The 144179-nt window shown below is 39.9% G+C and overlaps 1 long non-coding RNA gene across 1 annotated transcript; it reads left to right on the plus strand.

Annotated features, from left to right (window-relative positions):
* The first annotated feature begins 11543 nt into the window (after positions 1-11543).
* LOC128110690 (uncharacterized) lies at positions 11544-63762 on the plus strand. The gene is made up of 4 exons (XR_008218280.1): positions 11544-11729; positions 11814-12352; positions 25728-25877; positions 60372-63762. It is a non-coding gene; the product is annotated as an uncharacterized LOC128110690 (long non-coding RNA).
* Positions 63763-144179: the final 80417 nt, after the last annotated feature.

The following is a 144179-nucleotide window of genomic DNA, read 5'->3' on the forward strand; positions in this document are numbered from 1 at the left end:
AAAGGTAGAAATATAATTTTGGAGGTTAAAACCCTAAGATTAAGGTGTCAGGAGGACTATGTTCTTTGTAAATATATAAATGGCAATCTGACTTTGCTTCTTCCCAGTTTCTGGTGGCACGTGGGTAATCACAAATGCATTAGTCTACTTTTTACTTGGCAGTGATGGACTCTCTTTGTGTATCTCTGTGTATTCTAAAGATAACCTCTCAAAGTGATTGACATTCCAGCATGATCTCATCTTGACTGGTAGCATAGTCTATGGTCCACTTACAAATAAATTCATATTCTGAAATAGTAAGGATTATCTTGTTGGGGAACAAAATTCAATTTCTAATATAAGCACTTTCCTAAGGAAAACAAAAACTGTAATACTCCATATTGGACATAGATGAAGTATATGCTGGGAATATTGTGGTGTACTGATCAAAAGTACAGACTTTTAGCAGGAACGTTTCACTGACTCTTTAGGGGGAAAGTTGCCTAACAAAGTAGAAATGATGCTGTGAAATTAATGATACAAGAAAAGAAATGATTTCCCTTTGGCAGAATTCCAAACAATAAGTATTGAAAGAATTTGTAATTATTTTTAAATCACCACTGAGACACCACAATAACACTTTCTGTAGCCATAACCCAAAGACAAATGCTAATACTAGTGAACAAAACTTTAAGGAGAAACTTCAAGTGCAGAAAACTGATTTATCTCTCATAAAAATTTTTTGTTAACTGCTATCAGTTTTAATGTAACTCCTCCTTCCAGGAAAGGTGCAGCATAATTGAAGTGATTCATTCTTAACAAATCAAGCCTGGAAAGAGAAAAGATGGAAAACCTGTATCAGTGAAATCTGGCAGACACTGGCTACATCAAAACTGTCACGGTAAGCATCAGCTTTGAGAAGCCCAGTTGACATCATCCCCTCCACAATGAGGGCCTAAGAAAGGCCCTCTGCCTCTCTGAACCCTCTCAAGATTCCACAGCATCACCAAGTCATAAGTGCTGTGGGATGGTCTGTATGTCAAATGTGTTGCTGATTGGTCAATGAATAAATCACTGATTGGCAGTGGCTAGGCAGGAAGTATAGGCGGGACTAACAGAGAGGAGAATTGAGAGAACAGGAAGCTGGGTGGGGGAGACACTGCCAGCCACCATCAGGATAAGGAAGATGTAAAGTACCGGTAAGCCACAAGCCACGTGGCAAGGAATAGATTAATAAAAATGGATTAATTTAAGCTGTAAGAACAGTTAGCAAGAAGCCTGCCACGGCCATACAGTTTGTAACCAATATAAGTCTCTGTGTTTATTTGATCAGGTTTAAGCGGCTTGGGACTGGCGGTTGAGAGAGATTTGTCCTGACTGTGGGCCAGGCAGGAAAACTCTAGCAACACATAAGAAAACCCAAAATAAGGAATAGTCCATAAAACTGACCTGTACTTTACAAAAGCACTAAGATCTCTTATAACTGAAGTACTATTACATATTGGAAACTAAGGAGACAAGAAAAGAAATTACAACATTTAAGACCCTGGATTCAGTCCTGGAAAAAGAATTCAGATAAAGCCCAAAGATTGTGCAAAGGCTAATTTCTTAATTCTGTTGGTACATAAAGCACTGGCTTCAGAGAGAGAAGAATAAGAAAGACGCAGCAACTCTGCATTAGCTTTGCAACACTTCCATAAACTTAAAATTGTTTCAGTAGTAAATGTTTCCCAAAGTAAAAGAACAAGCCATTCCTGTCCAGAAACCCCCTCCCCAAAATAACTAGTGGAAAATAGAAAAAAAAGAAAGTAGAAATGTCCATTATATTGCTTTCAAGTTTCTACAGTTTGCCCGAAGCAAAGTATGTCATCATGCGTTTAGGACATGGAAGCTGCTAGATGTTGTAGTAACAACGGGAGTCTGTGGTCGGGCTTCGCCTCCCTGACTCCCTGTTCCCAACTTTGTTGTCTCTCTGATTTTGCTAAGCTGGACTGGCTGAGAAGCAAACAGTGTCTACCCCTGGCAGAAGGCAGGGTCTGATTAGACAGAAAGTAAAATCAAATGTTTATTAATCACCTAATTAATAATAACGACTAACAACTTCACTAGGGAAACTGCTGATCTGTTGCCCGTGAGGTGGTAGTCACATCTTGGATAAGCAGTAAGTGATCCAGAATTTATCAAGCCCTGTGAGTAAGAAGGCCATAGAAAGAATAAGTAGTTACTTAATCCAGAGCCACTGGAAAACTGCAAGTACTTTCAGAAACAATCCAAAGCATGGCAAAAAGTAATAGGTGAGAAGGACTTTAATAAAAGTACTTAAAGTTTGAATGTGTGCTTCTTTGTGTATACTTATATTAGTAGTCAGTTACTAAGCTGTGTGGACAATAGGGTGACTCCTAACAAGTTACACATAGTTTAGTAAAATGGCATTGGTATCTGAAAATCAAGACAAAGCTATTTTTGTTGTTCAAATAAAAGCAGGTTACAAACTATAAAACAAAAAATACAATAAATCAAAATGCAAAGTCTTTACAATATCACATACAAGCGTCCAGCTTTCAGCAAAACATGAGTGTTGAGAAAACACTTGTTTGGGAAGTAAATGGAATAAAACCAGACACTAGATACTGATTTTGAAGTTAGCGTATGTCCTAGTCTGCTTTCTAATTCTGTGAAAAAGCACCATGACCAAAACCAACTTGGGGAGGGAAGGGCTTATTTAGCTTACATGCCAAATCACAGTACATCATGAAGGGACTTCAAGGCAGGAATTCAAGACAGGAACCTGGAGGCAGGAAGTGAGGCAGAGGCCATGGAGGAGTGCTGCATTCTTGCTTGCTTTTGTGGTTCCTTCAACTTTCTTTTTCATACAACCTGGGACCACCTGATCACCTGCAATGGGTCAGGCCCACCCACATCAATGACTACTAAGAAAATGACCCACAGATTTGTCTATAGACCAATCTGCTGGAGGCATTTTTTTTCCAGTTGAATTTCCTCTTCCCAGATGACTCTAGTTTGTGTCAAGTTGATAAAAAACAGATCATCACAGGTCACAAACATGTTAAAATAATTAAGGAGTAATTATTCAATAGATATGAAGATGATTCAGGAAATAGAGAAATCCAATGGATAAATAGCACCTATAGATAGTAATCAGATGGAAAACTTAGAATATGAAGTCTGACACACCAATGATTCACAGGCTGCTCACAGGTAGAGCCATTATGAGATGGCGGGATGAATCCCTCCTTTCTATGACTCAGTTCTTGGAGAGCAAGTGTTATGATTGTGGGTCATATTGAGCCTAATTTAATTCTCTCTCTATCCCAAGTGAAAGTTCCAGGGAATATAACATCAGAATGAGAATGGTGACACACACAAAGGGTGACAACACCCATGACAACCCCAGCTGACAAAGAAAATCCCGTAACACAATATCCAGATCAGTTAGAAGAGTTAACAATGACAAAATGGAGGAGTTACAGATGTGCTCAGTGGCAGAGCCCTCGCTGGCATGTGCAAGGCCCTGAGCATACAGTCTTTTATAACTACTTTTACAAGGAAAGTTGTATTGAAATTGGTGCCGAGGATCAAAGTGAAGATTCATGGCCAAGCAGGATAGAAAGTGGTGGAATAAGAGGTGTGAGGAGCAGTCCTCCACCCTTCTTGTCACTGTGTGGTGTGTAGACAAACCTCATGGTGATTTGATCGCTATGAAGCAGGTTAAATAAGCTAGATTTCTTTTTATCATTTAACAGATATGAAACTTCCGTCATGGTATGATGATACCTGAAGGATAAATTGAAATGTTTTGTATCATTTTTTACATTTGTTTTGGTTTGTTTCTTAGCTTGCTGTCTTGACGTCTAAATTTTAAAATAAATTTTTCATGATTCAATTGATTTTCTCTCTACTTTGTCTTAAGTCATTAAGCAATGTAATGACACCCTTTGCTATAAAGTCAACGTAAATTAATGGCAAATCATGTTATTAAGATGGAAATGTAATGTACCTTAACTGTGTCTATGTTAATAATTTCCATTTCATACTTGGTTTCCTCCCTGAAAGGATTTCCTCTGCTGCAGTTTTCTGTTTGACTAGATGCCTTCATAGCTGCTTGATGTTTCATGGTCAGTACATTTCAACCAATTATAGCAGGGAAAAATCCTTTTTCATCTCTTAGCTCGAAAGTTTGCATGACTGAAAGGAATATTGACACAAATTTAGTTTTAACTTAACAACAATAACGACTTAGCATAATAACTTAACAACTTAACAATAATAACAACAATTCTTGAGATTGCATTTGCCATGGAAAAGTTGATTTTACCTTAATTTCCTCCAAATGTGAATTTCTTTCCACTTGGACAAAAATGTTGGTCAAAAAAAGGTGGATGGCAAAGGTAGTATTGTTCCATTAATATTTCGTTTACAACACTTCAGATGTGAAGTACCTGTGAGACAATTTTCATAAGTGAATGAGTATCAGCAAAAGCAGATGAAAACACTTTGTTTATTAATATGATCATTTGAAAGAAGGGTAGAGTGTGGCAGGTGTCTCTTCTTTATTAATCATTGTGAAATCACTCTTGAAAGAAGTACCAGTCAAGTGATAAAATGAAGAGATGAAATATAGCAATAACTTCACATTACAACTAGTATTAAATAGATGTGTTTCTCAACTCACTTATCAGATGTGTAAGAAATAAAATCCAATTTTGTTGAATTGTTTTAGTGCCAATTTAAAGTCCAAATGTACTGAAGAGTAAAGATCTAGTCACTGTCCCTCTTTCCCAGGTTCTTCCTTTGCCTTATGGGATGGAGGTGAAGGGACAACTTGATTCTCAGTTGTCCTTGATTTTTCTTCCTCCTTTTTTTCCTTTCATTTTGAGACAGTCTCACTCTGCAACCTCATGATCATGGCAATCCTCCTGCCTCTTTTCTCAGTGGTATCTGCTGAGACACTTGTTCATGTGCATCCTCTTCAAACATCTGTCTTCAGAGAGAATTAGGGATACTCCCTTGTTGTTAGCAAAGACATCTTCAAATGCAAACAATTTTATCCTAAATTTTCAGCCCTGGATAATAGAAACCATGCTAACTCTCCCATGACCCTGGGCCTGCACTACTCTGTGACTGTGCCTGTAGCCCTGTCCACCAAATCCATTGTGAAACAGTGGACCAAGAGTCTCCTTTTCCTAAGATCCTACAAACCAATATCCAAGTTTGTCCTCTCTTGGTCCCTCTTCCTCCCATTTCACTTTCTTCACTAAGACTACCTTTTCTAGCTTATCAGGTGCTAGGAAGTTTGGAGGTGCATTTGAGAAGAAACCTGACTCCCTCCCCTGAAACTCAGCATATATAAGTGTCCATTCATGGTTAGTTGTTTTTGTCTGGTTTTTAACGTCTGTGATGCTGATGACTGAAGCTAGGACCTTGCACATTCTCGACACTCACTTCATCCCTTTTTCCTTTTAATGTAGGGACAGTGTCTCAGGAAGTTTTCCAGGCCATTCCCTCTGCCACGCCTTCCCCACAATGATGAACTAGGCAGCAGGACAAACCTTTCCTCCCTTAGTTGTTTTGTGAGAAACGTAACTCCCAACACTACTCCTAATTCACTACTAAAACCCTTTGCCTCCTCAGAAAAAGACAGTTGGCTCAAGAGTCTTCTGTTTAAATCCTTAGACAGCCAAAACGGTGTTGTTCCATCAGGATAGTTCACTTCTCCTCTAGACTCAGCAATTACTCTTCATTAGCCAAATTTTTGAAAGAGACATTTTTTCTTAATGTCTTTGCTTTTTCTTCTGAATGGATGGATATTAGTAAACCACCAGTTTTATGATTTAATGATATCTTTGCCCTATACACAAAAATCATTGATCTATGCTTTGTATATAGTAGATATTCAATAAGTGCTTAATGCCTGGATATAGGGACTTTGGGGTGAGGTGGTTAGGCTTTTCTAGAATTTGGTGTACTTTGCCTCAGCTAGGCTTTGGCACTCTTTAAAATATAACACAAGGGCTGGGGATTAGGGCAGTGGCAGAGTGCTAGCCTATTATGTACAGTTCCATGGATTAGATCCTTGCCACTACCAACCAACCACACACACACACACACACACACACACACACACACACACACACACCTTCCTTCAGTAAGCAATAGCAATAGCGTATAGTAGAATTAGTCCACGACTAAGTCATATGTTCTGAGAAAGAGCAATGTGTGTCTGTAGATGTATCCAACCTTCTTATTAAATAATAAACACAGAACCAATGCAAAGAAGAAAGCCAAGAGGTCAGAGCTAAGAGCTAAAACCTTACCCTTCCTCCTGCGGTGGTCCTACCTCTCCGAACCAGAGCTACCCCTGTGTTAAAGTCTTTTTATATAGAGTTCCTGTCCTGCCTTCTCATTGGTTGTAAACCCAACCACATGACCGCCTCCTCACAGCCTGTCTGTATAGGCCTCCAGGTTTTCCATGATTGGTATTAAGATTAAAGGCATGTGTATCCAATAATGGCTGTATCCCTGAACACACAGAGACTTACCCAGCTCTGCCTACCAAGTGCTGGAATTACAAGCGTGCGCTACCACTGCCCTGCTTTCCTATGGCTTGCTAATAGCTCTGACCCCCGGGCAACTTTATTTATTAACATACAAATAATATTTTAATACAAATAAAATATCACCATATTTCCCCTTTTCTATTTTAATAAAAAGGAAAAAAAAGAAAAAGCTTATAACTAATATAAGAAAAACTATATACAAAAGTACAATAACTATATACAATATATACAAGTAATAAATACCTAAACAATGTCTAGTCCATTTGTATTTGACAAATTCAGAGAAAATAATTTCATTATCTATCCTATTTTGGTAAGTCCAAAATGTATCCTAATTAATCTTCAACTATAACTAACTAAACTTCAACTATAACTAACTAATCTTCAACTCCCTCAGAGACCCAAGAAGGAAATAATATTAGCTAACAAAAATAAAAACAGGAAGTGCACATAAGCAACTTCCAAAAAATTTGTGAGTTGACAGAAACAGACAGCTGTCTGGACAGTCACTTGAGGTTTCTCCGAAGTGCTGGGGCATCATCTTCAGCCTATAGGCTTAGCATATCTGACAGACTCATTTGTGAAGTAGGATGTACACAAGGTCAACAGTTCAACCTCACATTGAGTGAGAGTAGTCCATGTACCAGAAACACCTGAATTCCACTAGTGTCATGTCATGATTCAGGATTTTAAATTCTGGAAATTGTTGATGGTTTTTTAATTCAGCTGTCCATTCTTCTTGGCTGTGTATATATGGCTTCATCTCAGCATCCCATTCTTCTCCATATCCCTCCATCAAATGCCAGTCTACTATTGAGAGGCGTGAGCTTAGTTACTCTTCAAGAATAACTGTTTCAGCTGCTGTTCCATTGCACATCAGAGGCCATCGGCCCACTGCCTGTTCAGCTGCCTTCGAAGAAAAGGGCACTGTACCTTTTTCGAATTGCGAAGGCCACTTCAGGGATGGTGCCATATTGTCCTGGCCTCTGAAGATGCCTTTTGATAAAGCCATAACCACACTTGTTTTGGCAAGAATCAGTAATCCTTTGTTTTATGTCCTGTCTGTCCATTTTGTCCTGTTGATTCGAGGATACTTTGTTGTCCAGTGGCTAACTTTTGCCACAATGAAAGTTAACTCCATATGCAGTTTCTTCAATGCCCATATTTTCTCTGAAGTAGATTGGTACTGCCAGGAGCCGACATGTCTCATAGTCATAACAAAAAAGAAAAATTTTCTAAGTTATTAAAACATTTTAAATGCCATATTCTGTAGATCTCTGAAGGGTTTGAAGATAACCTGTCTATCTAAAATATATCTACTCAATCTTGAAAACATACCTAATATAACTACAAATTCTATTATAATATCTAACTACTAACTTTCATTTCTTTATATCCTAATAGTTGGTAATAACATTCAAGGATCAGAAAATTGCATTACATTGTTAGATGAACGGTACAATTAGAAAAATATATATAACATTTTCTAACAATATCAATTTCAATATATATAATTTGTATACAATATAAAACAATCCAATCCAATGTAAAGTATTTACATTTTTCTTTTCTTTCTTTTTTTTTTTTAATAAGAACCTTAAATCTAATCTCCTTTGCTTAGCCTTTTTCCTAACCCTTGACAACAACTTGTAACCAACCCCCCTAATCAATGAAAATTATCCCAGACCCAAAACCCATTAAAAGACCAAAAAAACCAACCGCCCCACATGTGTCAGGTGTTAATATGAAAGAAAATTAAATTAATGTTTACTAAGTGCTGACTCTATCAACAACCATTGTAATAAATAAACACTGAAATTACCTAAGCCCGTAAAAAGAAAAGGGAAAAGGTGTAAGAATTCAACTGAAAAGAAAATAGGCAAAACTGATTTTAAGTAAGGCCTGCCTGGTCTGGAGACTCAATCCTAAGACTGGGGACATAGTTCTCTCATTTTCCCTTTCCTTTTATTTGGGATGTTGCCAAGTTCTCAATAACTTTTTACTCTAGTCCAACATGACCTCTGCTTGCTCTTGCAACTTCCTCTCTCTCTAAAGGAAGAAGACAGTGTTGGCCAGCATTCTCCATAGCTCAGGTCCATCCTTAAACTCTGGACCTATGGATGAGTACCTACAGCTGTAAATGTGACAGGTTGCACACCAATATAAGTCAGATTAGAGCAAGAATTTGCCAAAGAAGTAACAGACCACTGACCCCCAATGTATGGACAGCCTATGTCAGTCAGTGAGATAAGAGGTAGAAGATTTTTGCTCCTTATAACTATCAAACATGTGATGGAAGATTCTAATTTTATTTATTATTTATACACAAACTGATTTATATTTTGCTTTAAAACAAGGTCTCTCCATGTAGCCCAGCTGCCTTGTAATTCACTCTGTAGTCTAGGCCAGGCTCATGCTCTACAATCTTTCCAACACTTGTTTTATATTTTTTTCATGATACCTATCTAAATTGATGCAAAACAGTTTCTCACTTTGAATTTTAATTGTATTCACTGAAAGTAAGTGACATTGAACATCTCTCCATGTGCTTGCTTGTTGGCATTTGTATCTCATCTTTGAAATATTCATTAAAATAGTTTTCACTTAAGAAATTTCACTCAAAATTGTCCAAACTGTAAGTGGCAGAAATTGCATACAAAATCCATGAGCTCAAAGCCTTGCTCTCTCTGCGGTTTCCACACATCCTCTCTAACAGCCAATGCCTGCATAGCTAAAGTTCATTCTCTTGGAGTCTGTGGTCTCAGTCCAAGAAGGGAAATAAGCATTTTATAAATCACAACAGCTGCTGCTCCCTCTATGAACAGCTCCCAAACAGCAAACTCTAGCATAGCTGCTCTAAAAATGATGAGCACTCTTCCAGGTACTGCCCCAATTTTGTACCTTTTGTCACAAAATAAAAGCTCTTCCAAGGTTGCTATTTATTTAGGTGACTTTTATTCCACATGAAATTTGTTTCCACAAATATGCTTTAATGTGATTTCCCTAAACACAGAAGAACATGTGGCAGGGAATGTTCTCTGTGCAATGAATCATTTGAATTCGGGCTTTCCATGGCTTCAGGTGGGCTTTCCACACAGAGAAAGAAATATAGGTGTGATCATTTTATACCTAAGAAAGCTGTTTGAAATCCTTAGTCATCAGGAAAATGCAAACCAAAATAACTCTGAGATACCATCTTACACCTGTCAGAATGGCTAAGATCAAAAACACTGAAGACAGCTTATACTAGAGAGGATGTGGAGCAAGGGGAACACTCCTCCACTGTTGGTGGGAGTGCAAACTTGTACAGCCACATTGGAAATCAGTATGGCAGTTTCTCACAAAATTGGGAATCAATCTACCTCAAGACCCAGCTATACCACTCTTTGGCATATACCTAAGGAATGCTCAATCATACCACAAGGATACATGCTCAGCTATGTTCATAGCAGCATTATTCATAATATCCAGAACCTGGAAACAACCTAAATGCCCCTCAACTGAAGAATGGATTAAGAAAATGTGGTACATATACACAATGGAGTACTACTCAGCAGAGAAAAACAATGACATCATGAGGTTCTCAGGCAAATGGAGGGAACTAGAAAATATCATCATGAGTGAGGTAATCCAGACTCAGAAGGACAAACATGGTATGTATTCACTCATAAGTGGATACTAGATGTAAAGCAAATGATAATCAGACAACAACCCACACCTTCAGAGACCCTAGCTAACAAGGAGGACCCTAAGAGGGATGCATGGATCACCCCAGGAAGGGGAAATAGATGAGATCCCAATGAATAAACTGGGGATGGGGGTGGGTCAATGGAGGGTAGGGGATGGGGGATGAGAACATAAGGAATGGAATGGTTGAGCTGGAACAAGACAGAGTGGGAGAGCAATGAATGAAATACTATGATAAAAGGAGACATCATGGGGATAGGGAGAACCCAGGTGCTAAGGAAGTTCCCAGGAATCCATAAGGATAACACCAGTTTAGACTACCAGCCATAGTGGAGAGGATGCCTAAACTGGCTTACTCCATTAATCAGATGGGTGAATACCCTAACTGTCATCATAGAGCCTTTCTCCAGTGACTGGTGGAAGCAGATGCAAAGATCCACAGCCAAGCACCAGGCCAAGCTCCAGGAGTCCAGTAGAAGAGAGAGAAGAGGGATTCTATGAGCAAGGGCATCAAGACCACGATGGGGAAACCTACAGGGACAACCAAACCAAACTAATGGGAACCCATGAACTTTAGACTAACACCTATGGAGCCTCCATAGGACTGGACTAGGCCCTCTACATAAGCAAGACAGTTGTGTAGCTTGATCTGCTTAAGGGCCCCCCTAGCGGTAGGATCAGGATCTATCCCTGGTGCATAAGCTGGCTTTTTGGAGCCCACTACCTATGGAGGGACAACTTGCACAGTCTTGATGCAGGGAGGGGGGCTTGGTCCTGCCTCAACTGAATATACCAGGCTCTGCTGACTCCACATGGGAGGCCTTACCTTGTAGGAGGAGGGAATAGGGGAGGGGTTGGGGGGAAGGGTGGAGGGCAGAAGGAGGGAAGAGAGGGGAATCTGTGGTTGGTAGGTAAAATGAATAAAAAATTTCTTAATAATTAAAAGAAAAACAAAAAAAGCAAAAAAGAAAGCTATTTGAAGCCAAGTTCTTTGTATCTTGTCAAGACAAATACCAGCTGATGCAATATATGTAAATAATGGACAGATTAGTTCTAAATCGTCTGTTGGGCACTGAGATCATCTTTTTATGTGGAAATAAACATATTTTTAAGTAAAGAGAGTGGGCTTCAGTCTGGCTGTGGAGATGTCACTTTAGAAGGAGATTTTGATCCTACTGGAGAAGAAAACCCTACTATGGTGCATCCCAGAAAGGCTTGCTCTGGCTTTAAGGGCCACAGAGAAGGCTCATTTCCAATCACCTAAGAGTCTGCAGACAACAGAGGCAGTCCCAACCGCTCCTCAGCAAGTGGCAAAAGGACTTCGCTTCAGCCATCTGGAAATGAACAGCTTTGGAGCATGATCTGATGTCTTCTACCCAATTCCCATGAGAAAAGTCACTGTTATTGGAGCCACAATGAAGAAGGTCACTGGAAGGGTAATTACAAATCTAGTCACAGAAGACAGAGTGGTGCAATGGAAATAAGGTAATAAAATAAGACAGCGTTTGATATGTTCATGACTACGTCTTAATGGTTGGAGCTATTTTTAAACCACGTTTCATTTTTCAGCTTACTGCTTAGCTGAAGTTACAGCTTTAAGAATTAAAGATGAACCCACTTTCCACGGGATCCTGCATGAAGAAGGATGTCTGCCGCCATTGTCTGGAGGATGAAAGCGTTCGAGTGAAGCATGAAGGAGGCAGGTGACAGCCCGCACAGCTAAGAGGAGACCAATCCAAAGAGACCTGCAGCAGCTGTGAATCCTCCGGAACCTCCCAGTCTCGGGACCACAGTTCTCACCTCTCAAGGCGGCTCAGCTCAGAACCTCCCAGTCTCGGGACCACAGTTCTCACCTCTCAAGGCGGCTCAGCTCAGAACCTCCCAGTCTCGGGACCACAGTTCTCACCTCTCAAGGCGGCTCAGCTCAGAACCTCCCAGTCCTGGGACCACAGTTCTCACCTCTCAAGGCGGCTCAGCAACATTGGAGTCGCCATTCCCTATCAGCGTGGTGCCTGTGGAGAGGCAGCTTCAACCGTGTGGCTAAAAGGCTGTCCTAACCAGGAGGCATCCATGTAGATACAGGATTATGCAGCTATCGCCCCTTTCCGGTATGTCTAAATATCTGTGATCGAAGATTATAAACGTAGCAAGCATAAATAAATAAAATGTTTAAATTGGTGGACACTGCTTTTTTTCCATTAATAATTCAAAAGTCCTCAATGCAAAAAATGTTAAAATAAAAGTGTACCTAGACCATGAAATCACCACAGGAATCTGTGAGAGTCAATATTAAAAGTCCCTGGCGAAAGCACTTGGCATACATGAATTGCTGCCATTACCCAAAACGCTAGAATTGTTCTCAGAACTATTAATGAGTCACTCACAAAGTCAGACTCAGAACCTCAATTAACCCAGTCTTAATCAATCACGTTATTCATCAAGCTTGGCTCCAAATGCCTGTTTTCCTAAATTGAGTACTTGCTTGATGTATGAAGATTTTTTTTTTATTACTGACTCATTGTGGATATATTTGTGAATGCTTCTGGCAAATTCCAGAAGAATAGCTCAGAAATAATAGCCATTAAAGGGAGCACCTTTGGGAGAATAAACATTTATTTCCTTCAGTGGGATTACTTTGAAAGTTACCTCATCTTTGGGATTTACATTTTCCAAAGAATATAAATAGTACCAAGGACTTCCTTCGTGGTATCAGAGATTTGCTAGGAATACGTTGGCTTTAGCACTGAGTAAGCCCACTCCATCTTAAACACACGAATAATAAAAAAACAGCAAGAATCCTATCAAGGAAAACATATTTGCCATTTCTCAAATATAATTTGGATACCACAATATCATTAATTTCAGAATACACATATACTAACAACAATACTAATGAGCATTTTTTCATGGTAGTCAACTGATTTAGCTGGATACCAGTTCAAAGCAATGTATGTGTATTAACTTCTATCATTCAAACAGCAATGCATTGTTTTTCTATAATTAGTATCCCTGAGTTGCACGTGGGGAAGGAATAATGTCTTATAATTTAACAGAGAAAAATCACTTTTCAGTGGTGGTCAGCTATTCAAATGTGAATAGAAAGTCTCCAGAACCTTTTAAATATTTTAAATAATTTACAATGCATCATTCATGTGGTCAGAAATAGAGATAGGTAGATTTATTTCTGTATTTGTGTGTGTGTGTTGCATGTTTTTGTGTTTGTGCGCATGTGTGTGCACATGATTGTGGAAGACAGAGGTGGACACTGGCTGTATTCCTCAGTTGCTGGCAACCTTATTTCTTGAGACAGCATCTCTCACTGAACCTGGAACTCATCCAGCCCAGGGCTCCCCCTGTCTCTGTCTCCCCAGCACTGGAACTGCAAGCGCATACCACTACCCTGGTCCACACCATGGGTGGGTGCTGAGGCTCTTAACTCAGGTTCTCCTGCTCACATGGTGAGCACTTTACAAACTGAGCAGTAGATCCTGCCCCTTGATCTTAAGTCTTTGTCATTGCTCTAGTCTTCTTGATGACTTTGACCTTCATAAATAGGTACTTTTGGACTTCATTTTTTGGGATATAAGTCAATGATTATATGAGTTATTAATTTAAAAGAAAAGCCCACTATGTTAAAATTTCTTTACGTTTTATGTTATACATCTCATTTGCCTGACTTTTTCTAATTGTAGTTTATTTGATGAAACCTCTGAGCACGGCAACTTTTTCTGGCTTTTGCAAGTGTTGGTAGTCTAGAGGAGTGCTATTTAGGATTATAAAGCAAAGTAGGTCACAGTTCTAAAATATTTTTTTGTGTCTTCTGCCAGAAAACCTAACTAGATTTCCTTGCTCTGAATTCTACATCTCTGGAAGCAAAGCAGTCCAGAAAGTGTGGCCGACACATGAGTCTGATGTCTCAAACCCTCTAGTTCCAGTTTAGAGTCTGACGCTATCTACTGTACCTGAATAAATCACTTGCTTCAACTTTCTCTCTTAATATGAGCCCAATGTGACCTCCTCCAAGTGTTACTGTGAGAAGAAAATTAGATCTGTGCTTATTGACAGCATCATGTTCCTTTATTGAAATTAATAGTTTTCTATGTTCCGTGGTCAGGGGTAAGGTAGGAGGGGAGTGTTTTTGCTTCATGTTCCTGTAAGAAACTAGACTGAGGATGATTGACCAAGGAAAATAGAATTTTCTTCTTGTTATTCTGCTTGTGCTGTTTTTCCAGATGCCTTTGTAGTCTAGAGTCTCTCCCCTGACATGAATTTAATGCACATGTAAGTGCTTCTCCCATATCAATAACAGAAACATTAAACACAACCAGATGTAATGTTCCTCGAATGTCCTGGCAGCCACAGTACATAGCTCCCTTGCTCCCTCTCCTGGCCCCTAACCCAGGATAATTCCTGACAAAATTGTACTTGTGAGGATCAAAAATTAAAGGTTGTTCTGTGGTTCTAGATTGGAAAGACTGAGGAAAGAATTATTCAAAGAAATGCTGAAATCGGCCTCAGGAGATTAGGGTTTGGAAGCGTTGCAATTCACTGCTGTTTCACGGAGCCGTGGGACATCGTGTTTAACATGAAGTGTTTTAGAACCACTGCCATCATAGCAAAGTGAACAGAAAATTCTGACTGCAACTAAGGCCTTAAAACCACAATGATTAGCAGCATGCTGTATTTCAGATTCACGGTGGAGCTATATATTATTCCCAATCAATAAATAAAGCCATTTGTCTGTATATAATTAAGTTCATATTAGCTGAAAGATGTTTTGGGTTCAGGACATAAGGAAGAAAAAGAGATTGAGAGAATTTTTTCTCATTTTCAAAAGAAAAAAAGCCCATCAAGTACGAGCAACATTTCAAACCATTTCAACAATTTCTAACAGAGACAAGGGACAAACAGAAAATGTCCATTGTAACTGAAGTTGGCTTGGCTTCAAGGAGATAGACTATGTAGTACAGGTCTATCCTCCTGGGAGAACTGTCATATCCTTAGTTCTGCTGGGCATGCTTGCAAAATCATCACAGATGGGACTCTTGGTGCTTCCCTCAGGGTAACGAGGGGAGAGAACAGTCATGGGACCCTCACCTGAGTACCCAACGCCTCTGCCAACCAGTTGTGTGCAATTAATTCTACCTTTTGGGAAGGGGTCAGAGGATATAAATGGGGAAGAACATGGGAAGAGGGCTTCATCTACACAACCATGGTGATTCCTCACCCCTGCTGGGGGCAAACCTCCCCATGTGGCTGCTGTGAGACCATGTATAGTCCTGTCCCGAGCATCTTATCCATCCCTCTCTGAGTCAGTCTGGTAAACTCACTGGTTCTCCTTGGTGAACTTTGGTGAAATTCCACAGGTTTCAGTTTAGGAGTGGGGGTAGAAGTACTTTACTTTCCTATGGAAGGAACTTTAGCAACAGTGGATGATCTTCATTTACATATTTATATCACAGCATTACTGAGTTTAAATTCAGAACAGTGGTCAACATAAAAAGTAAGCTACGCCGGGCGGTGGTGGCGCACGCCTTTAATCCCAGCACTCGGGAGGCAGAGCCAGGCGGATCTCTGTGAGTTCAAGGCCAGCCTGGGCTACCAAGTGAGTTCCAGGAAAGGCACAAAGCTACACAGAGAAACCCTGTCTCAAAAAACAAAAAAAAAAGTAAGCTACAAGATTGTTAGCATTGTTATGACAGAGGTGGACTTTCATCCCAAATCCATAATTAATAACATATTAGATAAATTTAAAGGATCTATTTAACTTTTATCATAAGGAGTGATGCCTTTCATACAAATTATACTCAAAATGTTTTTGGAAAATCTGGTTCTTGCACATTTCCAATTATGAGATTCAAATATGAGTATTCACCAAGGCTCAGATTAATTCATCAATAGAGAATGCATGTAGGTCCCAGGGATCAAGTTCTGGTCTTTAGGCTTGGCAGCAAGCACCTTTATTCACTGAGCCATCTTTCTAGCCCTTGAAATATTTTGAAAGATAGCTTTTATTGAATTTATAGTGTTGGACAAATGGCTCCATGTGTTGAATGGAGAAACTTTTGAGAGTGGGTGACTGGGTATAGGCAAACAATGACTCATCTATTAGTACATTTCATAGCTTTTTGATGTATACTTTCTTGATAAATAGGAAATCTAAGATAATTTGCATGTATATTGATATCTGTATATGTGACAATAAATAATATATAAATACACATATTTAACCATGCATATATATTATACAAATTAATAAATATACACACATGTGAATGTAGGAATATGCTATGTAAAGTTATGGACATCACTTTATTTATTAATTGTATATGTATGAGTGTTTTTCCTGAATTATATATGTACAGCACATGTATGCCTGGTGACTTTGGATGTCAGAAGAGGGTATTAGATCCTCTGCAACTGGAGTTATAGATGGTTGTGAGCTGTCGCATGGGTGTGGGAACCAAACCCAGGTCCTCCAGAAGAGCAGCTAGTACTCTTAACCACTGAGCCATCTTTCCAGCCCCTGAAGGTAGCATTTGTAAAAATGTTTATTTTGGTTTTTAACAACAGGGAATCCATGAAAACCTGCCCTGAAGAGATCAGATCACATAGATCTATTAACCCCTCCCCATCCTCAAGCCCCCAAAAAGTTCATTTTGTTTTGGAAATACATACAATGCTTTAATTATATTACTTCATTTATTCTATTTATTAGAGTATCATTCTACTATTAAATATTCCATTATCCTAGAGTAACACATAATTTGATTCCACCCATATTATGTATTGCATTTTGTTCTAGCTACCAATATATACAGATACTTGTATTGCTTTAGGAAATTTAACTTCAGGGGTTATTTTATTTGCTGGGCAGACTAGTGTAATCTGCCAAGCCAGTTTTAGAATTAATAACACCTGGAATCTTCTGCCAACCACTTGAATAGCTAATGGCAATAGTATATAAGATAATTTCACTCACATTAAACTCACACAAAAATAACTGTACAATTCTTGGCAATAATTGATGCGTTCAAGGTATATACTTTTTAAAAAGGAAATTACTCCATGCATGGCCGCTTGCATAGTTACCCAAATAGAGCCATATCTTTGTCTTTGTGATCCTTATTATGGTGAAAATGGCCTACACCTGCAATTATTATTTGACACCATAAAAATTTCAGTTTTAGTGAAACTTAATAGCTTCAGTAAATATAATCACTCAAATGTAATCACTAAATAGTAATTATTAAGAATTGTTTAAGGGGCTGGAGAGATGGCTCAGAGGTTAAGAGCACTGCTTGCTCTTCCAGAGGTCCTGAGTTCAATTCCCAGCAACCACATGGTGGCTCACAACCATCTGTAATAAGATCTGGTGCCCTCTTCTGGTCTACAGGCGTACATGCAGACAGAACACTGTATCCATAATAAATAAATAAATCCTTTAAAAAAAAAAAAAAGAATTGTTTAAAATAAGCTTCATGGAGCTATAAACAATTTGAAGGAATTTTGTACATATTTCGAAATATTTTTTGTGGGCTATTATGGAGACTGGTTGATTTTTTTTTCTTTTGTATCTTTCATGTTAAAGAAGTCATTTGGGAATTTAATTGAATACTGTTTGTGACCATTTGTTGGGGAGGATCTCAACCATATTCATGAACAAGGATATGCACACAATGAAGAAATAAAATGATTGCTTTGGTTCTTTTCCCAAAATCATCTTGGCAAGAGATTTTTCACACCCCAAAGCTCCACATCTGCAATTGCAAAACAACTAATTTGTTGCCAAGCCATTGTGCAAATTCCAGGACCCCAGCCAAGATTTAGTATTGAGATCATTAAGTGAAAAATATCATAATGGTAAATACTGTATTTCCTGGTCTCACTTTGCCAGTCACTGATGTCACTAGTACCCAGTTCTTTAGGAAACTTAATTAAATTCTTTCATTCAGATAATCAACGTTTGTGCTTCCAAGCACTCTTTAAATAGAGTCCTTCTTTGTCTGGCAGCTGTGAGAACTTTTTACCCCATCCTCTCACAGAAACAAATAGAGAAAAATAACAAAGTTCATTTAACACTCGGATAATGAAATCTTGTTTGAGATACCACCCATTGGCAGGGTGCAATGTTAGTCGTAAAGCTTAATCCCCACATTTATTCAAGGCAAGTGGGTGTCTCTGTCAATGGAGCCGGTGAAGATGAATTAACTGCTTCAACACCCACATCAAAAACCCCATTCTCATCCAGAGAGGGAATAGAGAGATATTACTAAAGATATAGCTCTAAAATATCACCAAACCATGCATTTTTAGATTATGGCTAATATATTATTTACAAATATACCTTTGCATACAATCAGAATTTTAAGTATTTGTTAATTTTAGAGATTTTAGCAAAAAGATGCTAAACACGGGTGTGTGTATAGCATGCCATCATAGTAGAGGATGCTTTTTAATTTTTTTGTTCAGCCTATCCCTAGTATTCAATATAATAGTTGCATAAGTTTAGCAATGAATAGCTATTCCCTTGCTCTCTTACTTTCTTGTCTTCTTCTTTACCTGTATTTATATATAATTACAGTTATACATATACACATGTATATATATATATATATATATATATATATATATATATTCTTTTCAAGCCACTATGTTTATAACTGGTCTTAGGTTGTTACCAATATAATCTTTTTCTCCTCATCCTGAATAATCCTGATATAAAGTAGCACTTAGAGACTTTTCATGTCACCTTGAATTTTCAAAAAAATTGTAAATATTTACAATGTTTATGTGGATATTGACCTTTGACCATAGGGTACCTTGGCTATTAAAATATACTTTAACCCACACGGTCATTTTGCCACCTTATATACCAGCCCCAAAACCCAAGAGCAGCTAGTCACTAGAAAGTATGCACTTAGAAAATGTATTCTCATAATATACTGAATGGACCACCATAATACATGCAGCAAAATAAAGCGGCAAAGTCAGACTGACTGCTTAATATGTCTCATGTTTTAGACAGCATAGCTCTTTCACATGGGCTACCCTATTAAAAAAGCTGGATAGCAGACACGTGGTTCCCTGGACAAGATCCTAGCACAATGATGCTGGAAATCTATGCCCTTCAAATACTTTTTATCCAGACAGAAATATTTTATTAGCATATTCTAAATTACCCCCATCACTCATCTTTTTGTTTTATTCTTTCCAGTTCTCACTTTGTGCCAGGCGGTGGTGGCTCACGCCTTTAATCCCAGCACTCAGGAGGCAGAGGCAGGTGGATCTCTGTAAGTTCAAGGCCAGCGTGGTCTACGTGGCAAGTTCCAGGACAGCCAGGGCTACACAGAGAAACCCTGTGTCAAAACACCAAACAAACAAACAAACAAAAAATCTAAGTTTGTTGTCAGAAATTCCTTCTAACATAGGTCCAGATCTCTTCTCTTTTCTGCCTAACCATGTTGGACTTCCGCTTCTGACCTCCCTCCCCAAGACAAATGAAGGGTCACTGTCTATTTAACTATTCTACAAACACACTTTCAGCACCAAACATATTAGCCATTCATTAAAAGAAGGAAAACCTATGCTTCTAAATATAAAAAGATAACAAAATAATCATTTGCAGCAAGTGTGTGTTGATTAAATCTGTTTGACAGTCTAGTCAGGCACATGAAGCGGTGACATCATAAATCTCCAACATCCTGGATGCAGAACTCCACATGATGCTTTCATTAATTAGAGTTCAGTATACATATTTCTCTGGATCAAATCTGAAGTCATGCAAAGTGTCTTGTTTGGAGAGAACAAACCTACTGTGAATGAACAGAGAAATATTTTTCTCAAGCAACAGAACTCACAGTGCTTTTATTTCTTAGTGGAGCTCTATTTCTACACTGGAAGCCTACAGTACTGTGCTCCTCCTCGTCATGTGTGCGATTACTGAAAATGAAATCTTTCTTTCCTATGTGAAGCTTTACCATAGTGCCTCCCTACCCCCACAGAACATGCTTGTTTCTAAGATGATAACTGAAGCCACGTGCAATGGGCCTAGAGACAGTGTGTGATCCTCGTATTTGCATCCCTTTCCTAAGATAAGTACCTCAACCACTCAGCATATGTATTTTTATCGTACCTCAGAAATCTCAGGGAGGCTTTCAACTCACTGAGGATTTATACAGCCCACACGCAATGAATCTCTACAGACTTGAACAGATTGTGCATTGTAAGCAGGGCATAATGCCATTTGTTATGAAGGGACCGGGCATATGTGATACTTCAGTCACAGAGAGCAGACAGGTCACTTTCTCACCATAAAGACTGGAAAATGAAAGGGTTTCCCATCTGGAGAGAGGCATGATAAGTTTTCTGCATCGACATTAGAGTTTATCATATTGTCAACATCATATGTGCAAGTGAAAGTCCCAATGCAATTCCTTCAAGTCATAATCAGCACCATTGTTGCCTTTGGTGTACCTCTTCAGATAAATTAAAAGGAGGGAAGGACAGCAAACTCTAAGTGTGGGATTAGAGTTACAAACTACAAGTATTTGAAACCTTTTCTCACCTATATTTAACTACTAAGTAGGGAAAAGATGGTCAAAGGCACAAAAGAGAACAAAATCTCTACAGAGAAACTTTGATTTCTGACCACTGGAAGCAAAGCAAAGCTGCACAGTAACTCTAAGTGTTTCTATCGTCATCTGAGTTAGACAGGGTTAGTATAAGTCAAGGGAAAGTTATTTCCATTCCTCATGTTGGCAAGTCCATTTAGAACAGTAGCAAAAGCTGGAGGAAGCAGAGGAGGCAGAAACTCTCACTCCCTGCTGGTGAGAAAGTTACTTGGTGCAGTCAAGTGGAATCCCCTCCAGGTTTATGGCACATACATCCGTGTGCGTGGTCCATACATCAATGGCAGACTACAGGCTCTTCCTTATTTTCTCGCTTCCATCTGTAGTCATAGGCTCCTCTGGGTCCAATTGTGTTTTCTGCAACAATTAGAAGGAAGTCCCTGCTTCCTCACTTAGTTCATAAGATAGTATTAGGCATGAAATGTGTTTGGGCAGCCAAACTCACCCTCTCATGCTTCTGCCAACACTGGAAGAAGATATCTGAGTCCCAGGAGTGATACATGTAGAGAAGGTCATAGCCTAGAGGAACGAGGCCCAGTGTGAATGTTCATGTAAGCAGAACCACCTGGCTAAGGGCAGCCTGCCCAAGCCAACAAAGTCAGTTGGCAGACATGAGAAAGAAGATGTTGCTGTCATACACACCAGGATCCTATGGTTATTTCTTATACAATAATAACCAATGTGATTCTGATGGCTCCTTAAATATATCTCTGTGCCTGATTTTTTTCCAAACTCCAACAACCCACTCAGTATTTCTAAGACTTCAAATTTGTCATGTGTGACACTGAGTTCCATTATTACTCCTCATTGTCTTTCTGGCTCATAGTAACTGAATTCCTCCCAGCTACTTGACACAGAAGAAAGCTGGAGTTCACTTTATTTTTTCTTTTACTTCCCACTCTTATCTTTCAGTAAGTCCTTTTTTCAAGATTTGAGTAATTTTTATCCTTTCGGATGCAGTATCTGTACCTAACTGGTATTATTTCTTCCCACGGCACTGTACAACTTCTCTACTGGAGCCGCTACCTACGTTCTTAGGCCGATGACTTAGTCATTACGAAGCACATGGAGCGGTAAATGCAAACATGCCGTGTCTCTCCCTCCCACTCAGTGCCATTCCACCTGACTAGAGTGAGGCCACATGCTCATGGGGACCCAGAGGCCCGGTCTCTCAACTTATCCATCACTTATTTCTCTCCCCTGAGCTGCCCATCCCCAGTCTGTTCCAGGGACAATGGACATTCATTCTGTGTTGAGCCACCTTAAATGTGTAAGTCACTATGGCTTTCAGACTTTTCACCACAGGGGGTTAATTTCCTTAGGTTTTACCCAAATATCCTCATCTTAAAATGGAAAGCACAGATCTCTCTAGCTGCAACAGCCAGAACTGCAACCCATGTCTCTGCCCTTCCTCCTACCACTTTCCACTCGTGTCTTTTGCTTGGATTTCCTTGGTCCCTGGGTACTTTACCTCTCTCCTTTTCTGTTCCTTCACATGAAAGAACTTTCCCTGAAACAAATGCTTGGGGTTTTTTCACAGATGTATCACGAGGACCCCAGAGTGGTGGCTAGCATCTTACAAGCCCTCAAAACAAGCAGAGAGAATGAATGGCAACACCTATGGGAAAATATTTAAAATGTGAATTTCTTTTGATAAAAGAATTCCCTTTTCAAAAATCTACTGAAAAAATTGTGAAATGATATACACACATCTGTCTATACACAGATTTATCCTAGGTGTGTTTATGAAAAGCAAATGAAGTAAAAAATGACATAAGTAAGTATCATGTAGACTAGTACTTAATCTGGTAGTATAGAAAAGTTCACAGAGATATAAATCATATTGCAAAGCAATAATAATAAGATCCTAATTTTTGTCAAACCACTAGGTAATTCCTGAAAAATTGATAATATGCAGATGAACAGCAAAGTTCAAACAATAATTATATCTTGGAACATATGAGAATAAAACAATATAGTAAGTGCTTTTGGTTTTGTTTCTTCTTGGGTTTAAGGGACGTTTCAAATTTTTTCTTAGTAAAAAACAATTGCCTAAGTCAGTAAAAAGTTGCAATGTCTGTATTATGCACCCATTTCAAGGAAGCGAGAAAAGTCTGTGGTCGTAAACCACAGCTTTTAAAAAGCAAGGTGAAAGCTTGGGCCACAGGCCAGTCATCCACAACATTGTCCCTGTCAGCGAGTCCTAAGTGGGACTTCATAAACGTGACAAACATGATGTAGACGCTTCAGGCTAAGGTGGCACAGGGACACCTCACATCTGTGGTGACTTCAATCTGCTTCTTTTGTTTCTGCTTTCAAGACAAGAAAGATCCTGCGGTGTAGTGGAGGCTGGCCTCAACTCACAGCAGTCCCCCTAAGACTCCCGAGTGAGGGATTTTAGGCATTAACACTGCTCCTTGTTTTTGATCTGCAGTAAGGAAAAAAAATCAACAAAACCCCTTTATGTCCTCTCCCACCTGTGCACACTGCTGAAAACAGCTCTCCGTGGCTACAGGACAGGAGTACAGAAAGCCTAAACGAGGTCCCGCGTGTTCTCTCCTGACTCACACCCGTGGGAGTTAAGCTAAAAGACGCTGGCCACCACTGTGGTAGTAGAAAGCACAATTTTGAATTGTTTGCATTCTGAGGCAGACATGGTCAGATGTTTTTCCTTGCAAACATAAAAAAAAATGTTGACACTAAAATGTAAATGAATGAGGAACATCAAAATGATAACAATTTTTCATATTTGTCTTCTGGTTTTTTTCTACCAGATTTACAATTTGCATTCGTCTCACTGGCTTTTGTTGTTGTTTATTTGTTTTTTTTACGTGCCTTATTTCTTACATAACTATTTATTGTACTTCAAAAACTAGTTTAAAACAGGAAAGGGGTATTAAATACATTTTAGTGTTATATTTATTGGAAAAATATTCTATTATGTTCAAAATGTGTTTTTTGTTGTTTGTATTTACAAAGTTGTCTTGGGAAGCTTGTTTTGTTTAGCTTTTCATTTTCAAGGAAAATCAGCAAATAATTAGATAACTAATTTTAGGTATGAAATACAGGAATGTCAAGCTTTGTCTCATTGGACCAATTTGAGAACATTTTCCAGAACTGTATATGACATATGTCTTAACGTATGTGAAGATAATCTACATTTTAACGTGGAGTCAGTCTTTAATTTGGACTATGTAGAACAAGCAATCTAAAGTCATTTCCTAACAAATCATGGTAAATAATAAAATGACTTACTCTACCTTGTGGATTCCAGTAAAGATGGTAACAAATTTAAACATCACTTGATAACGTGAAAACGGGCTTTTCAATATTGCACATTATCATTCCATCATATAGACAACTAAAATAAAAAATAATAATAATGGTTAAAGTCCTTAACAAGCAGTGAAAAAAAAAATGAGTCGTAAAACTCTCCCCTTAAAAGAAGAGCTCCATTTTAGACTGTGGAAGAAAGGAAACTGTCAAACTCACTTCAGTGTGTTCTCACCCAGCTTTTAAGACATGAAGCCTCTGAGCTCAGAAATTAAGTGTGATTGAAAGAGAAAAATCCTTTGTGACTTTATGAGTTGGTCAAACTATACAGAGAAGGGGGAGAAAATAAAGGCAGTCCCTGCCCTGGAGATTCTAGAGTCACATTGTTTAACAAGGATCAGAAAAGAGGAGGTGGGGAAGAACGGGAAAGCTGGAAAGAAAAGGGGAAGCCAGCACGTTTGTGTTTGGTAATTATTTTCCCAGTAGGGGGAGGAATGGAGCTTGAAGGGGACACTGGTTTCGTTTTGGGTGGTAAACATTATCTTGTGCAATTTCACACACAAGGTGTGCCATTGCCTACTAAATTAAAGCATGTGGGTGTCTGAGCCATTGCCTTGGAGGTAAAAATGCCCAAACACCATGCTGAGATTTGTCTCCTCTTTTACCTTCTCACAAACTAGCAAGAGAAAATAAACAGTCTCAGACTTGATGCTCAGCTCCTTCCCTTAATTTCAAGACAAACAGCCTGAACCTACAGCTGTGTGTGACTCAGACCCACAAAGGAGAAACTTCAAAGGCGCTTCTCTGTTCTCTTTTCAACTCTATAGAAGCAAATTGATGAGCCTGCTCTCCCATTATCCAAAGCCTTCCGCCCTCTGCAGGCCTGACATGACCTTTGTGCACTAGAAGAGGCTGAGGATCCCACAAAAGGGAGCGGGGGTTGGGGAGGGCTCACTCTGGAGCAGCAGTTATAGATCTCATAGAAAACAATCACAAAAATCACAGGGCAAAAACATCCATGCAAATTAAACTGGACTCCATGCAACTACCACTGAGTCACCTTTATATTCCTGGTTTTTAAATCATGTCCTTTAGTATCTGTTGAATATGTATGTATGTATGCATATGTGTGTATGAATATGTATGCAAAAGCATATAAACATATACATGTTAATGAAGTATTGGAGAGAAAATTAATTGCCAACACAGATTCTAAGATACTCGAGTTGTGTGACATTGCACAGTTCCGTGGGAAACAGTCTAGAAATGAAAATTTAGTCAAAGATGATCTAACCTCAGAGTGATCCATTAATGAGTGTTTTCCAAGAAAACTATGGTTAAAATGCAATCGTTTTTTCCCTTAATTTTACTTTTACCATCTTGTTAGCATAATGAGGATATGGAAATTTTAGCCAAATTATATGCTTTTCAAATTTACTAGGTTACTATTAAATTAGCATGGTGACCATGAAAGAATTTAAGATATTATGTGCAAGACTTGCTGTGGGAACAGGTAGGTTTACAGCAGCAAACACAAACTATGTAAATTTTATCTTTTCTTTTTCCATCGTCATGACAGTGGTCCCCGTGCAGGAGGCAGCTGCTCGGCTCCACGACTCTGACTTCAGTGCCGGCCTGTCTTGAGGATGGATGGCGTTCAGGTTTCTAGGACCAAGACAATAGCCTCAGCAAGCCATCCTGCTCAACAGTGCTTGTTTCCGGCTCTATGGTGAGGCTGCTTGGTAATGGGGCTTCTAGGAAGTTCAAGAAATTACAATTTAAAGAAAAGGAAGACAGAGGGCATCTTTCCTGGGGTCTGGAAGCTAGTTACTTCTCACAAACATTATCTTTTTAGCATAACATTTCAAACACAGACAGAAAGCAGCAGGTGATCATGCATATATAAAGGCAAAGATGTAACTATGGGGTCTAGCCGCCGGGTGCCACAGCTGAACAGGGATGCCTTTGCACTGGACGTGAATGCAGATTATCTTCTGATTGTACGACCCCTGTCTTTCCTCCTGTCCATGGGCTTCCTATTATCTGCTGGCCTACTGTGTCACTCTCTGTATCACCCATAGTGCTTTGTTTAGAAGGACCATCCACAAAATGGGCAGTCCATTACCCAACACTTTCAGAATTAAGTGTGTTTCCTTCTGCAAATATGGGGGTTTTATCAGGTTGAGGGGAGAAAGGAAACACGAGGGAAAGGAGAAACAATCCTATTTGGATCATTTGTGTTCTTTAGATAACAGCAGCTCTTGTTCAATACCACTGAAGTATATTTTCCACCTCTATCCTTTCAAGTTCTGGAAACTACAATCAATATGCTTACAGAAAACTGGAGCATAAACAGCCAAACAGTACAGAACCTGTCATTTTGTTCCTGCGTTCAGGGGGAAAGTATGAGGTGACCTATCGTGCCCCATATGGGGGTATTTGATTCTTCTAAAATCTATTAAATTAATCACAATAAAATTATTTATAATATTAATCTCTACTTATTGAAAACAATACTAGTAAAGTATAATAAGATATGAAGAGGCAAAAATGAGTTGCTAGCATCTTCTTCTGGATAGCTGTGTAGACTCTGCAGACCCTCGGCCACTTTCACTGCTGTGACTTAAGACATTCCATCTATCCAGTCCATCCTCTGCTAATGATTGTCTACTAACTATAGGTGTTTCCGATGCTTAATATTATTACCTATGAAGATAACCTTTCAGGCAGCCAAATTCAGAAACCGGTATATAAAATACAATGAACAAAATGGCAAGTAGCTGCTTTCTAAAACTGAAACATTTGTACAGGAAGACATTAGAAAGCAAATAAGAGCTGTTTTGCTAAGAAGTTCTAAAATTGAAAAAGAGATTAAAATATGGAAATGTCCATGGACCTTCGTGCATATAAAACAAAGTTTACTGACATTACCTTTAAATTAAATATGTATTCGTTTTCTAACACTAGGCCAATAGTTCAGTATCAGTTTTTAAAAAGTAGATCTCAATGACCAGGGTGGAATTCAGCGTCAATACTGTCAAATGCATTTTTCAATTTTATATTGATTGCTAATACCACTTCCATTCATCATATTAGCTTAAAGGTTTTCCAACTGTGGTCTAGGGCCTCTGAGAGTCCCGAAAGACTTTCAGGGGTCTGTAAGGTCTGGACTCTTCCATAACAATACAAGGATATTGCCTTCCTTTTGAGATTCATTTTCTCGTGAGTGTAGGGTGCAAAGCTCCAGAGGCTGTGTGGCAGGTGATATCGCAACCGATTAAGGGCAGAAGCATAAAGTAGAATCCAGCTGACACTTCTAAATTACATACAAATAAAATTGCAAACATGTTAAAGGGGGTCACTCGTCCCATTATTTTTGTTGGAAAACAAATATTATTTCTGTTAGTGCAATAACTTCACCTCTGCTATGTAAACATTTTTATAGCACTTTTTTTCCATCCCAGCTCCAATTTTTAATGTGATAGATGCTCAGAGGTCGTAACACGTTTTGGGGAAAGAAACTCCTTCCGGCCGTCAGTAATTTTGTGAGTGATGGAGAATTACTGCCCTAGTGTTAAAAATAAATGGAGCCGTTAACGTGGGTGACAGTCTGTCCTCTCCTTTGCACCTGCGGTGGCGATCCATTGTTATATAGGCAGCACTTCACCGGGTGAACAGCGGAAAACAGCCAAGGCTGCAGGGGCCTCATATTACAGTACCTCCTTCACTGGCAATTTCATTAAGTCACATCGGTTTTCCTCTGATCAAAATTGGTTAATAGTTTGACAAACTGTTAGGAAGACAATGCAGTGAGCACTGCTGAAGGTCATGAATGATTCAGCCTAAAGTGACATTAGGTGGGATCCAGGCAGAACATGCATCTTTAATTATTTAATGAATTCTCCATCCTACCCCTGGGATGGCAGGGTGTCCTTAGGATAAAGTCCCTTTGGCTGTGCTTAACATCATTCCACACAGTAAATTAAGTTCAGTGCTGTTCCCACAACGGGCACAAGAAATGAAAGGCTCCTTTCCTCTTTCCTGCACAATTCTGAGTCATTATTTGTCCCACACAGGCCCTGATATTTTCATGTGAATGAAAACCCGACACATGCAAATAGAGATTTCTCCATGGGTATACCATTTCAGCCAACTTCTCTTGTGATCAGAAATACTAAATAGTGGATTTTCCCCAGCCTTGAGTGTAAGTTTCTCTTTTTCCACTGCTGATTGATAGGTACTCACCCTCTGACTTCCTCATTAGTCCCAAGTGTTGTCTTGATCTCCTAAGAGAAGCCTGTAGAAGAAATAACCAAAAGCAAAAAATATTTCCGGTATTTGGCTGGTCAACAGTTGTGCTATTCTGTCTACTGTGGTTCTGCAGGGAAAGAAATCTCCTATGTGCTGGGCACCACCAGCTTTAGAGTGTCAGCCTGCATCACATCAGTCAATTAAGTGAATAATCCAAAGGCAACATTCCCCTGTTGCAGCATCTATTTGCATTCTTCTACATAAAGTTTGACCAGCAATGTTTGTTGAAGATGTTGTCTTTTTTCCATTGTGTATTTCTGGCTTCTTTATCAAAAATCAGGTGTACAGGGGTGTGTGAATTTATGTCTAGGTCTCCAATTCAATTCCATTGATCAATGTGTCCCTTTTTATGTCAAGACCATGCATTTTTATTACTATAGCTCTATAATATAACTTGAAATCAGGGATGGTGATACCTCCAGCAGTTCTTTTATTGTTCGGGTTGTTTTAGCTATCCTGAGCTTTTTGTTTTTCCATATAAAGTTGAGAATTGTCCTTTCAAGCAAGGTCTGTGAAGAATTGTGTTAAAATTTTGATGGGAATTGCACTGAAGCCAGGGATTACTTTTGATATCGATGGCCATTTTTACTATGTTAATCTTACCAATCCATGACCATAGGCGATATTTCCATTTTCTGATATCTTCTTCAGTTTCTTTCTTCAAAAACTTAAAGTTCTTGTCATACAAGTCTTTCTCTTGCTTGGTTAGAGTTACCTCAAGATATTTTATATTCTTTGAGACTATTGTGAGGGGTGTTGTTTTCCCTAAGTTCTTTTTCAGTTCACTTGCTAGACTACTTATTTTTGTGAGTTAATCTTGTATCCAGCTACTTTGTTGAAAGTGTTCATCAAGTATAGGAGTTTCCCAGTGGAATTTTTAGGGTCACATGTATACTATCATATCATCTACAAATATACTTTGACTTCTTCCTGTCCAATTTGTATCCCCTCAATCTCCTTCAGTTGTCTTATTGCTCTTACTAAGACTTCAAGTACAACATTGAATAGATATGGAGAGAGTAGATATTATCTTGTTTCTGATTTTAGTGGAATTGCTTTGATTCCTCTCAATTTAAATTGATATTGGCTATGGGCTTCAGTAAACTGACTTTATTATGTTTAGGTATGTCCCTGTATCCCTAATCTCTCCAGAAATTTTATCTTGAAGGGGTGTTGGATTGTGTCAGAGGCCTTTTCTGCATCTAATGAGATGATCATGTGTTCTTTTTTTTCCTTCAACTTTTTTATATTGTGGATTACATTGACTGATTTTGGTATGTTGAACCATCCCTGTATCCCTGGGATGAAGCCTATTTGATCATGGTGAATGATCTTTTTTATGTATTCTTGGATTCTGTTTGCCATTATTTTATTGAGTATTTTTGCATCTATGTTCAAGAGAGAAATTGGTCTATAATTCTATTACTTTGTTGAATCTTTGTGTGGTTTGGGTATCAGGGTGATTATGACCTCATAAACTGAATTTGGCAACATTCCTTCTATTTCTGTTTTGTGGAATAATTAAAAGACTATTGGTGTTAGCTCTTCTTTGAAAGTCTGGTAGAATTCTGCACTGAAACTGCCTGGTCCCAGGCTTCTTTAGGTTGGGAGACTTTTAATGACTGCTTCTATTTCTGCTTCTATTTTCTTAGGAGTTAAAAGTTTATTTAAATTCTTTATTTGATCCTGATTAACCTGGCAAGTGGTATTTATCAAGAAAACTGTCCATTTCTTTTAGATTTTCCAATTTTGTGAAGTACAGGTTTGTAAAGTATGTCCTTATGTTTCCCTGGATTTCCTGGGTATCTGTTGCTGTGGGATGTTCTGTATGGCAAATGTGTTGCTCTGATTGGTTGGTAAATAAATCACTGATTGGCCCATGGCCAGGCAGGAAGTATAGGCAGGACAAGGAGGAGAATAAAGCTGGGAAGTGGAAGGCTGAGTCAGAGACACACTGCCAGCCACCACCATGACAAACAGCATGTGAAGATGCCAGTAAGCCACGAGCCATGTGGCAAGGTATAGATTAATGGAAATGGATTAATTTAAGCTGTAAGAACAGTTAGCAAGAAGCCTGCCACGGCCATACAGTTTGTAACCAATATTAAGTCTCTGTGTTTACTTGGTTGGGTCTGACGGCTGTGGGACTGGCAGGTGAGAGAGATTTGTCCTGACTGTAGGCCAGGCAGGAAAACTCTAGCTACAATCTGTTGTCATGTCCCTCTTTTCATTTCTGATTTTGTTAAACTGGATATTCTTTCTCAGCTTTTTAGTTAGGTTGGATAAGGCTTTGCCTATCTTGTTGATTTTCTCAAAGAACCAACTCTTTGTTTTATTAATTCTTTGTATTGTTCTAGTTCTTCCTATTTTATTGATTTCAGTCTCAATTTATTTCTTGCCGTCTACTCCCCTTGAGTGTGATTGCTTCTTAGAAGAAGAATCAGGTATGCTGTTAAGTTGTAGTATGAGATCTCTCTGGGGTATTTTTTTTGTTTTGTCTAGTTGTTTTTGTTTCTTTGTTTGTTTGTTTGTTTTTTATGTAGATGCTTAGTGCCATGAACTTGTTTCTTAGAACCACTTTCATTTGTCCCATAAACTTGGGTATGTTGTATATTCATTTTTGTCGAATTCTAGAAAGTCTTTAACTTCTTTCTTTATTTCTGTCTTGACTCATTTTCATTTAGTTGAGAGTTGTTCAGTTTCCTTGAGCTTGTGAGCTTTCTATGATTTCTGTTGTTGAGATTCAGCTTTAATCCATGATTGTTTGAAAGGATGCAGGGAAATATTTTAATTTTCTTGTATCTGTTGAAACTTGCTTGTAGTGGTATTTGCTCCACCCAAGACCTTGGGCTATAGGGCCTGAAGGACAGTGCTTCCTGCCATTGTATATGACCTCTTATAAGGTGAAGAGAGAAGGGTCACATGCCCCCTCTCCCTGCTCTTGCCATTAAGGTGGATTCACACCTGGCTAGCTCATTTGGTAGAGCATGAAACTCTTAATCTCAGGGTCATGGGTTTGTGCCCCACTTTGAGTGCCACTTGTTAAGATCAACCCAGTGAGTCTATTAAATAGGTAACAGAATTTATTAAGATATAAATTGAGGAAATACACTCACGAATACAGAATGGAGTAGACAGCTGAAGTTGTCTGATATAATTTTCCTTGGTTATAATAACAGATAAATTAGATATGAAACTTTAGACTCACAAATATAGGATAGGTGATAAAATATTTTCTTCAATTTTGCCAAATACAAATAGACTAGATATAGTAACAGTAATTCTTGCTTGATAACTGTTTGTTATATATAATTTTACTATGTTAAAGCTAAAATCTTCCTTTTTGATTAGATAGAAAAGGGGACGTGCTGGAGGATGTCTTTCTGTACACTGTGAATATACGTTGTTCCAATTGGTTAATAATAAGCTGCTTTAGCCTATGGCAAGTCAGCTTAGAGGCAGGCAGGAAATCCAAGGAGAGAGACAGGAAAGAGAAAGGTAGAGTGAGGGAGACATCAGACTGCCATCTTAGGAGCAACATATAATGGGATGCAGGTAAAGCCACAGAACATGTGGCAATACATAGACTAATAGTTGTGGGTTGAGTTAAACTATAAGAGCTAGCAAGAGGCCTGCCATAGGCCACAGGCCATACAGGTGATAATTAATATTAAGCCTCTGAATGATTATTTTATGTGGCTGAAGGACCACAGGCTGGGCCAGACCTGAGAAAACTTACGGCTACACTTGCTTTGTGTCTTAATATGTGGTCAATTTTGGAGAAAGTTTCATGAGGTACAGAAAAGGTTTATTCTTTTTTGTTTGGGATAAAATTATCAAAGACCTTTGGGGTCTAACCCCACAATAGTCTTCTCTCAGGGTTCCAGAAGAGATGCTACCAATGGTGGATTAATCTGAGAGATACTCAAATGAATCTAAGTACACCTAGCTCCTTAGTCCGTTCACTTTATTCTTCTAAGTCAAAATCTCTCCACACAGCTTCAATTCTGTTCTCATACTTAGCTCCTCTCTGTCCCTTCCTCTCCTGTCCTCTCATTGCTCTAGCTATGTCCCTTCCAGCTTCATTCATCCCCCTTCCTCTCTCCCCAGTCCAGTTTAAATACACATGCAATCTGCAAATTTCTGGCTCTGCCACTTTCTCAGTAGCTAGGAAGCCTGTGTCATAGCTGGATGCACCTGGTATGAAAAGGCCCTTTTGTTCTGAGTATTGTTAGAGGAGAAGTCTAGAGGTACCACTTGGGCTGTGGAAGAAAGGAGGGTCTAAGCTTAATTTGCACAAGAAACAAAGCTATGTGCCTAATGTCTGCCTGGCCTAGGTAGTGTCTCTGTATGGATTTTTACTTTAAGTCAGGAGACTAGCAGGTGGTCTGAAATGCTTATTCTGTCTGCCATTTGTCCTTGGATATTTGAGAGGTATCTCTGATAAAATGCTTTTGTCTGGAGATGGCCCTGGCCTTGGATGCTTGCTAAAGTAGATAATTACAGAGATCAGACATCTGATTCTAATCCTAAAAAAGATGAAACAAAAGCCTGGAAAAAGGAAGTCTTGCCGGTGTCACAGTTGGGAGAAGTATCCAAATACCTCAAATGCATAGGGGAAATAGTGCCCAATGAATCATCAAACACACTGTTCTAGGAATGGAAAAGCTACAATAGCACATGAGAAATTTGTTGTAGGAAACAGCTAATATTCAAAAGCCAATATCACCAAAACTCTTTAAGACTTGGCTTTATCCTCTGGAAATGCCCCTGGCTTCTTTCAGGTATAGTTTTGTCATAGTCAGCTGAATTCCTATTTCATATTTCTGTGGCCTGCAGCATAAAATGTTCTGTAAATATCTGTTAGGTCCATTTGGTTTATAACATCTGTTAGGGCCAGCATTTCTCTATTCAGTTTTTGTCTGACTGACCTGTCCATTGGTGAAAGTGGGATATTGAAGTCTCCCACTGTCAGTGTGTGAGGGTCAATGTGGTTTAAGCTGTAGTAATGTTTCTTTTACAAACGAGTACCCTGTGTTTGGGACATAGATATTAAGAATTGCAAAGTCCTCATTTTTCCTTTGATAAATATGTAGTGTTCTTCCCTATCTCTTTTGATTAGTTTTGGTTTGAAGTTTACTTTATTAGATATTAAAATGGCGGTACCAGCTTGCTTCTTAGGTCCATTTGCTTGGAATATCTTTACCCTGAGGTAATGTCTATCCTTGATGTGGAGGTGTGTTTCTTGAATGCAGCAGAAGGATGGATCCTGTTTTCACCTCCATTCTATTAGACTGTGTCTTTTTATTGGGGAATTGAGATCATAGATATTGAGAGATATCAGGGACCAATAATTTTTGATCCTGTTATTTTGTTGTTGTTGTTGTTGGTGGTGGTGGTGGTGGTGGTGGTGGTGGTGGTGGTGGTGGTGATAGCAGTAGTTGTTTGTGTGTGGCTTCCCTTCTTTTGATTATGGTAGTGTGAGATTATTTTCTCCCTGTGTTTGCATGGTTATGTTAGCCTCCTTAGGCTGGAAGTTTCCTTCTAGCACCTTCTATAGGGCTGGATCTGTACAAAGATATTGTTTAAATTTGACTTTATCATGTAATATTTTATTTTCTTCATCTGTGGTGATTGTAAGTTTTGCTGGGTATAGAAGTCTAGGCTAGTATCTGTGGTCTCTTAGAGTCTATAAGACATCTGTCCAGTCCCTTCTAGTTTTTTGAGTCTTCATTGAGTAATTAGGTGTAACTCTAATAGGTCTGCCCTTATATGTTACCTGATCTTTTCCCTTTGCAGCTTTTAATAGTCTTTCTTCATCCTTTATATTTAGTGTTTTGATTATTATGTGGTGATTATTATGTGGTGAGGGGACTTTCTTTCCTGGTCCAGTCTAGGTAGTGTTCTGTATGTTTCTTGTACCTTTCTGTATAGGCCTCTCCTTTAAGTCAGTAAAATGTTCTGTGATTTTGTTGAATATATTTTCTGGGCCTTTGAACTAGGATTCTTCTCCTTCTCTAATTCCTATAATTCTTAGGATTCTTTAATTCCTATAATTCTTTTTATATTGTCTCAGATTTCTAGATTCTTTACTTCAGAGTTTTTCAGGTTTAACGTTTTCTTTGACTGACATATCCATTCCTTCTATAGTATCTTCAGTGCCTGAGATTGTATCTCTTCCATCTCTTGTATTCAGTTTGGTGAAGCTTGCTTCTATTGCTCCTTTTCAAATTCTTAAATTTTTCATTTCCAGAGTTCTCTCAGTTTGTTTTTTCTTTATTGATTCTATTTCCACTTTCAGGTCGTGGGCAATTTTATTTGTCTCCTTCCACTGTTGGTTTGTGTTTTCCTGGATTTCTTTAAGTGATTTATTCATTTCCTCTTTAAGGATCTCTATCATCTACCTGTAGTTGCTTTTAAGGTCTTTTTCTTGTGCTTCAGCTGTGTTGTAATATTCAGGGACTGCTATGGTAGAGTAGCTGGGCTCTAGTGGAAACACATTGCCCTGGCTGCTATTGATTGTGTTTTTATGCTGGCATCTAGGCATCTGGGATTGGGATGATTACAGACATAGGTGCTGGTTTCTGGATTTGCATTTGTTGGGTGGGTGTTTTGTTCCTCAGTTTCTGTTTCCTTTCTGGATTTTCAGAGAGTATGATGCCTGTGTGTTGCCTAGTAGGAAATTTTTTTTAGACCTGACAGTTGTGGCCCCTGGGGTTCCAAATAAAATGTATTGGGAGCTGAGACTTAGGAATGGGGATAGGCTAGGGATCTGAAGGGGTTCATGGGAGGAGGAGAGCAGAGTGTTCAACTAGGATCTCCCCGGAATGAGGGGAGACAGTGAAGAGAGGTCACCACAGAGGGTCTGCTAGAGCACTGGGGATGAGACTGGGGAATTGGTTCTAGAGGAACAGAAGGGAGAGGAGGATCTATAGTGTACCTGCTTCTCTGGCAGGAGTGGTCTGTGGGTTAGCAGAATTTCTGCTATAATTAGAGGCTGAGACAAAGGGGCAGTTGGGGGAGGGGGGGTTAGACGGGGAAGATCTGTGAGATCCACAGGAGATGGGAGCACAAAGCCAGGAAAGTCTGTCACAGGTGTTCTGCTGCAAAGTTGTGAATGAGACTGGGGGATTGGATTTGGGAGAACAGAGTGAACTGACAGATTTAATGACTTATTAATTAAGAGTAAATAAGGCTACAAATATTCTTAAAGGGAAATTTAGAGGAGAGAGATTTTGCAGATAAATTGCTTTTTAATGTTGAAACATTGTAATTTAATGACCAATCTACATAAGCCATGATACAGTACTTATGTAATGCATGCTTGTTAAGCACCTACCATGTGATAGGTATAAGGACATAGCAATGGCCAAAGCAGGTAAATGCCACTAACATTCTGCTGGATATTAACAAATAATCCAGGTTGTAATGAATAAGGAAAACAGTAAATGGTACCTGAAATTTTTGTCTACTGTATTCATAGGCAAGAGTTAATTATTTCCAATATGGAAAGGTATGGGGGTGTGGGTCATCTTAACACTTTCCAGTCAACAATACTGTGACTACCAAACCAATAATTGTTTAGGGGTTTTTTTTAGGCATCATGTAAGCAAATCTTTCAATTTCTAGTTTCTAAGATATTTGGTTTTTCTTCTAAGCAAATATGCTGTCAAGTACAATATAGTCTGATGCGTTTATCTAATTATTCTTTATCAATAAAAAATCAGGAGTCAAATATCAGAGTAAGAACCTGAATGATCAGAGAAGCACCAGAGAAGCAACCAGTGACCTCTTCCATTCCTCAATCTAAAAGGTTTGAGATCTTCTCTAAGCCCTGCCTTATTACTTCCTGTCTCTCTATCTGTCCTCAGTCTTCCAAAACCTCTATGGTTAATTTTGGTCAGTTAGTGGCTAACTCTGTCCTCTGATCCAAAGCAAGTTTCATTGTCAGAATGTGGTCAACTTCCACACAACAGTACAAGAGTCACAGAACACTGTAGTTTCCTTCTAAAGCCATGAGTTTTTATAACTTCAGCTGATTAACGTAACATTCTCTCCCTCCCTCTTTCCTTTCCTCTCTCTTTCCCTCTCTCTTCATTTCTCTCTCTTTCCCTCTCTCTTCATTTCTCTCTCTCTCTCTCTCTCTCTCTCTCTCTCTCTCTCTCTCTCATTTTCCTCCCTCCCCCCTCTCTCTCTCCTGGGTATGGGTAAAATTGCACTATTCTTCTAATAATCCTTTGCAGCAAACATCCTCAAAATAATCTGTGAAAACATAGTAAATTCAGATAGTTGGTACACTAAACATGACTGACCTTCTGTGGGTGAATGGAAAGCTTCCACTTGTCAGTTTTGAACACTGTCACCCATACTCACTGCAGCAAAAGCAAGGATTTGTTAATTTACTTACTAAGATTTCCTTTTAACCTACACAGTTTTGAGTCTTAAGTCCTGTGGTAGTGCTCATCTTGGCAGAAAAGACAAGGAACAAGTGTTAATGCCATAAAGAGGATACCGTAATGCTGTGGCCATGCCTTGATTTCATCAGTACAGCAAGAAAAAGTACACATGTGTCTATTCAAAAGGATTAAAAATATTCAGCATAAAGGACTCCATTTCAGTCTATTTTCCTGCAAACATCTTGAAGTATAGAGATGGACGTTAACATGAGTGCTCATAAAACTCCACACCTACCCTTCCCATTCTCCGAAGGGGAGAGCAAGGCTGATTTCCCAATAGCCATGGTTTACAGAGATGGGAAACGCTCTAACTGCAGCTGACTCAGGACTGATTTCTCATGAAATTACTTTGGAAAATTTGGGTTTGCACAATTCAGCCAAGTCTTTGATAGCTAACAGCCTCCTCCTAACAAAGTAAAACCTAATGTTTATTTGTTTTGCTCCAGTTACAAACATTTTGCCTGCTACAAAGCAGAGGAAAAGAAGGAAGTGTTGGCAGAACAGCACAGAATGAAATAAGAAAGAGCTTGTGCTCCAGATGGCACCGTCAGGACAATAAAGTGTGGGATGTGGCTTTCTCTAGAGAGCCCTGTCCTCTCAGCATTTCTTAGAACATTGTGAGCTGAGATATGAGGTGTGGGGGTTCTTTCCATTTACATTTTCTGTAGGCAGATAACATAAGCCAGTGAGCTATGGAATCAAAATGAGAGGTCTGGACAGCCTACTCCCACCACTCCCACAAAGTTGCTACTCTGGCATGTCAAGCAAACATCTATACGATTCACAGTCTCTCCCTGCTCTAAATTGTCACTCCCTGGCCATAACCTAGCTGCTACAATCTTAGAGAAGCTATGACTACATGTATGAGATTCTGGCCTGTTGACACGTCCTCATAGGAAAGAGTAAGGTCAATAGACTCTCACCAGATACTCCAGCTCCTCACACCCTCGTACATATTCTCCTTGCTCCCAGATGCATGTAATTCTGACAGCTCCAGGTTGTCTTGTGAGGCATTAGAATATATGAGATGAGGAAAGTCAGCTGAAAGGATGGCTCTGTCTAAGCAGCTTTGGGAGGTTGTCACCTGTCTTAGCTACTTTTCTATTGCTGTAAAAGGACTCCATTATTAAGTCAACTTATACAGGAAGGCATTTAATTTGGGTCTCACAGTTCCAGAAGATGGTGAAGTCAATGACTCTTGTGGCAGGGAGCATGGCAGTTGTCACGGCATGCAGGCATGCCACTAGAAAAGAAGTTGAGAGCTTACATGTTGAGACAATCACAACCATGAGGCTGAGAGAGAGGCTACCTGGGAATGGCATAGGAATTTTAAACCTCAAAGCTCACCCCCAATGATGCACCTCCCCCAACAAGGCCATATCTCATAATCCTTCCCAAACAGTTCCACCAACTGGGGAACAAGCATTCAAATACATGAACCTGTGGGGACCAGTCTCATTTAACATATATGTTGGAGTGAATCCTTTTAGTGGTAGAGATGTTTGGGGTCACCCATGCTCCTGAAAGCAACCTCTCACTTGTGCTCCCTGAAATTTAACAAACTCATCTGTTCAACAGCTGCATCTTATTTCTTTTGTCTGTTACTGGTTTCCTATTTGGAGTGAATACACATTTGGTTTTATCTCCCCTCCTTCTAAACTATCTCAGGACTGTCCCTTAACAGACTCAATTCTTGAACTCACAGGGAAGATCACTCACAATTCAAAGGAAGGCAATTTAAATACAATGTAATATCTATGCACCAAACACTGAACTACTTCTGCAAAAGATGTAAACAGCGTGCTTTATGATAGCTATCCAAAACAGAACCATGTTATCGCATCGGGTAGTCAACTGGCCAAAGGAACGAAAACACAAATTTTCCTGTTAATTTCATGAACACCACTAGGATAGAGCTTGACTTTTTAAATGCACAATTGATGACCAAATTGGCTCCATAATAAAAATGTCCTTTTATAAGAGTAATTCAATTATATTTACTACTATTTTTAACAAGTAATACAAATAGTAATTGCCTTTGTAACTGTTGAATAAAGAACAAAATACTGTTAAACGAAAAAGAATTTACCAGAAGATGATTCCCAGTTGAGTTCTTATGTAGGGATGTAACCTACCATAGCACTTAAAATAACTGAAAGGGGCCCCAACAAGATGGCTCAGCAGCAAACGTTGATGGGATATTACTGTAATGACATTATTCATAATAGACAAAAAATGTAAATAGCCCATATGTCCACCAACAGATGAATAACTATAGTTATTCGTATATGCTAATGCCATGTATATGCTAATGCCACACAATGCAGATGTACTTTTCATCCATGAGGTGCTGGTCATTCATGTTCTTATTGGAATTTTCATGTTTATCTCAGTTTTCTAAGTTGTTTACCTAGAGTTGTTCATAGGACTCACAATCCTTTTCCATGTATCAATTAAGTTTGTCCGCTTATAGTCCTTTTTATATATCTGTAAGGTTGTTAAGAATAACTTCCTTTTCATTCATGATTTCAATAGTGTAAGTTTTATTGCTTTTCTACTTTACATTTGTTTAGTTGAAGTTGTAAGCTTAGCAATTCTTCAGAAATTCTCTTTTGGCTTTTAATGTTTTCTCTCTATCATTTTTCCTCCCTCAACCTCATTTATCCCATGCAAGTTATTACTGTTTCCATCCTTCCTGCATTAGATTTAATTTGCTTTTCCTTTTTCAATGTCTCAACATAACAAGGTAGGTTATAGACCTGACATCTTTCTTCCTTTTAAATATACATATTTGGACTATCAATTTCTAAGTAAACACTATTTTAGACAATCCAATATATTTTGGTGTGTTGTGTTTTGATTTCATTTAAGATATTTTCTAAGTTCTCCTTCAATTTCTTCAGTGACCTACTGGTTATTTAGTAATATGTTTAAAGTCTCTATATTTTTATGAATTCTTAAGTTTTCCTTCTATTATTGATTTTTTTACTCACAGTTCATTGTGGCCAGAGAACACACTTGGCAAAAATCTCAGTGCTTTTAAGGGTGGTGAAGCTTGTACTGTGTCCGTTTCACATATATGAGATAAGAATTGTAAGAGAGGAGATATGTAGATGGCGGCGTGTTCAGGCAGTTTGTGGGGGGGTCTTAGATCTTCTCTTCCTGGTGGATATTCTTCCAAGTAATTCAGTTCATTATCCAAGTCATCCTGCCTTGCTATCATGGCTGAATGTCTAATTTTTCTTCTGTAATAAATTGTTATGAATGTGTGTATTTATATGACTGTTATGTAACTCACATTATCTTTCTCACCCTTACCATTAAAAAATAGCTTTTTGTGTTGCTAGTAAATGTTTTTGCCTTGTTTGTTTCGGATGATATTAGTAGTTCCCATGTAGCTCTATCTGTCCTACTATTTACATCATGTGTCTTTATCTATCTATGGTGGTTTGAATGACAATGGCCCCTATAGGCTCATATATTTGAAAATTTGGCTTCCAATTTGTGGACTCTTTAGGAAGGATTAAGAGGCATGGCCTTGTTGGAGGAGGCATATTACTGGGGGAGCAAAGCGCTTTGGGGTTTTCAAAACCCAGGCCAATCCCAGTGACTCTCTGTCTATGACTTCAACTTGCTGATAAGATGTAAGCTCTCAGCTACTGCCCCAATGCCGTGCCTGCCTGTCTGCTGCCAAGCTCCCTGCTATAATGGTTATGGACTCACCTCTGAAAGTGTAAGTCCCCAACTACATGCTGTCTCTTGTAGGTTGCCTTGGTTGTTGTGTCTCTTCACAGTGATAGAACAATAACTAAGACACTATCTTTTTACTTAAAACCTGATTTTATTTTGACTCTGTCATACATCTTCATAGATAGCAGAGCTTGGTGAGATTTTTTTTTTAATCCAAAGGAGAGTAGCTGTTCTCTGATGGCATTTTTAACTCATTCATATCTATTATTAATGGCATGATATGATGTGATATGATATGCTATGATATGATATGACATGATATGATATGATATACACCTGGAATTCTGTTTTTTCTTGTCTTTTATGCATTTTATGTCTTGACCAGCCCTCTGTTCTTCCACTATTGGCTGTTCTCTAGGGTAATAACAGTAACTTTGATCATTTTTAAATCATATTTTTTTATTTTTTCCTAATGATTCCTTAGTTTTAATCAGCAAAAACAGCTTCAAAGGTATGCCGATTTTATTCCAAGGAAACAGAACACCTATTCATATGAAGGCTTCTTCCCTCTCACTTTTTTTTTTTTTTTTTTTTTTCAAAACAGGGTTTCTCTGTGTAGCTTTGTGCCTTTCCTGGAATTCACTCTGTATCCCAGGCTGACCTTGAACTCACAGATATTCGCCTGGCTCTGCCCCACCCCCCCGGAGTGCAGCGTGTGCCACCACCGCCCGGCTCTCACTCTCTTGTCCATGCTCTGTGTCCTACACATTTCACTTGCACATGTTAAAGGCCAAGGACACATTGTTGTAAGTGTTAACTGTTATAAGATACAGCTTCTAAAGAAGCAGAGACAAAAATATGGCAAGGATAAAATTTCCAGAGATTAATTTCAGCCTTCCCTTTATATCCTTGGTTCTTTTCATTTCTTCCTGTGTTTTGTGTTAACACTTAATGTTATTTTTGTTATTTTTTCTCTCTAAAACAACTGTGTTCTCAATGTTCTCCTTTGAGCTGTAATTAGCATGTAGAGTTTCTGAGAATCAACAGTGTGTGTGTGTGTGTGTGTGTGTGTGTGTGTGTGTGTGTGTGTGTGTGTGTGTAGCTTGATCCTAATTAGTCTTATCAATAAAAACTTGGAACCCAGAGTCAGATATCAAAGCTGAAATATCAGAGAAGCAGAGCAGCAGTCACTAGAGACTTCTTACCTCAGTGAACTCTCAGACCGAATGGGGGGCCATATTCTGTCTCCACCCACCTTATATTGCTATCTCCACCTCCCTAGTGCTGGGATTAAAGGTGTCTGTTTCTCTTTTAAACTGGTTCAATCTCGTGTAACCCAGAGTAGCCTTAAACACCTGATCTTTCTGCTTCCTCCTCCCAAGTACTGGGATTAAAGGTGTGTGCCACCACTGCCTGGCCTCTATGGTTATCTAGTGGCTAGTTCTGCCCTCTGACCTCCAGGGAAGCTTTATTTGTCAGAACACAAACAAAATATCACACAACCTCTGTGTGTGTGTGTGTGTGTGTGTGTGTGTGTGTGTGTGTGTGTATGTGTACACGATATGTGTGGGGGTGTATGTGCAATTTAAGCAATTAATTGCTAAATCAATCAAAATAAAAAACAATTATGCTATATTTTATAATTATCTGAATAGCAACTTACCAATATCCATTTATACAGATTGAATTTCTGTCTATTCCTATATTTTTCAGCCAAAATAATTTGTTTTACATTTTCAATGAATTTATTTATTCATTGTGTATGTGTGTGTGTGAGACTAACGTGTGTGCTGTGTGTATACACACGTATGGGAGAAGGAGGTCAGGAGGCAGGCTCTGGCGCTCTCCACTTACTCCTTTGAGACGCAGTCTGCTGATGAACCTGCAGCTGGACTGCGTCCCCCTGTCTTTCCTCCCGTGTTCTTGGGTTCCTGGGCTCCAAACCCGGGTCCTCAGGCTCGTGCAGCAAACACTCTTACCCACTGTTATACCCTAAGCCACCTCTCCAGCCTTCTGCAGAAATTCTGTCCATTTTATTTTATTTTGCAAAGCGGCAGCCCTAGCATCCTATACACTAAATGTTTGTATATTTAGCGATATCTTTATCTTTTATTTTTGAAGGGTTTTTCAGTGATTTTTAAAAGATTTTTAGTTACATGCTTTTTTTCCCCTTTTTTCTTTCTTTAATTTTAGCCTCTTGTCTAATCCTGCTGACCTCCGATGTTCCTGTAAAGAAGGAAATTGTTGGCATCTTGGGGCTCCCTCTGACTGTATACTAAGAGCCATTTTTCCCATGCTGCATTAGCTTTTGGCTGGATTTTTCGACTATGTGTGCATGAGTATTCATCCCTTTCCATTACCTCATTAATACAAATTAATATCTTCTTCATTTTCAGAAAATTTCCGGTCATTTTTAAAAATGTTTTATCTTCCTCTTTATCCACTACACTTATTGAATGGTTTGTGTTTGTGTGTTTCATGTATCACACGTTTAGCTAAGATTTTGTTCTCTCTTTCTCTCCCCCTCCATCTCCCTTCCCCTTCCTCTCTCTCTTCCTCTCTCCCTCTCCGTCTGTCTGTCTCTTCACATTATTCTTTCTTTCTGGTCTTCAGATTGCCTAATCCTTGTTTATCTAACTTCAGTTTGCTGGTTCTTTCTCTATTGGTTCATTTTGGTTTTCTCTTAAAAATAAACTTTATTATTTATAAAAACTTGACAATAAAAGAAATCATCTTTTTGTGTTCGACACCAGAATTCCATTTGCTCCGTTCTCCTTTATTGGCATTCTCTATTTGAATATCATCGTTTTTCTCTTTTAGCTATGGAAAATGTCGGTAGACCCTTTAAAGGCTGGTCTAATTTCACCGTCTTCCATCATCCAAAACCTTCAAGGGCAGTCCTGCTTGGCTGCTGTCCTGTTTTGTTTTGTTTTGTTTTGAACCCCTCGTGATGTGTCATCTCAAAGGCAGGTTCTTCCCTCCTGCTTTTCCTATGTACGTCTATACTTTCCTCTTGTTTGCTTATCCAGGAACTGAAATTTGCGATACATTTTAGCAAACCCCAACACTTACATAAGTCATTAGAGGTTGCCTGGACACTGTTTGAGCTGCGCTTACAGTGCTTGTTTAAAAGCTTGGCTGAAGTGATTGCCTTTCTTCTAACTTTCAGCCTCTGGTACCTTTGCTCAGACGTCCTTCCCTTGTTTCCTTGGCCTGGCTCCATTAGCCCCTTTATGTTGGCATATGCACTACTTTGACAAAATTGTATGGTTTGGAGGCTACTGTCCAAGTTCGGGGAATTTCCGTTTCTACCTGATGTTCAGCTCATAACTACTAGTCTAGGGATCCCCTCACTAGCCTTTGTCAAAGAAGAGCTTTGGGCATCCACACATGGTCTCCAGACAGTCAAGATTTAGTGTTATTTTTATTTTATATCTATCTTTTAGTTCCCAGGCCAGACTAGAACATCACTGTTTAAGCAAAGGTTGTGTGGAAGCTCTGCATTGCAGCCAGCACGCTGGTCTGCGTTGATGGGCTTGTCCACAGTTTTAGGGAAGTTCTTTAAGCCTTCCACACCATGCTGATTGTTCCTGAAAAAGAACAGCCAGTGCATGTGTTCAACTCAAAGATGGGAGAAGAAATACCACTGACCCAAATCATCACAGCCAAATCGATTAAAGCAGGCAAGCTTTTCTACTGCGTACACAGGCTGCCTCACCCTAAGGCAGGATTGGAGAGGTCAGCATTGGATGAGAGGAAAACAGGGCTCTTATAGCTCAGGGACAGAGGGTTTCCAAATGGGGAAAATAAGCTGGGTTACAGGGGCAGGACATAACAGGTGCGCAAAACAAGGCAATCACGACAGGTAGTCATGACAACCGTTTTGAAACAAAAGTAGACTTGCAAGATGGTTTTTAACTTTTTGAAACAAAGACATGATTGTCATTCCTGAAACAGGTGGAACAGAACCAGTTGCAGTTAAGGTTACAGGTGGGGCATAGTCCAATCCTTTAAAAACAGGTTTAATCATAAACAGAACGAACCTAGTTTGTCTTTACCATAAGACGCTTTTTAAGCCTCAGATGGGGGCAGGCTGGTTTTTCACATGTTCACCTCCTTGCCAAACACAAGAGTTAATTATGGTCCTAAGGGTTTCTTCTTGGACATCTTTTTGTTAAGATACCTCTATCAAACTTTGGGTAGCTTAGTTATTTGACTTGTTGTATAGATGTACCAGCCCCTGCAAATTGCTCTCTGTCAAGATAACCACTGTTTTGAAATTTTTTTAAGTAAAGAATTTTCCATGCTCTATTCCAGATAAAAACCAACTACCCAGGGCAGAGCCAAAGACTTCCTTAACCTCCTGTCCCATTTTCCTGCTCAGCAGAACCTTCACATCACTTCCCCAGGCTTGGGGAGTAGGGGCTGCTCTTGCGAGAGTGACAGTCTGCTCTGAGTTGTTACAAGGGTAGCTGGCCCTTCTCCGCCTGGCGACCCTCCTTGTTGAATGACAAAAAGAAATAAACAGGAAAGGACAGGACATGACTGCTCCCAGGTATAGTGGAAGAGAATGTTTATTGTAGATATGTGGGAGAGCATAGCCAGAGGCAGAGACATCTGGGAGAGTCCAGAGTGGACATGACCAGATTGAGCTGGACCATGAGGAGAGGGGTAGGGAAAGAGAGAGAGGAGAGAGGGGAGAGGGGAACCACATGCTGTAAGGATTATGTCCTTATTACGTCATCAGCCTGCCAAGGCGTCCCAGCCTAAAAAGCCGGCATGCCCTCCCACTGCCCCTTTTCCATATTCTCTCTCCCCATATTTTCTCTGTCCTCCACGAGGTCTCTCTCGGTCTCTCTCTCTCTCTCTCTCTCTCTCTCTCTCTCTCTCTCTCTCTCTCTCTCTCTCTCTCTCTCCTTTCTCCTAATAAAGCTCTAGAAAGGTAACCATAGCTCATGATTCTTCCGCCACCGCAGCAGCATCCAGGGCTCTCTTCTGTCGCCGTGGCTGCCCCAGGTGGCGGCCAGCCCCGAGTGCCCCATTAACCCCTTCATATGCAGCAGCCAGGAGGCCAATGGTACAAAAGGGGAGGGTAACCAAAATGTCCGGATTATACAGGGAAGAGTGTGGTGGATCAGCCATCACTTTTATGACTCAGGGTACGCTCAAGCAGAAAGAAGTGAGAAACATTAGCTAGAAAGAGATAGCTAGACGAGAGGAAAGACAAACACAGAATAGCCTTGGGAGGGCCTGGGTCTGAACCCACCAGCCCAGAACTTTATTCCAAAGGGCTTTTTATGACAACGCCCAGGGAAGGAGCAGAGACCTCCCCTTGCTCAATACGGCCAAGTGTAGACCCTTCCAAGCACCTGGTACTCAGGCCCATGGTCCAATCATCCTCTTTATGCAGACCTGCTGGATAACACCACCAGGAAACTCAAATGCGCTCCAACAGCAGAGTCTCCGAGGAAGGGCCGCATGGCCTGTGATGGAGAGTTCAGGGTAGAGGGCAGGGTATGCAAACTTCATCCTGTAACAGGTAGAAACTGAGGGGATACTAGGAGGACCTAGAGGCCAGTTCCAGCTTTGATATGTTAAATAGACACCACAGCTGTCTGCTCTGGGTTTGAAACTTAACACTTGTGTGGAACACTCTCAGCCTGTCACATTTAGCTCATCATTAAGAAATAAGTAAGAAACCACATTGGCCTGGAAAAGATGTCTGCCAAGCTGAACTACTTTGAGTGTGAGAACCCTGGGACCAGATTGAGTGGTTAAGGAAAGCAAAGCCCTCTCTTGGGGACATCTGCATCTGGGACAGAGCTTCTGTGGCATATGGTCATGATGGAGGTTAGAGGGACAGCTTTCAGTCAAGAGTCATGAGGTCTTGTTGTTATCACTGAAAACTACAGGGTTTATCTGAATGCATGTGTCTCATTCACTCTGTGGCCTCAGGGACTATTTGCAGACTTGACTCATTGTGGTCTTGCTGGGAAGAGATGGAACACCTGCTGCCTCTTGTCCTGGAAGCTCTGCCTCCTTCACGTTCCATAGCCTGATATTTAGCTGAGGAACATAAACACATGTCCCCAATGAAAACACTCCTTCAACATTTCTCCCCCTACTTTACAAGGTTAAGAAGATAAAATGAGAGGACCTCCTCTCAAAAAAAATTTTTTTTTCATGGTACTCCTAACTCCTGTGACCAACAGCAGTCTTCCACTTAAATTATACAAGTACAATCAATATATTCTGAATCAGGTACAAGAATCAAAGCTGTTTCTGAAGTGAGCTTTTTATATGGAGACTCCCTTGCAATAGCTGAATACCCAAAAACTTTTATGCATCAATGACATATTTGCTTCACCCCTAAGGACTGTTATATTGTTAATTCACTTTGGCTTTATTTAACCTAAAGCTCTTTCCAGATAAATGTTTTTGAAGAACGTGAACAAAGCAAGTTTGAGTCTCTTCCTTTTCCACCCTTCTCTTTGTTCCCTCTTTAAGAGAATCCCTTGCAAAGATATCAAATGTCAAAAGAGGTGAGAGGCATCTCCAGCTGCACTCAATATCCATGAATATTAAGGTCAGTTGCTGACTATTCATTAAGACAGCGGGAGTGTCTATGGGAAAATTGAAATAGCCTAAAGGAGCTGAGAAGGTCTAAGTGCCTGCAGAGTGATTGTTTAGTCATTAAATTATATCTGATTCCAAGCACGCTGAACTAACCTTTCGCTTGGCTGCCCATGCATTTTACAAGGATGCATGTTACTTGGAGAAGGAAGCAATTCCAGAAAGAATGTAATATCATTAGAAATGATAGGGAAAAAGAAAATCTCACAACAAAAGAGAGTTTGAGATTTGCTCCTAAATGGGCAAGAAATGAAACTCTAAATTGATAGCTCAAATTCAACTAAGTTACTGAATGTCTGTCTTACCAATTATTCTGATTATATGTAATGATGAACTATAAACAATTTGGCTATCTAAAGCTACCTCTAGTCCAGCAAGATGACTCAGCAGGAAAAGCAGATTGTCTGACAACCTAAATTCAATTCTTGAACCCCTGTTTAAGAAAAGAATCTGGATGCAGAGATGCATATCTGTGATCCCAACATTCTTACTACAAAATAGGAAGCATAGACAGGAAAATTATATGGATGCTCCTGGGCCAGCTAGCCTGGAGTATACAGAATGCCAGAAAAAATGGGAGATGCCCTGCCTGGGCAAAGTGGGAGAGGACTACTCCAAGACTTCCACACAGGTGCCTGCACATATGTACACACACACACACACACACACACACACACACACACACACACACACACACGTAATTCTTAAAAGTACTACGTCTAAACAATAACTGCATGCTGACATTTCCCGTTGCTTATGCCACCCAATATTTCCTCCTACACACCTGTGAAAACTGACATTTATTGCCAACATTTCCTGTTCCTCAATTTTTAATTATTTACTGTCACGGTGCTGTGCTTGGCAAATCTTCCTTTTCAATGTGTTTTTTTTATTTTTGTTTTTGTCATATATTCACTTCTGTTTTTATTTAGTTCAAATGAGATTTTGTGCTACAAAGAGAAACTATAAATATGTTAACAATGGCTGTATCAGGGTTTCATCATACAACTGGGTTTTACCCTCTTCATTTTCCAGATTTATGGAGATGATATTCCTTTAACACACAGATAATCAAAAATACATTTAGGCACAATCACCCAATGTTTTTGTTTGTTTGATTTTTTTTTTTTTTTTTTTTTTTTTTTTTTGAGATAGGGTTTCTCTGTGTAGCTTTGGAGCTGGTTCTGGAACTCACTCTGTAGACCAGGCTGCCCTTGAACTCACAGAGATCCGCCTGCCTCTGCCTCCTGAGTGTTGGGATCCAGGAAAGGCACAAAGCTACACAGAGAAACCTTGTCTCAGAAAAAAAAAAACAAATGCATACATGTGAAAACCAAAATATGCATTGCGAAGTTCCACCTCAGGATGGGAAGATCCGAAATACTGAAAGGAACCCTTTTCTAGATTGTGTGAATGCAAATTCAGTTCATTTTCATGCAATCTACACCAGTGCTGTCTTACAGAAATGTAACACAAGTTTATGTTTGGTAGCCGCATCTTAACATGGAAAAGCCAAAGCTGACGTTTGTAATCATCTAATACCACCTTCCCATCAAAGAATGAAGAGTAAGTTTATTCTCTTTCTCATTTCTTTCTTGAGACAGCAAGAGTGTACTCAAATCCCTTATGCAGCCAAGTTTTTCAGCAAATTGCTCATCCTCTTGCCTCCATTTCTACAGGGTTAAGATCGTAGTGATTTACCACAATGTCCAGCTCGTTTTCTAGTTTATATAAAGATCCACCTTACTTACCAGCTTGGATCCTGATAGAAATTATTTTTAAAGTGAATGACACATTTAAGTGTGACTTTAGCTACACTAATTTTTATCATTTATGTCAAAGGGTTGTCATTTTTATGTGCCGAAAGGAAATGGTTTATTAATTTTACTGTGGATTTGTTGAAAGCATTTCTTTATGCTGTCCACATTAGCATATTTTAATTTCTTAAACAAAAGGATCGATTTCCTGCTTTGCTCTGCATATCTCCACTCACTGCTCTAACAGTAGTAAGCTTCTTTTAAAGATGCCTCCAGAGGCCTTTCATTAACTAGAAAATAACTTAATTATAATTGAAACAGTAGTCAATATTTTGGTTACCTATTATATGTTTTATAGGCAACACTGAATAAAATGTGAAGTACCTTTGCTATGACTCTGCCGGACGGACTCACCCTGTGTCAATCCATCAGCAGTGATGAGAGGCACGCACCCAACCTGCACACTACAAAAGAGACATAAAACATTATGTAATGTTATGCTAAAAATAAAATATAGCTTATCACAGCAATAAAACTGTTTTAATAGAAAAATATTTATACTATCTTTAGTTTGCCACTTAGACACATTATTATTATTATTATTATTATTATTGTGTTGCTCAACTATGCCAGTTAGTGGCTGCAACAGTTCTAGATAAATGTTCTCTAAATCTTACTAATTAAAACTAATATCCCTCAGTATTCCCTCCAAGGTAATTCTCAAAGATTTTTATCTCTCTATAAACAGCATGTTATCAGTGCTGGCAACAGCCGAGGTTATGGCTGGGTGGACAAGTCGGAGCTTGGCAGAGCATCTTGGAGAAGCCCTTATCAGGCTGCTGGCTGTGAGAGCTCAGGGTTTGTTGATGAAACAGAGCGTAGAGCTGTTGCTCCTGAGGGTCAGGAACTGAAGGTCTGGGCGTAGGGCCTGGAGGCTGCTGCAGTCTGGTGGGGCCAGCCCTGGGGATGATGACTAGGCTAGCTAGGACGCGTTGGAACCTGCTGTCCCTGCAATTGCATGGTGCTCTTCACAGAACAATGGCTTCTGCTTCACTTCCAGCTTCAAACTCTAAAGTGAAGCTGTGGTTTTGAAAAAGAGGGGTTGGAGAAACACAGTTACCTTTTAGCCAAGTCACCACGGTACAAACCAATATACCCGTTATGTTCGAACTTCCCCCAGCCTCCCCCGCCACGCACACACATACTCGCAAAATAGAAGAGATTGTGATTTGAAAAAAAAAAAAAAATCAGTGTTTGAGGAGGAGGAAAACAGAAATTTCTAGTTTCCATAATGACAGCTTGAAGAGATTTGAGTTGTTCTTAACATGGACTCCATGTTGAGCTGCTTAGAATTTACAGTTCCCATGTTTGATAAAGAGTGAGAATTATGACTTCCCTCAAGAAGAACATAATTTTAATCATAATTTGCCCGTCTTTGAAAAGATTCTGCCTAGAAGACAGATACTTCCAGCTGCAGAAGTATTTTAGAATAATTTCACACTCCCTGGGTCAGAATACTGCCATCGGAGGAACAGCAGATTGGCCTGTACGGTACAACCACTCCTGTTTATTACTACAGGAACATCATCTTCTCAGCTGTGAGCTATTTTACGGGAGCCTGAGCAGGACATTAGCATAAGATTAGAAGTAAAAAATACTTTTCTGAGAGGCATGGGAGAGGCGTGCGGTCGGCGATTATGTCTTCCTCAGAACACAGTACTTATCGGCTGTTAGTCCACGTGCTGAGCCAGGAGTGGTATTTCAGGCAAGTGAATGTGGGGGCTGCTTTTACTCCCACGGCTAATGTTATGGGGCTCGCTTTAGTATTTTACCTTCAGAGATTTTCACTTAGCTTCAAGGTTAACAGGTTGAAAACTGCAGGTCTTTTAAATTTTTAAATAAGGTTTTAGGAAGCTCTTACTGGGTGCTGCGATTGGAAAGCACAATGTGCTCCGCAGCCTCAAGTGCCTGAATACTCGGTCCATAGCTGGTGCTATTGTTGGTTGTTTTTGTTTGTGGGGGGCGGTGGAACTTTAGGGAGTAGAAATAGGTCACTGAGGAGAGAAGAGGCTTGAGGTTTATAACCTGGTGTTTCTCTCTGCTTCCTTCCTGGTCTATAGAAATGCAAAAAGACAGCTGGCCCACGCTGGCTCCCTCCGCCCTGGACTAGCTGCTGCTGCTCCTTGCCTACCTTGGTGAACTAAGTCCCTCAGACCACAGGCCGAAATTAGCCCCACTCTTTTATGCTGTTCTTTATCAGGTCCTTCCCTGATCAGAGCGATGAGGACAGGAACTGACACTCTGGACTTCTGGAAAAGCAATGGGCAGTTTGTACAGCGGCTCATGGAGAAACAATCGATGCTAATGAAATGATTCTCTAACAGTAACTTTGTGGAGAGAGGGCTAAAAGTATAATCTCCTGTCAGGAGAAAAGTATCCCCTCCAGCTTTATTTCAGTTAGTGAGCTAACATAAAACAGCAGGACGGAAGCCTATACATTTCCTACTTGGTTTTATATTTATTTATTTGGATATTGTTACTTTGGATAATTTAGGCTGAGGAAGACATCGCTCCTCCCCCTACTCAACACACACAGCAGAAAGCCCTCTTTAGAAAGCCAATGTGTACACAAATCACCCCAAAAAACATGACCAGAGGGGCTGTACATTCTCTCCCCCATCTCCCCCAGAGTGCACTTGTAGTGATAGCAATAGAGGCCCCCAAGACACTAAAAATAATAATGAATAAATAAAAACTAAAATTAATGTGTGTGGTAAAAACCAGCCAGGAATTGTTAGGCCTGCTACAAAGAGCCTCAAAAGAAAATTAAGTTTTCAGTCTTCTGAGAAAGAGGAGGACAGACAAGCCACTCAGCTGCAAGCTAGATCATGTCTTCTGGGTTATCAGAGCACAGAGCCTAAAGCAGGGAGAGGAGGCCTCAGAATCTACTCCTGGAGAGTAGACTTGGCACCGGAGTAGAACTGGAGATATGTGCCTAGCTGCATTTGAGAAACGGGACCAGAGGCTGCTGGGACCGCTTGTAGTGTTTTTCTACATACTCCCTAGACTGTGCCAGTGAAAGGACCAAGCAGACACCATAACAGACTGCTCAGTCTTCTCTCAGAGATCAGGCCTCAATTTCAGTTTCCTGACACTTGAGCAAGCAGTGTCTGGAAGGGCCATGAACAAAAGACATAGTCCTTGCAGTAGCTCCCTTTCTGCATGTACTCTGACAGCTCAAGGTTTAGTCAATTGTTTACTGTCTGGGACTCCTCACCAACTTAGAGCTACGTGCAAGGGACAATGTGAACGTGCTAGGCCAACCAGCCTCCATGGCAGCTCAAGGACAAAGCCTGGGACTTGTCCAGGCTTGCCCGAAAATGGTAACTGTAACCCCCAACTAACCCTAGCCAATTAAAAGTTACTAACATGATTGCCACTCACATAAACCAATCCTGAGTCTGTTCCTAGACCCCAAGTCCTGTTTGCTTTAAAAACCCTGCCCAATTGCGACTCGGGTTCTCTCCTGCTCTGCTGCTGCTTCAGAAGGAAGGAGAGTCCCAAGTTAACTCGTAACAATACGAAGATTTTGCTTTTGCATCGGATTCGGTCTCTTGGTGGTCTTTGGGGGACTCTGGGTACAACACCAGCACCCAGCTGTGGCCTTCTGTTCTTGCTCCACCGCTGTATGTTGGCTGTTTGGAGTACTTGCCTCTTTCTTTAGACTGAGAGGAAACATACTTGTCTCATTCTTCCGGCAGAAATGTCAAAAACTGAACCTCAAGGCTGAACCTGATCCAATATGGACTGACAATCTGAAACCTCTTGGAAGAGAAGAAATGCACTTTCCACTTGGTAGGAATGTGAGTTATCATTGGTTGAAGAGAAGGTGATTAGGAAGCCATCGCAATACTCCACTAAAGGAAGATACTATCATATACATTAGGAAAATATTAATTTTTCTTAGACAGTAAATAGATTCAAGGCAGACATAGGAGGGAGAATTACCAAGTTTGTTGAATACTGATTGGATGTAAAGGTTGAGAGGAAACACTTTAGAATTACTCTATTATTAAGTTTTAGTTTGTGCCAGTGAGTAGTTATTGATCCAGTTCTCAGGCTCAGAACCATGAGAGAAAGATTCAGCTTGTAGAAAAGAATGGGAATTTGGTTTCTACACTACATTCAAGCCGCTTACAGACCATTCAAGCAGAGATATCCAGAACAGGGTTATGTAACTGGCTTAACGTTCAGGGGCTACCTGAAACACACACAACATTTTAATCAAGACTAAAGCCATGAAAATGGATGACAGAAACGAAAGGTGCTGAAGTACAAGAAAAACAAAAACCAGAACCACAGCCGAATGCTGCCAGCTTCTAGAATGTAAGAGTGAGGCCAAGAAAGAAGGCAACAACCGTGAACCAGACGGAGTCACAGAAACACAGGCAGTGCGTAAGAGCATGGTCACAGGGAGGTAGAAACACTCCGGGAGAGTGGGAAGGGTAGGGTGTAGTCATGCTCAGAATAAGGAAAAGAAACAGGAAAGTGAGAGGAAACAGCGCTAAGTAAGACAAGAAATAAAATTTCCGTGGCCGTGTTGAATAGGAGGGTCAAAATATGCAGAGTTTCTAATTTCCCCGTGGAATGGATGTTACAGTAATTAAAATGAAGATGTGAGCTGGACAAGGATGACACCAGTGGACATGCCAAAGTGGACAAGGAAAAGCCCATGAGGCCTCAACCTCACACGAAGAACTGCAGGCCACGAAGGAATGATGGGAGACTGTTCCCTAGGGAAGACCACATCGGCTGGTTATCCAATACCAAGTGGTCAGCCCTGAAAGCACACATGTGAGAAACATGATATGGACTGAGCAGGTTATGTATACATATGTGCATACCATAACAATTAGTAATATAGAGGCCAAGAATTTGAAAGAAAGCAGGGAGGGGTATGTGGGAGCACTTGGGTAGAGGAAGAGAAATGGAAAAATAATGTAATTGTATTATAATAACAAAAAATTTAAAAATTGTTAACAATACCAATGCTAAAATTTATTACAGGATTAATAATTAATATAATCATGTACTTGGGTTAATGTGTTTTACCACAGAGATGCTTCATATATATTTTATAGATTCTAAATTTTTAATTAATCTACTCCTCTGCTCAGCCCATTAGGAATACCTTTAAATCCTTGAGAACTGAATTGCTGGTCTTGCCTGAGAATTCACTGCGATGTTTGGCTAGTGTGGTCAGGGTCTTCTGATCCTTCACTTACTTGCATGCTTACTAACACTCCTGTGCCAGGTTAGTCCAGCTAGACACAGCCGTGCCCTCCTGTCCTCCAGATTCATGACCATAAATGGGTATGTAAATGTTTCAAAAACAGTACATGCTATGAAAAAGGAACTTGGAACAGAGTAAGAAGAATCCAGAAGAAATAGTAGATAGATGAGTATATTTAAAATGAGATGGTCCAAGTAAGAAGAAATCATCTGAACAAATATTTGAAGAGGTTTTGCAGCATTTTGAAGAAGACTAAATTAGACTTTCATGTACTTCATTGTTAAAAATCTATTGACATGCCATAATGTCAAATTCTGTTTGAAGAATAACATCTCAGTACATAAATAGCATCATTTTATTTTGATATATTAATTGTTGCTTACACTCATTATTTTACTTCAGATTTTCTTACCACAACTAGCATACAAAAATAAACACATGTATTAAACATCTGCGCTTAGATTAGCTAGAAATATAATACCTTACATTGGCAAGTTCATTCTTTTTGTTTCTCATTTACTATTCACTGAAGTCCAGAAAAAGAAAAATTCTTGAACTTCCAAGACACACAGCATTTCTAACCTGTTTGAGGTAAGCTTTAGATTAAACCACATTCTTTGAAACATGGGATTTACACAAATCAAAACCCAACTTCTTCATTTTGCTCAGAGTTATTAATCTGAAATTTTTTTCAGTAATTTGCTGTATGTCATATAAAGCAGACACTTGATATTCTATTTTGTTCAGGTTTTTCTGTTATTTTTCCCATTTATATATGTTTACCAGACTTTTATTTTTTAGAAATTGAAAGTTGCTATGTTGTGTATTGAAACAGCCATGCAGTTTCTAAAAGGAAGAGAAGGAAATTTTAACTTTAAGATGTTGACAAGCAATACACATTTTTATTGGTTTAAATGACACTGTTATGAAGAAATAATTGCATGCTTCCTCAGTCTGAATCTAATTTGAGCTAATTGAGAAAAATTAATTAGAAATAAATCCAGATAACTTTGATGTCTTCCCAATAGAATAATTTTATTTCCCTTTTCTTCTTATTTATAGCTCTCCTTTCGTTGGTTCTGGCCCCTGTGAGCTCAGTGTCAAAGCATGAGTAGCTGCTCTCTTTCTCCATAAAATGTTAGGTCACAGTATCCCCAGCTGTTTGCTCTATTTCCATCCTGCCGTTTACCAACTAATAAATATCTTAATAAATAATATACATGAGGTTAAAGAACTCGTTCTGTGTAATTTAATGTACAATAAAATGATGGATCTATTCTACTTCCCAAACCCAATTTCTATCCAGAGAACAAGCAAGAACAATTAAAATTAATCATTAACATTTGAAGTTGAAATTGAATATTCTGGAACGTAAGCATAAACATCTCATTTTCTCTTTATCCACCCTTTTTATTAATATAAATTAACTGTACAGCATCATGGATTTCATTATGACCCTTTTGTAAGAGTGCATCATAAAATTTCATGCTATCTGCCCCCAGACTGTCTCCTTTTGCAAAGATGGGAACACACCTTTGCCCCTCACCATCTCCTGTTCAGTTATAAAAGGATATTTATTTTGGCCCTGCTCATAATATAAAACAACTGGATACTCAGGGATGAAGTTTCCTTTAGATAAGTTATGATATGGTTACAAATGGGGAAAGGCAGCTGTTTGGGACAGTAAACGTCTCAGTGCAAGGTCCTAAAGGTTTCTGTGAAGAAAGTGGAATTTATTTACCACTGTTCATTATCATCTGGGTTTATTACCTACAGCTTCAGTTTTATTTTTAAATTTTAAGAGCCAGGAAGAAATACAGTCTTCTTGCTCCTAACTTGCATTTCCCCCAAGACAACATTTTTAAAGAGTTATTTATTTTTATATTATGGTTATGAGTGTTTTGCCTCAGTGCCTGCAGAGGTCAGAGGGGAAGTCAGAACCCCTGGAACTGGGATTACAGATGGTGGTGAGCTGCCCCGTGGATGCTGGGAACAAAATCTGGGTCCTCTGGAAGAGTGGCAATTGTTCTTAACCACTGAGCCATCTCTCACCCCCCAACAACACATTTTAGTGCATATTTGAAGTCAGTTTGTCTCATATGAATTGCAATCTGTTTCCTATGACAATCTATTATTTCTGGGTTTATTTATGTTTCTGAAAAAAACACGGAAATTTATTTTAAGTACTTTTCCAAATGAACTTTTAAAACAATTTTGTTGATTTCTCATTAAAATATCAATACTTTATGAGCACTCTTGATTTGCTCACATGGGAAGTCTTTCAGTCTAACAGCAATGAACTCCTATTTAGTCCGCGCTCCACCTATGAGTCTATGCATAGAGATACGATGTTCCTTATTTGTTCCTTTACATACCTGTTTAATCTGTTTCAACACACTTTACCTTAGATTATTTGAAATTAGAGATCTTCTTATATTTTCAAAGTGGTTTTTTTTTTGTTCGTTAATATGAATGTTACTTGATTTTTTTTATTTTTTAACTGTGACAGCTGTATACACAACACACTATTTTGATGTATTCACGCATTGTGGAATGGCTAGGCAAGCTAACTGACTTGTGTATTGCCTCACTTACTGAGATTCCGTGATCAGAATTTTCAAATCTACTCTCTCAGTAGTTTTCAACTATGTAATGCATGGTTGTTTGGCTACTGAGCGTGTTTGTGTGCAGGTGTATATGATCCTGTGCATGGGTATATACAGCTGTACATGCATGTGTATTCACATGTGTGTGGAAGGCAACTTCAGGGTCAATTCTTGGGAGCTGTGTCACTTGATTTTTAAGACAGGGTCTCTCACTGAGGCCAATAAGCCCCAGGAACACACCCATCTCTGCTTCCCCAGTGCTGGTATTACAGGTCCACACCACACCACAGGAGCTAGGGACCTAACTCTGGTCCTCACACTTGGGCAGCGAGAGTGTACCGAATGAATTGCCTCCTAAGGCACCAGTTACTCATTTTTATATCCACTGTTAATTTGAGATCTTATTGAAATATTTTTCTTTCATATCATTAGCATCTAAAATTTAACTATTTTCTAGATAAATATTACCTTAACTGCCAATAATAAGTTTTCCACTTCCTTTAAAGTATTTACGTTTTTCCTTACTCTAATTTATGGAGTGATGTTGCATAGCAATGACAATGGATTGCATCTCCTCTGCTAATCTTTAATAGAAACATAGTCATTGTTGAGCTGGCCATGGTTTCTGGTTTGAGATAACCTATTTCTTTATATTGAGTCTTTTAAATTAGAAATTAGTACGAATTTTATCATTCACCTTCTCAGAATTGCTTCCCTGTTGACATCTTACCTGGTCACATTTAGATTTATGGATAGTCAGCTCTCATCAGATGCCTGGTGTGAACTTCGCTTAGCCAGACCACAGTGTTGCTTCACTGTGACTGTTTCATCAGCAGGCTGATAGTTTGTGTGGACTGCTTAAATGATACTGTAAATCCATCTCTGTGTCATGTTTGTCTGACTTACATCAATGCTGTGCTATTGATAAAATAGGAAACATCTTCATTTCCTGTGCTTGGAAACCTTTTGAAGTATTTTTATCCATCTCAAACATTTGACTAAATTCCACTAAGAAGCCGTCTGAGTCTGGAATAGTTTAAAGTAAGTAACTGACTATTTTTTGCTATGCTAATTTATCTATTGTGTCTATTTTTCTTGCATATGTTTTAGTAATTTATAAGTGTGTGAATTTATTTCTTATAGGTATAAAAAGTGTGCCTAACTAGAGCCATGTAGCCTCACTGCTTTAGTAAATCCACTTTCTAACCATGGGCATTCTTCATTGTACCACATCCACAGAGGATGACAGATGCGGGGCTAGTGTGCACACGCATCAGTTAACATAGGGCAAAGCCAAGACTACCTGACACCATAAAAAATATCCTCCCTGTTCTCACCTTTCACTCTGTACAACTGTGCTTACCTTTTTAAATTACTGTCACGACAAGCTGCTCATGTGTCCTACCTTTCCCATTCTACTTCTCTGTTCAGTTTATCTTGTCTGTTACCTTAATTTTGATAATTAATTTCCCTCTGTCTTTCTTCTGTGATAAGTACAAGGTCAAATTTTCAGTATTATTGAAACAGTGCTTTTGTGGTGATTTCATTTAAAAAAATGTATGCATATCTGAAAACCTTTGACTGCTCAGAAGTCATGCAAACACCTTGAAAGCTCAGTTTGGATTCCTCTTTGGTACAGGGCTACTTACTTCTTCCAGATGTGGCTGACTACATCTGGTTCTTTATGCTCCTGCACATCTCACTGTCCTTCTCCAGTACTTCTGCTGCTTCTCCAACTTAATACATCATGCTGAAGTGTGGAAGGCCATCACTTTAAAATCTTGATTCAAACTTAAGCATTATTTGTCTCTACCTCCATGTGCCAGCTACTACCAGAGAACTCAGATGACTTTGTGACCTCCTCAATCATATACCTACCCATGCCAACTTCTTTTGACTGGGTTCAAATCAAGAAAGATATGAAAAATTTTTTCGAAGCTAAGGTTGCAGACATCTCTCAGATTTGTGTAAGATACCATTTTCTTCTCACGGTTCCATTGCTTTGCAATTTTCCATTGTCATTTTATGATTAAAAGATGAGATAGTAATGTCATTGTTTTACTATCTTTAAAACCATTAATTTTAATTATTTAAGATTATTAAATAGGATTGAAATGAATAAGAGCATCTTACCTGCTTGGGAATGAAAAGTACATTCAAAACATCTGAACAAAATATGTTCAATTCTTTCTGAACAAAGATTAAGACAAAAAAAATGCCCATGTCCTTTCAAAAGTAAAGCCATCCTTTTAAAAATGCTACACTTGAGGCAGAAATCCTGATGGAGTGTACAACTGAAGCATTAAACCAATAGACAATGAATGCTCTGGAGAGGCTAACACAACAAATACCAGAACTCCTTCCATTTACCCTATGATACCTTTATAATAGGGTATGATATGCTATCAGACTTTCCACTGTACACACTAGAAAACTGAACACACATGAAATATCAGGTTGTAGATATCAGGCAATAGCCAGCATGGATCTGTAATCTCTGAAATGAAGAAAATAAAGCGAGCCTTGTAATTATCCTACATATCTACCTGGTAGCTGATCTCTGACTATGATACAGGGAACACAATGGTATCTCTGAGTTAAGGGTGTGAGTTTAAGAGTTCAAGCAAGCGGAGGCAGGTGGAATTCTCAGAGAGATAATAGTGAGGAGAAAGTTCCATAGAACAAGGGCTCTTCGACTTTGCATAGTGGCCCCGGACCTTCTGTTAAATTCTGAGTTCTCTCTGTGTGTAATGGAACCCAGCAAAGAGACAAAGAACTACTGTAAGCTACAAAATCCCTAAGACAATTCTATAGGATAGCAGATGCTTCCATTCCAGTTTCAAATCAAGACTGTCTTCATCCCACAGGAAACATATGACTCAGTTCTCTTAGGTTCATTCTCAGTACAGCAATCAAAAGAAAATTCTCCAAAGTGCCAGATAAAAAGGACACATGCACAGTAAGCAAAGCATGAACATAGACTTAACATGACTATACAAGCCAAAAACTGGGCACCATCAAAACAGCAAGTGAGTCAAATTATGGTACATCCATACAATGAAAAATTACTTAAGAAATGGATTTCTCCTAAGAATAGCAATGTAAATATATATCAAAGTTTGAAAAATCTTAATACTAATAAAGAGGAGCTATATACAAAATAAAATGTTTGGTGTGACATTAATTATATAAAATTCTAGAATAATATTGAAACTAATCATAAAACAGAACATCATAGCTCTACCATGGATGCTCAGGGCCAGAGGTATGTGACCCGAAAATCAAAAGTGTGAAAGGAAGCTTTGGGCTGACTACTATTTGCTCTTTGGCTGTCAAAATTCGTTAATATGCATGCTTAGAATTAATGTTTTTCATTGCATACGAACCATGTTTGTTGCTGGGTATATTTACAAAACAGCAGAATTAGTAAAACTGAGAAGTGCGTTAGTGGTCACTTGGTCTATGTTTGTTCCTAAGGCAAAGACCCCTGCATTTGCTACCACCGGCCTTTCCATCTCCTGAGACAATCAGAAGTGCAGCTCATGGACCTGCACCTGCCGAATCTGACTGCTCACTTCAACATGGTCCTCGAGAGTATTAACATTTCTGCAGCATCTTCAACACATGATTGATGACTTAATACTTGCAGCTCTGTTGTTCAGTGCTCCCCTAATTGCTCTTTTCCTGATTTTCAGTTACAGAACTTCTGTTCCTTTCAAAGGACTGAAGGCCCCTTGCCTGTCAGTTCCTCGGTAGAAGCATTAAACCATGCTTTTCTACGGCATGCTTCTGTATTCCATTCCCTCTTCCGTCCTACAAGCCAACTATCCCACGCTATTTCAGCTAGCCCTGCTGTGGCTTTATAGCCAGACTTCTTCACAGCCTTCTTATATTTGGTGAAAGTACAAAGTCTCTTCTAAAATGCGGTTGTCAAGAGCATGTCTTAAGTTTTATTGTAGAGTATACAATGTCATGAAGGAAGAAGTCAAATATTCATGAACATAAATAAATTATACTTATAAATAATATAAATAAGTACTTCTTGTTATAAAATAAAAACTAAGATTTTCATTATTGTTTCAGAACACAAAGTAACAGAAGCAAAAGATCCAAAAGGGCATAACAAATTCCAAAACAAACTCTTGGTTCATCATGACCTGCACACTATTTCGATGGCTTTTTTCTGTGCCTCTGGATCATAATGTGCTTAGAGATGATTTAAGATTCCAGTGTATTTTGCATATGAACTTTTGCTTGGTTTCTATTCTCCTCTTTTTGACATGGATGATTGACTTTGATGGTTGAAATATAAGCTTCCATAATTATTCATGCTGAATTGCATCTCATTGTGTACATAAAGTTTTCTTGTACATCAAGATGTAGTCAATCATCCATCAATTATGTTGTCAGTGGAAATCCTACCTTTGTCCTTTTTGAAACTATGTGCTGGGGGTTTTGAATATAAACTGAAAGCAATATTTAACGCCCATGTCTCCATGGAAATGAATAGAATTGCACATGAAATCTTTAAGTACTTTTTAAAATTATAGTAAATAGACCTTGCTCTTTTACAGAACAGCTTTTCAGTTTGTGTCTTGTTTCTAATAAATAATTGTATGTAATCACTCCATTTTTAGTTTAACACAGAGTATAACAAATTGATGGCAGGAATAGAAAGCGAACTCCCTACTCCATGGAAGGGTATCCCATTGATTGTAATTACCAAAAACTACAGATACAAAGATTAATTAAATACACTTCTTATGTTTAATAATTAACAAGGGAACGGACCTCAGTCAGGGTCAAGCGGCTCTTTTGGGTTGACAGACCTCATGGAAGACTTCAGCTCCTGTTTTCTGGATGGTTTATATTGTTACTATTCACATCTACCCTTTGAGGATAAAGATGGACCACTGTTCTTCACCAGCTGCCCTGACTTTAATAAGAGACTTTCAGGAAGGACAGAAGAGGTGAAGGTCTGGCCAGGCTCACAGCAAGTGGGTCTCCTAAGTGGACAATAGAACTTTGGAGAGGTCACAGGTGATCTGTTTGTTTCAATTTAAGCCCATCTGTGACCACAAATTGCAACTCCCTGAGTAAGCACTTCGCTCCAGGCAATGGAATAATAGAAATTAGATAATTAAGAAAGTAGGCTGCACAAATTATAAAAAGAGGTGGCCTTCTAAACCAGCTTTATATTCAGCTCAATTAAATAAAAGGCAAGCATTCATGTCACCTACGGCTTTGGTCTAGAAATATTGCTGCAATGTTCTGTGTTGCTGCCCAATGTGAGCATTTCGATATGTTAATAGACTTGCATCTTGACGCACTGATAGTCTCGATCTAAAGATGATTTAAGATGTTTATGAAAGCTTCAGAGAAGGAACCTCATCTCGCTGCTCTGCGTAATTCAAGCGTTAATGGAAACAACTGCAATTCAAGCCAAAAAGATCAAAGATGATTTCGCAAGCACTTTCCAGGCCTCGGAGAAAGATGGGAAACAGCAAAATTTAAGATTCCTGCAAAGAAAGCAATATTTAGGTTGATTTCAAATCACGTTAATAAGACAATGGAAAATAAAAATTACCCCTCCCTCATTAACTGGTGATCAATTTCAATGTGTTATCCCTTTGCTTCTTGCCTAGACTGTTTCTTAATAGAGGTTCTCTTTGATGAGACCACATTTAATATAATGTGAAAGAGGGAATTCACAACCTATAGTGTACAAATCAGCAGCATCATTAACCCAGGTTTCAGGAAGGTGATAAATACCGAGACACTCATCATATTAAAGTTAGTTTACATATCCATTTGAAAACAAGGGACATTTACAAATTTTTCATTGGTTATCAGAGACTAAAATCCATACCACTCTGTATAAGTTTTCAGTAAATGGCATTTTTAAAGATTAATAAGTAGTACAAGTTTTCTGTTTCTTATCGCCTAGCTTCTCTGAAAACACGGCCTAGGACTTCCTTAAAGCAGTCTACATTTGGCTGTTCTTTTACTCCATGTTTTCATTTTGAAATATGAGTTTCTGAATTAAGGGTTAATTATAAATTTTACTTATATCAATACAAAATTTTCAAGCAAACACAAAACACCTCTGTGTGATTTCTCATCATGCAACAATCACAACCAATGACTTGGCATTTATATTTCAGAACTTTACACGGTTTTGTTTTAAATCACTGTCAACACAATTACTTGTTTGTATTCGTTTTTCTTAATGATCATTTAGCAGAGAAATGTATTAGACTACACCATGGCTACAGTTATCACCATATAGATCTAAAGGATACAAAATCTGTTTTCCTTCTATAATAACAATATTAAAAATTGTCAAGAAAAACAAGAAAGAGTATATATGTTAATGTATAGCAAGTCATCAAAACTTATGGTATAATTAATCATTAATAAGCAATTAGAAGTATCTCATGACTTGGAAAGTTAATAGGTTCAACTAAATGCTTGTAACTTGAACTCATTTATGGCTACACTTCTACATCATGTATAAACTAATAAAGTGATGGGTGATATTGAAAATGACTGGAACTAAACAAATAAGCAGTGGGTTGTACTTGAGTTAGTTACTGGCCATTCATGACTAAAGACAAAACTTCCGATTTGCTCTTTACTCTTCAAAAATATACAAAAACAAAAATAATTTATGCATCTTTCTTTGCACTGAAGGTTTGTACTATACCTTTATATAGCATGGAGAACATATGCAAAGTCAGATTCTTCCTTTTCAGTGGACAGTCAATTTCCTTTTGAGCTTTTAGTTCTCTGCTTTGGAAACTACAGGTTAAAAAAAAATGCTCCTGCCATTCTGAGGCAAAGAGGTGTGTTTCTGACCTGGAATGCATGAGAGGAGGCACCCCGTGCCCCATCCATTTCTAAAGACTTATTTATTTATTTATTTATTTATTTATTTATTTATTTATTTGTGTGTGTGTGTGTGTGTGTGTGTGTGTGTGTGTGTGTGTGCTCTATCTGCTCATACAACTTTATGCCAGAAGAGGGCTTCAAATCCCACTATAGATAGTTGTGAGCCACTATGTGGGTGCTAGGAATTGAACTCAGGATCTGTTGGAAGAGCTGCCAGTGCTCTTAACTGCTGAGCCATCTCTCCAGCCCCCATTTTTAACACTTAAATTTTTAATGGAAAAAAATCACTAATCCCTTCAAAGGCAAGTGATGGATTATGAAAAAATAAGCCAAAACAGTGTCGATGTAAATAAAGGTGTAGGGGGAAAACAATTTAAAAAAGGACAACTAGGGGTGGGAGTGCAAATAGCTAAGAAAAGATAACCCTGAAAGAGCAGCCAAGCAACTCACACAGTTACCAAACACAAGACAATCAACTCTTCTTGTAGTCTGGGAAATGCAAATGAGAGAAAGCAATCCAATTGTAGCCGTTTTCCATTCTGATTAACAAAAATAAGGCTCCACAAGATGGCTTGGTGACTAAGCAAGCCTGACAACTTGAGTTCAGTCCCTAGGACAAAGGAGAGAGCTGATCCTACAAGTGTTCTCTGACCTCCACATAAGTATGTAAATAAATAATCAATTTACAGACAGGGGCGATTAAGAACTCAAACGTAAGAATGTGAATGGCTCTACTCTTTTTAAAGGCTATCTGGTAACATCTATTGAAACGTAAACTACTCCTTGTGATCATACCTCTGACACTGACATCCCATTTTGGATCTCCATCATTTAGAAATAGAACCATGACTATGTAAGACTATATAAACAGGAGATTTACTTCAGCGTTGCTCAGTAAACATTGATAAGTGACCAAATCAACAGTAATGTTCATGGAAATGTGAGCTAACTATACCAGTGAGTGGAGCTCAACATTTAGGAGGAATTAATCCATACGTTGGCATCTGTGGCGGTTAATCTTGATCATCAAGTAAATGTAGTAGAGATAATATTTGTAGCATACAATGTTCATATCCAGACTACATAAAGAATTACAAAGAAGCAAACCCTCAAGATAAATACTTAAACAAGAATTATCCTAAAGTGACTTCACTAACAACCTCCAAACTGCACACTTTAGAAGAGTTTTGTCATACAATGTTTTTTCTAGTGCTGGGGACTGAACCTGGGACCTTGTACATGCTAGACAAGGACTGGAACATGGGCTGTGTCTCCAGCCCCACCTTAGTAACTTATAAAATGTTCAAACTAGGCAAAGAAAGTGAGGTATCAATACAAAAAAGAAAATCACCAATTCTGACATTTATCTTTCAGAAACTCTAATTTTTATGCAGATAATTAGCTACAGCATGGGGCATTTTAGGTAGAAACACCATTTCTCCAGGAACGGGACAGATTCTCATTTTTAACAGAAGAGAGAGCAGAACACATAGTGAAAGTCCATCACAGTATTATTGAATGTCTCTAAAGATCCTTTCTGATTACCTCCTTATCTCTGAGAAAAAGCAGCAAGAAACTGCGCAGCCTGTCCATGGCTGACTAGTTATTGCCTGGAGATCAGAAACAGAACAGGAATGTGAAATAGCTGCTGTCCAGGAGGAGATTGAGTGAACCGTGGGAACTTAACGTCTTCTGACTGAATAGTTGGAGAGATAGCTCAGCCTGTAAAGTGCGTGCCTTGCAAACAGGAAGACCTGATCAAGAATGACACCTGAGGTTGTCCTCTGTCCTACACACACACACACACACACACACACACACACACACACACACACACACACACACACAAAGATTTCTGATCAAAATTAAAGAAAATTTCAGTTTCAAATCAGAAACTTTAAATCAGAATTGTGAGCATGGCTGCATATCTTTCTGTAACTCCGTAGTCAGATTTCATATTGATCTGAATTTTCCCAAGTAAGCAAACAAAGAAATGATAAGACTTTGACAGCATGTAAGGGAATGATTACAATAATGTCCCACAAACCCATAAAGGAAAAAAATGTCTTCAAATAACCAACAGAATATAGTCAAGTAAAGTTGAGCTTAAACAGTCACAAATGAAGATTAAAGGAACGGACACTGATGATTGTGATGTTCATGCTGATGCACGAACACAAACTGTATAAGAGGAATTCAGATTTCTGTCTGAAAACCTGGATTGTGGGGGCCCAGAGAGGCTCCCTAGTAAGACCTTACTCAAGGTCAGAAAGTCTGAGCTTGCTTTACCCAGCAGGGCTGCATAATGGGATGATTTGGCCAAGGGCAGGGTTACCAGGTGTTTTGAAGGGTCTACACTTGGTTGTACATTGTGCTTTGATCTTGAAAGGGGGAGGTCTTTTGCCTCTCCCCTTTCTAGTGTATAAAAAGCTCATTAAAAATTATCTCAAGGCTGCTGGGTATTGACCCAGGGCCCTTCTGAAGCTATCTTCATCTATATTTTTATCTAGCATTTCTCAATTCCTCACTTCCCTCTTTAAGGGACCCTTCAATAGGTTGGGGCTAGATCCCAACACTGGGCCCCAACACTGGATTTCAATCTAGTTCCACTAACCAAACCTGAAAAGTGTCTTACAAATGCAGACTTCTAGACCCCAGTGCTAACAATGGGGCTAGAAACAGCATGGAACCTGTAAGTCTATATTTACAATTTCTCTAGCTGTTCCTCATGCATTTCTCTACATCAGAACTGATGGCATGTTTAACAAGGCCCAAGTCCACCAGAAGCCTCAACAGACACAAATGTTATCAGAGTTGCGAGCATTCTCCACGCTTATCCGGATACTAAGACTCCTTATAAACACTGAGACATCAGAGATGATACCCATCTGATTCATTGATTTCTCGTGAGGACCTAGAATAATGCATCAGAGGCAGTTTTATTTGATGGATAAATAAATGAATTACTGATATTCTGCACTATTTGATTTACAATTAACTTTCTTGTGCTACCAAAAGAGACAAATCTGGAAATGGCTTTTTTTCTTCATCATCTTTTCATCGCTCCAAAAGCAACAGATATTAACTGTACGTTTATTGGTCTGTGTTGCTAGAGTTTTCCTGCCTGGCCCACAGTCAGGACAAATTTCTCTCACCTGCCAGTCCCACAACAGTCAGACCCAACCAAGTAAACACAGAGACTTGTATTGGTTACAAACTGTGTGGCCATGGCAGGCTTCTTACTAACTGTTCTTACAGCTTAAATTAATCCATTTCCATTAATCTATACCTTGCCACATGGCTCGTGGCTTACCGGCATCTTCACATGCTGTTTGTCATCATGGCGGCTGGCAGTGTCTCTCTGACTCAGCCTTCCACTTCCCAGCTTTATTCTCCTCCTTGTCCCGCCTACACTTCCTGCCTAGCCAATGGCCAATCAGTGTTTTATTTATTGACTAATCAGCAACACATTTTCCATACAGAACATCCCACAGCAGGTCTGAGTTTATCAGATGTTACTGGACTGGACATTGTTAATATATATAATGGAGTTTTTATCTGAATCTGTCAAATGTTAATGGACTAGATATCATTAATGTAATTTTTGGCTGTATATATTGTATATACTTATTGGATAGTTTTTCTTGTATTAGTTATAAGCCTTTTTTAATTTTAGACAAAAAGAGAGGAAATGTGGTATTGTGTTCCCCAAAATACTGTGTACCTTAATAAACTTATCAGTGTGCCCCACACTGGCAGTGCAATACTAGTGTTCTCTTAACTATATTTCAATTAAAAATAAGGTTTTTGGATTTCCAAACTGTGATGTATTCTTCAAACACCTTTCTGCTTCTGCTTTCTTTCTGTAGAGGCGATTGTTGTGGAGCTGCGAGTCACTGCTGTAAAACCCCTGACAATAATAATTCACCTTCTCTGTGACTTTTATAGCTGAGCTTTCGAGTCTAGCTCATTTTTTCCATGATCTGTGTGGAGTTTAATGTCCATTTTCTCAGAACAGTAAGAAAGTATCAGTGAATTTTCTCAGAATCCAAGCCTTCAAATCCATGACCTTCTGATGAAAAGGCAACCTCTCTCTATTTGCTTTTTGATTTATTGGACAACGGATTTAAAAAATATCGATATTTAACACAGTATTATTATATGTGCAAACATTTCCCTAGACCTACATGTAGACAGTATTACATCAATACTGAAGAGACTATCTGGTGATGTTTAGCAGGTTAGCAGAGTAACTACATAATTGTAAGAGACGGAAACATTCAAATTAAATAATAAAAAAAGATGTTTCCATTTCCTATCTGCATTATTATCAAGGGACAGTGTCAGAAATGGACCTGGCACCTTACCTCTTTGGCAGAGAAATGAACATGTCCTTGTTACAGTCATAAAGAGTCACATTAGAAAAACATCTGCCTATAAAATTTTAGTATTTTTCCATATTTTAAAGCCACTTTTATACTACATTATATTTTTCAAGGCTGTGCTCTTCATCCTAGAACTTTTGTGAATCTCAGAGTAGCAGGCGCTCGAAGGATTTACACTGTTAAACATTCAAAGGATTCCTGACGAAGACAATCGACTTGCGATGCTTTTACGTTGTGTGTGTGTGTGTGTGTGTGTGTGTGTGTGTGTGTGTGTGTGTGTGGTGTGTGTGTGTGTCCCTCTTTCCTTTATTTAATTGTGGAGATAGCAATGAGAACATGTTCCACCAAAGTCTGTTTGAGTTTACTTGAAATGGACGCCCCTGGAGAAGGACCTGACAGCAGTGAGGGGGTTTGTTCTTGTTCCTTTAACTTTGGTTTCAAGAAGAAATTTTTGTGGAGATTTTGCTGTACTGGGTAAATAAAAGTTTGAGTTAGAATATTATAGTGAGTTCGAGGCCAGCCTGGTCTCCAAAGCGAGTTCCAGGAAAGGCGGAAAGCTACACAGAGAAACCCTGTCTCGAAAAAACAAAAAACAAACAAACAAACAAAAAAGAATATTACAGTGAAAGTTTCCTCTCAGTTGCTTAAATTAGCCTTTGTACTTCCTTAGGGCCACCACCATTCCATTACAAACCTCCACTAACAGTATCAAGAATGTCAAGATTGCTGTCGGGCATGGCAGTGCGCACCTGCTATCACATCACTCAGGATCAGTGCGAGTTCCAGGCCAGCCTGGGTCACACAGCAAGACCCTGTCCCAGCATAGAATGAAAGGCATATTCAGACTGGCTGTCTAACTTCTACTTGATGAATTGTGTTGTTCAATTAGGTGGTGTGTGATAACTTGACGTAGTGTGTGGCAAAGTGCTGACGGAAAAAAGTCGCAAACCCGATTTTAGTCATTCAGTGTTCATACTACGGCGTTTGAATTGGAAGCTAAAAACTTTTTAAAACAAGTGTTTATCAGCCATCAAAGAGAGCCATGACTCACCCCCAGGTGTGCCTGATTCATTCTGTCCTCTGGAGTGCCGCGCATTCCTTACGGTGATTTAGGAGCACACGTGGCCTTTCCTAAAGGGCAAGGCAAGCACTCTAAAAGCCACTAACCTTATTAAAAAGTGATGAACAGATACATCAGTTTATGTATGAATGTCAGGCCCATTTCAATTCCCCGTGATGAAGTGCATTTCAAGAGAGGGAAATCCCACACCTGGAATTCTGAAGTTATTATATCTTCAAAAATTCCTTGAAATACCTAAGCTAAATTAAGGTCAGACTACTAAACAATTTATGAAATTTGCATAAATATGAAAGGAAGATTGTCTCATACTTTTGAGAACTACCATGGTTGGTTAAAGTTCTTCTTGGAATTTTCTAGAGTATATTGCTTTAATGCACAGCAGTAAGTTATAGTTTTGAATAATATCTGTTTTGTTCCGTGGTAGGTGTTGAACCTAAAATGATAATTTAAACTATTATTAGAATCAAAAGACACCAGAGACATCTACAGAAGGTTTTTTCCTTCTAAATTCATTTTCTCTTAACCTGTATTAGAAAGAATAAATAACTCAAGGTCACCTGCATTCGTGAACATCGAGTGAGTGGGAGAGATGCGGGTTGGCTACTTGTCTTCCATGTATTCCAGGAAGCTTCCTGGAGATGAATCTGCCATAGCAAGAGTAAGAGGGTAAGGAACACTGAGGCTTTAGGAGGTGAGCTGCAGTGGAAGAAAAGACTTTTCTCTCAAACTGGGAAAGAACATTTTTAGATTCAGGGGATGTTATTCTTTTTTCTTTCTTCATTTCTACTTTTCTATCCTTATTTTTTTTTTTTTGGAGAATTTCATGTCTGAGTACTATACTGACATCATCTCCTCCCCCCAATTCTTCTTTGATTCACCCCATTTCCTCACAACTTTATGACCTCTTACTCTGTAATTGTATATATGTATGTATGTATGTATGTACGTATGTATGTATGTATGTATGTATGTACACACACACACACACACACACACACCCTGCTGCATTCATTTCATGTTGTTCACATGTATATATGTGTTCATGGCTAATTGCTTGGAATTGGGTAATCTGTCATGGGACTCGTCCCTGGAGAAGGCTGATTCTCCCGCTCTCCACAGTCATTAATTTCCTACAGCTCTTCATCTAGGGGTAGGCCTTGTGGAAGTCCCTCTAAAATATTGGCATGTTGATTGTTGTTGGCACTTTTCATCTTTCGTTTAGGGACCATATTGCTGATATTTCATGAGCGCAGCATCCCTGTCATATACAGAGATACTATCTCACAGCAGATGTCCTGGTCCACAGAGAATATTTTCAAAAGTGAAATGGATGAGTATCTTTTGACTTTGACTGGAGGCAATGAACTCAGCTCTACCCCCAACTCATACAGAGTATACAGGGCAAACACAAGGCTCCCTTTAACCTCCTCATCACATTCAGCATTGTCTCTGTTCCAGTTTGCCTACCAGCTTCCCTTCTTATCCACAGTTAACCAGGTTCTTTCTGAGGCCCATGGGTGTTCCTGGGTCTCCCTTCCCTTCATCCCTTCCTGCTCTGCCTTCTCCACCTTGTTCCATTTCCCACTGGGTGCCAAACTGGCCTCCTTCCTTGCCTGTGAGCCTGTGAGCAGGAGGCTAGGTCTACAGTTTCCCACTTCCTCCACTCACTGCTCCAGATGTCAGTGGCTAACATGTACATGGCTCTCAGACTTCACTCATATCTCAGCGACAGTTGCCTTAGCTCCGGTACTGAAACTGCAGTCCTCATGCCCTGCACTCTGGCGGCCCCTGCCTGCCTTCCTTGTTGGATTTCTGGACAGGCCTTATCTTTTATAGACAGGATGTGACATACATTTCCCTTCCTCTAGCTATAATGGTAGGTAGATACAGACAGATTTATTCTGTTTGCTCACTACTTTGTCCTCAACATCATAAGAAATTACTGGCAAACAATTAGTGCTCAATAATTAATGTGAAACAACAACAAATTGATGAGAATTACAAATCCCAAAAGTTCTGGAGATATTTGCAACTGTTTTGCTGAGTCTCATATGACTGACTGGTTTTTCATAGCCTTAAGCATCTGCTCTTGCCAGCATGCCCTGATGCACATGCCATAGGAAACCATGTTTCCATCTGCATCTTATGCAGGAGGCCGATGCCCTTTCTTCTACTTTCCATTCATCTAAATCCTCACATCAGTGTGTCACAAGAATACAACTCCTCTTATAAATATAAAATCCCTACAAACGTACAAGAACTGTGTGTACTACATTAAGTACTCTGCCATGCGTGTCTCTGGGGAAGATATTTAAAAGGCAGACTATTTTTCCTCAATCAGTTTTCACCCAGTACAAGTTAGGAATGGATGCAGAACCAAGCATTTTCTATGAATTTCTCTAGTGATTATTATCTGTGTCAACAATTTGGCTCTTACACAGTTCATACATATATATATTCTTATATATAATTCAACATACAGTCACTATATGCATTCATTACATATATGCGCTATCTTTATTATGTTATAACATATTTATTGCATCTATCCTCATTAATTAGTCCATTATTTTACTCACTTAACAAATCTCTATGAATATAATAAATCTCTATACTGCATTGCTGGTGTTGTTCAAGCTGCTGAAAATATAGAAACAAACAAACCGGAAAATAATTTTCCCCTCCAAGAACTCAGTCTACTGCGTGGCAGTAGCTGGTGAAGCTTAATAAACCCATCAGACATGTAAATTGCGTAAGTAATGTATGTTTGAGTTGGTGACAGGCACCATATACATAGTGGTGTAAGTGGAAAGAAAGGAGCAAATAGTAGAGTGAATGGCTTCTTTATATTAGGGGCCAGAGGGGCCCCTACAACCCGCCTACATTTGAAAGGAGCCCTCCAGAGAACTAAAGATGTGAGCAGCGGTGTGGTGTCTTCAGAGAAGTAACCCAGACATGGGAGGGCAGATGTGGTAAAAGCCTGAGGCATAGAGAGAGCTCAGGATCTGTGAGATGTCAGTTTGAGCAAACAGAGGGGCAATCTGGTGCGAGACCCTATCCTATCCCTTCTTCCTGCCTCCCAGAAACCCAGGTAAAGCTGATGGGGATCAAAACTGATTCCCACGCCCCTTAAGTCTTTTGTGGAATTGTTCTGGGGCCCTCTACAAAACAGACGTCAGTGTCGTTGCCTAGGACTAGAAATTACCATTTTTATACAAATAAACTAGCGGCAAATGTTTCAATGATCTATAAATGAGTACAATCTACGCAAAGAAAGAGGAAATAAATCATAAACCAACGGAATTCTCCTATCAGCTACAAACTTACCAAATTAAGGCTAGAAATAGAAACTTTCTAAAACATGTATGAGCTCTTTATCTGTCATATTTCCATGGAACAAACTGCATCATTATAAATCTCTTTTTTAAATTACACCTAGTCCCTGATTCTTTTTTTTTCTGCTTCTTAATTAATCCTTCATTCCAGGGGTCTAGCAATTAAAATGTCACATCCTTTGGCACCATATACTTCACCTTCTTCAGGCATACCATTTGTATTTTCAGATGCAGTCGATTCTGTTGCATAAACATTGGCATGCTGTCAATCACCCACCGAGCAGTCACTGGTATAGACACTGATACAGACACAAGAACAGGTCTCCTACAACAACTGAAATGCCCACTTTGGAATCAGAAAACCCAGCCTTGTTTGGACTCCCTTTACTAACTGGGAAATTGCATTTATAGAAGCATAATGAGATGAATAATTAACTCGCAGAATTCTTGTAAAAGTCGAGAGAGAGAGAGAGAGAGAGAGAGAACTCATGTGAGATGCTTATTACCAGCCTGTCACACAGCAAACACTGAGTGAATACTAAATATGTGCATAGTATATAAATGCATTCCTAATAAATACACTCCCCTATAAATATAAATATGGTAGATAATTCAACAAACTTTACTCTTTCCCACCTCTCTTCCCAGGGATAGTTCTACCTCAATGTCATTCTTGTCCTAGATTCAGTGGTTATAGAACTAAGCATTTATTATCACTGTGCCTTATTAATAGCCGTTATTCCTGTCACCACCTTAATATCTACTGAACTAAATGTGACACATAAATTCTTGTAAGTGACCAGTCTGCCCACTCCCTTCCTCTTCCAGTGTCTGAAGTACCACATCTAGCACCAACATGGGCAGCCATTGTTAGTATTTGGTGCCGGAGTGACTGGACAAAGGAAACGCAGAGAATCACCCTCGGCAAGTCAGATGGCCATGTTCATTGGGTTCTTAATTATTAAAAGGTTTGCTTTTCTTGGATCTGGGTCCCCAGGGGAACCTTCTTCCAGCAAGCTCTTCCCGGGTCAGCCTGGCTTCAACCCTCCTGGAGTGAGAATGATTAGCTACCTGGGGCAGGTCACCTGGCCACAGCTCCCCTCCTGGGACGGTGATGAGCCCATCTTTCCTGGGGCTATTCTGGGAAGTTTGCGCTACTCTCCTTTAAGGACTTCCCCTTTATTGCTTTCACCGAAAAAACATTTGAAATCATGAGCTCCTAAAGAATCTACCAAAAGCTGTATCAAAAGAGTAGCATTGCCAGACTGAATGTCCTGCTCTTTCCTGCATACTTGCAAGTGAACATAAACTAACTGTACAACAATGTGTACTAATTTTCATTTTTCTTTTTTTCCCATTTAGCCAAACAAAGGCAAATTATCTAAACTAAAAGCATGACAAATTACTTGAGAATTATACCATTTCAAAATAGCTTTTTAGTCATTTAAACACTATGTAAATCCATTTAACAAAATTCTAAGTTAATCCAACACCTGTTGTACTTTGGTGGGCTTGAATACAGTAAGCAATTAAATGTAGCCTTTCCTGTACATTTCCCACTAACGGAAATGTAATGAATCCAATTTTTCTTTTTAAAAATGAATGAGTAAAACTATATAATTCTACACACTCTATTCAAGTCTAGCTGGTGAATAACATATTATCCACATGTCAGAACTGTATTCCAGAACACACGCTCTCTTTTTTTAGTAAATACATATAAAAGCTTCCTCCAGAAACTGGTTGTTCTACTGTCCTTTAACTGAGGTCTTTTGTGTATTTTCTGCTTCTGAGGTCTGTCTGGCTCTCTGTTGCCCTTCAAGGAATCCCAGACTTAATGTGGAACTCTGAAACTTTTTTTTCTGTTAGAGAAGTGTTACCTTCCACTAAGCAGCTGACCAAGGCTGTTGGCCCTTAAAACAGGCCCTGCAGTGGAGACAGTAACCCCCACTTCATTATACTCAAAATATTTCCTGCTGATTCTGTGAGAACGGAAGGTTTGGCCTGCCCTCTACACACCCTCACCCCTGGAAAATGTTGGTGCTTCACCAGAAATAAAATACCAGAGGCCCTGGCTGGTGGGTGTTCGTCAGTTCAGGTTTGTTTTCTGTTTACGCCACTCTTCGAGTTCCAATTCTCAAAGCAGGAGTTAGCATCCTGGAACTTGACTGAGTTGTCCATCAATGCCTTCCTCTCCCCCACATCTCCCTCCATTTCCTAACCACTAATAAATGTCAAGGAAGTCAGAGAAAATGTGGAAGTGAAGATATATTTCTTCCTAGGTGACCGGAGAAAGAGATGGGCTGTAACAATTTTTTTTTTTCAGTTTTCTATCACAGCCATGTAAAAGTCATTGGGGGAGATCAAACACACCACAGGGCGTGTCCCCCACCCTGCCCTAAACTGTTATGAAACTGGAAACTTAGTTTATAGCTTTCAAGTGAACATTAGCATTGTAGCCTACCTTCCCTGGAGTCTGCAAAACACAGAGAGACACAGAAAGACTTCCCCATACAATAAACGCTCAACTTTCATAGGGCCTTGAAATCTTTTATATAATAATTGCATTGACTTTTTTCTTTATATATTGGCTTTCTTCCAAAATACAACACATAAGTACACTGCAAGAGTAAAGTGCTTACAGTCTTGCTATAGGCAAACATACTTAATGTTCTTGTCATGATAGATTCCAGTCAGAGGACAGCACATAAAAGAAATGCAAACAGCTTCATATTTTTGTTTTTGTTGTTTGTTTTTTAATGAACCCTGCAACTTGTAAACTTGTGTGCACAAGTGTTCTTTGCCTGGCTTGGAATATCAACTTTGTTAATCTTTATTTCCAGCTACAGATATCTTTAAGTTCAATCTCTGTATTTTTAAACGTAATCTGGGTACAAGATAACCCACTGGCTCATGTAGAATAGAAAGAACGGAGGTTCCCTAGCTAACAAGTTGGACCCAAAGAGGGATGCATGGATTGCCCTGGGAAGGGGAAATGGATGAGATCTCCCTGAGTAGACTGGGGATGGGGGTGGGCGGGCAATGGAGGGTAGGGGATGGGGAATGAGAACATAAGGGAAGAGGATGGTGGAGCTGGAACAGGGATTGAGTGGGAGAGCAATGAAAGAGATACCATGGTAGAGGGAGGCATCATGGGGATAGGGAGAAACCAGGTGCTAGGGAATCCACAAGTATGAACTCAGCTTAGACTACTAGCAGTAGTGTAGAGGGTGCTTGAACTGGCTTACCCCAGTAATCAGATCAGTGAATACACTGTCATCATAGAGCCTTTCTCCAGTAACTGATGGAAGCAGATGCAGAGATCCATGGCCAAGCACCAGGAGTCGAGTCAAAGAGAGAGAAGAGGGATTCTATGAGCAAGGGGCATCAAGACCATGATGGGGAAACCTACAGAGACAACCAAACCAAACTAAGGGGCACTCATGAAATTTAGACCAACACCTGTGGAGCCTCCATGGGACTGGACTAGGCCCTCTGCATAAGCGAGATAGTTGTATAGCTTAATCTGCTTTAAGGGGCCCCCTGGCAGTAGGATCAGGATCCATCCCTGGTGCATGAGCTGACTTTTTGGAGCCCACTACCTCTGGTAGGACACCTCTAACAGCCTTGAGGCAGGAAGAGAGGCTTGGACCTGCCTCTACTGACTGTACCAGGCTCTACTGACTCCCCATGGGAGGCCTTACCTTCTTGTAGGAGAGAATGGGGGTGTGGGATGAGGGGGAGAAGGCTGGAGAGGTGGGAGGAGGGAAGAGGGAGATCTGTGATTGGTATGTAAAATGAATAAAAAAATTAATTAAAAAAAAAGACAAAGAATGGAGCTTCCAAAGGCTAGCTCTTTACAACACCAAATTCACTGAACCAAATGTTGTACTTCCTTTAAAAATGGCTCCCGGGGGTTGTGTTGACAGCATTATTTGTTGGTTTGCAGACCAAGCCAACCTCAAGCTCACTGCGTTATCATAATCTAAGTTTATCAGTAATCTAAGTTTTCTCCCTTGTCTTTGAAAACTGTTTGAATATCCTGAGTTAGGAGGAGATGCAATCATAACTTTCCCATGAAAATTAATGTGCTTTTTTCTATTAATGACTTTTTCTATGTCATGTCTCTCAGAAATGAAGTTGTGAGACAATGAGTAAGTGTATATAGCCATGACCATCAATATTTATTCTAAATTACTTAGAATCAAATGAAATTGACTTTCTAACAATCTATACGGGCTTCCGTTGTCTCTTAACTGCTTCTTTTTTCTTCCTTCCTTTTTTTCTCTTTTACTTTACTTAAATGTTCTGTTTATTTCCATATAGGTTTTTCCTTCGTCCCTGCCATGGAATTCATAATTCATACAACATCGTAGTGGGTGTATGACACACTTATTTTATTAGCTAGACTATGAATTTCATAGCAGGGAGAGTAACTTTTGGTCTTGGAAAATATAAAGATCACAGTTATACGTGCGAACGTGTATCAGGAACTGGGAAGAAAACAATCACAAGTGAGGTTAAAATCAAAGCAAGTTTTTCTTTTTTCTTTTATTTAATTAACTTTTTTTAAAATTTATTTTACCCTACACTGCTTCTTGTATACCTGTATACCTGTAAGTGCATCTGTTAGACAAGAATATCTTTGTCATTTTATGACCCCTTCTTTTTTTTCTGCAACAAGATCATTAGCATGCAGAACAATCTGTAGACGAAGACAAAATCTGTGAGTTTCTGATCCTCTAAAGCAGCAGCTCTCCGAGCCTGAGGCTGTGAAAGGAGGAGAACGGGCCCCGCCCCTTGCTCATTGCTGCATCTGGCCTGGCCATGCCGGAGGACTCACCCGAGTGGTGAAGACAGAGGAGAGCTAAGGTTCTGTGTCGGCCCACCCCAACATCCACCCTATCTGTGACCTGCTGGAGCAGGGGAGGGGGGTCGATTCTGTGGACCCAGCGCTGCAGAATCTTCACAACACAGGGCAGCAGCAGGATGTCGAGGAAGAGTCCCAGTGCCTGCCCGGTGTCGATGATGTATCAGAGACTATGGGCCTTGAACCAGACGAATGATTCTTTGAGATGAACGCCTGCATATAAAGATGTATGGATAAGGGGATTTAATGTGTGACTCACCGTGTCACACTGCAGCTTCCATGATGAGATTTTCCCTTTCTCCCCCTTTTTTTTTTCCTTTTTTCTCTTAAATTTTATTTTGTTTTATTCTGGGAGGTGGGGGGATGGGTGGAACTGGAGGCATGATGTGAAAGACACAAAGAATAAACAAAAAGAACGTTTAAAAAGTGATTCTCAATCGGTGGGTCGCAACCCCATAGGGGCCACACATCAGATATCCTGTATATCAGATAGTTACATCACAATTCATAACAGTAGCAAAATTACAGCTATGAAGTAGCAATGAAATAATATTATGGCTGGGGGTCACCCCACAAGAGGAACTGTATGAAAGGGTTAGGGAGGTTGAGAACCCCTGCTTTAAAATTAACAGTAGAAAGATACAGACTGAAAGTACAGGTTCAGGGGCCAAGGTGCTTCTACACACATTCACATGTGTGCAATGATGGGGCCTGTCATCATTGGGGAAAGGGTGTGAATTCACGTGGAAATAAATGTGTGCTATTGAATATTTCTATTTCAGCTTGCATAGATTGATCTTATTTACAAATGTTGCTTCCTGTCTCAAGGCTAAAAAGTGGATATGTGGGACTTCTACATGCAATATAACCTGTAGAGTCAGAGCACCTCCATTTCAGCAAAAGCTGAACGCATTCTCAGCCAGCACTGGCCCATCTCAGCTCAAGTTGACTGATATTTGGTCCTAGAAAGAAACTAAGCTTGAGTGTATTCAGATGGGAGGCTCCTGGCAGGGAGAGGGCCCCTCCACCTCTGTGCATTCATCAGGAGCTGGGGCCACTGTGGTAGCACCTGAGACACAGGGCCGGCTCCTGGAGCCCACTCTCCACAGCCCTGGCCTTCCATGACACTCAGGCTTCTCCATAGTAGGCTTTTTCTTGCAAGTTTCTTATTTTTTCTTTTTTGTTGTTGTTGAGAATAGATTCTTCTCTCACATGATACATCCCAACCACAGTTCACCTCCCTCCATTTCCCCCAGCTCTCCTCTTCCCACACACCTCCTGTCTTCCCTGGATCCATTTTCCCTCCATCTCTCATCAAAAGAGAGCAGGCCACTAAGAGACAACAACCAAACAGGACAAAACAAAATATAACAAGACAAAGAAAAGGCTTCACGCCAACCTGACAGAAGGAAAAGAGTCCCAAGAACAGGCAAAAGAGTCAGAGATATATCTGTTCCCAGTGTTAGAAGTACCACAAAAATGCCAAGCAAGCAGCCATAACATATATGCAAAGGACCTGGTACAGATCTATGCAGGCCCTATGCTTGCCGCTTCAGTCTCTGTGAGCCCTGCTTAGTTTATTCAGTGAGCCATGTTTTCCTGGTATCCCCAGAATTCCTTGAGCTCCAAGGGGAGTGACCCAATGAAAACCTCCAACTTGAATACTCTCTCCTTCTGGGTGTGGGTTGCTGTATCTGCTCCCATCTACTGCCAGAGAAAGTCTCTCTGATGATTAGACAAGACAATAATCTATAAGTATAGCAGATTATCATTAGGCATAATTTCATTGATTTTTTTTTCTTAGACCAGTCTTGTTTGGTTCTACCCCAAGATATAAGAGGGCACTTTTTAAAAAAAATTAATCTTGTATCCAGCCACTTTGCTGAAAGTATTTATCAGCCCTAGGAGTTCTCTGGTAGAATTTTTAGGGTCCCTTATATATGCTATCATATCATCTGCAAATAAAGATACTCTGACTTCTTTCTTTCCTATTTGTATCTCCCTTATCTTCTTCAATTGTCTCATTGCTGTAGCTAAACCTTCAAGAACTAGATTGAACAGACATGGAGAGAGTGGACAAGATTGTCTTGTTCCTGATTTTAGTGGGATTCTTTTTAGTTTTTCTCCATTTAATTTGATGTTGGCTATAGGCTTGCTGTAAACTGCCTTTATTATGTTTAAGTATATTCCTTGTATCCCTGATTTCTCCGGGACTTTTATCACGAAGGGGTGTTGGATTTTGTCAAAGGCCTTTTATGCATCTAATGAGATGATCGTATGTTTTGGGTTTTGTTTTCTTTTGATTTGTTTATATCAGCAGTTCTCAACCTGTGTGTAACAACCCCTTTGGGGTTCAAATGACCCTTTTACAAGGATCACCTAAGACAATCAGAAAACACAAATATTTACATTACAATTCATAACAGTAGCAAAATCACAGTCATGAAATAGCAACAAAATAATTTTATGGTTGGGGATCACCATACCATGAGGAATTGTATTAAAGAGTCGCAGCGTTAGGAAGGTTGAGAACCACTGGTTTATATGGTGGATTACATTTACTGATTTTTGTATAATAAGCCATCCCTGCATCTCTGGGATGAAGCCTACTTAGTCATTGGGGATAATCTTTTTTGATGTGTTCCTGGATTCAGTTTGTAAATATTTCATTGAATATTTTTTGCATCTATGTTCATTGGGGAAATTGGTCTGTAACTCTTTCTTTGTTGAGTCTTTATGTGGTTTGAGTAGCAGGGTAACTGTGGCTTCATAGAATGAATTGGACACTTTCTATTTTGTGGAATAAATTGAGAAGTGTTGGCTTGAACTCTCTGAAAGTCTGGTAGGATTCTGTGCTAAAACAATCTGACCCTGGGCTTTTTTGGTTGGGAAACTTTAATGACTGATTCTATTTCAGTGGGGGGTGGGGGTATTGGTCTACTTAAGTTGTTTATCTAATCTTGATTTAACTTTAATAACTGATATCTATTCAGAAAATTTTCCATTTCTTTTAGATTTTCCAATTTGGTAAAGTGCAGCTTTAAAAAGTATGTTTTTATTAGTCTCTAGATTTCCTAGTGTCTATTGTTATGTCTCCCTTTTCATTTTTGATTTTGCTAATTTGGATGGATCTCTCTCCACCTTTTAGTTTGGAAAGGGTTTGTCTATCACATTGATTTTTCTCAAAGAACCAACTCTTTGTTTCATTGACTCTTTGTATTGTTCTCTTTGTTTGTGTTTTATTAACTTCAGTCCTCAGTTTATTTCTTGCTATCTACTCCCCTTGGGCGTGCTTACTTCTTTTTGTTCTAGAGATTTCAGGTGTGCTGTTAAGTTGATAGTGTGAACTCTCTCCAGTTTTTTTATGTAGGAACTTAGTGCTATGAACTTTCCTCTTAGTACTGCTTTCATTGTGTTCCCTAAGTTTGAGTATGCTGTGTCTTCATTTTCACTGAATTGTAGAACATCTTTAACTTTTTTACTTCTGTGTTGGCCCATTTTTCATTCAATAGAGAGTTGTTAATTTTCATGAGTTTGTAAGCTTTCTGTGGTTTCTGTTGTTAATAACCAACTTTAACCTGTGGTCTGAAAGGATGCATGGAGCTATTTCAATTTTCTCATATCTGTTGAGACTTGCTTAGAATATCTTTTTCCAGCCTTTTACCCTGAGGTAATGCCCATCCCTAATGTTGAGGTGTACTTCTTGGATGCATTAGAAGGATGGACCCTGTGTTCACACCCATTCTGTTGGTCTGTGTCTTTTTATTGGGGAATTGAGACTATCAATATTGAGAGATATCAACGACTAATAATTGTTTATTCCTGTTTTTTTTTCTTAGTGGTGGTGGTAGTGGTTTTGCGGTGTGGGATATTTTTTGTGTGTGTGTTTTTATGGTTGTAGTTAACATCCTTGGGTTGGAGTTTTCCTTTTAACCTCTTTCTGTTGGCTAGATTTGTAGATTAATGTTGTTTAAATTTGACTTTATCATGGAATATCTCATTTTCTCCATTTATGATATCAAAAGTTTTACTGAGTATAGTAATCTGGGCTGATATCTTTGGTTTCTTAGAGTCTGCAGGATATCTGTCCAGGCCCTTCTGGATTTTAGAGGCTCCATTGAGAAGTCAGGTGTCATTCTAACAGGTCTGCCTTTATAAGTTACTTGCTCTTTTTCACATGCAACTTTTCATATTCATCCTTTTGTTTTGTTTATTATGTGGTTGGGGGAGGCTTTCTTTTCTGGTCTATTTGGTGTTCTGTATGTTTCTTGTGCCTTTATAGACATCTCCTTCTTTAGGGTAGGAAATTTTTCTTTTAGGATTTTGTTGAAATGTCTTCTGAGCCTTTGAGCTGGGATTCTTCTCCTTCCTCTGTTCCTATTATTCTTAGGTTTGGTCTTTTCACAGTGTCCCAGATTTCCTGGATGTTTTCTGTCTGGAACTTTTTAGATTTATCATTTTCTTTGACCGATGTATCCATTTCTTCTATTGTATCTTCAATGGCTGGGACTCTCTCTTCCATCTCTTGTATTGTTAGAGGTGCTTGAGTCTGTAGTTCCTGTTTCCATTCCTAAATTTTCCATTTCCAGAATTCCCTCCGTTTCTGTTTTTTTTATTGCTTCTATTTCCGTTTTCAGGTCTTGAACAGTTTTATTCCTTCCCTTCACCCGTTTGTTTTTGTTGACTTTCTTTAAGGGATTTTGTCATTTTACCCAATGGTTTCAGTTTGGATTTCTTTAAGGGATTTATTCATTTCCTTTTGAAGGACCTCTATCATCTTTGTATAAGTGGTTTTAAGGTCTTTTTCTTGGGCTTCAGCTATGTTGGAATATTCAGGGCCTGCTGTGGTAGGACAGCTGGACTCTAGTGGATACGTATAGTCCTGGCTGTTATTGTGTTCTTAACATGGCATCCAGGCATCTGGGTTTGGGCTGATTATGAGTCTAGGTTCTGATTTCTGAGTTTGTCTTTGTTGGGTGGGTGTGTTGTCGCTTGGTTTCTGTTTCCTCTCTGGATTTCAGAGTGTGATGGCTGTGTGTTGCCTGTTTTGCTGACCTGCTTGGCTGTGTGTTCACAGGGAAAGACTGCTGGGGGCAGTGATAAGTGGAGGGAGGGATGTCAGGAGGGAATGGTCCCTGGGATTGGGTCTAAGGGAAGAGAGAAGGTGGAGAAGGTCTGGGGGCAGCTCACCTGGTTTTCTGGCAGGCATGGCCCACGGTTGAACAGGTAGTATCTCTTGAGTGGAGGCTGGGATACAGCAGGAGTCTGGAGATGGAGGTTGGGAGGGAATGGTCTGCAGGATCCACAGGAGGCGTGGGCAGGGGCAAGGGAGGCTGGGGGTGTGGATATTGCTGTGCTACGCTGGAGCCTGAGGAATTGGATCTAGGGGAACAAAGAAAGTGGAGAAGGTTCACAGGCAGCTCACCTGGTTTTCTGGCAGGCATGGCCTGTAGTTGAGCAGGGAGAGTCCCCCTGAGTTAGGAGCTGGGACACAGCAACAAGTAGGGGAAAGGGAAGCCAGGAGGGAACAGTCTGTGGGATCCACAGGAGGTGTGGGCAGAGGAGAAGGGAGGCCAGGAGGGAACAGTCTGTGGGATCCACAGGAGTTGTGGGCAGGGGAGAAGGGAGGCCAGGAGGAGACAGCCTGTGGGATCCACAGGAGGTGTGGGCAGGGAGAAGGGTTCTGTAGCTGGTGTTCTAGGGATGCTCCTGAGGGAGCAGGTCTGCAGGAACAGAGACAGCAGAGAAGGGCTGTGGGCACACTACCTGCTCTCAAGCTCTGGCTGTTTCTCTAGCCCTCCTCCACCCTTGGGTTCAGCTTTCACATAATCCCTGATCTTCCCTCCTGTCCATGTTCTTGTCGGAGTTTTTCTCATGGATTTCTTTTTATTGGAAATGATGATAGTAAATGTAAGAAAAATAACAAAACACTGAGTATTCAAATGTAATAAATAAAATTTTTACACAGTGCTTCCTTATTGGTTATAAAATATCAGTTTATTGCCAGACATAGTAGCACATGTCTTTTATTCCAGCACTGAAGAGGCAGAGGCAGGTGGATTTCTGTGAATTCAAAGCCATTATGGTCAACATAGTAAGACCCTGCCTTACAATAATAAATAACAAGGAGACTGAAAAGATGGCTCAGCAGTTAATAGCACTTGTTCCTCTTGCAGAGAACCTAGGTCCAGTTCACAGAATCTATATTAAGTAGCTAACAACTACCCATAACTCCAGTTCCAGAAAATCTGATATCCTGTTCTGGCCTCCTCCAGAATCAGGCATCCACATAGTACATATTTATAGATCCAGGTACATACATTTAATTTAAAAAATCTTAAATAGGGCCGGGCGGTGGTGGCGCACGCCTTTAATCCCAGCACTCGGGAGGCAGAGCCAGGAGGATCTCTGTGAGTTCGAGGCCAGCCTGGGCTACCAAGTGAGTCCCAGGAAAGGCGCAAAGCTACACAGAGAAACCCTGTCTCGAAAAACCAAAAAAAAAAAAAATCTTAAATAGACAAATAAAATAAATTAAAATATCAATTTCTCAGTATTTCATGATTCACATGCATATATATGAGTCTACTCCATCTTTCCTGTTTTATGTGTCTTCATAAGAAAAATTATTCTTGTTTATTCAGCCCTTTTTATCTGCCTGGCAGCCTGATAGCATCTAACTTACATGCACTGCTGAGTATTACATGTTTGCAGATGACTGACTTTTTGTTGGTCTGAAGTCATATGGACAGCTTTATTAGTAATGGTGTGCACCACATTAGGCACTTCACATGGATTGTAATCGCACAGTTCTTCCAAGAAAGCACCATGACTGACCTCATTTCACAGGCTAGGGAAAAGGAGAAAATGGAGCATGACAAGAGTGATTAAAATTCTCACATGTTGCACCAATGAACATCATTCTTAACTATTGCATTATCAGATTCTGAATCCACCAGAAGACAACCTGTAGCATACTGTTGTCTTCCATGAGCTAAGGGCAGGCCTTGGACCAGAAGCCTGGTTAGGCTGCAGATTCATGGGAGAGTTCTTTCACTGCACGAGTACAGCTTTGGGTTTGATCCCCAACACTAGGGGCAAAAAAACCTAGTTATTCTCTAATTTCTATCCCAGGGATTAGGATTTATCCTAATACACTGTGGGTTTTTTTCCAGCATAATACTTTTATTAATTATTTGGGAATTTCATATACTGCACTCCAAGCATACTTGCTTCCCTTTCCTCCCAGGGCCACCCTATCACCCTTGTGACCCCCCCCCCAAAACCCTACCAACTCCAGTTTGTGTTGTCCATACATTCATTGGAGCATGAACGAACTCCCAGTGGTCAGCCCCTAAAACTGAGTCCTTACCTACCCCACCCCCTACACAAGCCATCACTGTAAAGAGCTACACTCCACCATCTTTATCAAAAATTTTAAGGACTCTCTCCAATAGCTTTCTGTCCGGACTGTTTCTTTTGGTGGGGGAGGGGATGGCAAGAAGCCTTCAATGTCTCTCATTCTCAGTTATGAGTCTGCAGTCATCGATACCCTGCAAAAGAAGCTTCCTTGCCCATGGCAGCAGCGGCAGATCAGATCATGGGCATCAACAGGGTCTCCAGCAGCAGCCCAGACCTCGGACATCAATAGAGTCTTCAGGGGCAGCACGAACCACAGGCACCAACCTGGCATCTGGTGGCAGCAGGGACCACGGAACTCTTTCGAGCACTGTGTTATTTTTAATTCAGGAAATACACAGGCTGTCCAGTGACATGGAGTATATACAGCTGAGTATGTGAACTCTACGAGAGCAAATCTGATACAGTAAAGTACCAGCTGCATAGAGAGTCTGGGCCTCTGAGTGTGTGGGAAAACATCTCCAGCACAGTTAGCTATTCTTGTTCAGGGAAGCTCTCTTCCAGGAATTCCGAAGATATTTGAATAATGGGAGAAGTGGAGACATTTGACCACCCAATACAATGTTTCTCAACCTTCCTAATTCTGCAACTCTTTAATACAGTCCCTCATGCTGTAGTGGCCTCTAACCATAAAATTACTTCGTTGCTACTTCATAACTGTAATTTTGCTATTGTTATGAATCATAATGGAAATATCTAATGTGCAGAATATCTAATATATGACCCCCAAGGGGTCACAACCCACAGGTTGAGAACCACTGGCCTAAGAGGAGCTGCTCTGTCTTGAACAGGGGATAGCTTAAGGAAAGATGCTCTGAGGTTTGGGGTGATGGGATAAGGAAGCCTCCCATAAAGCCCTTCTATAGGAAAGCCCACCGCCTGCAGAATGCCAGGAGCGCATCTTCCCTGGGGAGTTTACGGCTTCCGGCATATCAAACGGATGTTCCGCACCCAGCTCTACTTAAGATCTGCCTGCCACTGGGGAATACCGCAGATATTAAGGGCTCAGTAGAATATTCCGTGCCTCATTTAGTCACCTCAAGGAGGCTGCTGACATCTGAAATTAAAAATACAGAAGCAGAAACACTTCAAAGGGAGCAGATTCCACTGATATTCTTGTTTCTCCGGGAAAAAGAAGTTGTATTTCAGTCTGCCAGCTGCTCCAGATTCCACAGCCAGCCCCATGCTCGTGACAGCTGCTGACATAAGCAATTTCCTCACATTAAATCTTCCAGGATATTTCATACCAAAGTAGCCCAGTCCTCCCAGACTGAATTTTGACTCAAAATATGGTCCTGTTCTGTTCTCTCAGCCTACACAGGAAGCAAAACAGAGCCCAGGGAATCCTACTGATGTTTTTAAACTCTTGAGAGTTTAAAATGTAAGTAATCAGTGTGTTAACATTTCTCTGAAATGATTTGTCAGCACACAATAATTTATAGTCTTAAACACTAATAAAACTCTACTGAGAAGCCAGGCCTGGCATCTACGGCACCATGAAGCTTGGAAATTTATCTCCCTGCATCCAGCCTTCACTGCTCACATCCATACAAATCAAGAGAAAAAAAAAGGATAAATTACTGAATTTTTCAAAGGATAAAAGTATTTTTCAGAGTATGAAAGAATCACACATGTAAATATGGGAAGTACTTTTAGGAATCATATCCCAGGTGCTTTTGCTCTGGAGAAATAAAAACAAACATCCAGTTCATTGGAAAAACATATCACCATCCACAGAAGAAAGGCATACGCTCAAAGAGAACAGGGCTGTTTTTTGCCAAAACCTGTGAAGTTCAGAAGCGTTTGGGGTGAAGATAACACAAGTCGATATTCTGCTCTGGAACCAGTACGAGCCAGCCCAGGGCATGCATGGCCTCTCTTCTTTAATGGCACCATGGAAGGTCCAAGCTCCTGCTCATGGCAGTAGACCAAGAAGGCTCCCCTCTCCTTCTACCTGGCTGAGTCTCTTTTTCAGAAGAAAGTCATCCATTTTGGGTTTAGGCCACCACAGAGATATGATTTCAGTAAGTGTTGGAAGTTGCTTCTGTATGCCAATTCATTCTATGGAATTCTCATATCAATTCCAATGGAGAACACCATTCCAAGTTGGCCAGATTAAAATTAACTGCAACTCTAGTATCCCTCCCTAGTGCAGCTATTCAGTTATTAATGAGATTGAAAAGAATATACCTAGCCTTCTCTTTAAGTAGAGAGGAAAATACCATTCCTAAAGCAGAAGTTTAGCTACCACCTATGGTGTCCGAATCTTATGATCAGTCCCTGACAAGTATTACTCTCTAATTCTACTGGATGGAAAGCAGGTTCATAATGGGTATGTGGATGTGAACTGATCAAGGGTCGTTTTGAATGCAGGGAAGTAATAAAGTGAATCGCCTCACAGCAATCAAAGGGGCAGAAGTCGAAAGTTTTGTCTAACTAAGCTGTGCACTGCTTATAGGTTAAAGACCACCCGGTTCCATTAGCTGTCTTCCGTCTAAATCTCTTCCAGATCCCATTGATGGCTTTACCCAGTGGACATGTGAGCATGTCGATCAGCATGCTTTCAAATAGCAAGTGAAGGCTATTCGACTTCAACTAGCAGGTAATAAAGCATTGATTCACAAGACTCAGTCTTAGTGGAGAGGCAGAATAAAGCACCTTGCTCTCACCTCCTGGCCAGGCTTCCATCCGGTGCCAAGTCCTAGAAAGGGAACCTCCTTCCTGGCCACAAAGAGCCCAGCCTTGGGGCACTTCCCCCACAGAGGCACTTTGTCTTGAGGACTCAAGCAAACCCCCAGACCTGCCGTTTCCCCACTTTATATCACATTTAAGAGCTATTTGCTGTGGTCCAGGGGCTGAGTCACATGTTTGGCTCAACACTGATCGTACAATCTAGTTGGAGTTAGTTTTTTCTAGTGCTCTGTGGATCCCTGATAGTAAATCAGGACCTCTGAGGGAAAATTAGGCCACAGGTCCTGTAGCCAATATACTGAATGTGTCCAAAGTGGGGATCTTGTTTTTTATCTATTTTTTTCTTCTGTGCTAAAGTATAGCTGATAGACAGTATAATCTAATCTGTCTATTATTCTGTATTGTCCACAAAGTTGAAGATAATAATAGTGTCTGCCTTCCTTGCACAAACAAGGCATTAAGGCACTCACAGCCATACTAACCATTCATCATGTTGCAAAGAATTTAAGTGAGAATGTGGTGCTGATTGTAATGACTACTCAGTATTTATCAAGAGGCCAAAACGCTAAGATGTTTGACGGGTAAGTATTGGTGAATAAGCAGTTGCGTGTATTTTGCTTCTAACTGCTAATGAAATGCCAGGTAACACTTGCAGTTTGGAAGCTAACAGCAATTTCTTATAATAGGGTGCAGAGTGCAAGTCTTCAAGCCTCCAAACCTTCTGAAAGTATACACCTTCGGACAGGTCAAAAGGTCTGATTGCCATTTACACACTCCCACTTTACTTAAGACTCTACCGTTACCAAAAAAAAAAAAAAAAAACCCCTCAATAAAATTCTGCATTTTATTTGCTGCCTTGCCAACTGTGGATTTTCCTTCTCTAAACTGTATATCCCAAATAACCTGAAAACCAGGAAAACTCTAATTTTGCCCAGCTACGCTTCCTTTAGCCTTTCTAACTCTCAGAAAAAAAATCGCTGCCACCACCTGCCCTCCGTCTGCACACTTGTGAATTCAAAGCAATGCTTGGTTTCCACGGCTTGCTCTCTTTCCCAGACAGATTAAGTGCCGGGAGAAGTGTGATGTTAGGAGAGACAAATAAGAAGCTAGGGTACTCTTTTTAAAACCACTTGCTAAGCTGCCAGAGGAAAATTTCTTTAATGTAGGGTAGAATTAGAAGAGCCACCAAGCTTGCAAGTTTCTGAAGAAGAATATTTCTTAAGGTTACTGGGCCCCTAGCTCTTAACTCAGTCACAAGAACATGGTAGATCTTAGCCTGTTGATCTCAGGCATACATTTCACACTCATTTGATGTATTTTAACAGAATATTTAAACAGATTCTCTATATTAAAACTTCTAAATGAAAATAACAATTTAGTCATTTTAAAACAATTTTACTTTTTAAGTACAAAATCTAAAATAATGAAATCAAAGCATTTCTGCTCAGTCATTGTCTAGGGCGTCTCTCAGAAGCAAGCGTGGCACTTCAGAGTTGCACAGAGACACAACTACTCTCTTGCTGCTTGGAGAACTCAGACAGAATGGAGGGATTCTTTCAAAGACTTCTTTAGAAATACAGCCAGAGGTTCTGTCAGGTGTCCCAACACACACGCATCAGCACACATTTATCATTTGTTTCCTATGGAAACAATGGAACCTCCATGCTTTCCAGAGTGAAGGGGGAAATATATACATAATTCTGCTGGCAGAGACAATAGCAAGAAGAAGTGCCCTGGTTTTCCTTTGGCATCTGACACTATTTAGTAGTCCATTTTACACGCACAGAGACACAGTTGTGTCCCTCCATTCTGTCTGAGTTCTCCAAGCAGCAAGAGAGTAGTTGTGTCTCTGTGCGTGTAAAATGGACTACTAAATAGTGTCAGATGCCAAAGGAAAGGTGTAGAAGGTATTTGGTGCTAATAGAAAATCTTTAACCACCATGATGAATGTTTGTTCATGACTTTTTATTTAAATAAAAGTTGGCTTTTGCTCTCTATCGGACTTGTAGATTAAAGACATGTATGTCAACATCCCTGCTCGATGACACATAGTGTTTTGACTCACATTGATGGTTATTGACTGTACACTACTCCACTTTGGATCCAGCTTTGGGAACTCCTAGCATGCAGCATTCAACTAAAATGCTTTATTGTGTGACGGGACCTACTGAAAAGCCACCCAAGATATGGAATTCCAACAGTGACTTACTTTTTGGTGGGGGAAGTTGAGGAAAGCCTGAATTAGATGAAATAAAGAAAGCCTACACAAGTTTAGTTATATACTAAATGCTTCTCACGGATGACATTAACTGTGAAGCCTGTCCTATGAACAAAAAAGAGTTTTAACTGCTGTGACAGCTCACTTGTAATCCCAGCCCTCGGGAAGTAGGGGCAGAAGAACCAGAAATAAAAGATCAATCTCAAGTACACAGCAAGTTCAAGGCAAGCTTGGGCTCCCTTCGACATTAGACCCTGTCTCAAAAAATGGAGAGGGAGGACGTGGAGGGAGAGGGACATGAGAAGGAGAACAGTGATCATGAAGAAGAAACCAACAGGGGAAGAGGAGAGACAAAAGAAAAAAGAAGAGAAGAGAAGAGAAGAGAAGAGAAGAGAAGAGAAGAGAAGAGAAGAGAAGAGAAGAGAAGAGAAGAGAAGAGAAGAGAAGAGAAAAGAGAAAAGGGAGGGGAGGGCCGGGGAGGGGAAAGGCTGCAGTTTGGGGGAGGGGAGGGCCGGGGAGGGGAAAGGCTGCAGTTTCTGCTGGACTCCAAACCTCAGCAAGTCCACCCTGAAGCCTTCACCCACTTGCAACCTCACGATTTGTTTGGGGCAAAGGACCTGGTTCGTACTTGCAGTGTCCTGCCGTCAATCTTGTTATGTAAAAACGGGTTTGTCCGGCTGCCGGTTTGAAGCTGAGACAGAATCTCTTTGTAAGTGGTGCATGGTTATGAAGCTGTGCTGTTTGGAAAGCACATTTGAACCTCCACACATCTTGCTTGATATTTTCCCCCAGGGGACTTTATGTTTGGTCAACTTACGGCAGCTGTACTCTTGATGAGATATGCAGATGGAGGAACAGAGAACGGGAGCTGATGAAACAGCTCTGTGAGGGGACAACACTGAGCTGATGTGGACTAAGTCGAGCCTTCGGGAAATATTCACATACTGCTTCTAAATGTCGCAAGAAGCATGCTGGAGGCCACTGGGAGTAACTACCTTGTTTATTCTTACGTGCAAAGAATTCTTTGTGCTAAGCCAGAAAGCTGCTCTTATAAATCCATGTCCATGGTTATCACTGCCACCGCATCAACAGGACCTGGTGTTCCCTTCCAGTCCATCATTCTTATACAGTGTGTGTGTGTGTGTGTGTGTGTGTGTGTGTGTGTGTGTGTGTGTATGTGTGTGCCTGTGGGTGACACACACTCACATTCATACACACATTTTATCTGATTCTTCTCACGTCTGCTGTAAGCATTTTTGTCTTATCGCCGTCTTCTCAGTTGTGGTCATTAGTAGTTGTAGAGCTCCACAGGGTAAATCTGTAACGGCCTCCTTCAGGTTACTTCTTCGACTCCGCTATAGATTCACCTGCTCGCACACATAGTTCTCAACTCTTAAACTCTCCTCCTCAGCCTGTGTCTAGAGCTGAGGTTTTAGGGGCGGGGGAGGTGCTGCTTAACAATCATTTCTCCTGAAAGTTAGCACCGTGGGTCTTCAGAAGGAGTACACCAGTTTTCACTGAGACTATGATACAAAGTGTTCTGTTTTACATTTGTCACAAGGAGGTGATGGTCTTCCTGGAAATGCCCCTTTTAAAAGGTTAGCGTACATTTGACAACTATTGAAGTCATACCTTGCAAGAATTTGGTGTAAGACCTCACTTGCCTCTGGAATGACTGTAGGAACAGGGTTCTGTTCGCATCGTTACTTCCTAGGGAAGCATCAGTCTAGGGCCCTGGGCAACCTGCCTGACTGGACGCTGTGTTGAGAGTCCGGGTCTTCTTGATACAACCGACTGAAGTCCTTCCCCCGAAGCCACAGCTTGTGTGGCCCACTTCATTCTTCCATATAAATTGTCCTAATATTAATTAACAGTTTTGTTTTATCATTAATCTATTCTTTATTTCTTTGGGGGATATATTATGCAATAAACATAACAGTTTGTATTTTCCTCCAAAAATCAATTTTCTATCACTTAAAGTCTGTTTTTAAAATGTAGAGACCATAGCCATCCAGTAAGCTCTGTGTTTCATTGACAGAATTGGTTTTAAGAACCATGACATTCTAAAGAAGAAGAAGATTTAAAAGTCATATTTTGTTGCTGATAACTTAACTTAGGGCAGTGGATGTCCTAAGTCATGTACACTCTCTAAGGAAACAATTGTAGAAACAATACACTGGCCATCAGACATGCTTTACGAATATTTTTTAATTTTAATAATTATTTGATAATTTTTGTCAATTATGTGAGAATTTCATTCAGTGTATTATAATGTTCACCCCAGCTCCTCCCTGTAACTCTTCCCAAATCTACCCCTACCTCCCCACCCAGCCCCATTTCATGCGCTCTGATTTATTTGATTCCCACTGAGCCCAGTTGGTGCTGCCTATATAATCATGGGTGTGGGGCCAGCCACAACAGTACGGTCCACTCACAGGGCCACACACTTAAGGAAAATGGACTCTCCATTCCCACAGAAGCCACCAACTGTCGATAGCTTCTCTGTTAGGAGTGGGTGCTCATATCTCCTTTCTTCGTGCAGGAATGTTGACTGGCTTGGTCTTCTGTGACTTGCATAGAAAACCACAACTGCCATGAGTTTGTGAGTGCAAACATCCCGTCATATCCAGAAGACACTGTTTTGCTCCAGTGCTATCCAACCTCTGGCTTTTATGACCTTTCTCCTCCCCTCCTCTGCAAGGTCCCAGAGCCTCGGCTGGGGTGACATGGAGTCCCATTGGTGGCTGAGTGCTTCACTAACACTTGTTCTCTGCACTTTGGCCACCTGTGAGTTTCTGCATTAACCACCATTTGCTGTACCATTCTCCGAGGTCCGAGAGCTACACCAGTCTATGGGCAAATAGATACAAATTAAAAGGGCAATTTGATTCTAAGTCCAGTTAGCAGATTAATAATAGTAGATTCACCCCTGGGGCCTGTTAGCTACCCAACCATGGGTTCTTATCCAAACAGATTTATAGTTCCAAACATGTGCTCCTCACTGTGGAACGAGCATTAAATCTGACTAGGTTGATTAGCCTTATAACATTCACGCCGCTTTTGTATCTATGAGTGTATCTTGTGCTGCCTGGCATTATAGCTCACAGGGCTGGGTAAGACTGTGATGACTTCTTTCTTCCAGCAGCCTATTGAGCAGACACTCCTGTAGTATGAGACCTAGCCATCTGAAAGGAGCTTCTTCATAGGACCAACTTGATTTCTCCGTGTTCTGTTTTCAAAGTGCACAATGTTTTTCATCAATAGTGTCTTCTTCCCCACTGAATTCCGGTGAACAACAAGAGCAATGACAATAGCCAATCAGAGTTTTTTTTTTTTTTAATCAGATGTTGCCGGTTAAGCTTTTTATTGACACTTAGAAATCAATTCAAGCAAGATGTTATATCACTATTTAAAACTTTGTATTCAATCATTTCATTTTCTTTATTACATACTTTATAAAAGTTTTAATTTAATTTCTAATTCAGTTAGTTTCCCCTTAGTGAACAAAGACCCTTCATATCTTGAAGCCAGATATTATAAAATGTTTCTTATGCATGTATTTGGATAGAATTCAAAGGTTGCATAGTCCATAATAACTCACATTAAACTAGTATCAAATTTTTCCTGGTATCCAATATGAATACAGTAATTAAAATATGAACTTATTTGAGCAAATTAAAAGCCAAGTAAGAAGCTGGGCAGTGATGGCGCACACCTTTAATCCATCACTCGGGAGGCAGAGGCAGGCTGATCTCTGTGAGTTCGAAGCCAGCCTGGTCTATAGAGAAAGTTCCAGGACAGCCAGGACTGTTACACAGAGAAACCCTATCTCAAAAAACAAAACAACAACAACAAAAAGCCAAGTAAGAGAGGACTGGAGAGCTGGCTCAGCTATAAAGAGTACTGGCTGCTCCTCCCAATTCCCAGCACCCACATAGCAGCTCACAACTGTCTCCAACTCCAGTTCCAGGGATTCTGACACCCTCACACATATAAATGCAGACAAAACACCAATGAACATAAAATAAATATAAAATTTAAAAAAAAACAAGTAACATCATATTTCTCTAAATTTTTTATTAAAAACTGACATTCATAGGCATATTAGATGGATGCAAAATTCTGAAAATAAAACAAACGCCCACTAACAAGGTGAAAACTATGTAAATTTCGATAATATTAAGACCTCAAGGAAATAAGAGTAAAGTACAGCTTTGAAGACAGCATGGAAGATTCTTATAATGCCATCTTATGACATTTTCAAGAATTGAAAAACTGAGAACTGCTGACATAAAATTGTGAAAAAAAAGAAGATAATTAACTTCTTGAGGAGACAGCAGAACTGGAGATGTGAAATACTAGGGACTTGAAATTTGCCTTAAACTTGTTTTTATGTTGGTATTACTATACATGTTTACATGTATATCATTTATTATTCTGTATGCTTGTAATTTTTAAAAAAATATAAACCTTGAAATATCCCCTGTGATTGCCCAAAAAAATTGTGTAAAAGAGCGTTTTTAAATGTTTATTGGCATATATCAATTATACAAAATAATGGGTTTCAGGGTCATTTTTGTTTGCTTCCAAATATATCTTGATAACAGTCACCTTCTTCCTTAGAATCTCCTGCTGATCCCCTTCCAATCAGCCATCTTCTCCATTCATGACCTCTGTGCATGTGTGTGACCCAGTGAGTTTCCCTAGGGCTGGTTCCAGGAGCACAGGTGAGGATATTCTTATGGGAACACAGACACCATGCTACTAGCTACAATACCAAACAAAATGCGTCTTCTTCAGCTGCTAGCCACATGTGACTCCTAGATCAGGGAAGCATAGAGTCCCAACCCCTTTATGATAGGATACTGCTTAGCCCAATTAAATGGGATTTTTTATTTTAGGATTTTTTTCCTTTGTGTGTGTGTGAGAGGGTTTTGCCTACATGAATGTAAATGCTGTCTGCATGCCTGGTGCCTGAAGAGGCCAGAAGCCAGGTGTTGGACACCCTGGAACTGGAGTCACGAACAGCTGTCAGTTTCCAGGTTCTGGGAAACAAATCCAGGTCCTCTGGAAGAGCAGCCCGTGCTGTTAATGCTGAGTCCTATCCCCAACGGAGTGTTTTTTAAATAACGATTAAGTAGCAATACAGAATGAATAAAAATATACCAAAAAACTTAGAGATATATCTAGAACAGCAAATCAAATAAACCTCAGCTATAGCAAAAAGTTTTTTTTTAAAAAAAGGTAAATATTATAGAAAATTACAGACTATGTGCAGTATTTGGATACAAATGATTATTTTGTAATCCAGAGAGGAAATTTCAATAAAACATAGTTAAAAGATTGAAAGAGATTAATCTCTTAAACATATGTACACTAGAAGAGTATAAATATGCTTAAAAAACACTTTAATAAGATAAAGGTTTCTATGTTGAATTTTTAAATTTGAAATAATTATTAAACTCTCAGTTGAGTATGAATTGAAAAAGGCTTACAAAATTACATCACTTTAAAAATGTGCTACTTTAGGGTTTTTAAGTTTTCCAAAGCCGCTTATAATCCAGTGGAATTTTAAAACCAAAGTGAAAAGCCAGGTTAGGTAGAAATGAGTTTACATCATCTTACCTGTGGTGACTTGGGAGTCCATCCATTCATAAGAAGAAAAGCCAGTAAACGCTGACTCACTGTTGCCACTAATCCAGAGGTCAGCAGACCCATCATTCTGCACATTATGTTTGCCTCTGTCCCATTTCTCTTGCCAGGGAAAATATTCTCGTGCAAAAGGGAGGCCACACAGCCCCATGTGAAGTACATGGAACATAAGAAAAGCCTTCCCAGGATGACATCACTAAGTTGAATTACCCTAAACTCACAGTGGTGTTTATCTTCATCAACTCCCAGACTGTGAAATCACTTCTACCCTTGGGAAGGAAAATTAAATCATGATAAATTCAGAGAATGAACTTCCAATTATTTCTTCTATTGAAAATGGATTTTTTTCTTCATGTAATATATCCTGATTACAGCTTCCCCTTCTTCTATCCTCCCACTCTTCCCGACATCCCCTCCCAAATAGATCCACTTCTTTTCTGTCCTGCATTTAAAAAAAAAAAAAAAAAACAGGCTTCTAAAGAATAAAAATAAAATATAATAAGATAAAACAAAAACTAACACATGGGAGTTGGACAAGACGACCCAACAGGAGGAAAAGAGCACAAGAGAAGGCACAAGAATCAGAGACCCACTCCTTTGCCCTCAAGAATCCCATTAAAAGGTTGGCAGTGGTGGCACAGGCTGTTAGTCCTAGCACTCAGGAGGGAAGCAGAGGTGGGCAGATCTCTGAGTTTGAGGCTAGCTTGGTCTACAGAGTGAGTTCCAGAGCAGCCAGGGGTACACAAAGAAACTGTCTCAAAAAAAAAAAAAAAGAATCCCATAAAAACACTAAACTTGGAAGCCATAATATATACAAAGAAGACCTGGGACAGACCCATATGGGCCTGGAGTATGCCACTCTCTTCATCTATGTGAGTTTATATGAGCTTTTATCGTGTTGATTTAGAGGGTCTGTTTTCTTAGTGTCCTCCATGCCTTCTGACTCTTTTTTTTAATATTTAAATTTTTTATTTTATTTATTTTATGTATATGAGTGCTCTGCATGTATGCCTGTAGGCCGGAAGAGGGCACCAGATCTCGTTACTGATGGTTGTGAGCCACCCTATGGTTGCTGGGAACTGAACTGAGGACCTCTGAAAGAACAACCAGTGCTCCTAACCTTTGCACCATCTCTCCAGCCCGCCCTCTGGCTCTTACACTTATACTGCCTCCTCTTCCTTGAGGTTTCCTAAGCTCTGAGGGGAGAGATTTGATAAAGACATCCCATTTAGGGCTGCATGTTCCAAAGACTCTCATCACTTTCAGCATATTTGGCTGTGGGTCTCTATATTTGTTCCCATCTAACGCAGGAAGAAGCTTCTCTGATGATGGCAGCGCAAGGTATTGATGTATGAGTGTAGCAGAATGTGATTAGTAAGTCATTTTATTGTTAAGGGTTTTTTATTGTTTTTTGTTTTTAGAACACTGGTATTTGGTTTTAACCCTCAGTCATTGGCTATCCAGTCTCTGGTTGTTGATCACCCAAGCAGTGTCAAGTATGGGTTCCATCTGTCTCATGGAGTGGGCCTTAAGTCAAATCAGATACTGGTTGGTTACTCCCACAAGCTTCCTGCCATCATTGCCTTTACATCTTGCAGGCAGGACACCATTGTAGATCAAAGGGTTTGTGGTTAGCTTGGTGTTTATGTTTCTCTTTTGGTAGCATGCAGAGTACCTTCCTGTACCAAAGACACTAGAACTAGAGATGGAGGCCCTATGCAGTAGACACCAGCTCAACTTCTTCATGTTTAACGAGATGAGTAGGTGTTTTCTTCAGCAATGGGCCTTGCTGTCAGTTTGTAGAGAGCAACTATTGTCTTGGCAACAGCCTGGGTTGTTTGCAGATTCCCATGGGACCACTTTGGCTAAAATCTCAATTAGATGTAACCCAATCCCAGTACTGGAAGCTTCATTTGGTGACATGAGACGGCCAGATGGGACTCTGTCTTCCCCATTATTTGGAGATTCCATTTAGATTGCCTTCATAAATGCATACATTTTAAGAAGCTTCTACTATACTAGGCTTCTATACTACCCCTTAAAAGGGCCTTAGTTTGAGCTATTTTTCCCTATGTTCCCTCCCTCACCACTGTGGTTTGTAGTACCCAGCAAGCCTCATGGCACCTGCCACATTTACAATAATAATGAATACTACTGGCTGATAAACAGAGCTCAAGGCTCAACCTAGAGGAAGGATCAGTGATCAGCATAAGGACAGAATCTATTGGTGGAGGATGCAAAGCACATGGGGACTCTTTCTTAGGGATGGGTTCTAATCACTGAGACACAAAGCTCAGGATTAAGGTCCAGACAATGCTCAGGATATTGGGGGATTCAACTGGAGGCTGGCTCCTAACAGAATAGCAAAGGATCACTAGGTCATTTGACCACTTTCACTCTGACATTCCAGGTGACCAGGTGTCATTCGTTTCCTTCCTTTGAGGAAAATAGGCCTACGTGATTGACAGTCCTGGTTTTTCCAGTGTTTACTCTAAGCTGTGCTTCCTACACTGTGCTTCTCTGCACTGTAGCTTAGTTATTGTTGACTTAGCAGGTAATATTCACATATAACGGAATTCATACTATATGTGTCCTTCTAGGTCTGGGATACCTCACCAGGATGACTTTTTTTTCTAGTTCTATCCATTTGCCTGCAAATTCCATGATTTTTTTTAACATCTGAGTAATAGTCCATTATGTAAATGTATCACATTTTCTTTTTCCATTCTTCTGTTGAGGGATGTATAGGTTGTTTCCAATTCCTGGCTATTATGAATAGAGCAGCAACAAATATGGTTAAGCAAGTATCTCTGTGGTAGGCTGGAGCATCCTTTGGGTATATGCCCAAGAGTGATACAGCTGGGTCTTGAGGTCGATCTATTCCCATCTTCCTAAAGAACCGCCACACTGATTTCCATAGAGGCTGTACAAACTTGCCCTCCCAACAGGAATGGACGAGTGTTCCCTTTACTCTACATCCTTGCCAGCATGAATTGTCATTTGTTTACTGATCTTAGCCATTCTGACAGGTGTAAGATGAAATCTTAAAGTAGTTTTGACTTTAATTTCCCTGATGATTAAGAATATTGAACATTTCTTTAAGTGCTCCTCAGCCATTTTAGTTTCCTCTTTTGAGAATTCTCTCTTTAGATCTGTACTCTATTTTTAATTGAGTTGTTTTCTTTATTTTTGAGTTCTTTATATATTTTAGATATTAGTGTAGTTGGTAAAAATCTTTTCCCGTTCTGTAGGCTGCCACATTGTATGAATGACGATGTCCTTTGCTTTGCAGAAGATTCTTGGTTTCATGAAGTCCCACTTATTGTTGATCTCAGTTCCTGTACTAATGGTGTTCTGTTCAGAGATTTTTTTTTGTTCTGGTGAGTTCAAAGCTATTCCCCACTTTCTCTTCTATCAGGTTCAGTGTGTCTGGTTTTATGTTGAGGTCTTTGATCCATTGGAGTTGAGTTTTGTGCAGGGTGATAGGTATGAATCTATTTACATTTTTCTATATGCAGACATCAGTTTGACCAGTACCTTTTGTTGAAGATGCTATCTTTTTTCCTAGGGTGTATTTTTCTCTACTTTATATAAAAAAAAAGGTATCCATAGGTGTGTGGATTTATGTCTAGTCTTCAATCAGATTCCATTGATCATCCTGTCTGTTTTTATACCAATACTATGCTGTTTCTATTACTATAGTTATGCAATACAGCTTGAGATTGGGTATGATGATACCTCCCACATTTCTTTTATTATCCAAGATTGTGTTAACTCTCCTGAAATTTTTATGTATTTCCATATGAAACTGAAATTGTCCTTTAAGGAACTGTGAAAATTTGTGTTAGAATTTTGATAAGGGTTGTATTGAATCTGTAGATTGCTTTTGGTAGGATGGTCATTTGTACTATGTTAATTCTACTGATCCATGAGCATGGGAGATCTTTCCATCTTCTGATATCTTCTTCAGTTTATTTCTTTGATGACTTGAGTTTTTATAAAACAAGTATTCATTTGCTTGGTTAGAATCATCACAAGATATTTTATATGATTTGAGGCTATTGAGAAAGGTGTTGTTTCAGAGATAACTGAGCCCATTTGTCATTTGTATATAGGAGGATTACTTATTTTTGTGAGTTAATCTTGTATCCAGCCACTGTGCTGAAAGTGTTTATCATTGCAGTTCCCTACTGGAAGTTGTACGGTTACTTATGTAGACTATCTTGTCATCTGTAAATAAAAATACTTTGACTTCTTTCTTTCCAATTTGTATCCCTTTGATCTCCTTCAGTTGTCTTATTGCTCTAGATAAGAGTTCAAGTACCTTGTCACAGGAAGGAATGGCTTGGAGGTAGGAGGAGAGAAGAAAGGGGGATCTGTGGTTGGTATGTAAAATGAATTAAAAAAATTCTTAATAAAAAGAAAAAACCAGTTCAAGTTCTGTACTGAATAGATATGGAGTTGGTGGACAAGCTTGTCTTATTCCTGATTTTAGTGGAATTGCTTTGAGTTTCTCTTCCTTTAAATTGATGTTTGGCTATGGGCTTGCTGTAAATTGCCTTTATTGTATTTAAGTATGTCCCTTGTATCCCTAATTTCTGCAGGACTTTTCTCATGAAGTGGTGTTGGATTTTTGTCAAAGACCTTTTCTGCATCTAATGAGATGATCATGTGGATTTTGTCTTCCAGGTTGTTTATATGGTGGATTACATTTATTGATTTACGTATGTTGAATCATCCCTGCATTTCTAGGATGAAGCCTACTTGATCATGGTGGACAATCTTTCTGGGATTTGGTCTGCAAGCATTTTATTGAGAATTTTTGCATCTATGTTCATAAGGGGGATGGGTGTGCAATCCCTTTCTTTGTTGGGTTTTATGTGGTTTGGGTATCAGAGTAACTATAGCCTCATAAAATAGTTGGGCAATATTCCTTCTGTTTCTGTTCCTGGAACAATTTGAGGAGTATTGGAATTAACTCTTCTTTGAAATTCTGGTAGAATCCTGCACTAAAACCATTTGGCCCTGGCTTCTTTTTGGTTGGGAGACTTTTAATGACTGCTTATATTTCATTAAAGGTTATAAGTCTTTAAAACTGTTTATTTGATTTTGATTTAAGTTTGGTAAGTGATACCCATTGACATTTCTTTTAGGTTTTCCAATTTGGTGAAGTACAGGTTTTTTAAATATGTCCTCATAATTTTTTTGATTTCCTTTATTGTTATCTTCCCTTCTGATTTTGTAATGTGGATATTCTTTCTCTGCCTTTTAGTTAATTTGGATAAGAGTTTCTCAAAAACTGACTCTGTGTTTTATTAATTATTTGTGTTGTTTTTTGTTTGTTTCCATTTTATTGATTTCAGCCTTAAGTTTGATTATTTCTTGCTGTCTCTTCCTGTGGTGTGATTTTTTTCTTCTTCTTCTGGAGTTTTCAAGTGTGCTGTTGAGTTACTAATAAGAGATTGTTCCTTTGTTTTTTTATTTAGGCACTTAGTGCTGTGAACTTGCCTCCTAGAACGGCCTTTATTGTGTCCCATACATTTGGATGTGTTGTGTATTCATTTTCATTCAATTCTAGGAAGTCTTTAATTTCATCCTTAATTTCTGTCTTGACCCAATTTTTTCAGCCACACAATTTAAAATTTGTACACTGGTTCATTTGCTTCATGCTTGGGATACTAAATTATTCAAGTATTAAAATATTATTTTAGATAATTTTATTTTAATGCTACATCAATCATACTAAATTTTTTAGTCTAGTAAAACAGCTTACACCACTCTTCATAGATAATCCCACCTTTCTACATTTATCCTATCTGAGTAATTAATTGAACATAATAAATTGGTATATGATTAACCTGAATCATTCAAACAAGCATTATTATACATTTTACTAATTGCACTGATATTTAATATTTGGTAAGACTAATTAAGTAAGCTCCATTTACTAGAAATAAAGAAAACTGAGGGAAAACAGTCTACATTTTTATGCTGATCTCTCTGGCTACCGTACATGAAGCATGGGTTTTTGCATGCTCTGTAAATGGATATGTTGTTGCTTACAAACGAGCTATAGTTGGTGTGAGAAAGGACACAGATCTAGAGGAAGTAGGACAAATTTTCCACAACCAAGCCCAAGGGTTTAGGTGGAATCATTCATTTCATTAGGTGGAATAATTCAGTTCCTGAGGACAAAAGGTGTAATTTAGAGTCACTGTGTGAACCATAGAGCAGCCCTGTTGGAGGGAACAATGTAACTACTTTCATTCACTGAGCAACTACAGCTGATACAGGAAGCCAGCAAGTGAAACAGACCAAGAGATTCCCAAAGCTCAGTACAAATAAGGAGATATATCATCAGTCCAGGCAAGGAAAGTTGATAGCAGAGAATCCACATATAGAGGCCTAAACAAAGGACAGCATCATTATTAGGAAACTCTCTTTATAAAGCAAACTGTGAGCACCAGGCTTAAAGACTAAGAAAAAATTATGCTACAAATTATTATACACATTTTTAGAATGTTAAAAATATTTAAAGGATGCATCATAGAGGGTATAGAGGAAGGAAGCACACACACCAAGAGCCAGAATCGGCACTGGACAGATGAGTGAGAATGTAAATCCAGTACTAAAATTTCAGGTTGAGCGTCAAGAAAACCAAAGCAAGAAAGCACCACCAAATAAATCACAAAAGAAAGGACATCTAGACAGCAAAGGCTACGTGAAAAAAAAAAACAGGTTAGAACTTATTTTTTTTTAAAAAAAAGCAAACAAACAAAACAGAAAACTCCTATTTGTATCATTAGCAGAGAACAGTGCATATGTGAAGATTTGGTGATAGATATGGCCAACTATTGAGGAAAACACAGCACCTTAACCCCAACAAGAGTCAGCTAATTGTTTCTAGTGGAAATTATAGGGATGTGTTTGGACTGTTAGAGCTATGGTTTCCTGTAATGTGGAAACTGTATTTGTGCATTGCGCATTTTGTTTTTGATCAAAACTTTAAAGGACCAGTGGGTGGAGCAGAAGAAAACTAGCAATAGTGGGGATTGATGCTGTGTGGTAAGCAAGTGAGAGGAGGGTCACCTAACGCAGTGGGAGTATTTCCCTGAGAAGGTAATGATGGCGCTGCTGGTGAGTGGGTGTTAGATAAAGAAATGAGATAAGTCAGGCAAAGGGAACAGCTACAATCAAAACAATAAGTGAAGATATAACAAAAATATGTAACTATACTATAGGATAAGTATTATCTTAAACCGATTATGAATTCTCACCTTCCCTTCGTTGTATCAAATCTAAACAAATAAACACCCGATTTTTGTGATCTTTGAGTAGGAAGTTTTCAACACTAGTAAAATATGTGATAAGGTTTGTCCATATGTGTGAGGACTTAAGGCTCAAGATCACATGGATGAATGGATGGATGGATGGACAGAGGACAGATGGATGTAAACAAACCCCCACAAAAACGTAAGATAGCTTTAAAATGTTGCTTCATACCTGAACATAAATACACGTAGAATTCTAAATTAAAACAGTGACATCTGCTTCTCCTTCTTTGCTCCACAAGATAGCAAGTGACTGGGAATTTAAGACAAGAAAATTCTGAGAATGTTAAAGATGAAGACATAAGTCTCACAGCATTACCTGGAGGGGGCTGCTGATGACTGCTGAAGAGCCAAGGATGTCTCGATTCCAGCTCTTTCTGTTCCAGGGCTAGGCAATCCTTGCCTAAGCCAGATTAACATGGCAAAGCAAACAAATCTGGATGAATTCATCAAAACAAGTCTTCATTTACATGACTAACATCATGTCTGCCTTGGAATTTATGTAGGACTTGCTAGGAACATTCACCTACAAATTCATTTATCTTTTAATTTATCCTTTAAGGTAAGACAGCAGGTGTTATTATTCCCATTTTTTAAAGGCAAATGCAATTGGACCTTCGTTACATGAATCTCCTAAATCTAGCTGTAGACAAGAATGAGATTGTATTTCCTAAATAATAATGTCTTATTATGACCAAAAGGCATGAAAGAAGGAATGAAAATATTTGAAATGAAATATTTTTTAATTTCACTTAAAATTTTGTGTTCTTTATGGTAAAAGTACTTGATTTAAAAATATTTAAAGGGTAAATAATAGCCATTCTTGGGAAAAAAAACAAAGAAAGTGTTTGTAAACAAATGGCTATCATTCTGTGTCGTTCTCCATGCTAACCTTTAAGAGAGAGAATGAACAAGCTAAGATCTGTGTGACAGGAAAAGACCCAGCAGGATAGAGAAAGGGCCATCTGTGTGGCAGACATGTGCCACAGCCATATCACTGCCACTCAATGATACCACAAGCCAGACCATAAAAAGAGTTACCCTGCTGAGGTCCACTCAGTTGGCAGAGTTGGAAGACAAAATTAAGTGGTGTGGGTTCACCCAGTTAATAAAATAGAGAACTATTGTATGTTTCTTTGTTTTAATTAACATAACCTAGAAAAGAGAGAGAGAGAGAGAGAGAGAGAGAGAGAGAGAGAGAGAGAGAGAGATTGGATCCTTGTCAATTATATTATATTATATTATATTATATTATATTATATTATATTATATTATATTAGTCCAAAGAACCATGAGTCACATTAGATCTGTCCATGATAGATCAAAGGAGATAAGAACCTACATGCTAGTTGTCAGATTACGGCCATATTTTCTAAAATACTTAAGTAGCTAGGGAACTGAGCACACTATATAACAGCCGTGAACCCTTTACTGGATCTCTCTGTCTCACTGACGCTATCTATATTTTTGAGCAGATATGGTCACTCTTGGTTTTACCACTTCGGGGATAAGACAGCTTTTAAGACATTGAGATTCTGGCGGCTTATATGTGAATAAATGACTATTGTTTCTGGACTGTTCTTCTATGAGCCCACAGGCAAATAGCTCCTAGATTGTGCACAGGTATGTTAAGCCTGGTTCCCATCGGATACACTGCACAGACTTGTCAGGCACCTGGCCGCGTCTGCACGTGTCCTTCATTAAGGATCTGGATCAGCCTGAAGGGGACTCAGCTCTGTTTGTGCAATTGACTGACTTTGCATCTTGCTGTCTGACAAGGAGGTTGCTTGTTGTCTAACTCTGCCTGTTCACACAAGTAGGAGACAAACCCATGCACACAGCAGAAAAGGAAAAGCAAACTGAAACACACAACCAAGGAATCTGATTTCTTCCTTTGCTTTTTCAGATAACCCAAGATTGTTCTCCTAGCACATGTCCTGAAGACGATGTTAAAGATGTGCATTGGGCCAACAAGATGTCCTAAAAATGGGTAAAAGTACTTGCCGCCAAACTGACAACCCGAATGCCATCCCCAGGACCCCATGGCAGAAGGAAGAAACTGACCCTAAAAGGTGTCCCGTGACCTCCACGCTTGTGCTGTGCCGTGTCCAGAGAGAGAGAGAGAGAGAGAGAGAGAGAGAGAGAGAGAGAGAGAGAGAGAGAGAAGAAGTAAATGTAAGGAAAATTAAAAATAAAAAGACATGTATTAATCCATCAATATATTGAAAGGATATAGTATATGTGGCAGACATTCACATTATGCTTTTCTTGGGATTTTCAAGATATTTTTAAGCTTTAGAATATCATTTATACCCATTTAAGAAAGTAAGAAAAGCCGGGCGGTGGTGGCGCACGCCTTTAATCCCAGCACTCGGGAGGCAGAGCCAGGCGGATCTCTGTGAGTTCGAGGCCAGCCTGGGCTACCAAGTGAGTCCCAGGAAAGGCGCAAAGCTACACAGAGAAACCCTGTCTCGAAAAAAAAAAAAAAAAAAAAAAAAAAAAAAAAAAAAAAAAAAAAGAAAGTAAGAAAAAAAATCACCTCAGTGTTAGTCCTCATACCTAGTTATGCTGACATTTCAGAAGGTTTTCTTTCAGATTCTTGTTGTCTGGGCAGATCTTTCATTCTTATTCCGTGATTTTAGGTATCTTTTCCGTTATACTTTTATTTTCCAAAAACATACCAACTTGTTTCCTGTCTCTTCCATATACCCGTATGAGGCATATCACATAGCCAGGTGCCATAGAGGTGACAAGGAATGCTCTGGAGAACACACGTGGGAGAGGGAGGGACCTCAGCATTACTATTCACCATGCAGTTAGATGAGCACCATCATGGGAATCTGCATTAGGGCCTCTCCCACCAGATTCAGGGCATCCTAACAGAAGAAAAGCATGTGGAAAGGATCACAGACAAGAGAAGACATGATATTGGAAAAGTGTTAATGAACATCATTGTTCGAGCTGGAGGAATACAGCCAACAAAAATGGCTAGAAGAAAAAGGAAAACTCATTCTATATATATTCCTACATTAATTTATCAACTCATTTTGAACATTTCTATTGCTGTGATGAAACATCATGACCAAAAGCAAGTTGGGGAGGAAAGAGTTTATTTGGCTTACACTTCCACATTGTAGTCCATCACTGAAAGAAGCCAGGGCAGGAACTCAAAAAGAGTAGGAGCCTGGAGGCAGGAGCTGATGCAGAAGCCACGGAGGGGTGCTGCTTACAGCTTGCTCCTGATGGCTTACTCAGCCAGCTTTCTTATAGAACCCAGAACCACCAGCCCAAAGCTGGCCCCACCCACAATAGGCTAAGCCCTCTGGCATCAATCACTCTGCTTTAGGTCAAGAATTTGCAGTGTGTTGATGAACACAGACAAGCACAGCTCCAGCCCTCACTGATCTTCTGCGGTTAAGAAAATGTGTTACCTGCCCCGAAATCTCTTCCCATTGTAAGGAATATATTATATGTCACTTTGCTCTCCTAACACACATGTTTGAGTCAATATTAAAACCTTTCTTAATAAACTCCAAAGCAGCCTCATTAAAAAAAAAAAAAAAACAGAAAAGTAAATAAAGAAGAAAATGTGTCTATTATTCCAACACGGAGTCAGAGGACATTTCAAATATTAAGCAAAGACCCAAAACTAGTTTCAGAGGTGGACAAGTACTAGTAAATGACCTATGCCTTGAACTTTAATGACCCAGACTCAACCAGATAGATAATCAGGATATATGGATTAAGTCGGGAAGAAAGAAGTGTGAAGAGCCTTCTAAGCCTATGGAAGAAGTTTAGTTTTTAGCATAAAAATTGGGGGGGGGTGAATAAAGGAGCCCATCTTTTTATTTTTACATGAGGAACATCTGCAGTGAGGAAGAGTCACGGAACACGACAGGACACGGCGGCAGGGGTTCCAGTGACAATGGTGGGCCCTGTGATCTGTGCCTGTGCCGTCAACTCAATTGAAGAAATATCTGTGATAAAGTTTAGCGGAACTTAAAACTGCCAACATATGGGCAGAGAAGAAAACAAAACTGAAAAGCGAGTTGTCTTGGCTTGGGCAAATGGCTGGGCTAGTACAGAAGAGCAAACAAAATTGGAAGACTGGGCTGGGTAAGAAGGTTCAATGACATTTATGAAATGTTTTGAGACACTCAAATCCCATTTCCCAACATGATAATATAATTCTATAGACCAGGCGAAATACGAGCAACCTTCATATTGAATTGTATTAAATTTAAAAAAAAAAATGGACAAAAGGAAAACTTGAAGATGGAACTATTGACTGAGCAAGATTACAGCCTTTGCAGACTACTCTTTAGTTCTTTAGTTTCTCTAAAGAACAGGGACCCACGAGCTTCAAAGAGGAGCAAATCCTGTGCCCTCCACAGTGTTCAGACAGAATTGTGACACACACTTAGCTCACACATATTGGAGGCGTGCCTCCCTCTCTCTGTACCTGGACTCCAGCAGCCGGACGGCTTGCACAGCCCACATCCCCTCCTCATTGTCCCTGATCTACACAATGCCTCTGAAAGGCAGGAGCTGTGGATTAGGCTTTCCCTCATCATCATTGATTCCCAAGTCTGTACAAGTCAGTGCAGCCTGTGAGTCTATGAGTCAAATTGACCTTTCATGTTTGGCTTCAGTTACTGCTCATTAAGCAGCAGTGAATGGCATACATGGATGCATGGGTCTGAGACTCAGGCGTGAGGGATATTTTACTATAATGTCATCTAGATTTAGCATATAACACTGATTCATAGTTTTTATTTCAAATAATATAAAATTGTAAGAACATCCCAAATCCTATTACTTACCTATAACAAAATATACACTGAATCCAAAACATGATTTTCTAAAACAACAACTTATAAAATTTTTAAATGTCTGTTTCATGCTTAAATTTTTCAAGGAAAAATGGCTAGTGTCAAAATGATTACTGATACACCTTGTGTTTTAACCACAACAAATGGTACATACTATGCCTAATTGTACTTGGCTGGTCTCAACAGCAGTGTATAGAATTCAAAATTAAGATTCTGGGTCCACAGAAAGAAGGTTAATAATCATTTTATTCTACAAAGTAATGTAGCAGCAACTTATAAATCAAATCTAATCATCTCAGATGAAATGTTCCCTTTAAGACTGAGATAACTGAGAGACCATAGAGTCCTTGAAATGTCCTTGAAAACTAAGCCATTATTCCAAAACTCTTTAATCATCACACTAAATGACAAATCTATATTTGAACTGAGAGATTTCATATATGCATATGTGTATATATGGTATACATCTTAATTTAATACAATAAAATTATTTTTGGTGTATTTAATTCTTGTCTAACATAAGTGATAAAAACAAATGCACTACTAGTATATACTCTCAGTTTTCTTGTATGTTATTGCAAGAGAGTCACATGACTCAAAGTTGCATAGAACAAAAGGTCATTCTACATGACTGTGAAACTCTGATCCTCTTCAAGATGTCCAAACACCCTAATTGTCGTGCTAGAAACCTCATCCAATGACTGAGGGAACTGGATGCAGAGATCCATGACTAGGCCCCAGGTGGAGCTCCAGGAGTCCAATTGGTGAGAAAGAGGAGGGTTTGTGTGAACGAGAACTGTTGAGACCAAGGTTGGATAAAGCACAGGGACAAATAGCCAAACGAATGGAAACACATGAACTATGAACCAATAGCTGAGGAGCCCCCAACTGGATCAGGCCCTCTGAATGGGTGAGACAGTTGATTGGCCTGATCTGTTTGGGAGGCATCCAGGCAGTGGGACCGGGTCCTATACTCAGCGCATGAGTTGGCTGTTTTAAACCTGGGGCCTATGCAGGGACACTTTGCTCAGCCTGGGAGGAGGGGATTGGACCTGCCTGGACTGAATCTACCAGGTTGAACTCAATCCTCAGGGGAGTCTTTGCCCTGGAGGAGATGAAAATGGGAGGTGGACTGGGGGGAAGGTGGGAGGGCGGGAGGGGGGAGAACAAGGGAATCCGTGGCTGATATGTAAACTTAAATTATAAAATACAATAAAAAAAAGATGTCGTTATATCCAATGCAGCCCTACCCCCTTGCTTCTTTTTATCTTAATTAGGTATTTCTTTAATATTGTCACTTACCTCTGAGAAATACTTTTAGCATCAACCACATTGTACATATTGATCATAAATTTCCACACAATATTTAATTTAAAATTTAAAACAAGCAATATTCCTCATATAAAAACTAGACAACATAGGCGCTTACTCCTGTACTTAAGCACTAAACATCATTAAATTTTAAAAAATATATTGTCTTATTTCATGGACCATCTTCAAGTGTGAGTTTTACAAATGGAGATATACATGCCACCATCCTCAAGCAAACGCAACAAAACCACTCAGTTTAAGAAAATGAACTTCACTATCTGCAATTAGCAAAGGAGAAATTAGTTTTTCCAATGGCGTCTCACTAGGTGTATTAACCACACTACAGGGTAAGCCCCATGCCCAGGAGTAGTTGGTCAACATAAAATGAACTAACTGGAGTTTTTGTAGATTTTTGTCTCATTTGCTTTGTTTGGGCTTTGTTTGTTTGTTTGTTTGTGTGTTGTCCCATTGGTCTTTTTGTTTGTATATTTGGGTTTCCAAATATGTGGGGGTTTTGGCAGGGAGAGATTGTATGATTCTTGGGTTTTGTTCGTCTTTTAAAGGGAGCAAGAAAAAGATAGAGTTGGGCAGGTGGGGAGGTGGGAAGATCTGGGAGGAGCCGAAGAAAGGAAAAGCACAAATATATTGTATGAAAAGGAATTCAATTAAAATCTTTTGAAAAGATAAAGAAAGAAAGACACTCCAGAGCTTCCCATGGTGGTAGTGACTCATAATCCTAGCACTTAGGGAATGGAAGCTGCAGGTTAGCCATGAGTTTGACATCAGTCTGGTCTACAGAGCAGTTTCAAGCCAGCCAGGGCTACATGGTGGGACCCTGTGTCAGTGTTGGGCTCTACATGCTACAATACCAACTTGCCAGACAAATATGCCCAATAGCACCAAAGTGGCTTAACCGCCATGTAACTAACCACTTGCTTTCTAATTGAATTTAGTTCTGCTCCACAGGATTTTATGACTGATACTGTAAACCTAATCAAAACCCCATGGCTAGGGAGGTCATAAGCCCTAGGGGAAACCTACTGTTATTTTGTTAAATGGGTGCATTGTCAAACAGACATCTAAGTATTTGTGATTATATAGCCATAGATTAGAACTACTCTCAACTTTGGTCAAAGAAGTTTCTTTTTACGGTGAGCAGTGGTTAATGCAGTTAATGTCACTTATAACTGGACAAAGTCCTGAGAACAAATGACTGTTAGTGCTGAACTCTGAATAGGACAGTGATATCAACCCCATTCCCTCAGGCTCAGGAAACACCACAGAAAAATGGTGGGGTGTCTAAGAGCCAGAGAATAGGGAGAAGTGCAGTGGAATGCTGCCTTCAGCTCACACACTCATGAACTCACAGCAACTGTGACTACCTGCATAAGACTTGCACAAGATGTCACCAATCAAAATTTTAGCACAGCTTAGTAAGAGGCTTAAGAGGTCACATCCTTAGCTAAGAATTTACTGATAGGTAGCTGTGGAGGAAGGCGAATAAGTTTTCTTGGCAGTATGTCTGCTGGTAGGTTGCCCATGCTCCAGGGAATGGCCTTACACCTATGTGCTGTTAGTTCTTTTATTCTTTACTCTTTGAGGGGTCAGCCACCCAGCTCCCAAACAAATCACACACAGAGGCTTATTCTTAATTATAAATGTCTGGCCTTAGCTTGGCTTGTTTCTTGCCAGCTTGTCTTAACTTTAAATTATCCTATCTACATTTTGCCTCTGGGATTTTCCTTTTCTTACTTCTGTATATCTATTTCACTCTTATTCTGTGGCTAGCTGTGTGGCTGTGTGGCTGGGTGGCTGGCCCCTAGCATCCTCCTCTCCTTGTTCTCTTGCTCTTTCTTCTCCCGCCCTCCCCCTCACCCCCCAGACTTCTCCTGTTTATTCTCTCTGCCTGCCAGCCCACCTGTCTTTTTTCCTGCCTCACTATTGGCTGGTCAGCTCTTTATTAGACCATCAGGTGTTTTAGACAGGCATAGTAATACAGCTTCACAGAGTTAAACAAATGCGACATAAAAAATGCAACACATCTTTGCATCATTAAACAAATGTTCCACCGCATAAACAAATGTAACACATTTTAAAATAATATTCTACAATACCCACGTGTATAGCACAAATTTAAAAAAAAAAAATTAAATAATGTCAAAAAAGAAAGGAAGGAAGGGAGAGGAAAGGAGAGGGAGAGGGGGTAGAGGAATAGAAGGAGGAAGGAAAAAGAGAGTAAAAAAGAATCCTCAAGATTGAAACACACACACACACACACACACACACACACACACACACACACACACACACAGATGTATGAGATTACTTTGTAGCAAGAAAAGCTAATTTGTTTGGAGAGAAAAATGTGGACATTATTCATTATCGAATGTAAAATGTTTTATAAAAATGGTTATCACACACTTTGAAAACTGTATTTCTAATTTCACAAATTTTATAAATTTCTACATTTTGTCATTTTGTTTTAAGCTTTGCAGCACTTGGTGGTATTTTTTTAAATAAATTCAAAGTAGCTGGGAGGTAGTGGCGCCACCACTCGGGAGACAGAGCCAGGCAGATCTCTGTGAGTTTGAGGCCAGCCTGGTCTACAAAGTGAGTTCCAGGACAGGCACAAAGCTCCACAGAGAAACCCTGTCTCGAAAAAAAAAAATCAAAGTAACCACTAAAGAATGTTGCTTTGCAGTTTGGCAATTCTGTTCATTTTCATAATGCTCTCTTAATTATTAATAATTATCTACTATTATATAGCCATATTCTTTTAAAAATAATTTTTCTCATATTTAAAACTTTTCATATCAAAATAGACTCTTATTTCAAACATGAAAAAAATCCATTTGCATCTGGCTTTTTGGTAGAGATGCAACACGGTCTAATAAAACAGGGCTTTCCCCTAGAGAACCTAAAGCATGCTTCCTGAGATCACACCCTGCAGCACTGGCCAGCTTCAGACTCACTGCAATTCCTCTGCCTGAGCTTCCTGAATGCTAGGATTATAGGTATTCGCCACCAAGAGTGGTGCCAACCTGCTGTGATTCTGAAGATTAAAGATTACCACTCAGTTGCTAGAACTCTGTCTTTCACTTACTTACAGTCATAAACAATTGTTAGCAAGCCATCAACTGATTTTTTGATCAGCAAAATTGATATATTACTCTATCATTTAATGGACCAGATTACCTTTAAAATCACAATCATGACTCTATTTCTGTTAAGTATAAGAGGAAAAATCAATATTGGGTGCTAACTTCTTGCTTCTCTAGCTAAACTGTATGAATTCAGCGATCACTATGTCATCTTAGAGCTCTTGAATTAAGAAAGTATACTATCCATAAACATGTTTTTAGTCAGGAAATTTTACACATGGGCAATAAACATAAGCATGCTTTGCTGAAGACTCCTTGAAAGACACTGTAAAGTAAATCCATCCCAGCCACCGCGGCTGCATTCCCTTGGCAACCACTGAGTGGCTGAGTCATATCATTTGTCTGCTGTGAGTTATTAAAGTCATCTTTGATGGTAGACGGCCTCAGAGCCTGATGAGGTAAACCCACTGTCCTGTGTCTGGGAGAATTTCTGTCAAAGAAAGTACAAAGCATTTTTTTTATTATTATTCAATCTCTGAGTTCTGAATTTCTCCCTCTCCTCTCCTAACAAAGAACGAAAAAAGAGCAGGACTTCAAATAGGGATGGAGATCAAAAGAGAATATATGTGAGAGAGGCTTGTACACTGGAGTTCTCCATAAATATCAAAGTCCAGAAACCCAGTCCTCATCACCCCGTGGAAGAAATATGACTGGCTCGTCGCTCATCAATAGATAGTCTTTCTACTGTCCATCACACAAAAAGCACAGATAAGTTCATTTCAATCTTCTATAAAAGATGAAGGCTGAGGCAATGAACGACATGATGACATGATATGACTCTTACATGAGGATCAGACGGCTATACTTGAGCAAGGTCATAAGGCAACACCAGTAGCATGGCCCCAAATGAGAGAGCACACAAAGAAAGGATGATTGTGTCCATTTTCATAGCCAAAAGACAAGGTCAAGGCTATCACATTCATAGGGGTGGGACTGGGCTAATATTGTTCTCTGAGATTGTAACCTTTTGCCTGAAATTTTGATTCTTTCAGGATTGATGCAGTGGTAATTTCACTTTTAAAAATATCTGTAAAATCTTATGCTCGTGTCAGAGATGGTCGGTTGTCTTACTGGTCCTCCCACAGGATCTATTTCTACACAAATCCAGCTCCAGAAACCTATAAGGTGCACTTCTCTTAACAATCTAATCTTTAGTTCAAAGCAATATTAGTTCAGATAGCTTGGACCTGTAGGCAGGTTTTGCTTGTTTCACAAGATATATTTATAGTATTGCCAGAAACCTCTAATCTATGAGAGTATGAGAATGTGCGTTCGATGTAATATCCCTCCTCAGCTAATCTCTTCAGATTTTAATGAGCGTATCTTTTTTGGGGATGAGTGACTCAGCTCCCCAGAACTTAAAACACTGTTAGTCAACAGGGAAATTTTGAAAGGCAAGAGGGACAGACCAAAAAGTCAGTTACATGAAGGAAGACATTCTGACATGAGTGAGAGACAGGATTCCACACGAGAGAGAAGCTGGATGCTCATTTGTTGGATTATCTTTATCACCCAAAAAGGAGAAAACCTTGCTTCAGATTTCTGTTGGCAAAGTTCTGAGCATCTAACTGGATCATAACTGATATATCTCCTAAAGACTTCCCAGGTGTTAGCCTTCTCTCCAAATCATTTTCTCTCATTTTGAAGGGCTAGAGAATTTTTCTGAAATTTTATCTATGCAGTATTGTCTCCATTCTCAAAGTTATAACCTCCTTCTAGACTACTTCAGTAGTTGTGAAGTTTTTGTAACTATTATTTGTGTGTGTGTATATGTGTGTGCTAATGTGTGCATGTTTGTGTAACTTTTGATGCATGATATTTTGTATACAAAAATGGAGAAAGATGAATGATTTCCTTAGTATGACGCATGAGACTGTCCCCCTGTCACTATTTAATACGTAAGGATTTAGGGCTCAAGACAAAGTGTGCATTGCAACAGAATCTGTTTTTGGGGGGCGAGTGGAGAGGGTGCTGGTGGTGGTGGTGCTGGTGATCATGGTGATGGTTATGGTTGTGGTGGTGGTGGTGATGGTGGTGGTGGTACAGTGTTTTGGATGTTATTCAAACACGGTTTTCTACAGTCCAGGCTGACTTGGTGCTTACCATGCAGCCCATGTCTGGCTGTGAATTTGTGGACCTTCTGCTTCTGCCTCCTGAGTATTCGGTAGGATTTCCGGATCTCTCAGTAAGTATCTTTCCAAGGCTCCTGAGAAGATGTATGTGCTATGTCAGTATTTATTGAACTTTCAGAAAATGAGTTAAGTAGCTGATTCTGTGAGAAGGAAGGACTGGAGGGGAGAACTAAATTCAGGGAGGCTCTCACAGTCCTGGGAGGAGGCGCGGCCCCACGCCTGGGGCACTCAAGGCCAGGGAAACACCACACCCACCCTTGATCTGTCCAGTCCAGACACAGATCCACTGCCAAAGGCTATCAACTTCTTTGAAGAGAAAGTAATCTCATCCAAACTAGTAGGAACTATTATATTTAAATGTTGTGATTTCGTCAGCAAGTGTGGCAGAAGTAAATTTCAAGGAAGACAGCTCAGGTGAGTGACCCCTGGCAGACAGAGAACAAAGAGAAATCTGAGAAGACCAGCTTTGCCTACTTGGCAGTTACACCCGGTGTTGGCAGGCACTGGATAGGTTTCGGCCCAGGAGCAGAAGACAGTGGAACTACTTGTGAGAGAGACTAAGCAACCCAGTGGTCCTGGAGGCTTCCCAAGGCCCCCGGCCCGTGCCTTACTGCGCAGGCTCTGTTTGAATTCGGTACAGAGTTACACAAACTCCTGCCTGACCCGCAGTCTCCCTTCATAAGTGATTCTCTACTTTTAGGAGTGGCCCTGAAGAAAGGAGTGTTAACACATGCTTGGCTGTGGGAGGAAGAAGGGGAGGAGGGAGAGGAGGGAATCTCTCCTCCTTGTGGTTGCTCATGTCAGACATTAATCCCGACTTTTCCTCCCTTTGAATCCAGTCTGTCCTTTCGTCACTTACAAACAGCAGTATGTCATCTCATTTACTTCTTATGTTTCAACTTATTAAACGAAGTAACGGCTAACTGGAAAGGGTGAGTAGAGGCCGGTTACATGGATCACAGGTTCAGTCCCCAGGACACACAGTAGGAGTGAACTGATTCCCTATGGGACACGTATACCTGCACACACACACATACATGTTAATAAACAAATTGATTTTAAAGAAAAAGTAAATAATTCATAGCTTTTCTCAAGGCCATGCAGCTGGCAAGCTGCAGCCCAGGTTAACTTGCAGGAATACACCCATGACCTCCAGTTTGCATACCAGGACGCCCACCATTGTAGCCTCTATTCTTCAAGGTCAAGTGTACTGTCCTGTTTTGTTTTGTTTTGTTTTGTTTTTATCTCAAGACAGTCAAGTGCGATGCCCTAAGGAAAATAACTTTACTCCCAAATGTCGTAAGATGAAACATTTCTCGCCAGTCCAAATTCCCTTCTGTGGAAGGTGATAGGACACAGAAGCCTAGACGCTGTGTTAAATGGGCTCATAAACTGTTTTTAAAATGGTGAGTCTCCATTTATTAGACAGACTTTCTTGTCTGCCAAATCTAAGGTGTGTTTCTTTTTTTCTTTTTTGCAAGAAAATCTATTATAAACAATAAAGAATTACAACATTTGAACTTTAAGAATAGTACAGCCTTAAATCCCGTCAAAGGCTTTACACCTCTGTATTTAACATAAAACAATGTGGGCTAAAAGGATTGCTTTAGAATCAACATTTGAGGAAATTAATGGAAGTTCTCACGATTCTGAGAAAGGAAAGAATCTGTACTGTTCAAAGAAGAACTCAAAAACGCCTCACATGATACTGCTACCAATGAGTAAAGAGTAAAAGGATATATTTGGTAAATATTTAACCCATGAAAGAAAAATGCTGTTTTGTAGCATGTTCTGAACGCAATGACTCTGTGGCAGATGAATTCACTGATCCATGAAGATCCAGTGATCCGCTTAGACCGCATTATCAGTTTTTTGTTACAACTGAGTAAACAAAATCTATTATCCCATCATGTAAGCCAGAGACTTTATACACCTTACCTAAACTTCATCCTTAATTTAAATCATGATGTGTGACTAGTTAATTCTATTATCTTACAAAACATAGAAATACTTATTTTATAATCAGAATTAGTGGACAGGCAAAATCAAAGTCAAATGTGTGAGAAATTATAGGATCTCTTCAACCAAACAAGAAGTAATGACTTAGAACCGTATCTGGCCATCTGAGAACCCAGGTTGACCCAAAGAGGCAGCTACATAAGCCAAGACAACTGTCACCCACCAATCAGAACAGAAAATCAAGTCCCTGTTGCTCCCACAGTTCCTGCCTGTGGAATCCAGGATGGTGTAATGGCATCCTCTCACAGCCAGAACATGTTAAAACTAACCTGAGCCATAGCGCAGTTTCCAGAGCTGGGAATTCAGTACCCTGGCCTCCTCGGAGCTCTGGGAACTTTTCCGTGCAGACCGTGGGGAATCTGGCACTGCTCTCTGTCTGAGCTCCATGTAAAGACGCTGCCAGGTAGGACAGAGTTACCAGGGCAAGAAAGTAGGGCAGTTTTCTCCAGTAAGAGTTCACCACAGAGAAGGCAAACTTACTGTGTGCAAATGGCATGCACATTCATCTACAGGAAAAGAATTTTATTATGGGTGAGTCATTTGTGTGTGAAGTCACCTGTGTTATTAGCTTTTATTATTTGTCATAGGAAATAAACATTTCAAATAGAAAGTTTTCTGCTTATATTTAAATAATTTAGGTCAAGTTTTCTTCCTTCGTTTTTGTACCTTATCTGTTCCCTAATTTTAGTAGTAACTAAAAGGAAGACAAACCGCTTTTGTATTTGCATGGCATCCCCAGCTGAGAAGTCTGGGGTACTATTCACAGGAAGAAACCTTTAGAGGTCATCTGTGGAAAGAGTCCACCTGGGCAGGCACACAAAGCGAGCTTTTGACATCACAAAGCTGGTTCTGCCACCGCACAGCTGACAGCCAGGGATACAGGTTCCTCCTGGTCAGCAACAGAGAACATCTGTTTTTATAAATAGCTGCCTCTCGGCAGATCTACTGACTCACAGCTTCTGTCAGAATCTCAGTTAATAAAATGTGTATCAGAGCCAGGTGTGGTGCCGCACATCTGCAATGCCAGCACTTGGGAAAGGGAGGCAGGAGGATTAGGAGTTCATTATCATCCTTAGTAACATGCTAACCTGAGCTACATGAGATCCCGTCTCAAGACAACAACAACAACAAAAACTGTACATAGTCAAAGAGGTTTTAAAAAGACATATTCATGTATGCTTTAATATTACTGATTCATGTTTTAATGAATAGTGCACACACATCACATTACTTTGAAAATGTGCATTTGTGCAGTTTCAGAGATAAGACTGGAGTCTTCTTGTTGAATGCTAGTGAAGGTCATACCTTGAGGAGTTATGCCCATTCTCTTCTTTCTATTGTTCATTTGGTCGTTTAAACATGTATGGGTGCTTTGTCTGCATACCTGATGCCCTCGGAGGGCAGATCCCCTGGAACTGGAATAAGAGACAGTTACGAGCCATCATGTAGGTGTTAGGAATCGAACTTGGTTCCTCTGGAAGAGCGGTGCTCTTTCTTAACCACTGAGCCACCTTTCCAGCACCCCTGCTCTGATCTTAAGCTTCATTTGTCTACCAGATCATATCATTATTGAATGCACATGTTAGCTAAGAGCTTAAGATCCTAGGAGTGACCTCACAAAATCATAATTTGTCTTTCCCGACTTTTGTTAAAGGTTATCACATAATATAAATGTTTGAAAAATACATTTCACTTTGTGAAACTTACATTGACAAAAACCATCTGTGTTTGTTTAGTGTCTTTTTCACAATAGGCAATGTATTTTTCAAAGCAGTCCGTGTCTAAAATAAAATATTTCTTTGAAGGCTATGGAAAGTTATAATTTCTGTGTTAATATTTATCTTAAATACCTAGAAACAGAAGGAAACTTTGTTCTGAGTCATAACGATAACTGACCTTCACCCTGCCTTTAACGAGTTTGTCTTTACTCATAAACAGAGCAAAGCCTCTTTGGAAGCAGTTAGACTATTGGTAACAAGGAAAATGCCAGGCAGATGCCATTCAGCAATGGCTATCTATGCATATGGCTGTCAGTCAATACTTTACAAGAAGCTACAATGATGCATTTATTTACACAGATGTGTAATGGCACAAGTTCAGGCTGGTGTGACCACTGAGTCAGGACAGTCCTCTCAGGAAGCCTGTCATTGTTTGGTGTATCTATATTCCCACTAGCATCAACTCTGACATTGGCCAATCTCATGTTGTCTTGTTCAATCTATAATAATAATATAGTATTGTTCATTAAGGCCAAGCAGTACCTCCCATATCCTTTCCCGTAGTTTGGATTTTGAATCCCTGTTTGCTCTTCCTGTGTTCTTTCAGACCAAGGGGCTTAATTAGTTGGCCCTTTTACTCGCCACATGTCTTCTTACGCCAAAATCATTTATCCACTACTGCCAAATTAATCTTCCAGGATGGTAATTCCAATAAAATCCAAATTATTTAGTCTGGAATCCAAGACCATCTATAGTCATGCTACAACTCATCGTGAGAAGCCAATTTCCTCTATGCCTCCCCTAAGCATTCCACCCCAGCAAAACTCATTTCCTTCTGCCATTCTTTCTGCAACCCCATTTCTATTTATTTGGTCTTTAAGAATTTAAATTGCATTTATCCTTAACGTCATCAAAAATCCTTGCAATAATCTACCAATAAACATAATGTCTTTTCCCACAGTAACTTTCTTAACACCTTTTTCTATGCTTCCTTATCGTGTATATTTTGTTTGATTAGTGTTGGGGAGTGGGCTAGATTCCTCCCACAAGACTGAAAGCAGGATCTGTTACTACCATAAGACACACGTAGCACAGTATGTATCAGACATGGGAAGGCACTCAACTACTTGGAAAATGAATTGAACAATTTGTCTCCTTTTCAAGACACTATACAGCAAAATCATACACACCAGAGCTACAGAGAAATCTAGTATTATGAGCTATGAGAGTCGACCAAACAAGGCAGGTCCCTTACTTGCCCAGGAATAGCCCAGTGGGGAGAGCTCACAGACTGAGGGTCAGGTGAGTCTGCACCCCTTGCCCCATCACAGCCCAAACATTTCAAAAGACCAGACATCTGACTCTGGAAGTCAGACACCTCCAGATATGTGGGGCTTATGGGTTTTAAGGGTCACACTACACAGCAGATACTTGTTTGTGGCCTACCCTGATAATAAGCATCTTTGGGGCTAAAGTGGTAGGCCTTCCTTTAATCTGGCATCCAAGCCTTAAATTGGAGCTGCAAGATATGGGAAGCTTGCCACAAGACTCATCACATTGGGATTCTTGGTCAACAAGTCCCTGCCCTGACATGTTAGAGAAGCTGTGGTCCTATCTTAGTGGCTGCAAATGCCAGAAGCATGAGGCCTTACAGTACTTCACAAGTGGCAACCCTTTTTTCTAGGGTTCCAACTTGCTGGACATTGGTCTTAAACAAGTTTATTCTTACCTTTCATATATTCATAATTCTAAAACAACCTAAATACTATTTATTGCATAAAACTTAGGTGTTGTGAGATGGATCCAAGAAAACAAACAGCATGCAAGCCACTCCCAGGACCTGTTATGTCTGTGTGTAGCACCAGCTGGCAGGGATGATTCCTTCACTACAGCAAAGCTAATCGATGAACTAAGTTCTGTTTCTCCACTGGCAGGGACAGACAGGGAACCTCTCCCGAGTCCCCCATAGAATCAGCTGAATGGGTATTCCTCTGTGCTCACACAATACAGAAAAATACCAACAGTTAGACTGGGGAGGAAGTAAACTACTAGACTTCCAAACATGAGGACATGAGTTCAGCAGTCCGAATGCGTGTTTTAAAAGGATGGGCATTCCATCATATGCGTGTTATACCAGTGCAAGGGAGAAAGAGACAAGCCGACTCTTGAGGGTCACAGGCCAGCAAGCCTGGCTTATTTGGTAAGTCTAGACCAGTGAGAAAAACTGTGTTGTGGAATATTATTTTAAGATGTGTTACATCTGTTTATGCTGTGGAAGATTTATTTAATGATGCAAAGATGTATTATATTCTTGTATGTATGTAGCATTTGTTTGACTCCGTGGAACTGAGTTACTGTGCCTGTCTAAAATACCTGATGGTCTAATAAAGAGCTGAGCGGCTAATAACAAGGCAGGAAAAAGGATAGGCAGGGTTGGCAGGCAGGCAGAGAGAATAAATAGGAGAAATCTGAGAGAAGAGAGATCACAGAGTAACAAAAGGAGACGAGGACATCAGAGGCCAGCCACCCAGCTACACAGCCAGCAATGGAGTAAGAAGGAAAGAAAAGATACACATAAATAGAGAAAGATAAAAGTCCAGAAGCAAAAGATAGACCCGATAATTTAAGCTAACAAAAACTATCTAGAAACAAGCCAAGCTAAGGCTGGACATTTATAAAAAAGAATAAGCCTCCATGTGGTTTATTTGGGAGCTGGGTGGAGGGCCCCCCAAAGAGCCAAAAGAAAGAGCAAAGAGGAAAACCACAACCAACAACAACGGTGTCTCAAAATAAAACATAAAACAAAACCAAACAAGAACAGTAGACAGTGCCTGAAGAGCTACACTTAGTGTTGTCCTTGGACCTCTACACATGCACACCTGTGCACTTGCACATATGAGAAAACACACAACACATACACACATACAAGAAAATACTAACATCTATCTCCTGTGGAACAAGAGGACTTGTTTTATCAGAGCGTTAAAGTCTAGAGAAGCATAATTCTGCCCACTGGTGGTTTTAATAGACTAAAGATCTCAATCAACCATGTGTCCAACTATGGGCCCCATAAAAGCATAGGGTTATGGATCACCAGCTAAAGCCCTTCAAAGAAAGTGAGGATGCCCAGAAACTCACATCTGTATAAAGTCCCATTGCTGAAAAGCGAGAATGAAATAAGAAAGAGGGAAGATTTGTTCCACCAGCTAACAGCTAGAGATGCAATCAGAACAGCTGTCCCCTTGCGCCACAAAGGCAGGTCTGAAAAGAAAGGTCAATTCTGATTAAATTATGCCAACTCAGGGAAGACAGAGGGGAAACTCAGAAATCTAAGACTTTAAAGGATAAGGAGAGAATCTGAGTATGCTAACACCCTCTAGCAATGACAAGATCTGAGCAGGTGAAGGGTCAGGATGGAGACAGAGGAGGAACTTGGAACACATGCTAGCTGCAAGGACCACAGTCTGAAGAGTGTGGCCACAGGAGAAGGAATCCCAGGGCATAAAGCAGCTGATGACCCAGCCAGGACCAGTGGCCCCCAGTGACTCCTGGCCTGCTCTGATGTCTTGTGGCTCAGTTGCTCAGGAGATTTGAAAATGAAGCATGGTTTTAAAAACACATTTGCTGTGTCTGTTAGCAAAATCCCCACAAGAGGAAGCAAAGCCACACTAGTAACAGTTGGAGGTACCTGGTTTTCCTTTCAATTGTGGTTTATAAATAAATGCTCAAGAGCTATGTTCACTAGTCCACAGAAACAACTGTTAGGAGAAAGCAGGGGAGTGAATTTTTAAAGAGGAAAAGGATTCATCAAAAGACATGTGTTCTGTTTGCAGAGTTATTGACTCTTTCCTCACAATTCACAGTTTAAAGAGTACCACATGTTGTTTGACCATGCTGAGAAATGTTTTGAGCTCAGGAGACTGTGTACCCTAGCACCGGCCTCAGTGGTGCATGATACTGTCGTGCTAATGCATAGTTTCTGTGATATCTCACAGCTTGCCAAGAACGGGACACATTAATCATCAAGATGGCTCTGCCCTCAGGTTGAGCATGAACAAAACAAAAACATTTCTCATATTTTCATGGCCGCCATGTTCTCCTGTCTAAAATTTTAAGAACCTAGCATATTGAGAGGTGCTTTGAGTGCTATTTGAGTACTTTACGGTCCATGAAAACTGGCAATATCCTGTTTGGAAATGAGGGTTTATGTTTTATTTTAGCAGACTTGCCAGGTTAGGGCTTTTTAAATGCTCCATATCTTCAAACTCATTGCCACTTGCTATTTTTTGAATCCTAAATATGTGCATTAAAGTCCTGGTCACAAGTCTCTAGTGACAATGAGAGATGGTAGGACATTTGGGAGATTGGACTTAGAGGAAGGGAGTTTGATAATTGGACAGTTCTTTAAAGGACACATTGGGACCCTAGGTCTCTTCTTTTTCTGTTTCTTGGCTACCAGGAAGGAAGGTGACCAACCATTCACATTCTTTCACCATGATATACTGTACTGACCCGGGCCCAACAAACCATGGACAGACAGACATGAACATCACTCCTCCCCATCCTAGGGATTGTCTCGCGGGGCCTCATACTTGCCAGGCAAGTCTTGTCCCACCACTAAGCTATATGCCAATCCTCTTACGTTTTGTTTTGCTTTGTTTTGATTTGTTTGTTTGTTTGTTTTGCTTTTGCTTGTTTTTCTTTGTTCCTTTGTTTCCTTTTGAAACAGGATCTCACTAAGTTGCCCAGGCCAGCCTCAAACTCACTATGCCGCCAAGACAGCCTTCCTGCTGGCTGCAGGCTCCAAAGTGACTAGCATGACAGATGGTGACACCAAGGCTGATTAAACCTTTCCTCATTTTATGATCATTTGATCATGCATTTTTGTCACAGAGACAGAAAGTAGACTGGCATTTTATTCATATATTTTTAATGTAACTTTAGAATGTATGGCAATATTTCCGAAAGACTGGTTGAGCTCCTGCACCCCACTGCAACAGAACTGGCAGGCAAGGACTTTTTCAGTCTTTAAATTAACAGTGTGTCTGCAGTTGCACAGCCCTCAAGTTATCTGTGCAGTTTCCAGAGTAAATAATCTTAATAAATAATGTATTTGTCTTCCCCTATATAATAATTGCTTTTTGGAAAATAAGCTTTGAAAACTAGCTTCTTTTCATGTTTCCTTGTCTACAACATCATCTCCAGGTCTACAAAGCTGGATTTACTATCGAATTCTTGTGCCATCTGACCGTGCCCTGGATTGCAACACCTCAGGACGGTTTCACAATAGCACCAACTAACACGACTAAAAACACGGTATTTAAAAAAAAAAAAAAAGAATGAAGAGAAAGAAGAAACTAAAGATGAGATAGGAGGAGAAAGAAAGGGAAAAATAAATGAAGGGAGGGAAATGGAGAGGGGCAAAGGGCAAGAGGGAAATAGGGAGGGAAGGAGGGCCCACGACACAAGCATCCATGGCATCCTTCCACTTGTAACATCCTTTTGACTCTTCCCACTGTGAGTTCCAGCTTCCCCAAGCAAGACACAAACGCAGGCATCCGTCTGCTGCCTCTGCCTGAGCATGTTTCATCAGCTCCACCCAGCAGGCTGCAGGCCCAGGAGGAGTTATGTTCATGGAGAGTGGATCTTTGTTAGGACGAGAACCCTCCTGCCTGTCCAGCTCCTTGCTGCTTTTTTCTAGCATCTCACACCGATTCTCTGCAAAAAGAAAAGCTGTGGTTGTCACGGGTCGTTTACCTGTGGTTTCCAGTGTGCTTTATTCCTTTTCCTCTGCTTCATTGTACTGAGACTAGAAAAGAACACGCAATTATGTACTCTTACCGCAGCATGAAATTGCTTGAGAAATAACACACACTCACATTGCATGATCTCCCAGGTATTGCATATTTTTAAAACAGGGCCACTATGTAGTCTTGGCTGGCCTGACTTGCAGAGATCCACCTGTGATCCCGAGTGCTGGGATTAAAGACACGAGCCACCATACCCAGAAACTACTGCACATTTTAGCACAATATGTCAGTCTTTCTCATGTTGGACCAGCATTCAGCAAACTCATGTCGACAACGGTAAATAATTAAAATTTACTCATGTGTAGTATTTGATAGAATATTTATACAGTTGTAAGTCACTGTCCCTTCTAAGGATTTTGCTCTACTTATCCCTATCCAGTAGTCAAGCAAACAAATGTGAACTAAGAAATTTCAATAGACTTACTTCAGATCAGCATACTTCACACACACACACACACACACACACACACACACACACACCGGAAACCACATACAGCACTAACAACATTATTGCTAGCAGCCCTTTGAGAAATTTGGATGAATCACAGAGATTTGGTACCAAAATGAAGAGGAGTTACTTTCATGATCCTTAATGAGGTGGATCAATAGAATAGCTGTCACACTGTGGATGGCCATTAAATCTGCTAATTAATCAAAAGCAAGGCTCATCAAAGCTCAGGGTATTTTTATTGTACTTCATTTTCTACCATTAGCTGTTAGAACACTGAAGAGCTTTCATTTCTAATTACAGTCTTGTCCAATTAATTCAGTGATGCCCCAGTCTTGCTTTTATCATCAAGCAATTGTGGAGAAACACCCACAACCACTACCACCGAGGGGCACCAGCAGTGGGCCTCCAGATGAAATCAGAACCCATCTCAGAGAGAGCGGCGCCATTGTTCATCCCTGCCCTCTCTTCCTGCACTAAAGACAGTTGTTTTGCAATGGACAGTTTGCAAAATCTCTGGGAAAAAAATCTACTATGCACAAAATCATGACTTTAATGTATCCCAAGCATTAAGAGGTTTTAGAAGCTAAAGCCATTATAGAATTATTACTAGCACGTGTTTTACTTTTATTACATTTATAGTTATAATTCCAGGGCTAGGGAGATGGCCAAGAGATATGATTGCTGCAAATCACTTCACTTGGTGAAGTGCTTGCCACAGAACAAGGGAGTCAAGTTGGATCCTGGGAATCCTCATGCTGGACAGTTTCAGTAGCTCACCTCAATTCTAGCTCTGGAAGGCAGAAATGGGATTTTTAGAGTAAGTTGGCTAGTAAGAATAGCTGTATCTGCTAGCTCTGGGTTTGAGATATCCTGTCTCACAGAGTAATTAGAAGAGCAATTGAGGAAGATTCTCAGTATCAAACCTCAGGCCTCCACATGAAAACACACACATGCTCATGTGCATGGACATCTTCACGTATGCCGCACACGAGCAAACATGCATACACATGAAATGAAGAAAAAGTAAAATTATAATTCTTTTCGGTTATATTATTTACAATATTTCTTTCCCCCAAAAGAGAATATAATTTGAATAAATTCCTCAAATCTCAAATGTTTAAATAAAAAAGAGACATAAAATACCTATCGATACCTTTCTACCAAATAAAATTTATAATAATATTTTCCAGAAATGACTCCTGAGTGCTGCCTCCTCTTCTTCCTTCCTTTGGAATGCGCTGTCACCATCCACCCAATCAACAACATTCCTGAGCAAAAGTGAAAGTCGAAGGCCCTGGACATGCAGTGGTTGAGGAACACGGCGATGGACAGGGAAATGACTCAGTGGGTGAAGGGCTTGCTGTTCACGCGTGAAGATCCGAGCTCCACTCTCCAGAGCCCTTATTAAGCTGTGTGTGGCGGTGTGCATCTGCAATGCAGTACTCCTATAGTGAGATGGGAGGGAGAATCGGGAAAACCCCCAGAAGACCTGGAGCCAGATAGTCTGGTGCGCTCAGAGTCAAACAACAGAGATCATGTCTTAAACAGGGTGCAAGACAAATAGGTTGTCCTATGACCCCCATGTGCGCTCTGTGGCATGTGTTATCCTCTGGACCCCCCCCCCAGTGCACACTGTGGCATATGTTATTCTCTGACACCCCCCCATGCACACTCTGACATATGCACACCTGCATTCACATACATATACATATGACATACACATAGAAAAAAGTAATTCTTTTAAAAGGACATTGCCCATATCCTCAAATGATTCAGAAACCAATAAAGAAAGCATCAGTAGAGTATCTAAAACACATATTGACAGTAAGGTCAAAATAAACCAGTAGAAGCACCTAGCACAAATTGAGGGGGAATTGTCAAAGAAAGTGTCTCTGGTGGAGCTTTTGAAGATTGGGAAGGGATAAACTAGGCAAAATCCCAGGGAAAAGGGGATGTCTAAGAAAGCTGGTGGCCACACAGAGAAGCAGATGAACTTTCCAAAAAGCCATAAGTTCACATGAGCATCATCAAATATCTCAGTGCCACCTTGACAGTGTGGTCCCTGGAGGCTGAACTCAGGCGAGCTCTCTCCTTATCACACCACAGTGATGCATACAGGGGCTTCATTCGGAACCTTCTTTTCTAATAGACACAGGAATCAAAGCAGTAGTGGGAGAGTGGGACACTTAAATTGAAGACAAAAGCCTCGAGAGTCTTCTGGGCAAAAGCAGAGCCCGAGGAGGTGGAGAGTTGAGCAAGGACTGTCCAGGAAGTGGTATTCCCGGCACCTTCCCTATTCATCAGTTCTGGTGACTGAAATGAAAATAGAGAAGGACAGCACTCTTCGTGGAAAACTCTGCAGCCGCAGTTTCTTCTCTGTGGTTATGTAGTAGATTTTTCCACTCTGAGTTTCTGTCCAAATCCTTCCCTTAGGTACGTTCTAACAGTTTGTTTCATGATCTCACCGTGAAGAAGACACAAGCCAAAGGTAAGAATGAGGATTCTGCCAGAGAATAAGGCCAAGTAAAAATGCAAGAAATGGTGGGAGGAGAGGAAAGAGGAAACAGTAAACTCAGGGGAAAAATACCAAAGAAAGACAATGTTTGCAACTTCTTTCGATTCTGGAATCAGCAGACTGGATGGAATCACAGTATAGAGAAGTAGTTAGTGTTTCATGGTCAGATGAAAACTGGAATATTTCTAGAAAAACTACTACTTATTCATATTAGCAAACAAATTTCTGGATGAATACTGGAAAATTAAATATTTCCTCTTTTTTTCTTATTTTGAAGATTTTCATTCTAACTACATCTTTTCCCTGTTCTCATCTTACAAAATACAACTTTTTTCTCCAAAATCACTTTTTTTAAAACACACAGTGAGCCTTACTTTGCTTTAGAGTTCATCAAATCTTTTGAGATGCAGCAGAAGTTTTCACAACGGGAAAGGCTGTTGCTCACTCCACACTTGCAGTTGATCTGACTGCCAAGTTAATCAAGGCTGAAATATTACAAAAGCCAGAGTGGGTTAGGTTAATTTAGCAAATACACAATAGATTCTTCCCATTTCAAAAGTGTAACCTAGGACTGGAGAGACGACGCAACACTTAAGAACACTGCTGCCCTTCCGGATGACCCTGTGTGCAGGTCGGTTTTCACAGCCTGAGTCCTGGGGACAAGTTCTATGTGCTTCGGAGGATGGAGGAGAGGAAGTGATCTAGGCCCTTTGAAGCCCAGAGGATTATGAATGTGTCCCAGACAGCAAGCACTGAACTTTTTACACTGTTGAATTATGATTTTGCATTGTTCAGATTATGAGTATGCCCTGGATTTTCCCTCTTAAAATAAGAAAGTACTTAACTTATTGTTTTTATTTTACAGGAGCCTGTAAGTTAAGAGACTTTGGATTTTACAGAGGCTTTGGATATTTTAGAGAGATTTTTAACATTAAAAGAAACTTTGGATATTTTTAAGAGACTGAATTTTTGGAGGACTATACAAGATTTCTCTTTGTATCCCTGGCTGTCCTGGATCTCACTCTGTAGACTAGATTGGCCCCAAATTCAGAGATCTATCTGCCTCTGCCTCCCCAGTATGGGATTATGAACCACCAGCCCCAGCTGAGACAGAATTTTTTAAATGTTTAAATTTTTAAAGACTGGGGAACTTTTAAAAGTTATAATGCCCTATACTGTGCTATTGATATTATTATGAGATCTTAGAGATGAACAAGAAAGGAAAGGTTGTGTATTAATAAGTGATGTGTTTGTGTGTCAAACTGACAAGGGGTCTATTATGCTGGTTGGATTTTGTCAGCTTGACACAGACCCAGACACATCTGGGGAGAAGGAGTCCTAAATGGAAAAAAAATGCCCCCATAAAATTAATCTGTAGGCACGTCTACAGGCCATTTTCTTAATTAATGGTTGATATGGATTGTAAGCAGTGTCAGCCCTGGGCAAGGAGGTCCTAGATGGTATAGGAAAGCAGGCTGAAAACGTCATAAGGAGCAAGCCAGGAAGCAGCATTCCTCCATGGCTTCAGCTTTAGTCCTTCATGTTGATAAGAATCCAAAGCTATAGTTTATATAGATTAAGCATTGAATATGCTACATGTGAAATAGATGTTTATGCTAAAAAATTTGGAATATAGGCTGGGCGGTGGTGGCGCACGCCTTTAATCCCAGCATTCAGGAGGCAGAGGCAGGCGGATCTCTGTGAGTTCGAGGCCAGTCTGATCTACAGAGCGAGATCCAGGACAGGCACCAAAACTACACAGAGAAACCCTGTCTCGAAAAACCAAAAAAAAAGAAAAAAGAAAAAGAAAAAAAAGAAAATCAAATTTGGAATGTACCTTATAATACATACATGAACATCATGATGAATACTGTGATTTTCACTAAGTACTGAGAGGCACTCCTCTGAAAGAAAGGGGGAAACAGGCAAGTTGATTTTCATCTTTCCAAAGGCTTTGAAGAAGTTTCATCCATCTGGGCTCACCTTCCATTACCACAGAGGTCTCAGACTCTTGCTTCACCAGAGGATTGCTCTAGGTGTGAACCAGGGTCCTCCAGAGCCTGTAGCTGACATCTAAAACGGCTTTATACAGGACACAGGAGGGTGAGCTCAACTTTGTTCTTGAAAGCCTTCTTACTTTAGACCATATGTTTTGCAAATATCTTGTAGTGTAGTGGAACATGTCTGTCATCTAGTACTTGGGAGGTTGAGACAGGAAGATCATAAGTTGAAGGCTATTCTGGGCTTATTATGAAATCTTTGTTCAAAAATGCCAAACCAAAAAGCAAAGAAAGAAAGAAAAAAAGAAAGAAAGAAAGAAAGAAAGAAAGAAAGAAAGAAAGAAAGAAAGGAAGAAGGGAGAAAGAGAGAAAGAGAGAAAGAGAAAGAGAGAGCGAGAGAGAGAGAGAGAGAGAGAAACGAGAGAAAGAAAAATCAAAGTTCACAAGGCCAGTGAGTGGACTAAAATGATGCAGCTGTTAAGAAGTAAAGCTGTAATTAAATTTAGGATTTAGGACAATAATTCCTTATTGAATCATTCATCACTATTTTATTATATAGTCTCTGTTATATGCTAAAGTGTAGGTCATAAAAGTTGAATAAAAATGTCTTTTGTGACTTCAGGGAGCTCATCAGAGAAGGTACTGGTAAATACATGAGTGGGACACAGTGTGCTGAATTGTGTGAGAGAATTGTGTGTGGGGAACAAGAGTGGATGTCCGTGCATCATCAGGAGGCCAGGGACAGGTTCCCAAAACCCAAACCAACATCTATGCCGACAACTAAGACTTTCTTAGGAGTTCCGTAGTTCAAAATGTGGAGTGGAATATGGAGTGTGGTTTTAGGACAGCGTCCAGGTAGAGGGAACTGCGATGAGAAGGCTTAGTTCATGAGGGGAGGGACTTAAGATGGTGAAATTCGGCTGGAACATAAATACATTTCCTGGTCTGGAGCGGTAGCCACCACCATTTCATGACTAGGCTGCCACAACCTTCCCTCAAACTTAAGTCTGGTGGTATTCAGGAACCAGCCCGGTTCCTAAGGCAGCGAGCTTACCCCTCCTCGCCCTAACTGGATGATGTTTGCACACAAAAGCTGCAACCACTCCCCAGTTCACACCCCAGCTACTGGGAGCTCGCCAGCAAGAACAGCAGCCTGTCCTCTGGTACACAGGGTGACCATCAAAGGCGTGAGGGAAGGAAGAGAGCACAGATGGGGCGAAGCACAGAGGACATGGAGCCCAGCTTCCTGAAGTTCCTAACGGAGGTGTATTTCCTGGTGATACATCTTAACATCCTTGTTTTCCCTCTGGATCACTTGTCCTCGCCCTCACCCACTGTGTCAGCCTCGAACCTCCCCTGCCCAGCACATGGTACCCCACAGCACTGCTGACCTTTACTTTTCCCTTCTCCTCCTCTGTATTCTGTAAAAGCGGACCTTCTGCGCCTGCCGTCCTGAAGTCTTGCGTCTCCTCTCACTACCTATCCGATTCCGGCACTGCTTGCAGATTCCTCATGGCAAAGCTAAAGCAGCATGTCCAGCAAGCCAACCAAATAAGGGAGACTGTTTTCGTTAGCGCAATGGAGGAAAGTAAAGACCGAGAGCATTCTATGCGTCTCTTTCCTCCCAAATAAAATCTTATATTTTTCACTCTGCACTGAGCATGACAGATCGATGTTGTACCTAAATATAAAACAAACCTATCTGGTTTTAGGTTCTATGAAAAATATGGCGCAGAAAGAGCAGAGTAAACCTCAAGCAGGATGTGAGGATCGCATTTTAAAATACCAATGTTAAAATAGGAATATAAGAATTGAAAAGGAAAATTAACATTTGTGGATTTGCATTTTTAAAAAAATGTTAAATTTGCTGGACAGTGGTGGTGCATGCCTTTAATTCCAGCACTCGGGAGGCAGAGGCAGATGGGTCTCTGTGAGTTCAAGGCCAGCCTGGTCTAAAGAGCTAGTTCTAGGAAAGCCAAGGCTACACAGAGAAACTCTGTCTCAAAAGAAATTGAGAATAAAATGAAAAATGATGGTTTTAACTTTTAAAAAGTTTGTTCTGAGGCACATGGCACCGTCTCTTCAGCTTCAAGACCAATCGGGTGACACCTTTGATGAAGTAAATAAATTTAATTCATGAAAGAAGTATTCCAAACGTATTACCCTGTATTGGCTGGTTTTATTTCAGTCTGACACAAGCTAGAGTCATCAGAGAGGAATGAACCTCAGTTGAAAACATGACTCCATAAGACCAGGCTGTAGGCAAACCTGTGGGACATTTTCTTAATTAGTAATTTATGTCAGAGGGGGTAGCCCATGGTAGATGGTGCCAGCCCTGGGCTGGTGGTCCTGGGTTCTATAAGAAAGCAGGCTGAGCAAGCCATGAGGAGCAAGCCAGTAAGCAGCACCCCTCCATGGCCTCTGCATCAGCTCCTGCCTCCATGTTCCTGCCCTGTGTGAGTTCCTGCCCTGACTTCCTACGATGATGAACAGTGGTATAAATGAACAGCCAAGTAAACCCTTTCCTCCTCAAGTTGCTTTTGGTCATAATGTTTCACCACAGCAATAGGAACCCTAAGATATACTATACTCCCAAATGGAATTTCTACACCGGGAGTTGGTACATTTCCCAGCAATGAAAATATTAGAGAATGAGTGGATGACCATTTGAAAAATGTATTAGATGCATTATTATATGACTCTTCATATTCTACCTGTATTTAACCTTTCATATTTGATTTTCCCATATGATCCCCAGATTTTCCCTACATTTCTTCCATGGACCCAGTTCCCATGTCAAGGAACCCGAGGTAGATATTGTATTGGCAACATCTGTTTTCTTTCCAACCTTCAAATGAACATATAAGAAGCTATCTCCAACTGATAACCACTTGAAATTCAGTAAGCAACACTACTCAAAAAAAAATTATTTTCTCTAAGGTAGTCTCACTGGGGAAGCAAACTACTTTTAAGTATAGGCCCATGTTCAGCAGTAGATGCCAACAGAAAACAAACTCATGATGTCTTTGGAGGGTCCTTGTCTCATAGCATCAAATCAAAGCAATTTTTTCTTTCTTTCTCTTTTAATTTTAATTATTTTTTTTTAATCCTACACGTCCTTTCCATATATATTATGGCTTCTGGTTTTTTGTTTTATGAGATTCCTGAACATGGGAACAAGAGGTTCTCTGCCTCGATATCTGTCTCTTGTGCCTTTTCTTGGGCTCTTTTGTTTTGTCCTATTTAAGTTTGTTTTTGTTTTATCTTATTATATTTTATTATTATCTCTTGTTTTCTAATGAGAGGCAGAAAGGTGTAAATCTGAAAGGGAGGAGAAACCTTAATCAGAATACATTGTATGAAAAAAATCTAGTTTTAATAAAAAGTATTTTTAAGAGATTTGTATGTAGATTTTATGTATGTTTAATAAGGTTATCCTTATATGTGCCAATAATACAACATATAATCTTTTTAAAGGTTCTTCATTGATTGAATATGGATGTAATGTAAATAATTATGTAAGCACTTGGTGGAGGGAGGGACTGTGAAGACAGTTCAAATGTCTAACTCAAGAATTACAACGCAATGTCATGAATTCATGAATTCTGATCACTGAGACAGTGATCAAAAGCCTTGGGGTCAGTCCTGGCTTTCCAAATACGGGAGCTTAAGAGCTAGAACCAATGAGTTACTTTCTGTAGAATGATTAAATCAGAGGTGAATAAGTGGGTTTAGGGTACCTGAACCTCACCTCCCTTTTTCAAAAACCATTTCCAACATCTTTATTTAAACCAACATTCAAACAGTCCATTTTTTTTAAGGTGTTGTGTGACCAAACTTTTCCTGGGGACACAGCACATAGGTCTACCTGCCAGATTTCATTCCTTTGAGTACCTTTTGGGTTACATCCAGCTGGTAATGGCGTTTGATTATAGAAGGAACAAGTAGGACATTTCTTTACTATTTCTTTGGCTTGTTGCCAGGTTATGGAAAAATCCTTTTTTAAACCTTTACTATTGACATGATGTTTTTTATGAAATTCTGAGGCCTCCAGCACATTTCCTATCAATAATTTATCAATCTCATCATTGCCTTGTGCTAGAGGGCCTGGCAGACCAGTATGGGATCGAATGTGAGTTATATATAAAGGATGACTCCTTTTCCTAATTGTATCTTGTAATTGAATAAATAGTGAAGTTAATTCTGAAGCATCAGGGATAAATTCTGCAGTCTCAATATGTAATACTACTCTTTCAGCATACTGAGAGTCAGTTACTATGTTGAGAGGTTCTGAAAAATCCATTAATACCAACAGAATAGCATACAATTCTGATTTTTGAACTGAATTATAAGGACTTTGAACCACTTTACTTAAATTTTCTGATTTGTAACCTGTCTTTCCTTGTTTGTTGGCATCTGAATAAAATGTACGAACTCCAGATATGGGTTTTTCCCGTACAATTCGAGGCAAGATCCAATCAGCTCTCTTTATAAGATCAATTCTATCGCTTTTAGGATATTTGCTGTTAATTTCTCCCAAAAAATTACTGCAAACTCTTTGCCAAGGTTCACTTTCTGTCCATAATTTTTCAATATCCTCCTTAGTTAAAGGTACGACAATTTCTGCTGGGTCTATTCCTGCTAATTGACGAAGTCTCAATTTTCCTTTCCAAATCAAGTCAGAGATTTTTTCCACATAAGTTTTTAATTTTTTATTTGGCTTATTTGGTAAAAATATCCATTCTAATATAATATCTTCCCTCTGCATTAATATTCCTGTAGGAGAATGTCTAGAAGGTAAAATAACCAAAATGCAATCCAGCTTTGGATCAATACGATCCACGTGTCCTTCATGTACTTTCTTTTCTACCAAGGCCAATTCTTTCTCAGCTTCAGGTGATAATTCTCTTGGACTATTTAAGTCCTTGTCACCTTCTAAGGTTTTGAACAAATTATGCAGTTCATCATTTTTTACCCCAACAATAGTTCTTAGATGAGAAATATCTCCAAATAATCTTTGAAAGTCATTAAGAGTCCGTAGTCGATCTCTCCTAATTTGCACCTTTTGGGGTCTAATTTTTTGTAGCTCTATTTTATATCCTAAATAATTAATAGAATCTCCTCTTTGTATCTTTTCAGGAGCAATTTGTAATCCCCAGCAAGGCAAAATTTTCTTTACTTCTTCAAACATTCTTTCTAAAGTATCTGCATTTGAGTCAGCTAGTAAAATATCATCCATATAATGATAAATTATAGATTTAGGAAATTTTTTACGTATCACTTCCAATGGCTGTTGTACAAAATATTGGCACAGAGTTGGGCTGTTCAACATTCCCTGTGGGAGGACTCTCCATTGAAATCTTTTAACCGGTTGAGAATTATTGTAAGTAGGCACTGTGAAAGCAAATCTTTCTCTGTCTTTTTCTTGTAAGGGTATTGAAAAGAAACAGTCTTTTAAATCAATAACTATGAGAGGCCATCCTTTTGGTAACAGAGTAGGCAAAGGAATTCCAGATTGTAGAGAGCCCATTGGCTGAATTACTTTGTTAATTGCTCTAAGGTCTGTTACCATTCTCCATTTACCAGATTTCTTCTTAATAACAAATACAGGAGAATTCCAAGGGCTGGTTGATTCTTCAATATGCTGAGCATTTAACTGTTCTTCTACCAGCTCTTCTAAAGCCTGGAGTTTCTCTGTTGTTAAAGGCCATTGCTGGACCCATACAGGCTTGTCTGTTAACCATTTTAAAGGTAGAGCTGTTGATGTCTTTGGAAGATCATCAGTTGTTGTGCCCTGTTCTTGTATAATATGGATGCCTGGTGATCATTCAGAATATTGTCTTCTAATATTTCTCTCAGAAACATGTGCTAGTTTATGATTTGTTTCTGAGATTGGAGGGATGTTAATCTGAGTATTCCATTGTTGTAACAAGTCTCGACCCCACAAGTTCATAGCTATGTTAGCCACATATGGTTTTAATTTTGTTCTCTGTCCTTCTGGACCTATACATTCGAGCCATCTTGCACTCTGTTTCACCTGAGATAATGTCCCAATTCCTAACAGTTGAATGTTTACCTCCTGAAGAGGCCAAGTTGGATGCCAAAATTCTGGTGCAATTATGGTAACGTCCGCACCTGTGTCTACCAGACCAGACAACAAAACACCATTTATTTTTATTGATAATTTTGGTCTTTGTTCATTAATAGAAGTTTGCCAAAAAATTTTCTTTATGTTTTCTCCACAGTTTGTAATCAATATAAGTCTCTGTGTTTACTTGATCGGGTTTGAGCGGCTTGGGACTGGCGGGTGAGAGAGATTTGTCCTGACTGTGGGTCAGGCAGGAAAACTCTAGCTACATCTACCCACCTCAGATAGGAAGCCTATGACAGACCAAAGTACAGATACCAAAGTCCAACTTGGTGAAGCAATGAGTTTAATTGGGATTACTAGCAGGAATATGGGTGAAGGGTTACTTACAGGAGCTGAAATGACTTAAAGACAGCTGCATAACCAAAGCCCCCCAGCACAGGTGACCACTAACAGAAGCTGGGAGCCTGGAGCTCACTGCACATAATGCAGGAGGCTCAACAGGGTAGAGAGTGTCCTCTCCAAGTGACTCAGCTGGTCTAAACCTCTCTAGTCAGCTCAGCTGGTTTCTGCTGCTTCTGGGCAGCTGATCAAGTCTCAGAGTCTTTTTTGCAGCCTGGCTTGTCAAAGAGTGACTCTCAGCAGTCTTTATTGTTTATTCTTGGGAGGCCGGATCCTAGTGAATCTAGTCAGTTTCAGGGACTTCCTGAAGCAATTTTGAGTTGTTTGCTTTGCAGCTTAAGGAGATGGAATGTTTCAGTCTAGGAGGAAACTGCTCCACAACATGTGGCCCCTGGAAGGTTGCTCATACTCTGGGAGATGACCCCACACCTATGTATAAGGACCACACTAATTGGACTCAGTGGGTTAAAAATAGAAATTACAAAAAATTAAAACCTACTTTTAAAAAAAGGACATGGAACTAGAGATGAATTAGTGATTAAGAGCACCCGCTCTTATAGAGGACCCACGTTTGGTTCCCAGCACTGACATGGTGGCTCATAACCACCTATAACTCCAGTTCCAAGGGATATGATGCCTTCTTCTGACTCCTCCAGGCACTATGCACACATATGGTACACATACATACATGCAGACAAAGCACTCATACACATAAAATACAAATAGATCTAAAAACATTTTTTAAGAAGCACAGGAAGTTAGGAAAGAAATGCTATGGGGGTTGTCTTGGCATGTGTTGGCAGAGGCGAATGAAAGGTAGATATGATCAAGATATATAGACAGGTGAAATTTTCAAGAACAAATTAAGGAGAAAAAGAATTCAGTTAAGTCCTAAGGAAGCTCTGTGAGCAAACCTGGAAGTTCAGCAGGAAACGCTGCTCATTCCTGGCCCTCTCCGTGCATGGCCCTCTTTTCCTGTTGGAAATGGCTAACGCCCACTCATAAGTTACCTGCTCTGTAGCCCCTGACATATAAGCAGGCATTCTGTCTGTTTGGTTTTAGCTCCAGTTCCTGGGACACAGGCTTGTTGGTTTACTTGAGTGTTCTCTTCTTATGCAGCAAACACAGCCAAGGCAGGGACCAGGAGATGAGAACACAGATCACTAGAGGACAGACTCTAGCAGGCAAGCAACAGAGGCTGAAAACTAGCGCTTCGATTCTCACATTTTCAGTATTGTGATTGATTGCTTGAAGGAATGTAGAAAACTTTCTATCATTGGCTAGATTACAAAAGCATAAAAGAGGCAGATTGTATGTGAGAAAGATTGGGGAAAAAGCAGTATATAATTAGCAATTGCCTGCATAGTGGTATATAAACACTAAAATTTCAAATGTTTTAGAGTATAAATATAGATGTTAGGATAGATCATGTAGGATGAAACATGAACAGAAGACAACTTCGTAGCTGGAATTCTGAGCTTCGTTGTCTCATAGAGGCCCACATGTAGGCAAAAGCCAGAATGGTACCCTAATACAGAAATTAATTCCTGTAAGAAAATCAAGAAAAGATGTTCTTCTCCCTCAGGGACTGCAAATCTTCCAAATACTTAACAGTCTCTCTTATAGCAACCAATGCTTACACCGTAAATTTGGATTTATTTGAAGTTAATGTGGCTGGGCCTATTCATATTGGCATAGTTAGAGTTAGCATCTTCAGTAAACGGCATCCTCACGCCTAGCATGCATCTCATTTCAACAACATCTGTTTTTCAAATCTTTATCTTTCCCTTTTATTAAAAATGGATTTTCCCCGCTCACACAGTATATCCTGATTCCAGTTCCCTCTTCTACTCCTTCCAGTTCCTCAACAGCGTGCCAGGCCCTTATAAAAAATGAAGGAGCCAGACAGCTACTACATCCAGATCTGTCCCCTTTCTGTCTCTCATTAGAAAAAAACAAGCTTCTTAGGGGAATATAATATAATGTAATTAATGTAATAAAACAAAAATGAACACATCAGAATTGGACAAAACAAACAGAAAAGCAGAAAAAGAGCCCAAAAGAGGGCATAAGAAACAAAGAATCACTCATTCATAGATTTGGGAATCCCATAAAAACACTAAACTGAAAACATAATATGTATGCAGAGGACCTGGTACAGACCCACGCGGGCCTTACAAACATGGCCTCTGTCTCTGTGAGTGAGGGGATTCTGGCCAATTCAAGTGTGGCAAACATGGCTCTGGCAGGCCTTGCCCTTCTCTCCCATTCCCGATGCCTTGCTAAAAACCATCAGATTACATTCCTAAAGCTAGCCACCAGGTCTATTCCCTTATTTGGCCACTTCCTCCTCCTGAGGCTGACTACCAAGGTCCAGCTATGGAAGTACGGAAATTCAGCAATCAGAAGCTAATTAACATGCCCAATTAAAATTAAACACCTCACCCAAAAATGGGGTTTCCCCCTTTACCTTTATAAACCTCCATTTGCCTATGTGCCACATCTGTTTCCTCCCTATCCAGAGGCAGTCCTTTGTTCCTTGGGGAGAAATAGCCCTTCCCCCTCTCCCTCATTCCCTTCCTCTTCTCCCTTGTTCCCTTCCTCTCCTTTACCACTGCACCACAGACCTCCCCTTCTCCTCTTAAAAATCACACCTGCAACATCATTTGCTGCTGGTTTTTGTTTTTGTTTTTTTTTGTCCTGAGTCAGAAAGCAATCACTTCAAATTCTCTTTCCCACTTAATAAAGGATCTCTCTGTGAAAACCGGTGTTTGGGTGTGGTGTGTCTAATCTATGATCCAGCTAGAAGACCCCTCTTGGAGATTGGGGTGGGGTCCCCTTCAATGAGTTCATATGTGCATTGATCATGTGGATTTAGAGGAAGGGCTTGTTTCCTAGGGTGTCCTCCATTCCCTCTGGCTCCTACACTCTTCCTGCCTCCTCCTCAGTGGGGTTTCCTGAGCACTGAGGGGAGGGATTTGATGGAGACATCCTGTAGAGGGTGAAGTGTTCCAAGGTCTCTTACTCTGCATAATGTCTGGCTATGGGTCTCTGTATTTGTTTGATTGATTGATTAATGTAGGGCTTCAAGAATGTAATGACTTTTCTGTTTCTTAAATAAACAACTAGGTTTTGAAAGATGGGTCACAAGTCCAACGACAGCTCATCCTTTGCTAACTTAGCTAAATGGCATAAAGCGGAACTAAGGACAACTTGAAGGTTCGAAGCTGCTAGAAAGCACAGTCAGTTGATACTAAAATGGAAATTAGCTTTCTCTGTTGAGTCTAGCGATGTAACTTTACCAAAAATATTTCATGATTACATTTTTGAAAAAACATAGTGTATGTTCAGTACACCTTAGTATCAAAGAATAACATCTTTGCATCTTGAAAGGCAAAATACTTGGATCATAGTAAAATGTCATCAATGGACATATGGTGGCTTTAATTTTTTGTTTTGTTTTGTTTGGGCTTTTCGAGACAGGGTTTCTCTGTGTAACAGCCTTGGCTGTTCTGGAACTCGCTATGTAGACCAGGCTGGGCTCAAACTCTGAGATCCCCCTGGCTTTGCCTTCTGAGTATTTGGATTAAAGGCGTGTGCTACCACCTCCTAGCAATATGGTGGCTTTTAAACCGCTGTTTAGGTCCTCTAGAAGACGATTTTGAGTTTGTAGATGGGAAAATCCTGGTCCACTATTAATCAAGTGAAGAGATGGCAGACACTCTGTCCCAGGTCCTAGGTGATATATATCTGCCACTATACACAAAGGAAGACATTCCAGATAATTCTTGTTCTTCTTCAATGTTCAATCTATCAAAACAAAAACTGAAGATTAATAGTCAGGCTGCTTCTTCGTAAATTCTATTCCAACTTTCCTTAACAAGAAAAATGTGGGTATTTCTACTTTATTCTGGAAGCCGTCTAGACTTTTCAAATTTCTGTTATATAGTTGTAGCCACTTCCCATTGTAGAAACACAATTGTAATTTTTCAGATTTAATGTTTCCTTAACATTTTAGGTGATTTATAAATGTTATGTTTAATAGATTAATTTTAAAAACAAAACTATTAATTCAGAAAGACTGATTACTTAATGACATGTAAAAATATGATAGACTTGGTTTGAGTTTTTGTTTTGACTTGACTTTGGGATCACTATTTTCTGGGTAACAAATGAACAACTGATCTTTGTACCCTGAAGAGGCATTTTACAGGACTTACTTCCTTTTAATGATGGTTATCGGTCAAGATGGTAATATGCAATTGTACTTTGCTAATTTTCCTGATTTTTAAATATTGTAAGTACAGAATGTCTGATTGCTGGGTGAGGGAAAGGTGCTTGCTGCCCAACCTGACAATCTGAGTTCAGTCCCTGGACCTGGTGGAAGGAGAAAACTGACTATCTCAAGTTGTCCTCTAGCCCCAACGTGTGCACACAAAAGTATTAGTGAATTAATTCTGGGTCTTAGCAATCAACTTTATCTTGAGCTGTGCACAGTATGCATTAAAATTCTTTCGTCCATATCATATAATGACTTGAGGTTTTACTTTCTATGAAAGAAAGCTTACAGGATGATTCTTGATGAGAAAAATAAAATTTTTATTTTATTATGACTTAGGTCATCGTTTCCTTTTTTTTTACATATAAGTCATTTTTATACCACCAAAAATTCTCTGGTCTATGGAGTTCCTTGCAATCCTGAGAGAGCCATTCAGCAAATGAGAAAATTTGTTTCCAGCTTTCAACTCTTGTGGGAAGCAGATGAAGTCGTGAGTCAATATGCAGAGTTGACATGAGCAAGGCCATGTCCAGGATGTCAATGCTCAGACCAATAGAAACAGCAGCAAATCCTCCCCCTGGTCTGTATGCAAATGCTCACAGAATGTGCAGAAAGCATTAAGAGTAGCTTTCTTGTCCTGGGTGTTTACAGCCTAGACTCCTACCCCCAGAGACCTCCCACCAACACGAGCTAACCCCTCCCTCCTGTGCTTTACATAAATGCACTTAGTTCCTACTTGCGTAGAAGGTGCTCTCCATCAGAGCAAGTGTAATCCACTACATCCTGGATTTTCTATGTGTGTCTGTCCTTCTTTCATGTCTGAGTCACCCTAGTCAGGTTTCCAGGACCAAACCCTGAAAGACGAGGCAGTAACTCTGTCCAAATCGTCATGTGTTAGCATTCATAATTTGGTCAGATTTTCTTTGTGTTATAGCCAGTGGTAGTTTGGGTGAAATGATTGGAAGAGAGTTCAATGAAAGAACGAAGAATGTTTAAAATAAACTCGTCCATCCATCCACCTCTATAACTAAATTTCAGCAAATGTCTGGCATATGGTATGTTCAATTCTCAGAACTGAAACTGCAGCGAGAAGAATTTCTAAGACCACAGAACTCAAAAGACAATAGAATCAGCACATGAGGTTCAGTATGTTACAGAGCACAGGACTAACCGAGGGGCGTTCGGGGAAATACGCAGCCTACTGTCTCAAGTTCAAGTCAAAATTAGATAAAAGAAGATGAGAATGAAGGGTCAGGGAAACTTATATATAGGGTGGTTTAACAATAAAGGAACATGAAGGAGATTCGCATCTGTCTGTAAAACAAGAACAACAGAACCCATAGAATTCACAGGAACAAACAGAAGTGTGGTTACTGTGAAATTTGTAATTGAGAGGACAAAATGGTCAGAGACAATGCGGAGAGAAAGTGCAGCCAGGCTGGGCAATGCTATCAAAGGAAGTCACATTCTCTCCACCACAGCCAGTGCACCCTGAACTTCCCACAGGTCACTGTCAGTCATCTTCATCTCAAAGGGCTTTAGGTTTTTCTAAAAGTGCAAAGCTACTTCATCAATCACTGCAGCTTTATGATGAAATTGTATTCATCAACAAGTATAAGCTGTTTGTGGGCAAGGCCAAGCCAGCTGTGTGAAGTAAAAAATGTATCTACAGATTAGTAAGGCAGGGACGCCATTGGAATTCCTTAAATCCATACTAAACCAAGTGCACACTCAGAACAACTAAAGGCTCCTCCCAGGGTCTTCCCTGGGGTCAGACAGGGCAATGTGGCTGTGAAAGATACTTGGGAGTGAAGTCGTTCTGAATCTAGGGAGCAGAATAAGTAGGCAAAAAGGACAATGTATTTAAGAAAAGGAACACATCTTGTTGGGTCCTGGAATTGGGTAAATAACAGGGAGCAAACACCAAAGTCTATGAACCAGAAGCAGCTTTATTTAAAAACCAACGAACACACACGTGAGGAACAAAAATTTCTGGCTAGTCAGGGCCACAGAAAATTATTTGGTTCTGTGATCCTGAGAAGGGGCCTTGAACATCCTTTTATAGAGAAGGATCACGTGCAGGGGTGCAGGATTTTGAGTCTCTGGGAAGTATGGCCCTGGCGTTGGGATTTATTTCCTAGGGAAAGAACAGCTCCCAGGAGAGTGCAGCCCTTTGGATCTACAACCCTTGGGGGAACGCATTGAAAGAGCTGGGGTTTACAACCTCTGATTACAGGGTGTTAATTCAAAATGTTTACATAGTCATGGCTTCCTTTAAATTGCCTTTTCCTCATCTGGGTAAATGTAGGGCAAAAGGTCAAAGCAGCTGTCAGTCCTAATACACTCAGAAATATGCTAATAGGCTATAAGTGTACAATTTTTCATATTTCTGAGCTCTCCAATATTTTATCCTAAGTTCTCTCAAAAGCAAGATTTGAGACAATTGCTTATTGAAGGTACGTTATTTGAGAATTGCAGCTCAGGGAACAGAAGTGAACTAAGGGAGAAGGTGAGACAGTAAAAGAAGAGAAGCCAGTGGAAAGATATGCATCCTAGTCGGCCATAGCTAAGGCAGACTGCTGATTAAGCCTGGGAAGCCTTGAAGGGGCCTTGTAAAAGTCATACTTGAAATATCTTCCAAGGAGACACAGAGGAACCATTATCTATGTGGGTCCCTGTCCCACTAGTCAGATGCAGTTCCTTGGGTGGGAACTCCCCTAAATTCTCAGTTGTCAATGCAGAAGTAGCAGGGGCATCCCTATGGCAATCACCTGCTGCTGCATCAAAGAAATCCGGGCGGGGGCGGGTCAGGGGAAAAGCTAGTTATGTACAGAACATGAGCTAAGATGCTGCCCTGTTACATCTGCCCAAAGCTGACTAAAGCTTGGATAAAATGGGCTAAATTAAGTAGTGCTAACATATTCAAGTCCAAGAGTTTGGAATACAACCAGGAATGCTCAGGAGCCAACACAAGTTGAGAGCTGCATCCAGTGGGACCTGATGACCGAGAGGAGGTAGAACAAACCATTGCTTTGAACAAGGCAACTAGTTAGGAGAACAGTTTATGGTATGTAGAGAATGTTTACATATGTAGTAAAGTACATACTAGAATGGAACTTCCTTTAAGGACAGTCCAAAGAAACAACTGTGATTTAAACTAGTATGCAAACTATGTACAAAGAAATGTATGTGTTGAGCCAAATCAGGAATAGCAAAGTATCTGTATGATCTCTGTGGTACCCCCCAAAATAGCAGGACACAGAAGACACTGTGGGAAATAAGCAGATGGTTGAAGTTCAATCTGGAGAGAAAAGTGAATGGAAGATTTGAAAATTGTTGGCTTCTTATTGATGCTTCTGGCTGACATCCAGGGAAGTGATGGCATATGGAAACCTCGAGACAATGATAAAATTGTTGACACTTGTCACTCGCTTAATTGTTCCAGAAATTAAAGGAAAATGTGAATATTGGGTGCATATAACACCCAAGTTTTGTAGAATATTCAGTGTTAGCCAATGTCACAGGTGGGATTATTGTTTTTTTCTTTTTTCTTTTTTTTTTCTTCTTACTTCTTCAGTCAGCCTATCAATTGTCTGAAGACTACCCTTGGGAAGAACTAGTAGCAATGAATGTCTAAGATGAGGTCCTCTTGCTGTGGGTGCACAGAACTGTTATGTTTGAACCTGCTGATCGACAGACACAGGCTTCCCAACCAGACACGGGGCTGGCAAAGCTCGTTCTCTTGCTGCTGTGTTGACTCGTAATACAGACATCTGAATGCCATGCACTCCCTGTTCCTTCAAGCTAGACTGCTGTGCCAAACCTTTATGTTCTCGGTTCCATCACTGCCTGGGTCCCTGTCTGTGTTCTCGGTTCCATCACTGCCTGGGTCCCTGTCTGTGTTCTCGGTTCCATCACTGCCTGGGTCCCTGTCTGTGTTCTCGGTTCCATCACTGCCTGGGTCCCTGTCTGTGTTCTCGGTTCCGTCACTGCCTGGGTCCCTGTCTGTGTTCTCGGTTCCGTCACTGCCTGGGTCCCTGTCTGTGTTCTCGGTTCCGTCACTGCCTGGGTCCCTGTCTGTGTTCTCGGTTCCATCACTGCCTGGGTCCCTGTCTGTGTTCTCGGTTCCATCACTGCCTGGGTCCCTGTCTGTGTTCTCGGTTCCGTCACTGCCTGGGTCCCTGTCTGTGTTCTTGGTTCCTTCACTTCCTGGGTCCCTGCCTGTGCCACCTGATGGTGCCTTTGTTTATGTAACTTTCCAGACTGAACATCTGGAAAACTATGTTGACAGATGTAAAGCAATAATAACTGCTTAACATTCTGGATTTTCAAGAATGAAGAAAGTGGATGTGTAAATAATATACTTTTATGAAAGTTCCATAATCAAGAGTACTAAATATGCAAGTTGATTCTATATCAGTTGTATCGACAGCCATGTGTTTCCGTGGCTGAAATAATCAGCACAGCACAGAAGGTATTTGACCACTGTTTTACCATCAGAAAACAGACTCAAAACTGAACATTATCCTCTATTCAAGATCAGCGAAAGAGACTGTTAATAAAGATCTTACTAAGCTTATTTAGACTCCAGTGTTTAATAAAACAAAACCACGGATGTGTTAAAACTGGAAAAATGTGTCCAGTCTAGAAAGGAAGGTCTATCTTTAAAAATAGTGAATTATCTGATACAAAATGCT

Source organism: Peromyscus californicus, unplaced genomic scaffold (genome assembly GCF_007827085.1).
Source record: "Peromyscus californicus insignis strain IS unplaced genomic scaffold, ASM782708v3 Scaffold_15__1_contigs__length_86483966, whole genome shotgun sequence".
Classification (NCBI taxonomy): Eukaryota; Metazoa; Chordata; class Mammalia; order Rodentia; family Cricetidae; genus Peromyscus; species Peromyscus californicus.